The sequence below is a fragment of the Leptosomus discolor genome, chromosome 1 (genome assembly GCF_034619465.1).
Source record: "Leptosomus discolor isolate bLepDis1 chromosome 1, bLepDis1.hap2, whole genome shotgun sequence".
Taxonomy (NCBI): Eukaryota; Metazoa; Chordata; class Aves; order Leptosomiformes; family Leptosomidae; genus Leptosomus; species Leptosomus discolor.
Genome location: NC_141391.1, coordinates 217603507 through 217723634, shown reverse-complemented (window position 1 = coordinate 217723634; position 120128 = coordinate 217603507). Strand labels below are relative to the sequence as shown.

The following is a 120128-nucleotide window of genomic DNA, read 5'->3' as shown; positions in this document are numbered from 1 at the left end:
TGGAAGCAGGGTGCGCGGGGACCACGGCGCAGAGGGACCGGGGTGCGTGGTTTATCGGGGTGCGTGGTTTATCGGGGTGCACGGGGACTGGGATGCACGGGGACTGGGGCACATGGTATTATCGGGGTGCAGTTTACCAGGGTGTGCAGGGACCTGGGCCCCGTGGGGAAGAGGCTGGGCAGGCTCCTGGCGGTGCCCCTGAGGGGATGTGCTGGAGAAACACCCATTTTTTGGTCAAATAAGAGAATTTCTGCACATCCAGAGCCTTTCGCACGTGGGAGCGACGGAGCTGGCGGGGCAAAAAGCAACGGGGAGGGCCCTGCGCCGCCCTCGGGGTGCGAGACCGGGGGGAAAGCTCAGCTAAACCCCGTTCTTGACCGTCCCTCTGTGGTCCGTGGATGGATTTGATGCTGAACCAGAGGAAAAAAGCCAAACAAGCGTTTGATAAACTCCTTTAATCCGGGAACCAAAGGAGCCATTTTGTTATCAGTCCCTCGGCAAATCCGCCCCCCCCCCCCCCCCCCCCCCGCCTCCCTCTGGAGACAGAGTCGCCAATAACGGTCAGTTCACACCAAAAAAAAAAAAAGAAGAGATAAAAAAGGAGAGCACCTGCCCCGAGCGCAGTACAAACCCCTCCAGTAAAAATTACAGCCCCCAAAATACCTGAACGCAACAAAACACGGGGGGGGGGGGGGGGGAGGGAAATTCTCACGTGTACAAGCGGGTTTTTTGGCCGAGAGCGAGGCGGGGGGGGGTTGTTTGCTGAGACGCAGCGAGGGGGGAACAAGCCACCACCCTCCTCTTCAGCTCACAGGGATCTTCAGCACCTCGGGGCCGCTGCCTTTGTACCCCCCTTTAAAAAATGAACTACTAAAACTAACTCACACCCTTCCAAAACGCTCTTTTATCAGAATTTACAACAGATTCTTCCCGCCCACCCCCCCTATAAAAAGTTGTTGTTTCCAATGTTTGATATTTGCCACAAAAAGTGGGTTTGGGACTTTTTTTTCCCCCCAAAAAGCTCGTGGGTTTAGAAAGCCTGGTCTCCCGCCGAGATTTGCTTGTTTTGTAGAATAAAAAGTCAAAATAAAAATCCTATTTCCCGAAACCGGCAAGTCAGCGGCGGTTCCGTCGCCGCAGCCGCAGCGCAGAGCCCCAGCCCACCTCGTGGGGGCAGAAAACCCAACGACACCGAGAGCCAGGGATTAAAAGAATGGTTTTCTTCTCCAAAACAAGCCTAAACTTCACCATTTGGCTTTTCTCGTGCCTATTTGGCCAACTTCAGGGTCCAAGAAATTCCAATTTGCTGGATCTTTCCCACGGGGCGCGGCTGCGCGCACCCTCAGGGCTGCTTCAGCCCTGGAAGGCGGCTGGAAGTTTAGTCCCGAGATCAGTTAAGCGCTGAGGGCCCCGTGGAACAGAACCACCGAAGGGCTTTTCCAACAGGATCCGTTGCGGCGAGGAGGCGGGAAGACCAAACCCGCCCGGCGTTGGGAGGCAGCAGCGTCTCGACAGGGAAACGTTGGGTCACGGACCCACGGAGGAATCGCCGACGCTTCCCCTCCGGGCCGCAAAGCCGAGCGGAAGTTTATCGCCGATAATCCACGGTGCCGCTCAAGTTCATCCCGCCCAGAGGAGCGTCGCTCCCCTCCTGCCGGAGACGTTACTCTCCAAAAATCCACAGGACGTTGACTCCCGACAAACCCAGGCTGACGCGCCTGCAGGACCAAGAAGTTTATCGCCGTAAATGATGAGTAAACGAAATGTAAATTAAAATATGAAACAAAAAACGCCCCAATTCCACAGCGCAGCAGCGGGGTCAGGGCGCAGGACCGAGCGCGGCTCCTGCAGCACAGAGGAGAATCGGGACGTTGGAGGGCTTAAGATTTATCCCGTTTGGTGAAAAAGCCGCTATCGTTTCCGACAAAAAAAAAGATGATTTTAACGCCAAGGACTCACCCCAGCATCCCGGCTTCTTTGGTCTTTATGATATAGAGGAACATAAGCAAGGTGTGGAACATGTTGTTTCTGCCCTGAATCCACAGGAAGAGAAAAGAAGGTGGAAATCAAGTCACGGAGGTGAAATCGTAGCAATGTTTCAGGCAGAATAAGCCCCCACAGGGGAAAAGCATCAGGAAACGGCACTCTGAGGGAGTTTTTGCCTTAATACTTCACTTTTTTTTCATCAGGTAAATACCAGAAAAAGCCCCCAAGTGGGTTTTGGCTGGATTATCATCTCCAGACACTTGAAATGCCGGAGCTGTTTGGAAAGCAGAGACCCAGCCACACCCAGGGATCCGTATAAAGGCACAATTTGCAGAATTTCACCGGTTTGAGCCGGGGAGCTTCCCCGCCGGACAAGCACCGCGGTCGCTGGCCTTACGGGGCGACGAGGCGCGTGAGGGGTTACACGAGGTGGCGTTTTAAGGCAAATGGTCAGAAAACAAACAAGAGGAAGGTGCTCCCCAGGTACTGCTGCCGTAAACAAGTCCTCGAGCGGTTATTTAGCGGCAGACTGAAGCGCCACGTCGTAGCCAAAAACAAAGCTAACGGTTCCTTCCCGCATCGGGCCAGCCTGCGGGTGAAAATACTCAATAAACGTGGCTCGGGCCTCAAAAACCCACCCCGAGGCAGCCCCGCCAGTGGGAGAAGCGCCCCCCCCCCCGCCCCCCCCAGGGCACCTCGGGCAGGTTGTAGACGTGGCGCTGGTAGATCAGCTCGTAGTGGGGCGGATTGATGCTGCTCTGGTAGAGGCAAAACACGTTTTCGTTGGAAGTGTCTGCGAGCGAGAAGGGTAAAAGATGGTGGGAGGGGGGCGAGGTTGTTGGGAGGGGGCGAGGCTGGTGGGAGGGGGGGAGAGGTCGCTGGGACGAAGAGATTGCTGGGAGGGGGGCAGAGGTCGCTGGGACGAAGAGATTGCTGGGAGGGGGGCAGAGGTCGCTGGGAGGGGGGCAGAGGTCGCTGGGAGGGGGGCAGAGGTCGCTGGGTGGAAGAGGTTGTTGGGCGGAAAAGGTTGTTGTGAGGAAGAGGTTGTTGGGCAGAGGTTGCCGGGCGGAGGGCAGCGGTTGCCGGGCGGAGGGCAGCGGTTGTTGGGAGGCAGAGGTTGTTGGGCGGAGGGCAGCGGTTGTTGGGAGGCAGAGGTTGTTGGGCGGAGGGCAGCGGTTGTTGGGAGGCAGAGGTTGTTGGGCGGAGGGCAGCGGTTGTTGGGCGGAGGGCAGCGGTTGTTGGGCGGAGGGCAGCGGTTGTTGGGCGGCGGGCAGCGGTTGTTGGGAGGCGGGCAGTGGTTGTTGGGAGGCAGAGGTTGTTGGGAGGCAGAGGTTGTTGGGAGGAGGGCAGCGGTTGTTGGGAGGAGGGCAGCGGTTGTTGGGAGGGTGGCAAGAGGTTGTTGGGCGGAGGGCAGAGCTTGCGGGGCGGAGGGCAGAGGTCGCTGGGCGGGGGGCAGAGGTCGCCGGGCGGGGGGGGTGTGGTTCAAATGGCACCGACGCGACCCGAGAGGCCAAGAGCAGCCGAAGGCGAGGGCTGGCACCTGGTTTATCCGGCGTCTGAATGAAGTGCTGGGAAGTGAAGGTTTTGCCGTCGGGATACTTGGGGTGCGGCGGCAGCCGGGAGTCGAGGTACGTGCAGAAGACGTGCATAACGATCTGGGCAAAGAAAACCAAAACGAACGTTATCGGCCTTAAAAAGACAGCGGTGTTCTCGCCACCAGCCCAGGCGTTAGTTACAGGCTGGGGGCGGCCAGGCTGGCCTAAGCCCCCGTGTTGAGGGGCCCACGGCAGCTTAACGGGTTGAGGCTGGGCCGGCCACTCACGAGTGACAGACCCTCTCTGTGAACCCCTCTGCCCTCCCAGAAGGGAAAAGGAGAGAGAACAAGGGAGAGAGACTTTACGGTTTGGAAAAGAAAACTGAAACAGCTTTAATGGAACAGTAACAACAAGAGAAAAGATAAGAATAAGGAAATAACGAAATATACACAATATGTACAAATAGATACAAACCCAACACCAAACCCAACTCCCCCCACCCCGATGACGACACGTCCCCCCCACGCTGCAGGGCTGGCACTGGGGCAGTCCCAGGCCGGACTGGGCAGCCGATGGAACCGGGTGCAGGAGCTGGACTCAGGCCCTGGATTCAGGGACGCACGGGGCGGGATGGACGACAGAAGGACAGACAGAGCCCTCCTCAGGTGTCGCCATCGAAGAAGAGAGATGGACCCTGGTGACCCCTCAGCTTTGCACTGACCGTGCCGTCCGTGGGGTGGAACACTTGGTGGGTCAGGTTTGGGTCCCCTGGCCGGTTCGCTCCTCCCTGCAGGGGCGGCCTTTTTCGGGCTGGGGACCCTTTTCCCTCCCGGCACCCCAACACGGGGTACAAGACTCAGCAGTGGCCTTGGTGGCTCCAAGAACAAGGACAAGCCAGGGCCTCTCTGCAGCCCATCCCTGGGTGCTGGCTGTGACCATCAGGGGTTGGCACTGCTGGAGCAGTCGCTGGCTGGAAATAACGTCCTGCTGTTGGTTTCAGAAAGTGCCGGTACTTGGAGGGGACTGAACTGAAAAGTGGAAGCACTAAAGCAGAATTCGTTCTGGTTTAGCCCAAACCAGGACAAGCAAAGACTCCAACGGCCCAGGCTCACGCCGCCAGCACAGAGGGAAGTTCGTTTCTTCCACTCAGCACAGCAGCCCCGGTCACACCGCGGTAAAACCGGTGCTGTACGTTGGGAGCTCGGTCCCCACCCGGGTGACTTCTCCCCGGTGTCCTGCAGGATTTGGCAAAGTCACGGATCTTCCTTAGCAGGTTTAGGCCCGTTTCCATGAGGGGGGCTCTGCGCTGGCGGCGAGGATTTGGCCAAGAAGGGCAGGCGGAACCAAATCACGCTACGCCTATCGAGCAAATCTCTCCTTTTCCTTCACCAACACCAAAAATCACTGGGAGAACCCGAGCTGGCCACAAGTCTTATGAAGACTGACAAAATTTGGCAATGAAGTCCTAGAACGAGTAGCCAGAAAACCACCCCATGACCCACTATCAGTATTTTAACCCTTCCTGGAGAGCTCTCGACATTTAACGGGGGGCAACCTCAGCACCTTCGCTGTCGTCTGATATTTTCTGTGCTCATTCGATGCAACAGGATCTGTTCCACACTAGAAACGAAAGAGTTTCTCTGGGGAAAACGCCAAAAATCTCAAGAAATCTGGGAGGTGCGCCTCGGAACTCACAGCTTTGTACTACCGTGGTCAACAAAAACGCAAAATTGTCTATTTTTCATCTTTTTATAGTCATGATCTTGAGAAAGTCAATGTCTAAACTTCACTGCAAGTGTCTCTATTCATCTCGTACATGGAACTTCCGTGCTGGAGCTCTCAGGAGTTTCATAGAGCGCCCAACACCGCCTCTCCCCCTGGGTTTTGATGAGAGGCCGAGCCCCAGGGGGGCGCTGCTCCATCTCACGATCTCAAAGCGCTTTTGAGCCGCTCGCTCCGCCAAGGCAGAGTTGCTCCGGGGGCGGCCGCTACCAAATACGTCACCATCTTCCCAAACAGCAAATCGAATCTTATTTCAAGAGCGATTTGGTACAACCGGTGCTTCCAGTGATTGAACCTTGTCATACCTTCGTTGGCAAAGTCGGGAAGCTCCGCCACGCCGATCTCCTGCTTTTTACTCTCCCAACTAACGGAAAAATCTCTTTACAGAGAGGAAAAAGAAAGAAACGGCCCTAAATCCGCTTTCAGGACAGAGTTCAACTGAAGACTCGCACCGCAAAGGCAGCTTTCTACTCCCTGATTCGCTCCGTGGTCTTCCTTCTCCTGATTTTAACGACCTCAGCTCAATTTTCAAGCCGTTGTTTACACGGAGGCGCCGTCCCTCCTCCGGATTATCGAGCTAAGCACCGCCGCAGGGCTTCTCTCGGGACACGCGCCACCTTCGGGTCTCTCACAACATGTTACCGCCTCAAACGGCGGTCACACCACTCAATCTGCCTTTTTTTCCCCCGCTCTGTCCCTAACAGCAAAGGAAAATGAGGTTTATCAGGTTCCCAAACGACATCCTGGCTACTCCCTCCCAAACCGACGCTGAAAAGCACCGTACCAAGGCGTCTTCGAAAACTTACAGAGGAATCCGTGGGCAGGTCTGTGTCCCACTTGCGGCCTTTGAAATCCCCTCCTCTGTTCCATCGGAATGAACTCATGCACCCGCCCTGGGAGAGCTCTGAAAGGACAAGATTTATCCAGTTACCGGGGGCTGGAAGCGCAGAAAGAGGCGGTTTGTGCTTGTTTCAGGGGCTTTGTACGTGTTTGCGGTGCAGAAAAAGGTACAAGTTCATGAACTGCTTGTGCCGGTAACACGGGGAGGGAAATTCACAGGGTCGTTTTTGTATTTCGTTAGAGACGAACTCCAGCACTCTGCACCCTCAGCACGCAGGAGGAAAACGAAGGTTTTCAAGAACAATCCCCGAGTGACATCCAAGCCCCGCATCGTTCCAGCGCTACAAAAAAAGAGCGGAAACGTCTCTCCTGCTTAAAAGCAGCCCCGACCCCTGCCGTGACCCTTGGGACATCGATGCCGACGCCGCCCCCACCTGCCTGGTTTGAAGCCAGCACGGCGGCACCACGTACCTTTGATCCTCTCGACCAGATACTCCTGGTTGGGCGTCAGGTCCAAATACTGCACTATGGCGTTCAGGGTGGGGATGAGGGGAGCCTTCACGAGCGCCGCCTGCTTCAGGCTGCTGATGCTGGCTTCTGCAACACAGGGGCAGCCGGCGCGGGTCAGCCGCCACCGCCGCGCAGCCCCGGCCGCCTCCCCGGCCGGGCTCTCCCTCCCGGTGCCGCGGGAAGGCCGGGAAGCGTTTGGCCCCCCAAGGCTCAGGGCGATGCCGGTGCGGCGGCAGGGTCTGCTTTACGGCACGGGATGGAGCAGCGGGGAGGGACCAGCAGCTGCTGTGGGAGCAGAGGGAGAGGAACGAGGTGGGGACAGGTGGGTCACTTGTTCCACGGGCATCAGGGTGAGGCAGGTGTTGAGGAGATGGGACAAGAAATACTATGAGCAGGGGGGGCAGGAGGCGAAAGGCGGGGGGGGGCGGGAGGCGAAAGGCGGGGGGGGGCGGGAGGCGAAAGGCGGGGGGGGCGGGAGGCGAAAGGCGGGGGGGGCGGGAGGCGAAAGGCGGGGGGGGCGGGAGGCGAAAGGCGGGGGGGCCGGGAGGCGAAAGGCGGGGGGGCCGGGAGGCGAAAGGCGGGGGGGCCGGGAGGCGAAAGGCGGGGGGGGCGGGAGGCGAAAGGCGGGGGGGGCGGGAGGCGAAAGGCGGGGGGGGGCGGGAGGCGAAAGGCGGGGGGGGCGGGAGGCGAAAGGCGGGGGGGGCGGGAGGCGAAAGGGGGGGGCGGGAGGCGAAAGGGGGGGGCGGGAGGCGAAAGGGGGGGGCGGGAGGCAAAGGAGGGGAAGGAGGCAAAAGGGGGGGGAAGGAGGCAAAAGGGGGGGAAGGAGGCAAAAGGGGGGGAAGGAGGCAAAAGGGGGGGAAGGAGGCAAAAGGGGGGGAAGGAGGCAAAAGGGGGGGAAGGAGGCAAAAGGGGGGGAAGGAGGCAAAAGGGGGGGAAGGAGGCAAAAGGGGGGGAAGGAGGCAAAAGGGGGGGGAAGGAGGCAAAAGGGGGGGGAAGGAGGCAAAAGGGGGGGGAAGGAGGCAAAAGGGGGGGGAAGGAGGCAAAAGGGGGGGGAAGGAGGCAAAAGGGGGGGGAAGGAGGCAAAAGGGGGGGGAAGGAGGCAAAAGGGGGGGGAAGGAGGCAAAAGGGGGGGGAAGGAGGCAAAAGGGGGGGGAAGGAGGCAAAAGGGGGGGGAAGGAGGCAAAAGGGGGGGGAAGGAGGCAAAAGGGGGGGGGGGGGGGGGGGGGGAGAGAGCTATTTATGAACTGCAGACACGACCAGCAGCGGGCCGGCATCAGTACCTCCCCAAATCTTACAAAGGACCCTCCCAGCTTCACGGAAGGCGGGACAGGGAACACCGACCACGCCCAGAGCCGGCGGGAAGGGAGCAGAGGTCCGTGCAGCCCCGGTTCACGGACCCCCTACCAACGCCCTCCTCGCCCCCAGCAGGCCCACCCTACCTCCGATCTGCAGCTCTGGACACCCCATTCTTCTCAGCTGAGTGCTCACGGACTCGATCTCTTGGACAAGCGGCACCAGAATAGTCTCATTAATCCACTGGGAAAGAAAAAGGTGAAAATTCAAGAGGTGGGAAGAACAAAAATGTTTAAAAACCCCCCAACCCTTGGCTTATGTCCTACTAATCATCACTGTTACAATCACAAAGCAGCTTAACAACAGCAACAACACTGATGCCAGCCAAGGAGGAAAGTAATTCCATGAGAATATCAAGTTAGGCAGAGTTTAAACGACCCATTAGTACCTTCTAAAAGGCCCGAAAAGTCAATGTAAAGGAGAGTCAGGAAAATAAATTTCTAGAAAGTATTAGACAAAGCTTCTCTGAACAACGAGGGAAGGAGCGTTGTGAAGCACAGCCCTCCCTCCACACAGGTAATTCATGCTTTGATGAGTCCAACCCCTCTGGCATTTGTTTCAGGAAATCAAGGAGCTGACAAACACTCCGTGTGGGTGACAGGATTTGGGAACTGAAGCTGGCGCTAGGCTCAGGAATCAGGTATGGATCTCATGCTCATCTTTGCTCTCCATCAATCTTATTATTCCATTTAAAAAAATCCAAACGTAACCCCCAAGCAGAACTGCACACTGGGTAGGATGCTCTGACTGAATCAGTCTGATTAATTCATTTGCCATTGTGTGCAATTAAGTCCTCTTTGCTACAGCAATTCCTGTTGGTAAGATTAAGCTTTTTTCTTTATTTTTTTTTTTGCTTTTTATTACGCTGCTCGGGACCATCAGAAAAAAACCCAGATGCCTTCGGGTTAGAATTTTCTGTGCTTTGAGCCCAGAAAATGAGTTAAGAAATACTGTGGAAACATCAATTCAGCGATCTGAGTAACAGCGAGGGAAACCAAATCTTGTCTCATCCGAGATGCTTTTGTTGGTCACTCAAAAGTGGATGAATATAGTTTTCAGAACAAAAACCACTGAGGTCAGGTCAAAAAAGCATCTCAGCAGTTCTCTCTCAAAGCACACCGTGTTTTTCCCTCCCCAGTCCTCAGACAGACGCTGCAATCCTTCCCTCCTCCTCTGGTGGGACACGGAGGTGCTTTTCCCCTCTGGTTCCCACAAACCAGGCAGCCCTTGGAGACGGGACTCACGTTTCGGAACTTGGCGGTCCAGGAATCCATGTGATCAAGGAGCTGCCGGTTCATTGTCACCCGTGCCCAGACCTAGGGAAAGATTTATTAAGTCCACAACAGAATATCGAGAGTTTTTCTGGTGACAATTTCTGGTATTAACCACAGCACATCGTTCAAATCATGGGTTTCCCAAAATTCTCAGGCAGCTGCTGGGCGTATCTTGTGGCTCCCACAGCAGCTCCACGTATGACACTCGCGCTCTCCGTTCACGGTACCATCGGCTGGCGTGAGCCCAAATTCAGTTTTAAGCTCTCTGCTCTATTTGGATAAAATTGGTCTGAATTTTAGGATTGATTTAAGAAGTATTTGAATGGAAAGCTTCATTAGGTTGATGTAGGAAACAAAGAAAATCTCTCCATCGTTTTTGGTACAGCTCAAACCCAAACCTTTCTATTTCAGAGGCCTGTTTCTCCCTCTCGACCACCCTGCTGCCCAATTTACCTCCTCTGCAGCCTGTTTGGAGCTCAGATCCGCTTCGTCCTTGTGCGCTGAGGGAGCCTGGGGCCTGCAGGCCAGCTGATACTGGAACTTCCTCAGCACCTGCGCGTAGTCGGCCATGGAGCGGCTGTAGTTCCAAAAAGTTGGGCTGCTGGAAGGAGAGCTGGAATCTGAACTTCCTGAAACGACCCATTCGTTAACCAGTCACGGACAGGTATGGCCAAGTCATTCTGGACACAACAGGTCGCTGCCTTAAGGCTTTAACAAGAGACACCAACACCCACGACCACGAATACACCCACTGAAGTCGCTCTGCACAAAACTGCTTTCACCCTTGTCTCGACTGTCCCCATCCAGGAGAAAAACCGCCTGTGGGTAAGTCAACCCCCCTTGATCCGAAACGCCTTCTCCACAAGACACCCCCCCTCTCATCAAGGTGGTGAAGCCACCTCAGCGTCCTACCACGGTCCGTTGCAGCCCACAAAGGCTGCAGAGAGAATCTGTCAGCGCACAATTCCGTACGCTGCAGCGGCAGCACCACGTGTCCCATCCACAGGAACACTTTGGAGGAAAACTTTCTCAAGCTCCCACGCCATGGAGACGTGTAGAAGCGACAGCCTTTTACCTCGTGCCTTAATTCCTCACCTCGTGCCTTAATTCCTCACCTCGTGCCTTAATTCCTCACCTCGTGCCTTAATTCCTCACCTCGTGCCTTAATTCCTCACCTCGTGCCTTAATTCCTCACCTCGTGCCTTAATTCCTCACCTCGTGCCTTAATTCCTCACCTCGTGCCTTAATTCCTCACCTCGTGCCTTAATTCCTCAGCAGAAGCCCAAACTGTTCAGCAACCACCTTCACCAAGCTCACAGGTGATTACCCTAAACAAGTTGGGTGTTTTCACTGGCACGAGTACACTGGAATCCTTGGCAACTTCTCTCATCCCCAAAAGCCAATCTCGAAGAAAACCAACACCTCCTCCTCCCCAAGCTTTTCCAAACAAACCAGTTTTTCTCTACCTAGCTGAACTCTGTGCTGTTTCTCTTCTTCATTTCGAAGGAAGGTGTCCAGCGACTTGAGGTCTGTCATATAGTCTTCTTTGCCAGTGGGAGAGTTATACAGAACGGGCGAAGAGCGGTAACGAGACCTCAGCCCGCCGCCTTCCACCGGTCCGACGTTCGTGGGGTACGGCGATCCGCTGGGAGAGGGGCTGAAGCTGGAAACCTTGGGCAAACAAACCCAAAACCCGTTGTGTCGGGGGGTTTTTTTGCTACTTTGTGGTTTAGTTCCTTATTTTTGCTTTATTCAGAAACAAACCAGCCACTCAAAAACCAGCGAAGCCACTCAGGGAAAAAAAGGACAAACCCCAATACCACAAATTTCCATCTGCTTGGCCAAGGGAGCAAAGACTCTCCCTGCTGGCTGCTGCTCGCCTTCGACGGCATCTGGCACAACACGAGGACCGGGCTGTACCCTTGGGAGCCACCTTGGCCATTACCTTGTTGTAGCTGCTGCCTGGTGAATAGGTGACAGCGCTGCCGTAAGAACTGCTGTTGCTCGACAGAGCCTGTAGCTGAGGGCTGTAGCCTGTGAGACAACCGGTAGTAAATTTCGGGCTGGCGCTGGGGGAGCGGGAGGGGCTGTAGCTCAGCACGCTTTGACCCTGGATGGGAGGAGAAGGCGTCGAAGAGGGGACTGCCGTGGCTGCCAGCTCACGGGGCGGCGTTGTTTCTACGGCTGCGGGAAGGAGAAACCAGAAGTAGCGGCGCGGAGGGGGCAGCCCCGAGCTCTCCGCCTCGCTTCCAAGGCAGGGCAAGTGCACACCCAACGCTAGCTGAAGGCTATTTTAAAAAGATGCTGGAAGAGACACTGGAAACAATCTGGCCCCTACAGAACTCAGCAGTCAGGCCACTGACAGGAGGAAAGAAAAACCCCCAGAAGACAGAGACACCACTCCAACTCGTACAAACCCTACAGCTTCAGATTTCAGTCAAATGTTACCAAGCACCTTGCACAACCCAGGGGGGCTTCTCTAACCCCCCCTGACTGCTTTGTGCATCCTTAGCACATCGAATGTCTTAACTTCTCTGTGCAAATAAACACAGGAGATCCTTGAACTTTGGTGACAGAGCATTACTCCTGTCTGCTTCCCGTTTTCCAGGGGCAGACTAGCAGAGCACTAGTGCCACCAGTTTGCTTTTGGCTCATTTACCTTGTCAGGTTCTGCTGCATTTTAAAGCTTTGCCTTGATGCTCAAGAGCGACTGCTCTCTAGGCTCATCTTCAGGCTTCACACGAAGGTCTGTCTGTCCCTCTAATTCGGTTTTACCCAGCGTGATATTAGCAGGATATCAAAATTAAAGATAAACCTGCACTTTCTGCCGTGCTCCTAGTCCCATGTATAGGTTATAAATTCCTTGTGCAGCCTCACAACGTCCCAGTCTCTCCCCGTCCTTTGGCAGCCACTATCACCCCGTCCTTTTTCACCGTATGTGGTTTTTTCTCCACCACTTCTCCCCACAAACTCTCATCAAATTACCACTTGCTGTCATGAATTTTAACAGGCTGCCAGTAATTTCCTTTATCGCTCAGGTCAGACGAGGTAATTCAGAACTCACTCTACTACAGCACTCTGCCGTTGAGAAACACATTGTCTCAAAACAAAACCCAAAAAGAATTAAAAAAAAAAAAAAAAAAAAAAAAAAGAGGTATTTATTCCACCCACCTGCGTTCCGCAGCCCCAGCAGGGTCTGCTGGCCGGGGCTCATGACCAGGCTCGTCGGTGCCACTGTGTACTTGAAGTACCTCCAGAAATCAAACAGGGCGTTCAGGCTGAACAGAGACGCGAGCGCCAGTTCTAGAAGAAACACAAAAAACTTTTTACCACGGTTTGAGCAAAGGGGAATAATAAAAGTCGCGTTGTTTGCAAAAGCAGGCATGCGCCCATCAAAACCAGGCCATTATTAGTGCCATCAGTAAGGACCAATTCGGGCAAGTCTCTAAGATTTCTTCACCTTTTTATGCAAGAACCATTGGAGATCATTTTCCTTGCCACAGTGAGACTCATTTATCTTGCTAACGCTGAGTTTTTCAAAAATGGACGCTCATTGCCCAAAAGGGACATAAACTACTGCAACGAAGTTGCACAGTATTTCTCAAAAATCCTTTGCCATCAAATCATCTGTCACTCATCTCGTGATTTTTCTCCCCTAGCTTAGAGTCTACTCCCCCAAAACTAACTTTAATCATTGTGAAGCCCCGAAACTAACTATCGTGAAGGCTCGCCCACACCCACCGTGCAACACAGCAGTCAAATGTGCAGTTCTCCACGCATCGAACAGATTTAAGGCACCAAGCAAGTTTCTCGTGCCTTTTCATCACATATCTAAGAAAGCTGTTAACACTCCTTACTAAAAAGGATGAAACTCCAACAGTTTCAGAAGAGAAAACAGAAAGCAAAACAAAGTTTTGGTTTAAATTTAAAAAAAAAAACAAAATAAAAATAAAGAAACAATCAAGAAAAAAAGAAGGCTTGCTTGAAAATGACTTCCCCGGCGATAAAACTGACAAGTGAAAAAAGAAAAGAATCCTGGAAATTAATGGAAACGCCGCAGCGACTCACCAATATACCAGAGTGGCCAGTACGTGATGTTGTAATATGAGCTTATCAGTTTTCCAGTCCTGAAAAGAAAAGCAAATTATCACCTTGGAACAATCCCATCCCGGGAAATATTTAGGGGTACACAAGGTAGCTGCTTTGTTGGAAGCAGCTGTAACAGCTAACGCACATTTCAGCATAGATCATGCCCGCCACGCAGGCATTGAGCAGCCCCCAGGCCCAGACCACTTTCCGGGCTTCAGACTCCTTCCTCATCCTGATGGTCCTGTCGATGAGGGAAGTCGCTGGACTCTGCTCTGGTGTCATTATCTGTAGTAACGAACAGAGAGGGAAGACAAAAGCTGTCAACTTTTATACAGGCAGCAGGAGATGAAAGAAAAAGCAGTAATCCACGCCAAATTATATCAACGTGCTTTACCTTTAGTCATGTTTAGCACATTAAAAAACGCAACAGATTCTTTTCACCAACAAAAATAGGCAATTATTTCTTTGATTAACTCTGCTGTCAGCATTGTCACCTCGTTGCTGAGGAACAGCATCGATCCAGTGAGGAGCAGAGAAGAGGACAGAGGCAGATTCCAACCTCATTTTTGAAAAATAACACCCTTTGGAAGCGAGAGGCAAAGCTCCCGCCTTCTCCAGGCAAAGGAAGCCACGAGGAGGAAAGGCCTTGCAGAATTCTGCAGGATTTTTATTGAAAATCCCCGCTCCTTTCAGTAGGCAACGGAGTATTTTCAGACTGTACAGCCACCTCCTGTGGGCTCAGTGCATCTGAAAGGCAGCAGCCTTTACGGCCAGTAACACCTTATGTGAAAGAAATAACCCTGGTGACTTTTTCTGCTAGTCCTGTCACTGACAGATGGTACCATTCCTTCCTGCCACTCGCTTAAAAACTGGCCACGTCACTCTTCACTAGATGGGAACATAAATAATTGGGTTTTGGGACAAATACTTCAACTGTACATTATTACCTAAAAAAAAAAAAAACTACAAAACCCAAGTCACATTACCTGCTTCTTACTGGTACAAGGATTCAACGGTGAAAAAGTTAACATCAGGATTACTAGAAGAATTATACAAGAACCTGGTGATTCTGTTTTGGCAGGTTTTTTTCACCCAGTTTGAGCCCCAAGACCTCCCTTCCCACACTGACAAACGTAGCAGCCCTAAGCAGAGATCCTCTCCCCCATCCTCACGCTCCCAACAAGCAGAGATCCTCTCCCCCATCCTCACGCTCCCAACAAGCGGAGATCCTCTCCCCCATCCTCACGCTCCCAACAAGCAGAGATCCTCTCCCCCATCCTTACGCTCCCAACAAGCAGAGATCCTCTCCCCTACCCTCACATTCCCAACCTCTCTCCCTGAACTCTCCTGCAGACGCAGAAGTTGCTCTGTGAGGACACTGAAATAAAAGTGAGATTTGGGCCCCTTCTACTTGCTTAGGAGGGCTGGGTGGGGGGTTTTCACCTCCAGGCTGAAATATGTCCTCCCGCCCCCACCTAAGGCAGAGCAGTGAGGGGAGGCCTCACCTTCACAACCCACAAGGCACTGACCCCAGCGCCACACATGGGGGTCTCCCACACCTCCTCTGGCCCCAAAACCCCAGCGTGCCCCTCTGCCACACACAGCCCCAGCTCCCCTGGCCCGACACCCCACAGCACCCTCCACCCAGATCTCACTGTTACAATCGCAGAACCCCCCCCAGCTTCCCCTGCCCCCCCCCCCCCCCCCCCCGGGACCCTCAGAGCTCCCCCTACCCACACCCCACCGTCACACCCAAGCAGCCTCCACATCCCCCCCTTAGCCAGCACCCCCACCCCACCCAGGGGGGGGTCTCTCCAGCCCCCACCCCCCCAGTCCCCACTGTCAGAGAAGCTCCCCGCCACCAGACCTCACCGCTACCCACAGCTCGCACCCCTGTCACACAGAAGAGGCCCCCCCATCTGCCCCCCCCATCCTGACCGCTCTCCCACGGCGGCAGCCTCACATTCCCCCCCCCATTCCCCCCCTCCCGCCCCGACCCCCAGGGCTCGCTGCCGGCCACTGCCCGGCTCCAGGCAGCCTCCCCTCAGAGCCCCCCCGTGCAGGCCCGAGGAGCCGGGCGGTGCTGGGGGGGGGGGGGGGGGCGGTCACGGTACCTGCCGCAGGGCTGAGGCTCAGGGGACGTGAGGGGACCCACGGTCCCCCTCAGGGGGGGCTGGGGGACCCCCTTGTCCCAGCCGGGGGGGTGGGTGAGGGGAGCGCGCTGCTGGGCCTGTGGCGCGCCCCCCCTCACCCACGAGAGAGGAACCGGACGCAGCGTCCGCGCCTGCGCCGCTTGGGAGGAAGAGGCGGGGCCTAATCGCCGGGGGCTCTAGCGCGGGAGGCAGCGCCGCAGCGGATTGGTGGGCGGCGTGTTTCGGCGGGAAGGGGCGCGCGAGGCGGGCGCCGTGGTCGCCATGTTGGCCGCGCCGGGGGTGGTGTGAAGATGGCGGGGGGGGGGGGGAGGCTGATTGTGGTGGGGCGTCGCGCCTCGCCGTGTTTTTCCAAGTTATTTTTGTGCGGAAAATCCTGGGACCAGCACTCAGGGTTCACCACGGAGACAGAGGAGTCCTGTAAAATCAACTTTATTCGAGTAAAGGGAGAGTCCGCTGGGCACATCCCGTGGGGTCTCTCGAAGTTGCTGGGGTCGCAGCCCCCTGTTTATCCTCATTTCTTGGCCGCATAGTGAAAGAGTTAAACCCTTGACAATCCCTGACTAAGATACATACAAACTTTACTTGCATTTTTCCTGAGTTTTTCTTCCCCTGCAAGGATGGTTTTAGCTGTTTGCCGAGCAAAGCTGATAAATAGATAACATCCTGCCAGACATTAAGGAGGCAAAGCTCCAGACATTAAGGAGGCAAAACTCCAGCTATCAAGGAGACACCTCTAGTACACAACCGATCGTTACAAAACGTTGCATCAGAAAAGGGGCCCTGGCTTGTGCTCAAGAAGAAGGATTCAACTAGTGGACAGGGGAGGAAGACTGTGAACGCTGGGAACTCATCACCATCAGACGGACCTTCTCAGGAAATCTGATGGATATGTATGATTTTTGTGTATAGGAACTGATGTGTTTTGCTAGCCTGTTGGAGCACGGATGGAAGGAGCCATCCCCCGTGCTGCCCGGTGCCGTAATAAAGAATCCCTGCTTAAAAACAGTGAGTTTTTATTGAGTTTTCTTTGATTCAATAGGACCCTCTCCTGTTCTCCCTTGGCTGAGGTACTAGGAAGGCACAGGCTTCCCAATCCACCTACTACATATACTACATTTTTACCCCTTAACATGTACCCCCCTTTGCATCATGCATCGTATGTTTCATTATCATATCATTATGCATCTCCTGGGCGGAAAAGTTAATATTAATAAGTCTATTAAGCCTGCACACTTTTTCCTAAAGTTGAAAAGTTCAGACTTCCCTTGAAGTTTTCGAGGAAAAATTTTTGAATGATTTATCTAACAGAGCTTTGTAGTCTGGTGAGTTCTGATTGTCTCCTGCAAGTTGTCTTATCTACCAGAGCGTTGTAGTCTGGTCCTTGGTTCCTGTTGAGGTTCTCTAACTGCTGAGATATATGGCACCTTTTGTTTTACGAGGCCTGCTGAATAGTGCCGTCTGTCTGTCAAGACCTCCTTGTCTTAGTCTTGTTACTTAATAAACACATGGCTCCTCTTGTTGCATAAAATCATCAGATTTAGAACGTCAGACCTGTGTGCGTGTTTTGAAATCTGTGAGCACAGAAACCTCACCAGGTGATTGCGGTTTAGAAACCAGAGAAACTTGAAACCTGTTATGCACCAGTGATGCTGTTGGAAAACCCCTTATTCCTCGTATTCTGGTTTGAATATCAAGAATTCTAATTAGTAGATATTAATAAGGATAACTAGTGATAATTTTAGGTAGGTCAGTCTCAAATAGGATAAATGATTAAATAGAAAATAAAATCTGTATTGCCAATGCTGCTAGCATGCCTCTGTAAAATCCCAGACCCAAGGTGTTCATGAACCACTGATCTGTTAGTGGTTAGAAACAAGGACAGTGTGTTGCCGTCCGAGATGTCTGCAAGGCAGGGTTTATGATGGTACCCATGGTATAATCTCTGAATCGTGACCAAAGCAGGTACGAGCCAAGAGCCTGCGAGCCAAGGACGTGTTCCCTGACCAAACATGGTCCATTCGAGGAGTGGTCGAGACCTCTGACTCCCTGTCCACCCACCCAAATGACACCCCCTACTCACAAGGGAACAACAGAAGACTGCGACCGAGGCTGCGCGCTGATTTGCATCAGAAGCGAGAAGAGAAGAACCAACCGTCGAGAGGATGATAATGAATATGCATTGTATGGACTGAATATGTATGGATTTAATGTATAAATATCTGTGGATTGCAACGGGCCGGTGGACATCTTTGGGAAGGATCCTGTGTCCCCGGGGCGCATCGTTAATAAAGGACGTCTCTGCTGATCTAACGTGTGTAGAGGAGTTTTTCTGACCCACTGTGGATTTGCAACGCTCCGTACTTGCAAAAACACTCTCCTCCTTATCTATTCATTGTTTAGGCCTGTGGTATCTTGTACCAGCCTGGGTAAATGGTGCTATATTTTTGTAAAGACACCCTCATAATCCTATCATTTTTATAGCTAAATCAAAGGATTACGTACAGTAATGTGTATCGGGCTGCACGTTGCTGAGGTCAGCAGTTAAAACTTTTAAGAGATTTTGGGTCTGTGCGTGTCCGTAACGTCGTGTTTCCCATCTGAAACGCTGCGAGTGAAGAGTGTTGAGTTGGGTGCTAAAACAGCGTATCCAGAAGGTATTCCCTGAGGTAAAGGTGCTCCCGTTGGACAGGGTGGCTTTGGATAACACCCTCATCTCATCCGACCGGGTGGTAAATCACGCAGTGTTGTCGGTGTGGTGACACGCTGGCTTACCTCGCTGATGTTTTCATGCAATACGTGCTTTGGAGGCAAGAAGAGCAGGGTATGTCACCAGGTGGGGAGAACTGGGAACCAGCAAAGTGAAAGGAGCTGAATGGAGGAGCCAGACCTGGCCCGGGGAGGCATATTGAGCTGAGGTGGTTGCAACAGCTCGTACAAGACAGGGGCAGCAGCTTTGCAAAAGAAAAGAATATCTGGGCTATTCTCATTATCTGGGATATTCTCATTATCTGGGATATCCAGCCTGTTTCTTAATTTTTCCCACTCTGCTTCCAATTTGGGTAAATACAGTAACTTCCAAGTCGCCCCACTGTAAAGGCTGGTGGAATGTGTTATTTTGTTATAAAAAAGCTCGTTATAGGAAACACATGGTAATAAAAACACAGTTGGAGAAAGGGAGGAGACAAATTTAAACGGGATGAAAGCTCATTCGGTAGATCCACACCAATGGGCTGTTTCAGTTGCCTTCAGAGATCTGACTTTGACTCGTTTTCCAAGCAAGAGGATGAAAGCAAGCAAAGCATGAAATGGAGGTAATGTTTAAGGGCTGTTAAAAGCCTAATTTTGCCTCCCAGTCTCAAAGAGCTATTTGAGGATGGGGTGAATCGCCCTTCCTCAGGTACAGAGGAAGAAGAGTCTTGTTTTGGTACGATTCCCAGCTTCGACACGGCTTGAGTGAGAGGAGGAGAATCCCCCCCAACATCCTCAAAACACTACAGACCAACAGGACCTGAGGGGGTTGACGGAGGGTCGCAATCACGACAGACTTACCTACACCGTTGCAGAGAAGCAGGCACTTCTTTATCGCAGCGCTGGGAAACACGGGGGATAGCTCCTCCTGATGTGCTTCAAAGTTACATCAAAACCAGCATTTTCAGATCCTTTTTCTGAAAAGTCATGATCTTTAACATATTTTAACATCAGCATGCATGTTATGCCCGCGATTAATTTTGACTTTGACAATGATTGGTCCACCCTATTGTCCTGGGTTACAGTGTAAAATGTGCCAAAAGGAAAAAAAAAATATTCTATGACCATCTTCAGGAGCTGTTGAGACCAGGTGGGGCGGTGCTCCCTGCCTCCCCCCTCTGGACTATCTCCTGTCAATGGGCACAACAATGCCTTATCGCCTGACCCATCGATAACTCGCTCCTGGGCTATCTCCTGTTCATGGCCCATCGAGGAACTGCCTCACGACTCCCCATCCCATGGTGAGATGCTCCGCCCAGGGGGAAGGAGCCAAGCAGTCCATGCCAAATAAAAACTGAGATCTCCAACACCCTAGCAGCCTTCTTCCACGGGATTCCCAGAGGAGTTTTTCCCCCCCTACTGGAGTTCCAGAGGACAAGAGCTACCTACCTACCACTGGACCTTCGGAGGAAGACCAGACCCTTTTAACTGATCGCTGCTTCCACAGAACGACATCCATCGCTTCAGGAGGACTGCAGCCAGCATCTTATCGGACTGCTACTGCCACCCTAACAGGGTGTCAGGTTGTATTTCTGACTCTGTCAGTGTAAACCAGGGGGTTGTTTGTTTTTCCCTGCCTTGTGTTATATATATATATATATTAGTAAAGAACTGTTATTCCTATTCCCCATATCTTTGCCTGAAGGCCCGTTAATTTCAAAATTATAATAATTTGGAGGGAAGGGGGTTGCACTTTCCATTTCAAGGGAGGCTCCTGCCTTCCTCCGCAGACACCTGTCTTTCAAACCAAGACACCTATTAAATCCCTTTGTTAATATTCCTATACTAATATAACCATTGGTTATTTTACTGATCAAAATCTCTGATCTACAAATCAGGGTGGGGAGGATGTGGGAGTCTTCACAGCAACATTCCTTTGTTTCTATGATTTCATCCCATAAGATGAGAGAATTAGCTGAGAATGCACAATTTCGCCCCTCGTACCTGTCTTCCTGCCTCCCTGTTCTGTGCTCTGCACAATTTCACACCCCGCAGCAGCTCTGGCTTTGGCCGTCTCCATAAGGCAGCTGCTGTCTCTGAGCATCAGGGAGGTTTTGTGTATTTCTTACCATAATGTAATTCAATTGAATCAGGAAATAATTGAATACAAGACGTTAGTTGTTCGTTAAAAGCAATTCATTATCAATGAAAAGTAATTATCTATTCAAAATTCAGACCTGATTGTAACAAGGGCACTCCAGCCTTCCTTGGGTCACAGCCGGAGGACTCAACAGGCAGACAAGAGACCGCTTTGCGATGCCGTTGTCCCTCTGGCTCCGCAGGTGGCCAGCAGGTTCCTGAGGTGGTCGCCTGGACCATGGGTCACCGACGGGCTGCTCCGAGCGCCGAAACGCTCATATCCAGCGCCGAGGCTCCACCCTTTTCCCTCTCTTTGGTGGCGTTACTGGCAGAAAGCAGATGAGCGGGAATATGACGAGGATGAGGAAGGCTTGGGAGGGATCAGAGGGAAAATCCCGCCCTGTGCGTGCCCCATCATTTTGATTACCTGTCTTCGCTGTGCTGAGCAAGATACTGTTGAATTCTGTGTTTTCTGCTGACACCTGCTGGCTCTTAGCAGCAGGTTATTGTGGGCCTGACGCAAAACCTCTGCCTAAAAGGCTTTCACAACAAGCTGTAACTGTTTATAACCATCTCGTGGGATGATGTCACTGCTAGAACCGGTCTTTAATCTCCGGGTATAGGTAACTGATTGCGTCTCTCCCAGTATCCTTCCCATCCCCCTCGTGATATTACCAGTTACAATTCATCCGTGTGCTTGCTGTCCTAAAATGCAAAGCTACGACACGATCCGGTGGAGAGCGTGGTGCGTTATGAACTACCTGCTGTAGGACTGGAACACGCGAAGTCTGGGGACAACCCTGGAAAGCTGGAGGTCTCGCTTTCCTACTTTAAGGAAATTTGAATCGGAAATAAGCAGCTCCGCTGCGGTCAGTGTTGTTATACCGGCGTACAGCTGCAGATTTTCCGGAGAGATCAAAACGAGGGTTCTGCTCCTAAAATTATGCCAGTCACGTCTACAAACGGTGAGCCACATACGGAAATCCCTACTTATTCTGTATCCAGGGCATTCCCAAGGTGCCTTGCAGATTAGGAACGTGGAAATAATCCATTACTTACAGAAATAATAGTTCTCTCGCCAGTAATCCAAAATTAATTGTGTTATAGCCAATTAACTTTGATCATCCAGGAGAGGAGTTGCCGATGGCGCCCTTCGCCGTGTCGGCGTTACAGCTCGAGAAGATGAGAAAAGAACCATTTCTATCCAAAGGCGACATGTGTATGGGATTTCTGAGGAATACGGGATTTCTGAGGAACATGGGCTTGTCGAGAGTCTCGGCAGAAATGGCGAAGGCCGAGGGCTCCCCTCCTGGCTGCGTTTTCCTGGGGCAGGGGCTGGAGCTGTGCGGGGACCAGTCAGCTTCACGTCCCAGAACCTCTCTTGTAAGCTCCCGTGTGCCGTGACAATTGGCAGCGCGTAAGGAATTAACGTTTCTATGTTGTTCTGAGCAACATCATGTATATGACGTTATTTCCCTGAAACAGACCCTTCAGAAAGCCCAAGAGAAAAGATTATGTTCTGATGAAACGGAGAGCGATTCAAAAGGGAAATAGGACTTTTATAAGCTCGTGCATAGGGCTCAAAAAAAGCCGTTTAGAAAAATGCCTGGAGCCCCGAGAGAGAGCAGGAGGCGATGCAGAACACAAGCGGAGCGGGCAGAGGGGCCCAGTGGGGCAGCAGGAACCCAAGGAAAGCTCAGTCCAGCACGGGTCGTCTCCCCTCTCTGCCCCTTCCCTACTGAACTGCCAAACCCTTATTTTGAGTGGGTTGGAGACGAGGGGCACGGCAAGCCGTGGGCTCGCTGACCCTGCCCGTGTGATAGGAGAGTCCGCTGCGCCGTATCCTGGTGGCAAGAACATTTTCTAGACAGGGGCAACAACAGAGGATCCGGACTTTACAGAAAAGGACTGACTCCGCCCAAATTTGTGGCTTTTGAGGCCTTTCTAGTTGGCAGCGGGGCTCGTATCCATTCTGGCCCTCTGGCAATGACAGCACAGGCAAACTGTCCGTATATTTTAAGCAATTTTAAGCAGCGAGACAAAGTTGGGTTAGATGAGATTAATTTAACCATTCACTTCTTGGTGTGTCACCAGGGTGTTTGTGATTCACTGCGTGATACCACAGCCTCTTAGGACTGCGCAGAGAGGATGTCCCACCCTGCCCACGTCCCTGTGCCAGTGCCCTGAGAGTGTTAATTGCCCTGACGGGGCTCAGTGAGGGCCCGCACCCACACACCCTCCGCCCCTTGGCACGGGAGCTGCCTTTAAGATGAGAGGCCATTGGTTTAGGTCTTTGTTTAGGGTGCGGGGTGGATTTGGGCTTGGAGCGCTCGACATCGTGGCTGTGGACCTGCTGTGGTGACACCCCTGAGGATCTGGACTGCGGTTGTTCCCGGTCAGTGGCGCCAGACCTGCTCTGCACCTCTCGTTTGGCTCCCGTGGGGCTGTGCTGCTTGTGGTGAGCTCTGTCCCCCCTCCGCTGTCACCTTTGGCTTCTGGCTTGTGGTGGTGATGCACCCCTGCTCTTGCTGCTCCCTAATTTGCTCAGATGTTTTGGGCCCTGAGCACTACAGAGGCTTTCAGGATTTTGCCCGTAGGACTTACCCTGTGGTTCAAGGCTGATCTCCAAACCCTGCAGCGGGACTTTGTGGCTGCAGCGGGAGGTCACCGTGCTGCAGGGTTGAGTGGGGATTAGAAGCGGGCGCGAAGGTTTTGGGCTTAAATAAAGCTCCCTAAATGCAATGGGTGGAGGCCCCAGATGAGGCTGGTCAGGGCACTTGGAGCCTGTTGGTACACTTCAGGCCCTGACATCATGCTTGGCGGGTTCTCTTGGCAGCCTTTAAATCCGTACGGGATGCAGCATGAGTAATGAAGCCAGCTATAATTTTGCCCTAAATTAAGTCCCTCCTTCCTGTTTTCCGAGAGTGAATCCACAGGAGGTGATGTGGACAGTCTGTCGGTTCTTGATGAAACGCTGAGGGCCATAAGCTGCGGGTGGGATTTGACTTCCACCGGAATTACTGCAGAAGCAGGAAATTCTCATGGTGGTTCCGGTCTCTTAGGATAAACTCGCGTTATCTGGTTCGCATTGAGGGGAGTGGAGATCTGCTTCTTACCCAAGGACTGGGTTAGGTTAAACCTCAAAGACCTGGGGACTTGCAGGAACATACCCTGCCTCTCTGCAGTATGTTCTCCACAGTGTGCCCCCAAGATACAATAGTTTCGGAATGACTAATTCCTGTGCGTCAAAACAGGCAGAATCCCTGCCTGAGGCTCCCGTTGTTCCCAAAAACATGAGGCTTGGCCTTAAAAAAGACTTGCTTGGAGTCTGCTGTGGACACATGAGGAGAGGCTGCGGAGGTGTGGGAGCTGACTTGTAACTGCCCTGAAACAAAAGGGGCCTGAGGGAAGAAGATAAGGAGAGTCTTCCCCTTAAAATGACTCAAACACTTGCAAAGTACCCAGAAAACAAAAACTATAGTCTCGGGGTGGCTGGTGGGGAAGCTGGATAATGCAACCTGGTACTCAACGAACTGATAAGGCCAAGGTTTGCTCCTCTCTTGTGCGAAGGATGCGGGAGCCCTGTGGAGATGGAGGGGGCGGTTTCTGCTCCGGCAGAGATGAGAACTTGGTTTGTTCTCATCTTACCTGGTGAATGGTCCTTGCATATGTCAATGAAGATTAGCCCCCACCCAAATCCTGCTACACATCACCTGGGGAAGGGGGAAACTTGAGATTAAGTAGTGGGGTGGGTCACACTGATACAGTGAATATAAAAAGGGGACAGAAGTGGCACAGATTGTGGGGGGGAAGGAAGAAATATCAAACAGAAGGAAAGAGAACACACAGAAGAGTGCTCCTAGGAACCAGAGACACCCCCAGTTGGCTGGACCAACGCTGGAACGTGGAGTGGTCATTGATCTCTCTCTCTCTCTCTCCTTTTACTTTTGGGGACTACATATATACATAGGAGAATTATTTTGAGCAAATTCTTTTCGCCGAAGTTGTTTTGTTTGTTCAGGAGAACCCTCTTGCTGAAGTTGTTCTTGTTTTGTTTGTGAGAACCCTTTTGCGTGGCAAGTAAATTTGTGATTTAAACGAGCCTCTGGAATAATTGTTGTTGTTCTGGATGCACAGAGTGTGAAAAAAGGTCACCTTCCCCTAGCCCACTGAGTGGGATGGGACAAGAGGGGTAGGGTGGGAGTGGAGATGACAAAAGGGGTAGGGTGGGAGTGGATAATGGGGGAGTCTCCTCAGGGAGGTGCTGACAGATGATGAGAGCAGTCTGGATGAGATCCTCTGGGGACTGTCAGAGGCTTCCTCTCCTCGGTCTCCTGAGGTTGGTTACGGAGTAGCTGAACTGTCTCCCTCCTGCCCCATGTTAATTCCCAGGAACCCCATCTCTGGGTATGACAGCAGGGTCAGCCCCTGTCTCTTCCTCAGTAACATTTTTAGCGGGACGAACAAAAAGACTGTCCAACAGCCCTCTGGCCCTACCTGTCCTTCTGGGACAACCATGGCCGGGTGTCCCCATGACCAAAGGCAAGAGAGACACTTCCCAAAGCTCGGCCAGGAGGCTGCCGTCGCCGTGACTCCTTCAACGCAGATAACGACACCTTTACGGAAGGCGAACAGGATGGAGGCCGTTCCCTGTGGAGCGAGACGTAGACACAGTCCAGCACGAGAGCAAAGGGACCCAGAGAGCTGCTGGATCAGGGAACAGCCCTGCAGGCACTGTAAAGCTGAGGGGACCCAGCAGTGGGTGTTCCAGCGCTTCTTCAAACCCGTGTCACCTCTTCCTGAGAAGGATGCTTCGTTAGAAGATGATGTCTGGCGAGCCTGTCCGAGGAGAAGGGGCTAGCTGCAGAGTGGAGCTTCTCTAAGTTCCTGTTCACTCGAGGCTTTTTTCTCCTCCTACTATACAACTTTCGTGTGAATTTTGCTGCAACCTTAATTTGCCTGAAGCGCTGGCTGGATGGATCAGTAGGAAACCATCCCCGCTGAAGATGGGGAGGATGCCAGTAATTTCAGTGAAGAATAAATCGAAACTATCTGGCTTAGATCTGGAAGTGTGTAACTTGGATATAGGAGTGAATCTGTAGCATCGCCTTGTCCCGGTCTATCAGAGACAGCTTGTCGCATAGCAGGCAGGCCCCAGAGTTCATCCTTCAAAGTAATCACTCCAACGGAGTGTTTTTGCTGGAGGAAGACCTTGCTGCTGTCTGCCTCTTTGTAACGAGGAGTGGGCTACTAGAAATAAAAACCCATGACCAAGAGCTGGCGGGTAGAGCTCCTCACCCCTAGTGAGAGCTGCAATGACGTTCGGTTTGACTGTTTTCTTCTATCCAGCAAAATCTGTAAGAGGACGATGAGGAACTTTGTGGGCAAAGCTTTGCAAACAACTCCTCCCTTACGGGTTTAAATGTGGCAGTGGAAAATATTTGGGGGGGGGTGAAATTTGCCTCCTATCTGTTGTTTGCCTTGAAAGCTCTGATAAACATGAGAACTTAGTCACATGGAAGACAGATATGTTTTGTCTGAAAAAAGGGTTTCTTAATAAGTCCTGCATAAATTCACCTTTGCCAGGCTGAGCTGAACTTCACATCAAACATGAAGCTGATTTGGATCTTCAGTGCCCTCTTCGGGGCTTCCTTGTGCCTGGAAACTTTTGTTGGGTGAGTTATGCTTTTGTGGAAGACCTTGCATTTAAGGCCGTATTATCCAGCTGTTGTTTTTCCTGACCTTAACTTTACAAAATCTGCTTGGGGCACTTTCTTTGCTTTTTATGACTGGCTTGACTTGTTGCTTTGGTACTCCGGTGTTTGAAGGAACCCCTCTCCGCTTTCATTTGGGTTTTCTAAGGAGAAGGGTCCAGCTGCAGAGTTGAGCTCCTAAATTCGTGTTCACCCAAGGCTTTGTTTTGGCTTTGACTGTGCCTAGGGAGCAGTCTTGAGCCTTGATCTGGAGCTGAACCACACTGCAAAGCTCGAGTGTTCAGCTTGATGGATCTGGCACAAAGCAGAGCTGGAAGACCAGAACCTGCCCTCAGATCGCAAAGGTCACTAGCTTCCCTTTGTTTTTGAAGAGTCTCATTTCTCTTTAAATGCTTAATTCCTTTCAGAGCCTTTCTAAGCAATTCAAATCCTCATTTCCAACCATTCTAAAGGTTTACCTCTCTGTTGCATTGCAAAATTATCTCCTGGTGTATTTCCTCACAGTCTTACTGTGTAAGAACCTTAACAGAAGAGGTTAAAAAACCTAACAGATACTTCCCCAGATGTAGTAAGCGAGCACTGTATTCCAGTGAGTCAATCTCAAGATGTAAGGATTAAGAAATAACACACATAGTTTACTAAAACCCTAGGGTTTGTAAAGCCAGGAGAAGCTATTTCAATCATTTAATCTGGGCCCTGGCATAGTATAGACTGGATTCTCATGGATTCATTTCTCAGTCACGTCCAGTAGCTGTGGTTAATGACCCTCATCTCCTCACAGGAGAATCTAATCCAGAAATAAAGCTTATGGTGAGGGAGAATAAGTCATTAACGTGGTAAAGTTCTTTCAGTGGTGATTTAACTTGGTTCAACAAAAGCACCTTATACTTCAGCTGGCCAGACTGAGGAACCTTCTGTTAACGAGTGTCTCTTCTCAGCCGCTGAGGCCACCTGAGTAAATAAATACGCAGGGAACTGAGCTCTTATGCCGAGCCCCTTGTTCACCCTGGTTAAGATGTGGTTTCCAGTTCTGCAGTTATTCGCCTCGGTTTGCTCGGAGTCGTCTCCACCCTGCAGTGCTGCTCGCAGCAGGTGCGAGCCGAGCAGCCGGGCCAGGCCAGCCCACGGGACTCCACGGACTTTTCTGTCGTCTCCAACAGTGGCCAAAGGCAGATGCCTCGGCAAGAGAATGAAAAGAAACGCACCGAGAGCTTTAACCACCAAGTGCCGTTTGCCGATGCGGCGTTAACGCTCGCCACGCTTGCGGTAACCCCGGGCTGTACAGCTGAGGACCACACCGGTGCTGTTGGCTACCGCAGCCATCCCTGGGCTGCGCTTCCCACCGATTGTTCATTGTGGCTCCCAGGTTTCCTTCAGAATTCCCCCCTGCTTCTCCAGAGTAGGATCTACTGTCCCCCAACTGTCACATCCCCTTGTTGGTAGATCTTTATGACATTCCATCAAAGCATCAGGTGGAAGAGACCTCCAGAAATCTGTAGACCACCCTCCTGCTCAGCACAGGGCATGGACCTGTTCCCCCTTTTCGTCAGCATCTGCCCCTACCATGAAGAGTTTGAAATTTTTTGTAACTCCTCTTCAAGCAGTTGGAGGCTGCGGTGAGATCAGCCGGAACAAGCCTGAGCTCACCAGCCTGTCCTCGCGGTGCTTTTGCTTGTGCCTATTTTACCAAGCAGCCTGGAACATGGTGCATTTGGACGGGTTATATGGTTTGAGTGATCTAAAAACCACTTGGAGACTGTCCGTTGTGACCACTGTATGCTGTACAATGCATAGTCTTTAAGTGTGGAGGGAGGTACTTCCAGAGGGTGATTCATTCCACCTGGAACGGTGCAGGCCGCCCTCTGATGGTATCAGCTTCTGACCCCACAGGGAAACTTGTCCACAGTCTTCCACTAAACTGAAGAAAAGTGAAATGAATCCCATATTTAGTGTTTGCTGTGTGGTAGAACGCTCCCCAAACGTTTGATCATTTGCAAACTCAACCTGAATTTATTTTTTCTGCAAGCTGTTGACAAAAAAACCTCATGGATGCAAGACGAAGCCTTGTAGGCAGTTCAAAACTCGTCCACTTGATGTCTTGTTTATGATGAAAACTTAAAAATTGCCATTTAACTAGTTACTAACCTAGTGCACATAGAGCAGGCCGGCTGGTTGAACTCTTGGGTGACACTAAGTCAACTGTTTTAAAGAAGTCCGTACTGGCTGGTGGCATCCAAGTAACTACCCACCAAATTCATGATCTCAGTAACAAGGTGGTTCAACCAGATGCCTTTTTGAGACAGTTTCTGAAGACTTACTGATTTATTGCAGGCACCAGGTTCTCCGAATCATGACGAGAAACGAGGAGGAAGTTAAGAAGTTACAGCTCTTGGAATCGCTGGAGCACCTTGAGGTGTGTTGTCACCACAGAGGCACTTTTTAACGTTTCAGGCTGGGGTAGGACTTGTCAGGGGAGGACTTTGCATCGCGTTTGAAAGGTTTGTGCCACGCTGCGGCAGCTGCCATCAGTAGATTTACTGGTGTTTGATCTGCAAGTTCCAGTACCAGCTGGGTATTCAGGAGCGCCTGCGTTCATAATTCCTTCTTGCTGGGTTTACAATCAGATTTTAACTGATCTGCTCTTAATCTTAGGATAGAATAGCTTGTCTTTAAAGCGGGGATGCTGGTTTTGTACTTGTCTCCCAGCGTTGTGGGAGGAATTTATTCGTTAAGTCTGCACGGTATTGAAACAGGAAAACACGCTATAAAAATCTAGGTTATTACTGTTGCTATTGCCATGGGTGAGAATTTTTATTATCACTTGCTTTAAAAATATGAATTTGAATCGTCTAGAAATGAAGATTTAGAAAAGCCCTACTGAAGGAGAAATAAAAACAGTGGGTTTCATATCACCTACTACTGCAATGCAGAGCTTTTCTTGAAACTGTTTCTGTTAAAAGAGAGAATAGTAAAATAATCGTCACAGAAGACTAAAACTTCCTCTTGCTTATATGGCTGAAGCTCTGAAATCAGTGAAAAATCTGACTTTAGCCTCCCGTGGACCTTTGTTATTTTTTTGCTGAGTTTATCACGTGAACAAGTACAAGGTTGCGGTGAGGCCAAGCTGAAGAACGGAGCGTGCTGTAAGCATGGTGGGTCACAATCCTGCGGGAGTCGTTCAGTTTGGGAGAAATCAGCGTTTCCAAAGCTTCAGAAGAGCTGTTTGCCAGAACGCTTTCCCCAAACCCAATCCCTTTTCCTTTCTCTTTTCAGCTTGATTTCTGGAGAAATCCCTCCAGCCCTGCCCTCCCTGTGGATGTGCGAATCCCCGCTAATAGCGTCCAAGGAGTCAAATCCGTCCTGGAGGCCTGTGGGATTGAGTACTCCATCCTGATCGAAGACCTGCAAGTAGGCAATGCCGTTGGCACGTATTTACCTTTTCTATCCTTTGGAAACAAAGAGTGAGTCACAATCTGGCCTCGTTCATTAAGATGGACTCTTCTATTCTCTGCTTTCCATGACGTCCTCCCCTTAATTTTTGTAGTCTGTGGATTAATATCTCAAAGGCGGATCTGTGGATCGCTGCTGCACTGGGAAGCTGTGGAGATCACTCTGCAGACGCTGTCTGAAACATGACATCAATAAGCTCGTAGGCTCCAGGGGCTCTTCTGATAACCCCTGTGGAATTTCGTGGGGGCTTTTGGCCTCAGACGTTTGGGAATCACGACGCTAAAGTTACTCACAATTCAGTAAGCTGTGTTCAGAGTCGTTCAGGATCGTAACCTGAAAGGACTGCACACCATCGTGTGAGAGAAAAGTCACCCTCTGGGGCACTAATCTGACATTTCTTCCTGAGTAGCAGTCCCAAAACAGCATCTAAACCAGCAGCAACTTAGCAGAAACACTACTTTTTTTTTTTCTTTTCTCCCCAAATGCTTTCTAAAGCTATTCTTGCTCATCGTAAGAAGCGTTTAAAACGTAGTGCTGACCGTTTAAACACTGCTATTCTTGCCCGCTTCGCTACAGGTACATTGAGCAGAAGCATCGGTTTGGGGCTGGGCTCAGGATGCAGCACCACCGTTTCGTTAGCTGAGACAAAGGTTTGCAAATTAAGCAGGCTTTTCTCAACATTGGAGTGGCTTCTTTTAGGTTGTTCTAGATAAGGAAAAGCAAGATATGGCCTGCAGTCAACAAAGAGATCGCAGCAGCAACCTCTTCAACTATGGGACTTACCACACTTTAGATTCTGTGAGTACCTCAGCTTTGCGGGGAGATAATTCTTTTTTTCTGGCCTTTTTTCACACTGTCTTCCATTAAACATCCTATGTTAGGATCGAAACCATCTTTCTCGCTTCTTTTGACACATGGTTTTGTTTTTAAATTTATTCATTTTGTGGTCAGCACAATGAGCCAGCGCTCTCCCTAACGGAGGGTTGGAACTGGCAAGTGTTGAGCGTACTTTTTCATAACCTTTTCTGCAGAGTTCAGTCAAAACTCTTCCTTCTGACCCTCAAAAGAGACTGAGAAATAAGTGAATCTTGAAATAGGGAAATAGGAAACCTGTAGCTACCAAGCAGAGCAGAGAGTAAGGTGTTTTTATCATCTGAACTTCTCAAAGAGGGTTTGAACTTGTTTATTTCTGAAATAAATAGATCTTAACGATATAGCAGTGCTTCCTTCTACTTTGTGATGTTAGGAACAGCACTGACTATGCTGATGTAAGGTGAGGTGGGGCCCTGAAGAGGTCATAGTAATGAAGGCAAAAGGAGACAAAAGTAGATTTCCATCAGGTCCTACGGTTGTTCCGGGCAGTGCTCTACGTAAATGTGTATGTCAGCATGACTTTTCATTTCAGATTTATGCAGAACTGGATCATCTTGCATCGGAGTATAGCAACCTGGTCAGCAAGCTCCAGATCGGGGAGTCCTATGAAAAGCGGCCTTTGTACGTGCTCAAGGTACGACGTACACCACGTCAAAGCATGCGTGTATTACGCATCTGTAATTACACATCTGTAATTACACATACATAATTACACATCATCTGCATTACGCATATGTACACATCTGCATTGTAGACACAGCACAATTCAGTCCGAAGCATCCCAGTGTAAACGAGATGTTCTTGACTAAAAGGTGTCAGTGAGAGTTTTAAAACTTTCTGTTTTTTTTTTTTTTTAACAGTTCAGCACCGGAGGAAGCCGCCGTCCTGCAATCTGGATCGATGCCGGTATCCATTCCCGAGAGTGGGTCACCCAAGCAAGTGCAATATGGATAGCTAAAAAGGTCACTTGGTTTTTCTTTTGTTGTAGGAATGCCTCTGGCTATTTAAAAGTTTATCACGCCAGTGTGTGTTCAGCCAGCTTTGCTGCTGACTCTCCTTCACCCCCCCTTAAAGCACACCCGGCTCCAGAGGGAATATGGCAGCTGCCTAGACAAAGAATGGAAAAATGCTGTGTGTTGTTGGAGCAGCTGGGGAAAGTTGAGGTAGACAAAATGTAGTAGCTCAGGTGAAATTGTTGAGGACTGCTGGGCCGATAGTTTTACTATATAAATATATAAATAACCGAGGAATTTTTGAAGATGACTTTGCTGCTTCGGTCTGCCAACACAGAGAAACACTGTGTCGTTGGTCACCTTCCACAAAAGTGCCACAACTTCCAGCTCTGTATAAATAAGCATTTCAATTCTGCTGAAAGTGATGAGGCCACGAGAGAAGTGCAGCACAGTTTTATAGTCCCAACCTGGCTAATCCACCTCAAGCTTAGTGCCAGCCTTGGCCCCCATTCTCCAGGACAGGCAGGAGAAAAATTTGTGGCCCTCAGAGTAAAATAGTCAAAAAAAGATTCATTGCTCTCTCCAGGTCTAACGAGGAACAGCTAATGGCCAGCAGATAATTGAAGTTTCTTGTTTCCCTGCCCTGAAAGCCAGACTTGCCTGTGTACCTACCCGTGAGAGCGTAAGCAGGCGGGAAGGAAAGATGGTGATGATCCCGGTGTGCCATGTTGTCTCTGCTTAGATCGCCTCTGACTACGGGAAGGATCCATCCATCACCTCTCTGCTGGACAAAATGGACGTTTTCCTGCTGGCAGTCACCAACCCTGATGGATACGTGTACACTCACACCACGGTGCGTAAACACGCTGTGGGCTTAAGCTGGTGGAGCAAGCTGTTGTGCTCTTCCGAGCGAACAAGAAATATGAGGGAAGCAGGCCCTGAAAGTCCATTTCTTAACACCTTAAGAAGAAGTTACAAAAGACTTGGGCAGCCAAAGATACTAATGACTTGTCTAACCCATCTTAACCCACTGTAAATTCACCAGCGCTTCGATTTTTGTCCTTTGGCCCATCTCGGCCGTCAGCCCATCAGAAGCAATCCTAGGCTAGTGCCTGGGATCGCTTCCTGGTGAATGGCAACTATTTCTCGGCGGCAGCTTTAATGCAAGGGTTGAGATTTGCTCCTTTTTGAAGCCAGGGTGTTTCTTTGGTTTAGAATCGCATGTGGCGGAAGACCCGCTCCAAGAATCAAGGTAGTCGGTGTGTCGGAGTCGATCCAAACAGGAACTGGGATGCAGGTTTTGGAGGTAGGAATAAAGCTGCTGGATTCTGGCTGTCACTTAGAAGAAAGTTCCTTTTTATGTTCCCAGATCCTGTCACACAGGACCAGCAATTGCCTTAATATAAGGGATTTGGAAAGAAAATGGTCAAATAGGGTGGTAGCTGTGTTTTGTAAAGATAATTTTGTGTTGATTACTTGCCAGTGAGCACAAGATGAAGGCAGTAATCTGTCTCATCTAGAAGTATGTCCCCTGAGTATTTGTGCTCTCTTGCTGCCGTTTGTTTGAGCATTTATCAGCATTTAAGGCCTTGCCTTTGGCTGGAGACCTGCTCTTAGGAGAGCCCGGCTTTGTGTTGGTCTTTGACCTCTCGTGAATGTCGGTTCTCGCAGGTTTGCCCTTGTTCCCCCTTTGCACCAACAGGTCCTGGAGCCAGCAGTAATCCCTGTTCTGACTCTTACCACGGGCCCAGTGCCAACTCAGAGGTGGAAGTTAAGTCCGTTGTCGACTTTATTAAGAATCATGGAAACATCCGGGCCTTCCTCACCCTCCACAGTTACTCGCAGCTCCTGATGTATCCCTATGGCTACAAATGCACCGAACCGGCAGACTACGCCGAGCTGGTGAGACGTCGTGGCTTGGCTTTAGCTTCCTCTGTTCTGCCCAGCTGGCTTTCTGTCCACTGGTATTACAGTGAGACCCCAGGATAAAAACGAGCGGCTGAACTCTGCCGTCCGTCACACCCACCGTCTGTGAGAGGGAACAAAGCCCTAGTGCCACGCGATGCCTTTAAAAGAGAAATCTTGGCCATGTGCAAGCACGTGCCATCCCCCACCCCCACCCCCCAGCCTCAGCCCTCTTTGCTCATCCACGTTTCCTCCTCCTTTAATGACACCATCGCAGCTGTACTAATATTTTTGCGGCGGTACGGGTCGCACCGTCGTAATTCAAATACAAAAGGCCTCTGGAGGTCTCTCGTGCCACCCTCAGGCAGGCTTTGGAGGCAGAGACGGTTTCAAGGCTGGATTGGGTTGCTTAGGGCCTTGCCCAGCTGAGGTTTGATGAACTGATATTTCTAAAGACGGACTCCACAGCTTCTTCAAGCCCATCCCAAAGTTTCGCCACTCTCGTGGGGATTTTCTTTTTCCCTAAACGCAGTTTTCCCCCCTCTGGCAATTTGTTTGTTGCCGCTCGTCCTTTTGCCCTACTCCAAGAAGAGCCTGGCTCTGCTTTCTCTACAACCACCCATTCTGGCGTTGAAGTGAGCCCAAAGCTGACCACCGACTGTTGGAAGATCTCTGACCCCCTTGGGATTTTCTGGTCTCTCTCAAACCTTCTTTTGACCAGGCGGTTGGTGAGATGAAACACTGGATGATCGGATATAGAACCTGCCGTGATTTAATTCACCTACAAGGTCACCTTCCAAAAATCCTGTGGAAGCTGTGAGCGCTGTCACCAGGAGGAGTGATTAAGAAATGGATTGATTTAGTTTGTTGTAGGGGTGTGAAAGATTTTGTGAAAGATGGTGGAGATTTCCCTGAGTATGGTTCGGGTTGGCGAAATCTTAACGTGTAGTCTCATGAAGCGTGACTGCTTTCTGACTTGTCCTTCCTCTTCTCCTCTCCAGGATGCCTTGGGAAAAGCTGCTGCCAGTTCCATCCGGTCCCTGTACGGCACCACCTTCACAGTGGGGAGCATTTGCACTACTATCTGTGAGTGCTGCGCTAGTCTGAGCTTTCACGGGCTGTCCCAGGACAACAGTCTCTGTCCCCTCCACGAGGGTTCTCCCTCTCGGAAGCGGTGATGCTTCTGTAGAGTGACACCACCAGGCAAACATCGGAGCTGAGTGTTTGCGTAGAAATACTTGTCCCTCGCAAATCATGGAATCACAGAACGGTTTGGGTTGGGAGGGACCTCAAAGACCATCCAGTTCCAACCCCAATGCCATGGGCAGGGACACCTCCCACCAGACCAGGTTGCTCAAGGCTCCATCCAACCTGGTCCTGAGCACTGCCAGGGAGGGGGCAGCCACAGCTTCTCTGGGCAGCCTGTGCCAGTGTCTCACCACCCTCACAGGGAAGAATTTCTTCATAGTATCTCATCCAAATCTCCCCTCTTTCGATGTGAAACCATTACCACTCACCCTATCACCACACTCCCTGATCAAGAGTCCCTCCCCACCTTCCCTGTAGGCCCAAAGTATAACAAGTAGGACGGCAGAACTCAAATCAATCCTCTCTTCACCCCTCGGGCTCTTCTCCCTTTCAGACCAAGCCAGTGGAGGCAGCATTGACTGGAGCTACGATTACGGCATCAAATACTCGTTCGCCTTTGAGCTGCGAGACACGGGTCGCTACGGTTTCCTCCTGCCGGCCAACCAAATTATCCCAGCGGCAGAGGAGACCTGGCTGGGTCTGAAAACCATCATGGAGCACGTGCGAGACAACTCGTACTGAAAGCAGGGGTGGGAATCAGCTGCCTGTAGCAGCAAGCTCATAATTCCTCTTCCCTCCAGCCGTGATGATGCGGCACCCGGCTGAATAAAACCCCGTGTGCATCCCCCGCTCCGGCGACCCGTGTCTGCGTGTAAAAAGCACTTAGTGCTTGTCTTGTTCGCCACATCTCTGTGCACGTGGGAGAGCCCTTAGAAGATTTTTAGGACGCAGTTGTGGTCCACCTCGATGAGACACAGTAGGAACAGCGGCGAGGGGAGGATGGAAGATGTGAGCGCTTGTGTGGCTGCGGAGATGTCAGAGTGACCTCGGGGAGGCCTTTTCCCACCTGGCTAAACCAGAGGTCAGCTGAGAGACTTGCCTTAGGGCGGAGGTTGAGGAGAGATTAAATGCTGGAGCAGAAAGGTGGGCTGGGGAAGGAGGAGACACTCGTCCCCTAGCTCACGGCTGCTGCAAGCTGTCCTGCCTGGCGCCTGCTGCAGCTCCATCTCCACCAGTAAATGCAAAACGCATTTCCTCCGGGCGACGCTAGCCCTTAGCCGCGTGTCGGGCTCCTGCAAACCCCCCTCCTCACCACCAGCCCTGCCACCAGCGCAGAAACTGGCTCCTTGGGGCGGAGGGGTGAGGGTGCAGGTTTCCTAACGTGTGTCCGAAATGCGGGGTTTGAAAGCCCCGGGAACTCTTCAGAGCTGCTGAGGCACTTGGGTGATAAATTAGAGCATCTAGAAAGTTCAGTGCCCCACGGCTGCAGCGTGGCTACGGCAAGGGGGATTATGTGAGCCTGCCTTGCGGTCCAGTACCGGCCAGTGGCTGTTTAGACAGGGAAGAATTTCCTTTTTTGTGCGTAACAGCTCCGTGTTGCTGCTCTTGCAGAGCTGGGGGGGGGATCTGGCAGAGCTCGCTGCTGGGGGCTGAACGGGCTGGGGCGGAGGGCCTGATGTTAACCAGCGTAATCCAGGCGATGAGACTGATTAAAGGAGTTTAATTTCCTTTAACGAGCCTCAGCACGCTGCGGGGCCACCGAGCACTAATGGGAGGGGGGGGGGGGATGTCCTGGACTAATGTCCCCATATATTTGTCCTGCCCCTTTTTTCCCTCCTGCGTTTGCTCAGTGGGCCTGGTTAGAGGGAGGATGGGAGGTGGGAGGACACCTGCTGGCACCCAGCGCGGCCCTCAAGAGCCCCCCTCCCTCCTTGGGTTGTTCAGCCTGCTAATTTCTCGGGGATGAAGAGCAAACAGCTCAGGGCCACGCGCGGGAGCCACCGAAGGCCCAGAGATTAGCCATCCCTGCTGCTCTTGCACTGATTATCAAATCTAACTGGTTTATCTCGATGTCCTGTGTTCCCCCCAGCAGCTGGTGAGTTACTCACTCCGCCACGAGCTCGGCGGCAGCGCAAAACGCACCTGACCCGGCGGGTAAAATGTTAGTTCAGACTCAAAGGACATGAGGCTGTTGGTGGGGAAGGCGAAGGTGCAGCTGAGGCATCGAGAAGCACCACGTGGGTTTGGTTTTGGGTTCGCTGTAGCCGTTTTGGAAAGCAGACCCCAGCGCAGGGCAGCGAGTGCTCCCCACACGTGGCCCTGTCGCCTCTGCTCGCAGCCCCGTCTGCTTCCCAAACTACCCACCCTTCCAAAATCCCGTCCTCTGGCTGGCGATAAACACCCCTGGTAAAACCCTGGTGACAGGGAGGGCCCAGGGCCCAGGGTTGGCTCCTGGATCTGGCCAACCTGCTGCCACCAGAGCGGGGACCTTGTGGCAGGCGGCGGGCAGGAGCCCGAGGAGCCTCAGCCAGGCTTGTAGACCTGTGGCCTCGGCCTGGCTGTGAAGCTCCATCCAGCCAAGCAGGTCTTGAGGCCACCTGGCCCTTCTTCTTCTAAGTGTGTGTCTTGGTGACAACTGCATCCAGTTTTTGGACCCCTGACACCGAAGACACCTGGAGCAAGATGGATGGAGGCCACCAAGAGGAACGAGAGGATGTGTCCCACGTTGGGATGCTGAGGGAGATGGGCTGGTTTGGCCTGGAGATGAGAGAGCTTTGGGGTGGAGGGACCTAATGAGGACCCTCCCATCCTTATGAAGAGGTTATTGAGGAAATGGAGCCCAGCTCTTCGCCGTAAAGCATGGTGGGAGAGACAACAGCATCAGCTGAAACGTGAGAGCTCCAGGCTGGGCATGAGAAAATGCTTTTCCCCCAGGAAGTCAGTGCAGCAGTGGGACACGTCGCCCAGAGGGGCTGTGCAGCCTCCATCCTTGGAGGACTCCAAGACCCAACGTGGAGGGACCTGGTCTGCCCCCAGAGCTGACCTTGCTTCATCCAGCAGGTTGGCTACCGACCTCCTGCGGGCCCTTCCCACCTCGACTACCCCATGATCCTGCCTCGTGGACATCTCCCCTGGCACCGCCAGCTGGGACCAGCTCCCCAACATCACCAGTTCCGTGTCAGGAAGCTGTAGCAGACCCCTGACCGCGGCACCTTCCCCGCAGCACACCCTGTTGTCGGTGCAACCAGAAAGACGACCTGGTTTTAACGGGGAAAACCACAGATAGATGTTTTCTGCTCAAATACTGACCGGGACCGTGTCTGCCAGCCTGGGAACTTGGCACAGGAACCCGGAGCATCCTTGACAGGCGCAGGCGGGAGCTCGGGGGCCTTCGTAGATAAGCGCCCAACAAAGACTCTGCTATAACCTGCGGAACAAAGACCCTGCTATAACCTGCGGAACAAAGACACCACTATAACGAACTGACCTCCTAAGGCAGCAGGAGTCAGCGGCGGCTGCTCCAGGAGCTGCTGTCCTGCGCCCACTCGTGCATCTACACTAAAGACATAAAAATAACTCGCTTTCTACCCCCCAAAACGAGGCCCTCTTTCTCTTTCCCTGAGCATTACCCCCAGGTGAACGTCCCTGTGCGACCCCTTGGACCGTCGCTGGCTCCGTGACAACCGTTGTCTTTGAAGGGAGACCATCCATCGTCAACCGGCCCCGCTCCTGGGAGCGGTTTGTTGAACGGTGCCAGTAATAATTTGAATGATGATTTTATGTATATAGAAAGGCATGTAAGTGATTAATCATGAAAAAATATATATATACGTTTACACGCTTGCTTTTCTGCTAGTAATTTGTAGTAACTTGTAATATACACTTGCTTTACTAATTGGAATTATAATCGATTACTAATAGTAATCTGTAATAAAGACATTCAGGGGAACAAAGCGCTGTGTCCTTGTGTACTCCGGTCTCCTACGACCCCACCGTCCCCCGGGTCGGGTGGTGACTATGACCGTGACAGCTACTCGCACCAAGCTGGGTGCACGGGCGCGTATCCTCCCCGGCCGCCCGTGCAGGACCTGAGCGCTGAGGAAGACGTTATCAGATCCTCCCGAATTTGGCTGCTCTTTTGTTGACTTCGCCAAATAAAGCAAACATTTGGGCTCCCGGGAGCCGTTCCTGGCTAATCGGTTTGTGGCTGCCGGCCTCGCGGGGACAGCAGATGTGGCCTTGGTGAGAAGGTCCACGAGGGCCCCTGGAGCGCTATATAGGGGGGGCTGTATATGCCCTCAGGGGCTGAGGCTCGTCCGCGTCCGCTCGCCATGAAGATCCTCCTGGTCTTCGCCGCCCTCGTGGCAGCCGCCTGCAGCGAGCAGCTTTTCGTGGGGTGAGTCCTGCCGAAAGCAGGGGGTGGTGGGGCACCCTGGGGGTGGGGATGGGGACCGGAGTGAGAGGTGCCCAGCCCTGCCCGCTCTCCTTTGGGGATCAACAAGAGCATCCCAAAGGAGGGGAATCCGGCAGCTTTTACCATGGGGCCACCAGGAAAGATGTGCTTTCACCCCCGCTTTGGAGGGAGGGTTTTTGAGCCCGCAGTGCGTAGACATTGGGGGATGCCAAGTTCTGAAAGCATCACCCCGAGCTTTGCCAGGGGAAGGACTGACCCAAGATGGGGAAACCTCGCTGCTAGGGAAGGAGAGCCTTTCCTTCTCTGCTGGGGGCTGTACCCAGCCCGGGGGGGAGTCCCGCCAGGCTGGAGTGAGGCTACGTTGGGAAATATCTGACATTTAGATAGATGTAGGCAGAACATATCGATACGTTGGATAGTTCCTAACATTTTGGGAGCTCTCATTTTCAAAGGAAGGATGGAGACCCCTCAAGCTCTCCAGCACTTGCTATTTTTCCCATGGTGGCTCTTCTGAACTTGTGTTTTTCACACTTGTCACCAAACCTCCAACAACCGATGTGTTTCCGAAGCCACCGGGCTGGCGTAGACCTCTCACAGCCTCCACCCACCGCCCGTGATGGGGCCACGTCAGCACTGGAGGCTCAGCTCCTTTCCCCCTCCCCTCCTGTGATCCCTCCTGCGTGTGCTGATGGCTCTGCCTCCCTGCAGGGACCAGGTCCTCCGCGTCATGGCCAGCAACGAGGAGCAGATCACCCTGCTCAGGGTGCTGGGCGAGCAGGCAGAGTTGCAGGTGAGCTGTGGAGGGGCCCTGAGCATCCCCTGGTGTTAAACAGACCCTGGTGACATCCAGGCCTCCCATCCAATTTGCCTTCCCGTTTTGCCTACATATAATTTATGACTACAGAAATATATTTATTTAGCTTGGGGCACCTCGAGCTCAGCCCTCTTGTTTCAGGCAAAGTGGGAACACCCCGGCCACTGCAGCGTCGTTCGTACCCAGGCTGAGCATTCAGGTCTAAAAAGTCATTGCATTTTTTTTGGGCATGAATTACGACGTGACCCTGCTCCTGCTGTGTTGTCCCCGGTTGCTTTGGTGGTGGGGGTGACTCCCAGTGAACAACTGAAGTAACAGGAGCAGCAGGAGAGATTCGGGTGGCAGGGAACAGCATCTGCACCGCAAAGCTGTGGAGGAGGTCTGTCTATCGAGTTAAACAAACCAGCACACGGCAACCCCGGTGTCTCATCGTGTCTGCTCAAAGCACAAACACTCATCACTCAAAGGGACCTTCGCAGCCAACAAGTGACTTGGGCTGAAACATGTTTCTGTAGAAGATCCACTGAGTGAGGCAAAGGGACCCTGACCCATCCTGGTACCCATGCGTGTCCCAAAACTTGTCCAAAGACCTTTTTAAATCCTTCCATGGAAACTCTTATGAAGACCCCTTTTGGTGCCAAGGAGCTCAACAGATGAGCACCGGCATGGGATGGGGCTCAGCTCTCTCCTTTCCTCCGCACCAGGTTGACTTTTGGCGTCACCCCACCAGGCCCGGACGCACAGTCGACCTGCGGGTGCCCTTCCGCAGCCTCCAAGCAGTCAAAATCTTCCTGGAGTCCAACAGGATTTCCTACAGCATCATGATCGAGGACGTGCAGGTAAAGGCTGTGGCGGCGAGTGGGATGGGCTCCTGCAGTTCAGTCCCAAAAGAGAAGGTCCAAAAAGTTGGAAACAATGAGGAGATGGAAGAAAAACTCAACCCCTTGCTTCTTCCAGCCTGTTTGATGTTTTTTTTTTTCCCCTTCCTAAACAGGAATTATTGGATGAGGAAAAGAAAACCATGATGATGTCCAGGACAAAGAGAAGCACGAGCACGTTCGATTTTGCCTCCTACCACACGATAGACGAGGTACTTTGCTCTGCAGCGCATTCGCTTCGTCTTCCTGGGGTCATGCTCAGCCTGTGCCACGGTTGCATCCATGCGGTGACGTTTGTGGTGACAGCGAGACCCTCCCCCGGGACAGGTCTGTCCTCCTTGGGTGGAGGTTTTAGCTGAGCCAGGAGACCAGGCATCCCTCCACATGAAGCGTGGCCTCTCCTGGCATTGCCTCGCTGGAAGACATGTTCAGCTTCATTTTTGGGATTCAGACCCTGGGCTTGGAGCCCAGTGGGCGGCTGATGGAGGCCGTGATGGTGTTGGGGGATCTTCAGAGCATTTTTCCCCCCACCATTCGTCTGCTTTTGCAAAAATCTTTTCAATGTGCACCTCCCTGCGCACGCAGAGGTCCAAGCACCTGGTCTTCTCCAGGGAAGCACATGGTCTTCTCCAGGGAAGCACCTGGTCTTCTCCAGGGAAGCTCTGCATCTTGCAACTCGTGCTGGATGCCCTAAAAACCAAAAGGAAAGCCGGAACGAGCCTCATGACACAGCAGCTCCTCCTTTCAGATCTACGACTGGATGGACACGCTGGTAGACAATCATCCCGGCCTCGTTAGCAAGATCCAAATCGGGCAGAGCTACGAGAACAGACCCCTGTACGTGCTGAAGGTAGGTACTGGGGGCACCCTCGCCTTGCCCAGCCCTGGGAGGGCATGGGGCTGAACCCCCCCCCTCTCCGTACAGTTCAGCACCGGGGGATCGAATCGACCTGCCATCTGGCTGGACACTGGCATACACTCGCGGGAATGGATCACCCAAGCCACCGGCATCTGGACGGCCAACAAGGTGACCACGTGCCCTGGGACATGGGACCCCCCCCGATTCTCACCCCAGCCCTTCGTTAAACACCTCCCTGCGGCACCGCTCGGTCACGTCCCTCATTCCCGAGGGGCACCGAGGCAGCTCCTGCTCCCCTCCCTGTGCAGATTGCCGAGGAGTACGGCCAGGACCCCTCCATCACCGCCATCCTGGACAGCATGGACATCTTCTTTGAGATCGTCACCAACCCCGATGGCTTTGCCTTCACCCACAGCTCTGTGAGTGCAGGGACGCTGCCGGGGGGGGGGACAATTTGTCCCAGCGCTTGTCGCCGGCAACCATGGCTGGCCACGGGTTTTGGGTGGGGAAGGAATATCCCTTCCTATATGTAGGTGGAATGGTGAGTGGATGGAGGTGGTTCCCTCTCATCCCTGGAGGCGCTTGGGCAGGAGGGTGTCATCCATCCCCCAGAGAGGGGGGGGTGGGATTCACATCCCTGTGACGGTCTCGCCCCTACTGGCTCCTAGAACCGCATGTGGCGCAAGACGAGGTCCATCAACGCCGGCTCCCGCTGCGTCGGCGTGGACCCCAACCGAAACTGGGACGCTGGCTTTGGAGGTGAGAGCTGGGCCACCAGGTCCCCATCGCTTGGGCCTCAAAGCATCAAAGCCTCCTGCTAGAGAAACCTGGGGGCTAGAGACCCTTCCCCAGGGCAGCCTGTCTGCATGGTGCCTCCTCTGCCGTGCCCCAGGCTCCGGCTCCAGCAGCAACCCCTGCTCCGAGACCTACCATGGCCCTTACGCCCACTCCGAGAGTGAAGTGAAAGCCATTGTGGACTTCATCCGTGGCCACGGGAACGTGAAATCGGTCATCTCCATCCACAGCTACTCTCAGATGCTGCTTTTCCCCTACGGCTACCAGACAGCGCCCGCACCTGACCACCAGGAACTGGTGAGGTGGCCCCAAAACGTAGACACGGGGCTGTAAGCACCAGCCTTGCTGGAAAAGTCAGGTCACATCATCCCAGGACCCTCCCTGCTCCTCTTGTTAGATGCAACCTACACACTGAAGCCCATCACCTGGTTCTTGGAGGGAGGGCAATTGCAAGCTGTACCTCTCATCCATCAAAAATTAAGGGTGTTTTGGGGAAAAGCAAGAGCAGAGGGGGTGGGAAAGGGTGCTGGGCTCGAGACCCCACTGCCCCAAGTTTTCTGCTGCCCAAAGGTCTCGGTCCACCAGGTCTCACCCCTTTTGGGGCTCTCCCTTGCAGAACGAACTGGCTAAAAAGGCGGTGAGCGACTTGGCCGCCGTGTACGGGACGAAATACACCTACGGCAGCATCGTGGACACCATCTGTAAGTGTCCCTTCCTCGTCCCGCCGCGTTGTGTCCACCACGAACGCCCAGCACTGGGATCACCTCTCCCCTCCTCTCCCCACAGACAAGGCAGACGGCACCACCGTCGACTGGGCCTACGACAACGGGGTGAAATATTCCTTCACCTTCGAGCTGAGGGACACGGGACGCTACGGCTTCCTCCTGCCCAGCAGCCAGATCATCCCCACCGCTACCGAAACCTGGCCAGCGCTGCTGGACATCATGGTCCACGTCCTGGAGCATCCGTACTGAACCCAGCACCGCCTGCAGAGTCCCCTTCTCTCAATAAATAATCCTGGAGACTTTATGGTTTAAGGCTGGCACCTTTATTTTTTTCATGCTAGACTTCAAAAAAAAAAAAAAAAAGGGTGAAAAAGGATTCCCAGCCCTGCGGGTGTTTATTTCCCCACTTGTGGCTTTGGCCCTACAAGTCCCCATCGTTTGGGGTCAACAGCCTTAAAGGACCTGGGTGGAGATGGGTGGTTTGTTGAGCAACCAACCCCAAGTTTGTGGGGTTTTGGGCAGCGTTGCTCCGTCGTCCCTTCCCTTTGGGCTGAGAGGAGGGACCCCGGGCACCCTCAGGGCCATCGCTGGGCGCAAAAGTGCTTTCAGGCATTTGCTATTTTATTTTTGCCACCTGGGACGACCGTCACCTGCTCTGACCTCTGTCCCCTGCCAAACTTTAAACCAACTTCCCTTCTCCCACCGCCACGGCCACGGTTTAGTATCCAGCTCACCGAGTCCCCTGTGCAAAAACCTGCATCTCGCACTTTCTCGACCCAAATTTACCCTTTTCCTCCCCGCAGCCGGCACCGTAGGTGGTGGGATTTTGACATGTCCCCGCCTCTCGCCCCGCCGGCGGGTGACTCACCGACGGCCCCGGCCGGTTCCTGGGACGGGTTTGACCAGGACTGGGAGCGCCGTGGCGAGGCGGGGGATGGCAGCAGGGCTGCGGTGCCCAAACCTTGGCCGGTGCCAGCCGGAGCCTTCCCACGGCCCTGGGAAAGGAGCCACCTGGGGGCCACCATCCCGATGGGATTTAAGAGGCCCCGGGGTGCCGTCAGGACTCAGGACGGGCTCTTTCAGCTGACGATGAGGACCCTCGTGCTGCTGGCTGCCCTGGTGGCAGCGGTCGCTGGCGCCGAGATTTTTGTTGGGTAGGGGGTCCGGCTGGCGGCGGGGTGGCCCAGATGGGGGGACGGTGGCACCGGTTGGGTCAGAAGGAGCTGGTTCAGCTCCCAGGGGGCGCAGACACCCTCTGGGAAGAGGCTCAGTGCAAATCCCCAGGGTGGGGAGGGTTGGATGGGGTGGGGGGTGAGGCTGGAGCCCTGCGCTACCCCCCCCCCCCCCCCTCAACACCCCCTGACCCCGCAGGCACCAGGTTCTGCGCATCGTCCCCACCAGTGATGAGGAGCTGCAGAAGGTACAGGAGCTGCAGGACCTCGAGGAGCTGCAGGTACCAGGGGCAACGGTGTTGGGGGGGGGGTGGGGTGGCTTTTGGGGACATCCCTCCAGCCCATGCCCCTTGCTTTGCACCCCCCAAACCACGCTGTAGAGCAGGGGTCGGGCTCGGGGAGGGCTGGATGTGGGATGATGGGGCTGGAGGGAGGCTGGATGATGGGGAGCAGCTGGTGAAAAGCAAGACAAGGGGCTGGTGTAGGGTGGGGGGACAGCCGGGGGTGGGATCTGCCCCCCCCTTCATCTTGCTTTCTCCCCCTCCAGCTGGATTTCTGGCTGGCACCCCGTGGCTCCGGATACCCGGTCGACGTCCGCGTGCCCTTCCCCAGCCTGCAGCCCCTCAAAGCCCACCTGGAGGCCAACGGCATCTCCTACTCCATCATGATTGAGGACGTGCAGGTCAGCGGCGGTGGAGGGGAGGCGGGTGAGGCGCAGGGTCTCGGCGCAGCGAGGGACGAGGTCTCATCCTGCCCCGTATCCCCCAGGCGCTGGTGGACCGTGAGCGGACGGAGATGCTTCGCAGCAGCCGCCGCCGGCAGCCGCTCTCCACCAGCACCTTTGAGTACTCCGCCTACCACACCCTGGATGAGGTGAGAAAGTTTTGGGGCGGTTTGGGGGGAGAAAAAAAAAAATCGCATCCTGGAATTGCTCTTGCAAAGCGTTTCGCTCCACGTGCAGCAAGGGCAGGGGGTGAGCTGGGACTGAGACCCCCCCACCCCATCCCTCTCTCCCCAGATCTATGCCTTCATGGACCTGCTGGTGGCTGAAAATCCCAACCTGGTCAGCAAGCTCGAGATAGGCCGGTCGACAGAGAACCGGCCCCTCTACGTGCTCAAGGTGAGGCTCTGGGGTTTGTGGGGTGACCAAAGAGGGGAGCGGAGCCAGGGACGAAGCCAACCCCCACCTTCTGCTCTTCCAGTTCAGCAAAGGAGGTACGAACCGTCCGGCCATCTGGATCGACACCGGAATCCACTCCCGGGAATGGGTGACACAGGCCAGCGGCGTCTGGTTCGCCCAGAAGGTATGGACACCTCCTGGACACGTCTGAAGTCCCCAGTGGACCACAAGGTCCTGCAGCCACCACGGACGCTGAGTGGCTGACCCCACCCAGCAGCACCAGAGAACCCCAAACCACCATCCTCTCTAGATTGTCTTGGATCATGAGACTGACGAAGGTCTGGCCTCTATCCTGGACAAGATGGACATCTTCCTGGAGATCGTCACCAACCCAGACGGCTTCGCCTTCACCCAAACCCAGGTACCACCCTGGCTTTCCTCTCCCCAGCTCCCACAGCCATGCTGGATGGGGCTGGCGAGCAGGATTAGGGTGCTGCACGTCGAGGCCCCTGAAAGGTCAAAGTCTCCTTGACCGCGTTTCCATGGGACGGGAAGGGGACCACCACGACCTGTTAACCATCCCCCCTCCCTTCCCACCACTGATTCGAGGCTGGTGGAGCTCCAGCCCTGGACGCCAGCTGAGATGGCTCTGCCCTTCCAGAATCGCATGTGGCGCAAGACCAGGTCCAAGCACTCGGGCTCCATTTGCGTCGGCGTGGACCCCAACCGCAACTGGGATGCAGGTTTTGGAGGTCAGAACTCTCTCATTCACTCTGGGGGGGTGGGGTGGGGTGGAGTGTGTTTCCACCCTCCAGGTGGAGGCTCTGAGGCCATTTCTGGCTCAGAAAGATTGACTGATGTCCCCTGGGGAAGGGATGGGATTTGCAATCTGTGGCAGAGACGTAGGTTTGGGCTCCACCAGGGCTTTGATGTCCCCTGGGGAAGGGATGGGATTTGCTCTCTGTGGCAGAGACGTAGGTTTTGGGCTCCACTAGGGCTTTGCTGTCCCCTAATGACCAGCACGGTGGGGACCACAAATGAAAGCCACCATACAAAGATCTAAGAGGAGCCCCAAGAGCATTTCTCGCTGGCCACCAAGCAGCTGAGGGGTGGGGAAAGCTCCTGGGCTTGCAAATGGAAAAGGCCCTTTGCGCTTGTGACTTTCTGAGCCGCCCAACCGCCACCAACCCCCCCCCCCACTGTGTTTTCACTTCTCCACAGCGGCCGGGGCCAGTTCAAACCCCTGCTCGGAGACGTACCACGGACCCTACGCCAACTCGGAGCCCGAGGTGAAGGCCATCGTGGACTTTGTGAAGAACCACGGGAACATCAAGGCTTTCGTCTCCATCCACAGCTACTCCCAGCTCCTGCTCTACCCCTACGGCTACACCAAGACCCCAGTGCCTGACCAGAAGGAACTGGTAGGGCTGACGCAGAGGTTTGAAGGGGGCTGGGATGATGTGAGGCTGCTCTCCCTCTCCAAGGAGGAGCAACCTCCATCCTGCACCGCGAAGGGGGTGTTGGCAAGCTGGCTCCTCTGCCAGTCCCTGGGGACCGCCCCAGGCTGAGGCAGCGGAGCTTTGGCATCCTTCTTGCCCGCGGCACGAGCGAAAAACCTCTCCTGCAGGCTGTATCCCGCAGGCTTTTCCCCTTCTTTGGCTCATCTTTCTCTGTGTATTTGCAGCACGAGGTTTCTGAAAAGGCGGTGGCAGCTCTGTCTTCTCTGTACGGCACTAACTACAAGTACGGCAGCATCATCACCACCATCTGTAAGTAACGGGGAGCAGCAGCAGCTCCCCCGAAATAAACTGAAACACTCGCACCTCGACTTAGACAAAAGGTCCCGTGAAATACCCGCACGACGCGGAGCGACCGACCCTTTCGCATCCCTCCCGTTGTCTCCCCGCGCAGACCAAGCGAGCGGAGGGACCATCGACTGGACCTACAATCAAGGCATTAAATACTCCTTCACCTTCGAGCTGCGGGACACGGGGCGCTACGGGTTCCTGCTCCCCGCCAAACAGATCGTCCCCACGGCCCAGGAGACGTGGCTGGGGCTGAAGGTCATCATGCTGCACGCGCGGGACCATCTCTACTAACCGGGATGGGGGGGCCGAGGGGCAGCTGAATTCACTGTGTCGGGGGCGGAAACCACAATAAATCAACGCAAAGAAGGATGAGAAATGCCTTTTGTTGTTTTCCCTTGCTCCAAATCGTGGTGAAAAAGCCTTTTCGGTGACTGACTCGGCGCTCCCGTGGGGCCACGTGGCAGCAGCCAATATACACGGCGTGCTGGCCCAGCGGCCCCAAAAGGGGATTAAAAGGGCACAAAATAGCGGGACGCAAGAGAAAGGAAGGTGCTTGTTCTCTCTCTGCTGTGTCTTGAGGGGAAGAGGTTCAGTTTGACACTTCCCGGGCAAAGCAGAGACCTCGGGCACCGCCAGGGTGGCTCTGGGAGGTGAGGCAAGGCGGTCGGTGTGGTTTATCCTGCGGATTTTTGTGGTGGAAGCTGGTAGAAAGGTCCCTCCTCATCCTGTGGGGAAGGGGAGCCAAGCCCCTGCCAACCCCCGGCTTCTGCAGGCGCTGCTCCGCGCTCTCCGTTAGCTGGCAAAGCTCAAACTGGAAAGCAGTACTCACCCGTATGGCGCCCGTTACTTTTTATTAAATTAAACACTTAAAACTCCCAGACCCTATCGAATTTGGCTCTATCCTCCCAACACCACCGAGCCGAGAGTCCAAAAAATGTACAAAACCATCCAGACGATGGGAAAGCACATTCCGTTCTTCCTTTGATGCCCTGGATTGGGAGGATCTCAAACAGCTCGGACTAGTTTTGGCCATCTGGTTCAGGAGGTTTTCAGGCAGCCCAGAGCAGCCAGGGCTTTTGGAGCCGTCTCTCATGGCTGGATAGCAAAATCAGGACTTCAGCCAACACCCACACCCCTTACCCTCACCTCTGTTTTCAGATAGATGTATTTTGTCCACTTCTAAGTGCTCAGGGAGTTGAAATACCTCCTGCCAGCACGGCGGGGGGGGGACCCTGGGTGCTGTACTGCTCCCCGCCTGTCAAACACCTACGAAACGGCGCTCTGGGCTCTCACCTCTGGTCTGCCAGCTCAGCTAAACCAGGGGGGGGCACTCTCATTGCTCAGGCAGCCAGCCTGGAAGGGAATGACACAGGAGATGCTGCTTTGGTCAGTGGTTTCATGTCGTGATGGTGTAAAAAAGGAGGTGCCGTACAGAGCAGCGGGATATTAAGATCAAGCGCCGGAGCCGCCTGAGCCACGTTACACGTTCAGAGCTTAACGTGGCATTTCCACGGTGCTTCAGCACCACCTTCCTTCGAAACCTTTATTTAGATTTATTTTAATAGGCCCCCTAATAACTAAAGCCCCAAGAGGCGAGTCAGCTTCCCGAGGGTGCCAGGGAAGAAGAGGGTGGACAAGAACCAGGTCCCTGCGGCTCCTGCTTTGGGCTCAGACCCTTTAAACACACACTTCTCGCCCGAGAAGCGGTGCTCTCGTTCCACAGAAAGCAAAGAGGGCAGAGGGAGGAGGACAAGCTACTTCATTGCCAATAAATACGCCTACACCTGAACCAAGAAGGAATCTCCCAGAAGTGGGATGGAGGAGGAAGGGAAGAAAGCAGAGCCGTTAGTAAGAGGGTGAGATGCATCCAGCTTCCTCAGGCTGGGCTGAAATAAGACACAACCAGACCCATGAGTATTTTTTTCATTTATTTTATCTTCATACCAGACCAGCCTGGCTCTTGCAGCACATACTTACACACACACACACATTCCCTACGGAAACCCAGGGCAGGCGTGATCCTCAGCAGAGAGGGTGGAAGGGCAGTTGGTACAAATTAGAGCCAGTTGGTACAACTTAGAGCATCCAAGGATGTTTCTTTGGGAGGCAGGAGCGTTAAGCCCCCTCCCTGCAAGCAGATTTTGTTACATATGAAAGCACAGATGCACGTTCAAACACACGGGGGAATTCAGCTCCTTCAGGTACTTTGCTTGGAACATTTTAAATGCCAGCTCTGTCCCCCTGCTCCCTGCTTTCTCCTCTTCTTCTCCCTCCAGGGGGTCCTGACACAGCATCAGAGGTCGGTGCTGATCACCTCGCTCTTCTCCGGAGAGGACCGAGGTTATAGCTCTCCCCAAAATGAGACCCCCACTCCCCTCCCGTTCAAGACTCGTGGAGACACAACAAACATGATAAATACGCTGAAGTCTTCAACTGCCAAACTGGAAACGATGTGCCATTTCTCTCACCTTGCCCTTTCACCAGAATTCTCCCCTGATGATCTGCACCACGGGTGAAGGGGGTGTGTCTGTTGAAGATTACTTGTGTCCTTCAAAAAGGGAGGAAAAACCCCACTCAACCCCCAAAAAGCCACATACAAAACCCACAAGACCAAGAAGCCAAAGCTGGACCAAGCTGAGCAAACACCGTAGGCGAAGGCTAGAGAGCAGGATCTCTCCGTAACCACCTACGATGTCTCTAGTCGGCAACTCTGCTTCGCCACTGGGTACTTTCAGCTGGTTTCTAGGTCACCCAGCCAACACCGGTATGGTGGAAGCACTGGTTTGATGAAAACTCTGATACTCCCTTCCTAGGACAGCTTCACGTCCTCTTCAGTTACCAGACTCGTGGTCCCTGACGGGTTTTAGGGACCCTGGTGAGAGGGCAGAACAAAATTTCCCTTCAGCCACCTTCATCTTAAAGAAGCTACAGCAAAACCCCTGGCAAGGGTGTAACTGGGAATAAATTCCTGGACGTGCAAGAGCTCTTTGCTGCTCCACTGAAGAATACAATTTGCCTCCAAGCATCCCAAAAGCATTTTAAGGAGAAAACCAGGATGTTTTGCCTCCTAACCTTGACTTGCAGCTGCCTGTAAGAGGTCAGGGAAGTCAGCCTCGTCAGCAGGAAAGCGACTGGCTCCTCCTCCTACCTCACAGGTTTCCGCCGCTCCAGTGACCAGCAACGTCCTCCGGCACGTCGGAAAAGGGGCAAGCCACCAGCTGAAGCAAGCAGCCCCCCTGCCTGCGCACCAAGAGGGGCAGAGCAGATGATTTTGCCCTGAGACATGGCAGCTAAAACCCTGCTTAGCACATCTGGCAGCCTTACTCGCTCGTTTAGAACAAAAAAACCCCACAAAAACAAAGCAGAAAAAGCACAGTTCGAAGCCAAACCTTCCAGACAACAACGGAGAAGAGAGGGGAAAACCACAGGTATTTTCTCCTCCAGCTCACCTTTAAAAATACAGAGTTATTTCACAAACTGGCCACGAGCAAACACGACTGTCAGGTTGCAGTGCCGCACGGGGCGTTATTTCCAAACCCATCTTTATTACAAAAGCTTCTGTTCATCAACATCAATTTTTAAAAAAAACAAAAAACCAAAAAACCCAAGCAAAACCTTAGGGAATAGTCTCTCCAACATTTTGCCAAGTGGCTGGATGTCTGTATCTCTGCTACCAAACGCCAAAGTTTTTGCTCACAGACGGTTTCTGGCCCATTTCCCTTCTCGTGTGTTCTCCTGGTCGCACAGTCGGCGGCTCCGGGCGCAGCACGGGTGTATGTTACAGACACAAACGCCTTTATCTGAGCTACAAGCGTCGCAGAACGGTTTCTACCGGTCGCAGGTTTTACTACCAGTTTCCTCCCTCTCCTACAAAACCAGTTCTATCAAACTCCCTCCCGACACTGCACCTAAAAGTCAGCCTTGCCAAAATGAGGCGGCTCTCAACCAGCTCCCCCGGCCTGACCCGAGCTGTGTGCACCACCGCTGCGTTCCTCTGCCAATTCCTAAAACAACCAACGGGCTCAGGGTTCCCAGAACCTGGATATTCACTTTTTCAGCGGAAGATGCCACCGTTGCCTATTTCCACGGCCTGTTCTGGAGGCTGCTCCTGCTGAGCGTGCGGGCGGTGAGGGATCCAGCGGTGCTGGGGAGGCTGGAGCTGCTCCTCGCGGTGGTCACTTTGGTCTCCCGGCCTGAAGAACCGCGGCTAAGACGGCCTGGGGGGGAAAAAAGAAAAAAAAAAACCCAAACAACCCCAAGATCAGAAGCTGTGGGTGTGATGGAGCACAAATGATCTGCTGCCCCTCGCTCCAGCTCTCGCTGTAAACATGCAGACCCTTGAATAATTCAGTGCAGGGTTCTGGGCAGTCTCTATCCAGCCTACGAATTCCAAGAACCTACTAACCACCAGTAAAACCTACAGATATTTAAATATAGTGGGCAGAATGGTATATACCCACGCTCAGCAGGCCCAGGATTTTGCCACCGTGTAGCTTTATCAGATTAAAGTCCTCCAGGAGGAGCCCAGCACAGGTTGTGGTGGGTCTTCTCAGGCAGTCTAGAAATAAAACCTCTCCCTCTCCCAGCTGTCTCACGGGGAGCTCACAGCAAAGCAGAGCGCTGCGGCGGGGCAGGCTCCAGGGCCGCAGAAAGCGGCGGCAGCGTTTGATCTGGAGTCTTACTGGCAGGGCCTGAAGGAACGTGCTCCTCTTCCAGGTAGAACTTTATCTTTTGTAGGTCATCTGCAGAAAACCTCCATTTATTCTCAGCCCGTGCGGGTGGCACTCTGGGAGAGGGCTTTTTTCGGGCAGATCCAGCGGGAGCTGCTGCCTGGCAGGAGGTGGGGAGGGAGCCGGTGATCAGACCGTCGGGGATCTTCTGCGCCAGGACCTTGAGGCCTGTGGACGTACAGATGGCCCCGTTCCCAGTGACCACCAGCTAAGAGGGGGGACCAGGGATTTCACCCGTCCCAAATAAAACACTCGGCAGAGCCGAATCTCCCGCTCTTTTCCACCTCCCGCTCACACAGCCCTTGCTCTCTGCTCTCCACCGACCCACCCGAGACCTCGGGGAGCCCTACCCGTCCCCGCTTACCGCCAGATAACATGAACAAGTTCTCAAAGCCCCTCTCACACATGGTGGTGGCAGCCTGGCTGGCTAACCTCTCGTCGTTGTCATACAAAATGATAATTTTTCCATGGGCGTTTTTCTGTCAGGCAGAAACAAGAGTTAAGGATTCACTTGTCAACTCACAGTGACCGTTAACACCTTTTAGAAAGAAAAAAAGAGAGAAACAAGCGGGACTGAAGGCTTGATTTGCTGTTTACCTGCCCTGCACCCATGATTTAAACCAGGTTTCTCAGTAGCTGAGGTGTGCCAGAGGCTGGAAGGACACAGCCTCACCCCCACTGGAGTGCGGCCCCCGCAGCAAGTGGCCACTGCTGTTTCGGAGACGGGTGACAGGCAACAGCAAGAAGCGCCTTCGTTTACAAGCTCCCCTCTCTCCTGCAGCCCTCACAACCACCTGGGAAATTATCAGCCTAATCCCAGCTAATAATCCTCTTTCTGTCCTCCAGGGAAAAGGCAATCCCCATCGAGGCGCTGAGAGGAAGCCACAGGATTCGATCAACGCAGCCCTCAAGAAGCCCAGCAGCGGCGGGGGACGGGCGCCCAAGTACGGCTTTGCCTTCCCGCTGCCAAAAACCCCAAGAAATACCACATTCACGCAGCTCCCACTGGGGTCAAGAGGCGATACAGCCTCGAGGAACTGGAATCCAACATCTGACGGCGGCAGGCCGGTGTAATCAGAGCCAGCGTGAAGGTCCTCTCCCACCCTCCTCGAAACCCCCAGGTTTCGTTGGTTGGAGCATTGTCCTGCTCACAGCGACTGCTAAAGCTCCAGTTGGTTTTGGAAGCCCCCACCAACCTCCTCCCTACATTTTTTTTCCCCCCATGACAGCACTTTGTGTACGTAAAGGATACGTATTCCAGAATACTGTTTGTGTATGGGTTCATGGTTCTAGACAGCATCGCAATAGGGTAGGAATAAGCTGCAGAAGAGGAAAAAAAAAAAAAAAGAGAGAGAAAAATCATACAGGAGCTGAGCACCCACCACCACCCAGGCTGCACCACAACCCACACACCCTTGTTAGGGTTCACCAGACTGGCAAACCCACCGAATGAGGGATTAACATCAGCTCAGTCTCCTCCTCATCCCTTTCCAGGAAAGACGGCTGGGCTGGATGGGTGCCGAGAGCATCCCGCCCTCCAGCGACGTCCAGCCTTGGGGAGGGGGGGAATGACGCCACCCAGAGGGCTCGATACGTGACGCCGAGGCCGCTGGGGGACTCTGGCCTCCTCACCTCCAACGATGTGACATTGGTCGTAGGCGTCTTGGTCTCGGACATCCAAGAGCAGGAAGGGGCAGTCGGGATAAGGCAGGTCTTTAGCCTGAGCCTCGGCTTTCTTTGGAGCGTCCTTTTCTATATCCAGTTCCCCGACGCCGCTTATCACGCTGCAAGAGAGAGGAGGTTACGGTGCGAGCTCCCTCAGTCACCCTTCTGACTCTTCCCCAGGCCACAGTGCTTGTCCATCAGCTGTCCCAACAGTCCATTTGCCTTCCAGGACAGCTGGACGCCACACAAAAACGTAGAGAGTCTATTCCAGGCTTTGCAGTCATTTGTAAAAGACTGGGTTTATTTTTATCGATATAAAAAATAAACAAAGTACGGCTTTGCTATGGGAACATACAGTACTCTTCCCGATCAGGCACAGTCAGGAGTTTTATTCAACATCCTAAGCGACTTGGAGGTGAAGGAGGATAATTCTAAGAAGCTGCCAACGCTGAGATTTCGGCAAGTCTGACACGCTGAATAACTGTCAGTCACCTACGCAGAGGATTTCCATCACTACACTGGATACAGGACACGAACAGAAACCTCCAGATCCTCATAGCGGTCGTGAAATCACAGGATCACAGTGTCAGGGGCTGGAAGGGACCTCAGATCATCTAGTCCAACCCTCCTGCCAGAGCAGGGTCACCCAGGAACGTGTCCAGGCGGGTGGTGGCTCTGACCCACGCCCACCCAGCCTGTCAGGCGAGCGTCTCAACTCCTCCGTCGACATTCGGACGGGTACAGCAAGGGAAGGGCTGAGACAAACCTTCCTCTTGCAGTGTCTTCCTCCTGTCTCTTGACTAGGGACCTACTGGGTTTGGGAACTGGCCTCTCAACCACAGGACAATCCGTTAGGATCCTCAGGAGGGCACGTTACTGAGCTGATCAGAGCAGTTTATAACAGGGATTCTCGAACCCAGGGACCCGGATGGAATCCCACAAACCTATTTCCTCATCAGCCATTTAGACAATGACCAGGTGGCAACAGGGCTGGGTTACAGCCAAACCCCAAACTCGTTCAGACAGGAAAACCTGCCCACCCTCTCTCTCGCTCACATTCCCAGACCTGCAAACTCCAGCTTTAACGAGAAATACAGTAGAAAGCCACTTAGCAGCAATTTAAAATAACGAGCTGGATAAAAAACCCCTTATCTGCTAAGACAGGAAGAAAATGGTGTATTATCAGTCACCTCTGCAGCGTGGACCGATAGGATTCCCCGGCTCCCGTGTGGTTTATGAACAGGACCGGACTGGGTGTCCCCTCGGGGCTTCCTTTCCCATTTGTCCCTGCTGTGACTTCAGCCTCGGGAGCAGCAGCATCGCCATCTGGGGAAGGGAACAGGGTGCAAAGAGTTAAAATGCTGCAGGAAACAAACAAGTAGGTTTTAGGGCCACTTTCTATTCTTAGAAGAAAGTGTCTCTCTTAAGGACAGCCTTATCTTCACCCTCCTCTAAGGATGATTTACCGAGAGCGTCAGAGTAAAAATAATCAAGAGCCACACGATTTTTAAGGGCTTAAGATCTCATTTTTAGAATGGAATAAAAACGTAGCTCTTGATGCACGAGATCTACTGAGTTTCTACAACAAACCTGGCAGCACGAGGCCTTTCTTAGTCACAAGCCTTGCTGGTTGAGGAGCGTTTCCCAAAGCAGAATGGCTGCAGGCAGAGGTTAAGATATTTTTCCCTCCTGATTAAAAGCCTTGCTGAATAGTCAGCTCTGTCAGGACACAGTTCACCACATGCCAGCGATCGGCTGAGACCTTTTTCTTTGTGCTTACAATAAATAGCGTTACCTTCCAGCTCGTGGATCTCCTCACTCGTCACTTCTAAGGTTTCATCAGATAGAGAGGCGACCTGGATGACCTGCAGGAAACAAGAGCAAGCAGTGATACCCTGACTCGCCCGCACCGGTGTCAGCGAAAGACAGCGGGGATCAGCTCGAGGGAAAACCCAACCCTCAAGGCAAAACGTGCTGAACTCAAGGCAACTTCTCCTGCATTTATTAAACAAAAGTTGCCGCAAAAGCCAAGAAAAGAAGGTTCAACCTGAAAGGAAAGCCGCATCTGCCGCGCTGGCAATATCCCCCACCAGAACGTTTCCTGGCGGTTACGAACGCTCAGTGCCACGTTTCAGAGCACACACCACACCGGCTACAACCGCGTGCGGTTCGGTGGTCTGTGGGAGCAGACCCAAAATAGTCACACACTGCACCAGGGAGCCACGGGGTTGGTCTTCACAACCCAGGGGGACTGAAGACAGGAGTCTGCAGAACCCCACGCCGTCACCACCCACAAGTTTATCCTTCCCTTCCCTCCTTAGAAGGCGGCTTGTCTCCTCCTAGTTTTTACCAGCTTTCTCGAATCAAAGTGTCAGCAACACACAGCTCTATCGACGGATCAAACTGTCCGTCTTTTAATATTTTGATTCATTTGTAATTAAAAAAAAAATAGGCACAAAGCCTTGAAGTCCCAACTCTCCCACCTTCTGCAGTTAAACCCGCTGTTAGGGAGGGCTCGAGGCTGTGATGATTTGATGCAAAGCTGGAGGAGATCAGATCCGAATGCTACTTGTCACAGCCCTTGGTGTTGGTGTTTTTTTTTGTAAGAGGCTTGAAGATCCTCTTCAGTTAAAGGAAAGGAAAAAAAGGGAACAAATTTCACAGACAGCGTCACCACAAGCTTCAATTTGCAACCAAAAGGATTTGACTGCTCTGAAAACGGGGGCCTGAACGGTTTGTTTTTATTAAGGGAAATCTGTGAGGGCAGGGAGAAGCATTACACACTGAGGGCTGCACAAATACATCGAAAGCTTGAGACAAAGCAAAAAAAAAAAAAGCTGTGCATAAAAAATAACTTTCAGAGGCCAGAGAAGGAACTATACGTACCAGTTGGGCAAAAGTAGTCACCTTCAGTCTTTTAAACAGCTCGTCCTTTTTATACCTGTAATCTTCAAAAACAAACGAGGACAATGTAAGGGGGGCAGTTAATTCCCAGCTTTTGCAGACACCAGGTAATGGGCTTAGCCCTGCTTATTCTCAGAGACTCTTCTCCAGGATTTCTGAGCTTGTGGTGAAGGATGGGAGCAGCAAACCTGAAGACTTTCTGGGAAAAGCAATATCCGTTCTAAAGAGAGACGTGATGAAAGGGGAGAAGGCAGATTTAGTTGCTTTTAAGACTCAAATGCGTGTTCCTTCATGGCTTTGGCTGGGGGAAGGAAGCAGTTTCATGAATTTATCGCCTCACCTGCTGTTCTTTGGAGCCCGCTCCCGTCACAAAGCCTCTTAACCCAAAAGATTTAATTTACCTGAATTTTTAACTTGTGTAAGTTACAGCAGAATCACAGCGCAGGGGCGCTGTCACTCAGACTCTCTCTTTCCAAATGCTCAGCTAAACGTGTACGTTTAATCTTACCGATTAAAAAGCTTTTCTGACTTTATTTGACAATTAAATTCCGATTCCTACGACTTGCTGATGGGGGGATCTGAAGGAATGGATGACTGACAGCAGCTGTTGAACACCGCAGCAGAGCAGGGCGGATACCAGCCTGCAGCACCCGTAATTCCTACGGAGAAACTGCACTAACGGAATCTTCAGCCTGAAGACAAAGCTTAGGTAGGCAGAAAACTGGGGGTCTGTTGGAAAGGCTGGCAAACCACCAGAGCAGAGATGACCAGCGCTCAGGAAGCGATGACAAGGATGGAAGCCTGACAGAGAGACGAGGAAGAGAGAAGCCTTCTAGTGCGAGACAAAAGGGCAGGAGAGAGGAGGGAAGACGAGTATCAGCAGGAACATCTTGATGTGAAATAGCCTCCCACGGGAAGTAAAGGAAGCTTCATCCTTTGGGAAGTTTGCAGCTAGAAAGGAGATAGCAGAGGAGGGGGTGGGGGGAAAAGAAAAAAGATCAATCCTGCGCGGGCAGGGAAAGGCAAAGAAGATGAAGAAGATTCCTCCCCTGTCGCCGAGTTCCGCACGCAGCTCTTAAAGCCACGCTTTAGGGAATCTAAGGGCTCTCAGAAAACAAAACCGCTCCTCCTTTCTTTTCCTCCTCCTTACCAGGCTCCACCACTGATCTTTTATTTAAAAAAAAAAACCCTTTGCATTTTTCTCACAACTTTAGCGACTATTGGGGGATATTCCAAGCGGGGCTCTCTCCAGCTGTTCAGCTCAGAGTGCAGGACCTCGAGCAAATCCAGCCAGTTAAGCAATTCGAAATCCTCTCAAACCATCTGCCCAACGCTCCGTTAGCTTAAGCAAGGGATGAGAAGGGGGAAGGGCTCCAATCCGCGTCCCTGGAACCACCACGCACAAAAATTAGCACAAAATTAGCTCATGGAGGCTCTCGAGCTGACATGTGTTTAGAGAAGGAGCCACAGGGATGCTGGAGGCCGAAATATAATATAATATAATATAATATAATATAATATAATATAATATAATATAATATAATATAAGTCTCTTCCCAATACAAGTGGTGACCACGCGTTTCCCGACAGACGTTCTGCTCGGACAAGATTCTCCCCATACACGGCCCACGGGCACGTTACAGTAGCAGGACAGACACAAAAAGAGAAACTGTGAGTTTTCACCTCTTTTTTGGTTATTCCTATCCCTTCCCTCTTAAATACTCTTCCCGAAGAGGGAGGCCAACTGATTTTCAGCACTCAGAGCAAGCAGAGTTCCCAGATCCTAGAACCAACCTTGTCCTACACAATTTTGATCAGATCCCAGATTTCCCAGATCCCAGAACCAACCTTGCCCTACACAATTTTGATCAGGCTGCAAAGCAAGCGCCTACTTGCTCCTCAACAGTTTGTTTTAGGAAGAAGGAGCCCACCCAAAATACCCCAGCGCAGCCTGCACTGCGCATTTCAAACCAGGCAGCACAAGACGGGCGCATCAACTAGACTTCAGAACGGCAAGTCACTCGAAAACGACCCTCGTGGTCCTTGCAAAGCCCCCTGGTTTGAAGCCTCAAGTTCAGGCTGCGAAAGCCTCCCTTTACCACTTCGGAAATAACAGCAACCATTATCTTTTATGCAGCCCCTTTCACCTGCCCGACGCAAAACCCACGTGTAGCCCACGTCCAAATGATTAAAACTCCCCAGGCACGGACAAAAAGAACCTTCAATCGCATCAACAGCACAAAATAAACTTCATTTAGAAGGATAAATCCAAGCAGCAAAGCTCATGAAGGGCTGGATGTGTATAAACCCTGCCAAAGCAGAACCATTGTCCCTGGGCTCACACAAACCAGCTGCTGGATGGTTCCCACCCACCTCAAGCAAGGATTATTTATCCCAGAACAAGCCTTTATGACCTAACCTTGCCTTTACCACCCAAAATTATTTCTAGCCACAAGAAAAACCAAACCAAACCTTATTACCAAGCCTGACCTGGAGCGAACCGACCTGAACGCCCCTGTGAGCCTCCCAGCAGTCAGCAGAAAGCTCAGAAGAGTCACAAAAGTGCTGCTTTCACTACAAAAGCAACACGACGTACCCGGTTCTCTCCTGGAAGGTCCATTTGGGTTTTCAGACATTTTTTCACTTCAGCGACCCGGTCTGAAGCTGTTAATTCTCGTGGCCTCAAGGATGGGCTCCTCAGGGCGTCGGAAAGGAGCGAAGCAACACCAGAGGAAAGGGAGAGACTCGGCGTCTCTCCTCAAGTCAACCCTCCCAAGGACAAGCCGTCGGGGTTCCAGCTCTCTTGTTTTTGACGCCGCGGCGGGCTCACGGGATGCAGTCCCACTCTCTCACGTTACACCAGAGACAGAGAGTTGCCTGTCCTGGGTATTTAAAGTTGTGTCCAAACGGTGTCATCTATCCCTGAGAAATCAGGGGGGAGAAGTTTCTAAACTGCCTGGGAACACAAGGTGTCTATTCAACAGAAATAGAATGAGAAAGTTTCTTCTGGAAACTCCAGAAGAACAAAAGAACTCCGACACGGAACGAAATCAGATTCAGAGATGAGATTGAAAACCGCCCAGAGCCACACAACAAGATCTTCAGCACAGATACAAAGCGACGGCAATTCCAGTGTCAAGCACCGAAACCAGGATCTGGGAAAGCGAGCTCACTTCTCTCTTCGTTTCCCCCAAAGCCCTGCGGTGTTTGGAAAAAACCCAACAAAATAAACCCCCCCTCCATAAACCAACCAGCCACAAAGGATCGTTTTGGGCAAAGCTGAGCACAACTATGTTCACGTGACAGATTAGCGACCTCCTTTAGAGCACTGTCACCTCCGAGGGAGGCAGTAAGTGGGTCTAAGAACTAAACCTGAACCTTCAGAAATCCTAATTCATCCTCATGAACGGGGATGATTTTTTCTTTCGCGTCAAGAAATGCAGCTTTGGGGTTTAATAGCGTTCCTGGCTCTCCGTGTGAAAATGATCTGGAAATAAAGTGGTAAAACGTTAAGAATTCTTAGTCATAACGCTAAAAAAGCCTGTTTTCGGTGGGAAAACAGCCTGAAATAAAAATCAGCGAGGCTTTCAACAGCCTGAATGACCCAAAGGCCTCAAAACATCAACGTTGTTCTGGTAAACAACGTGATTCTGATAAAATCAAGGAGTTACACAGCAATGAGCTGCTCTCTTTCCTGCCTTGGAGCGCTCTAGTAGAATTCTAAGTACGCTGCAATTTAACAGGGGACCTCAAGCTCAATCATTTTGTTACCTAAAAGTGAAATAAAGTCTCAGAAGCGCAGTCTGAGTCTTCCCAGCTGAGTCTAGTCTAGTCTTCTTAGTCCAGAGAACTTCTTCCTGCCTGGTTGCCAGCCAACAACAAAAATTGCACACAGAAGGATCTGGAAAGAATCCTAGACCTGCCTGCCTGGTTTCTGAAGTTGAATCCGTAAAGCACTGCGAGAGACAGAGAAACGAGGCACAGGACAAAGCAGAAGGTGCCCAGCAAAGAATCAGGGGTGAAGCATCTTTGCATCCTCCTGCAAACGGCCGGGGGGACCATCGGAGCGGAGATTTCCAAGCAAAGGGAGGGCTGGGATTCAAGTCCCGCTCCTCCAGTTTGGAACTAACCCCCCGCAAGTCGTTCTGCTCCTCCCCAGATACTCACTTCTTTTGATCTCTTCCAACTTCTCCATGTATTTTGTTAAACTGTTGCCTGTAACAAAACAAACCAAACAAATCAGTTGGTCACAATTTCTTAACTAGTGGTTTTCTTCAGCTCTGTGAAGACTTAGACTTTATTTTTCTTTTTTTGGAAGGAAAAAGTTCAGACAATGATCGCAAATATTTGCTGGGGATCCTCCTTCACCGTGACCATACGAGGCAGACAAAAATGAAAAAGGCCACGTTCCTCTTCGTGCTTTTCTCCCACAGGGAAGGCCAAGCTAAACAGCCAAGTCCAGCCAAAGGACTTGCTGAACCCCGGCTGCCAACCGCCTCCGGGAACGTAGGTTACAGCCTCCCTGACGGGTAGAGGACGACACCGCGAGCCTTCGCACCGAGCGGGAGCTCAAATCTTCTACATACACCCCCCCAGCGCCGTTTTGGTTCCTCTACAGAACACACCAGGGTTTTATTTTACAGGATTTTCAGTAAGGGGCTCCACCCCTTGCTGGTCAGAAGGGTGGTATTCCAAAAAAAACCCAGCCTCGTAGCATCCTTCCCGTTTACAAGTTCCACACCAAGGCCTCTCCGCTCAAAAGCTTCAGTTGTTTGGACGATGCTTTGGAGAACAAAGTCATCGCCTTCAGAAAGCCACTACCTAAACCTCAGTACCTCACAGCCCTCTCTGCAAGGGAGCTAAAACCAGGACTTTCCTACTCAAATCCTGCCTCTGACCCGCTGCTTCAAGCACAACGGTGGCCACACTGCCCCTTCCCCAGCAGTCTTGGGTGGATACTATGGGCAGGTTGAATGAAATTCAACCGCTTTAACAACACAAAACCCCCAAAGACACCCCCCAAATGATTATCTTGGCTTACACCCTTGTCAAGACGCTCGTTTCCACCAGAAAAGCTCACACACAGGAACTCCAAGAGCAGTAATTTCTACGGGAACTGTCACAACGCAGCCTGACGCCCTAAGGTGAAACATCACGGCCGCGATGCGAGTCCTGCCACGGCTGCGCAGCTACAGCAGCTCAGGACAGAGGCAGTTAAGACATTTGGCAGATTTCTTTGTACACCCTTATGCCCACGTTTGGTGTTTAAAAGAACAAATTACTTCACTTACCAGTGTCCAGGCGGGTTTTTATGTGTTGGTATCTGGGATTCTGAGGGATGCGCCTGCTCAAATACTGTTTTCAAGAGGAAAAGACAAGAGGAAGTCGATACACAGCCGTGTATTCGTTTTAAAGGCAAAAATCACATCACCAAAAAAGGGAATTGGAAGAGCTCGAAGAGACGGCAGGAGGAGGAGCGAGACCACAGGCATCCTCTCGGGCATCCTCTGCTCTGAGGCAGAAGGACAGATCCCTGAATCCCCAGCTCGGTATTAAATCCATGCCAAAGCGCCGCTTTAAAGCCCCAAAAAGGCAAATTTCTCTCCCTTTCTCTCACCGGGAGCACCCCAGGCTGCGGGGCCCCCAGGAACCCTTCCCCCCCGGCCCCGAGCTACGCCTCCGGAGGCCGCACCGGCCCACTGAAACCACCCCCCCCAAAGCCTCCGGGTGCTGCACGGAACCGGCCCCCACATCCCGCAGCCGCTGGGGACCCCACGGGGCGCCCACAGCTGCCCCCCACCCGCGCTCCCCTCAGGAGAGCAGGAGGCCGCCGCCCGGCCCGGAGCCCCGAGTTCCCGCCGGCGGGAGGGTGACGGTGCGGGGAAGGGCCCCTGGTCCCACCTGCGGGTCCCCGACGTTCCTCCTGCTCGACATCTTGCCCGCAGCGCAGCGCAGCGCAGGGCCCTGCGGCCCCGCCGCCGCCGCCACCGCCTCCCGCCCGCCCCCCGCCGCTGGCGTCCCACCCCGCAACTACCCCCGCCCCGATTGGCCGCCCGTCGCGCCCGCAGCCAATCAGGCGCCGCCGTAGGGGCGCGAGCGGGCTGACCACGGCGGGGGCTCAACCGTCGCCGGGCAACGCGGGGGGACGCCGCGGCTGCACGCGCCGTGACGCGCGGGAAGCCGGGGGGGGAGGGGGGGGGAGGGCGCGCGGCGCATGCGCGGGGCGGGGCGGGGCGCTGGCCCCGCCTTCGGAGCGCCATGCCGGCGCGCGGCGGAAGCACCTGAGGCAGGTGAGGCTCGCGCGGTCCCCCCCGCTCCGCGGCCCCGCCAGCGGCGGAGGCTCCGCCCACCACCGCTGAGGGGCGGGGCCTGGCCCCCCCTTCAGGGGAGGGGGCGCGCGGCAGGGGAGGGGGCGTGGCCGGCGGGGGCAAGTGCTGCCTCGAGGGGCGGGGCCTGCTGGGGGCGAGGCTTGGCCCTGGGAGGGGCGGGGCTGGGGTTGAGAGGCGGGGGATTTCAGGGGGGGCGTGGCCTTGCTGTGATTATGGGCGGGGCTTATCGAGGGGGTGTGGTATGGGGCGGGGCTTCAGCACCCCTTCCCCAACCTTCGGCTTCCCTTTGACACCCTCAGATCGGGGCCACACACCCCCATGGGGCCCAGGGCCCCCCTCAGCCCCCCATGGGGACACACACACCCTCAAACCCCCCATGAGGCCCACATCTCCCCTCAGACCCCCAGTGGGGTTCATGTCCCCCCTCAGCCCCCCACGGGGCCCATGTCCCTCCTCAGACCTTCAGTGGGGCCATACACCCCCTCAGACCCCGCATGGGGCCCACGTCCCCCCTCAGACCTCTAGTGGGGTCCATGTCTGCCCTCAGCCCCCCCATGGGGCCCACATCCCCCCTCAGACCTTCAGTGGGGCCACACACCCCCTTAGACCCCCCATGGGGACACACACACCCTCAGACCCCCCATGGGGCCCACGTCCCCCCTCAGACCCCCAGTGGGGTCCATATCCCCCTTCAGCCCCCCAGTGGGGCCCACGTCCCCCCTTAGACCCCCAGTAAAGCCCACATCCTCCCTCAGACCCCCTATGGGGCCACATCCCCCCTCAGACCCCTTACAGGGGCCACACCCATCCGTCAGACCCCAAACGGGGCCCACGTTCCCCCTCAGACCCCCTGACCTTTACTGCAGAGACCACTTGCTGCCACGGACCTGCCACCCCAGGGACGTGCAGAGTGTGGGGACGTGGGGGATTTGCGGGGTTTGGAGGTGAGTTAGGGGGACATTGGGTGGTTTGGGGGCTTGGAGGTGGGTTAGGGGGACGTGGGGCTTATGGGGACATGGGGGTTATGGGGCAAACCCCGGTGGACAGGCGCCTCGCTCTCTCCGGCAGGATGAAGGAGTGGTGGGTGCAGGTGGGGCTGCTGAGCGTGCCCCTCCTCGCCGTCTACCTGCACATCCCACCCCCCAAGCTCTCCCCGGCTCTCCTCTCCTGGAGGTCCTCTGGAGGCTACTTCACCTACAAGGACCAGAACATCTTCTACAGAGGTGACAGACCCTGGGGGCACCTCATCCGTCCTGCTGGAGAGCGGGGCTGGGGTCTCTGCTCCCCTCGGTGGCCCCAAAGACGTCCCCGAGGCCAGGCAGGGGAGATGGCAAATCCCTCCCGAAACGTAACGGCTTTAAGGGGAGCCGCTGTGTGGATCCCGGCACGGTGTGGCTGTTCGTTATCAAAATGTTTTAATTGGGTAAAGCCACGGAGGTTCTTTAGCAGCGGCAACACCTCCCGAGAGCCTCTGTCAGGTCACAGCAAGGAAAAGCTGCCGAAAAACCTTCTTGGTGGAGCAGTTGTTACCCATCGTAGCCATTTAGGGGCAGCTACAATTAATTTGTGCTAATTAAGAGCCTGCTTTGCATCAAGCAGCCACGGTGGCTCGTCGGGCTGGGTTTCCCAAGCCACGTTGGCACTGGGAAGCTGTGGTGTGAGTGAAACCCGTGCTTGGTTTCGGGGGAGAGAGGTGACGCCACGGTGCTGGTTGGGCGACCGGCAACGCCTGTCCTAGGAGGGGAGGAAATTGCCGGGGGGTAAAAACTGACCCTGAGACACCTCGTTCCCTCCCCAGATTCGACCGGTGCCGTCGGCAGCTCCGACGTCGTCGTCCTCCTTCACGGCTTCCCGACCTCCAGCTACGACTGGTGCAAGGTGAGGGGAGCAAATCCACGGCGGTGGTTGGATGCTGTCAGCAAAGCCCGTGGTTTTTCCCTCCTGGGGATGAGCAGATGGACGCGGGTGGTGGCTCAGCCCAGGACTTTCTGCTGGGGGTACCACCGCGCTCTGGGCTATCCACCCTGTTCCTCCCCCGACACCTTGCGGGGGACCCAGGCTCTTTTCACGTCGCTTTCTCCCCACGCTCCAGCCCGAAGCGGGAGGAAAAGACCCACAACTATTTCTTGGCTGTTTTGGGGGGATGGTCTTGCTGTTTATTGGGAAAATTCAACCTCCTGCAGTTTTCTCGGAGCTGGAAGGTGCTGTCTGGGGGAGCGGAGGGGAGCGTGGCTGTCCACAGCTGTGCATCGCCGCAGACTTTTCCCCTCTCCGTTCCCATCAGCCGTTTGTTTTTTGTTTTTTTTAGTGTGTTTCTCCTTTTTTCCAGATATGGGAAGGGCTGACCCAGCGGTTTCACCGGGTGATCGCTCTGGATTTCGTAGGATTCGGTTTCAGTGACAAGCCTGTAAGTAGCCGAAGAGGATTTTTCCAGTTGTTTTTGGCCCAGAGGTGGTTCTGCCGCGCCAGCACCCCCAGAAAGTTGGCATTTGCCATCCAGTTTCTTCTCCCACTTACGTTTGGAAAAGGAATAAGACCTTATAATAGTGGAAGGGGTGGGGAAGGTGCGTGATGGAGATCAGCTCTGTCACCATCTTGCCTTTACTTGGGTTTGACGTGACTCCAAAGCACACCCTGACCCCTTCGGGGCATGGGCAGCGCTCCCGTAGGCCTGTGGACAGAGCTGCTGGCCCAGGCCATCCCGACTGCTCGGTCTGGGGTCACAAACTGCTGCTCTTCACCCCATATTCCACCATTTGGGTGTTTATTCTGGAGTTCGTGGGCTCGTGGCGGGCCAGGCTCTCACCGCGCCTCCTCTCCCGCTTTGCTTCGCAGAGGCCCCACCGCTACTCCATCTTTGAGCAAGCCAGTATCGTCGAGGGGCTGGTGCGTCACCTCGGCCTCCGCCACCAAAGGATTAATCTCCTGTCGCACGATTACGGGGATACGGTCGCACAGGAGCTGCTCCACAGGTCACTGCAACCCCTGCTGCTCTGGCTGCTCTTTGTTGTCCCCGTCAAGATGATTTCCAGCAGATAAGCGGAAGGACATAGCACAGAACCTCCTGTCCCCTGTAGCTACAGCTGTAACGAAGGCTGAGAGGTCTCAGGGCACATCCGTGGTAGGCAGATCTGAGGCTCCCATCCATCAGTTGCTGGCTGGTAGGATGGTTAACTTCCCTCCTGAGCTCCTTCTTAACGAACTGGGGGCAACAGGGGAGCAGAGATGACCTGACACTGTTAATTTGACCCGCTGGCTGGTCCCTTCTTGGAGCCTTGAGAAGATCTAGTTGTGTTTCACCTTCTTCTCTTCTGTCCCTCAGGTATGAACACAATAAAACTGGAAGCATCTTGATCAACAGCCTATGTTTATCCAACGGAGGTAGGGTTTGCCCAGCGTCGTGGGATGGGCGGGCTGGGAGGGATGGGGATCCGTGGGACGGGATGGCCTTTCCCATCTCCATCACCCAAGGGAAAGCACCACCAGAACCCCCCTCAAAAAATGCAATTAAGGTGCTGTAATTAATCACGAGCCATCAGTCCTCGGGCTGCATTTGTGGTACCTTTCGTGGCACCACGAAGAATGGAGGAGACTGGGAGATGCAGAGCAAAACACTTGCAGCGTTATGACTCTGTTCTTTGACATCCTTCCAGGGATCTTCCCCGAAACGCACTACCCCCGGTTCATCCAGCAGGTGAGCTGCTTCCCCTCTAGTCCTCCTGAATCACCCCTCGAGCAGTGACTCCGTGAGTTTGGGGGTTTCCCTGCTGCTTTTCCTGCTTCGGTGGTGGCACTTGAGCTGCTCGTGGGCATCTTTACGCGTGGCAAGGAGAAGCAGGGGCTGTCGGGATGCGGCTCGTCGCATCCCAACGTCCCAACTCATCGCCCCTGGAAGCGCTGACGTCTCCCCACCGCCCAGAGCTCACGTACATCTCGAGGGTCGGGGCTGAGCTGGGAAACGGCCGTAACACGGGGAGCCGGGGGCCAAGCCCTGCGAGGAGGCAGGATTTACCTGTCTCTGCGATACCCAGCGGTGCCGTCTCCTTTCTTTTTTTTTCCTTCTTGCCCAAGATCCTCAAGGATGGGGGTTTGCTGTCCCCTGTCATCACGCGGCTGATGAACTTCTTTTTCTTCTCCAGAGGGTGAGTCGGGTCTCGGTGCTGCCGGGCACAGGCCGCAGGGGGGATGTGAGCCAAGCGGGGAGGGGGCCAACGTAGGAATTAGCGTAGCGGCTATTTGGCCGGTGAGCAGATCCCCCAGCACTGTCCCAGGAAGGATTTGCCCCTGGATTTGAATGACCTTGATCTTCTGGGCCATTCCCTCTCCAGCCTAATAATAAACCACGTGGCTTTTCACTGTACACTGAAATCCTTCCACGAGTATCAGGGCTCGTGTGCGTGTGAAGACCCTCACCACGCTCTACATACGGTGTGCAATCAGATAGATCTTTTGATCAGTTGTTGCAAACCCTCTTTTTAAATTTTTTTTCCCAAAAAGCCCTTTAGACTGGCCGTTAAGTCCAACGCTGGATGCCCTTGGGGGACGATTTCCAGTGCTGCGCTCGCACCCACGTGTTTCGCAGCAGAAGCTGGAAGCGCTCGACTGGTTTTTGCCCCAGTTTTGAGCTGTACACGAGCACGCCTGCTGCTGTGGTGCTCTGAACTCTTTTTTTTTTTTTTTTTTTTTTTTCCCAGGCTTGGGGCAGTTTTCGGGCCCTACACGCAGCCGTCGCAGGCGGAATACTGGGACATGTGGACGGTGGTGCGGACCAACGACGGGAATCTCGTGGTGGACAGGTACGTCGCCGTTAGATGCTGCACGAGCTTCGTTTGACACCCGCAGCGTCCCTCCGTTGGCAGGCAGAGCCACACCACAGCTCAGAGGTTACCAGAGCTCGGCCAGGTCCTTGGGCATCGGCTCCCCCGAGCCTCCAGCTGCTTCTGTTGGGTTCTGGGACCATCGCTGCACCCCAAAAGAGACCTGGGGTGCGATGTAGGAGCAGGAATTCTTGCTGGGAGGATGCAAGGGAGGTAAACGGAGTCAGGAGGATCTGAGCCTGCACACGGTGGGAGAAGGACAACACTGGAGATGGACAATGTGGGGTTTCTTTTTTTCTTCTTTGGAAAGTAGGGGGCGTGAATTTGTGGGGTTTTGCTAACAACTGGAGCCAAACCTGTTTTTTTCCTCAGTTTGGGACTTTTGGAAGGACCTCGGGCTAGTGCTTGGGAGTTGAGTACCCCCCTGTTCAGCTGGGAGGGGGGTTGTCCTTCTCCCCCCAGCATGCAAACTCCTCTCTCCTCCCACTGGGGCCAAGCTCCAGCCAAATCACCCTAAGGACCAAATAGCCCAGCCTCTCCCAAGGGCGCTCACTAATTACCTCTTATAACGAGCAACGCTCCCCCCGGCCCAGTGGTGGGTACGCTGGCTGACGCACTGCCCCCTTGGCAAGTCCCCCCCTACGGCACATTTTTTGCGGTGTCACCTTTGTCGGCAGCGCAGCCACCATGGGAAGCTCAGTGCCAAAATACCTCCAGCACCGTCACTGTCGTGTGTCAGAGGAGCAGTACGTTTATTTAGCGTAGCTTCCCGTCCTTGGAAGGCTCTTTATAACCCAACTGACTTAAACCTCATGTTTAAATTGTGACCCTCAGCCCCCCGCCCCGAGCTGTGGTGAAGCAAGGAGTCACCCCGAGTAATGACGAGACAGGCTGAGGAGTTGTCACCAGTTCAGATTTTCACTGCAAGACCCAACCAGTACCATTTATCCTCCCCTGGTTCAGCGCTGACTCCTCTTCTGTGCAGCACTGAAACGGCTGCAGCGCCCGGGAGCCGTCCCCGGGAGCGCTCGGGCGGCGCTGCCTCCGCGTTGGCTTCCAGCAGACGAATTGCTGCCCTGACATTTTGTACAAATCCGTGCTTTTTTTGCCCCAGTTGCCCAAGCAATGAAGCTGCATGGAGTTGAAGGGGGCTTGGGGGTAACCCACCTCTCGGTGCGGATTTGCCGGCTGCCTGCAGCTTGCTGTGACTTACTGCCCGGGTTACAACCGTTCGCTCCCTTTTACAACCCATTTTGGCATTTGAGGGGGAGCAGGGGACCCAAATTTGCTTCCATTTCAGCTAGGAAGGACTCAAACCTTATCCTCCCCTCTTGCCAGATGTTTCTTCCTTCATAAATGAACATGGCTTATCCTCCAGCAGGACTCTGGAGTCCACAGTTCGGGCACAGAGCTGGCACGGGCAAGAGCTGGCAGTCAGTGTCCCAACCTCCTTTGAACTTTTATTTTTGTCTGTCTAAATAAAAACCAAACCCAACCCCCAAACAAACACCTCAGGCAAGTCCCTAAGCTCAGGGATGGTCAGCAGGCTGATTCTGCGTTGCTGCTGCCCTGAGGAGGTGGGCTATGGGAGATACCGATTCCACCTCGGTCTCATTGCAGAGGCAATTTCCAGGCTGTGCAGCACCTCGAGGCACCATCTGCTGCGTAACCCCACGTTTCTCTTCAGTATTTTGCAGTACATCAACCAGAGGAAGAAGCACAGGGACCGCTGGGTGGGGGCTTTGATGTCCACCTCCGTCCCACGTGAGTAGGAATCCGTTTTCTTCGATTTACTGGCGGAGAGGGGTTGGGAATTGCCCCCCTCGCCCGCAGGCACTGGAGCGGGGTGCTTCCGCTCGGAGCCTCTCGTTGTTCTGATGAGGAGGACGTGGCTCAAATCTGGTTTGTGCAGGGTGTAGCAGCACAAGTTTCTCCGCTCCAGTTGAAGGCTTGGTTACAGCGGAGCTGGGACCTTGTTGAGATAAAAGTTTGATCCACTGAGCGGAGGTAACTCTCTTGTTAGAGGCTGCTTCACAGCCTCTGGTTTCTCCAACTGCTGCCCCAGGGAAGCCGAGGTGCTTTTCAAGCTCGAGAGAAGCTGCAACCGCTCCAGGAAAGGTTTGGCGTTTGCAGGAGGAGGGTTGGAGGCTGAACTTGACCCCAGGGCAGAGAAGCGAGAGCCTTTTCGGCGGCTGGTTTGCTCGGCGCTCTGCTGAAAGCTTCCCAAGCTCCACGCTGAGAAAGTATCTGCAACAGACCTCCTCGGCTTAGTTTAGGGACGTCCTCAGCTCTGTCTGGGCTTCTCTCTTGCAGTGCACCTCATCTATGGGCCCCTGGACCCCGTGAACCCGCACCCAGAGTTTCTTCAGCTTTACAAGTAAGACAATACCCGCCACAAGGCGGGGAACTGGGGTTTCATTTCGAGGGAGATTTTTGTCTCCGACTTCTTCCCTTCCCTTTTCATCGAGGCTGTTTTTAATTCCCACCTGTAACCTGCATAGCCAGGGGATTCCGTCGGAGCCCGCTGCTGCTTGGAAACGGCTTTCCCCCTTTTAGGCATCGAAGTCACAATTCTCAGCCAAATCAATCACGCATTTTAAAACCACGTCAGACAGATGAGATTTATCGGCCGAGGTAGCCTTCTCTTCCAAACTAACCTGAAGTAAATCCAGCACTTGGAAGAGTGGTCAACTGTAGCTGCTACAGGCTCTTTTTTTTTGGTCCCAAAACCACGTTACGGGCAGAATCCCAACTGTGCAAGAGGGTACCGCCCCTGTGCTGAAGCCTTGCTGCGTTCTTCCAACAGGAAGGTGCTTCCCCTGTCCACGGTGTCCGTGCTGGATGACCACATCAGCCACTATCCGCAGCTGGAGGATCCAACAGGCTTCCTGAACGCGTATCTGAACTTCATCAACTCTTTCTGAGCTGCTGCAGCTCAGTTCTCGCGCTCTGCTTACGAGTCAAGCTTTGGGGGCAGGAAGAAACCTTGATTTTTTTTATCTCCAAATCCAACACTTTGCACTAACGCCCTCCTCCTTAGCTGCCAAATTGCTGCATTTACGCAGTTAAACCCTTCAAGCACCAGAAAAAGCTTAACCTGTAGGGGGACATGGACAAAACCCAGCCTAAGCAGAGTGACAGGACGCTGACAGCTCTTCCAGCCCTTGCTGCTCGACCGGCCTCTCTGTATTTAGAGCCAGGAGGGCTCAAGGGAGAACAGGGGCACCTGAGGGGAAGCAGAGCGTGCCCACGAGGCCTTACTTGCCCCCACTGCCAAGCTACACCACGTGCCACAGGCAGGCAGGACCCCTGGCAGCCAAGGGCTGACGCACGTACTCGCCAGAAGGACGTTAGTCTGGTTGGCGAGTTGCTGCCAAACTAGTTTAAATTCTAGTCCTCTGCTAAATGTTATAATCCTTGGACTGAAAAATTGAAATTTGAGTTTGCCTACGCTAAACACAGCAGGAGAGCCGGAGCTGTAATCCCCCAAAGTACAGGCTATGATGCCCTGCACCCATAAAGGGGCATTTAAGCACTGTAGTTACCTCTTTTTTTTTTTTAATGGCCAGTTACCCAAAGGCAAGCTCTAAACCTCAAGTTTTTACCACATCCCTTATTTCTCTGAATTTCAGTTCAACAAGCAGAGCTTCTCACCCTCGCTACGCCCCTGGGGCAATCTCAGGAGCTTTGCCAAAGCCTGGCTGTGGCACGCAGGTCTACCAGGGCGGGCTCGTACCTGTTTCACTAGAGCAAGCCAAGGTGGTGGGTTCTGAACATCAGCAACTCCAGCCACAGGGATCTGGGATGGCGTTTAAATGAGCATTAAAATAATATTCATTCCTTCCTCACCCTGACTTGATAATGAAACACCAATTCATCAGCAAAGAGCTGCAGAACTTCCCCCAGGAGTCACTGCAAGGTCCCTCTTTTCCCCAGTTTCACATCTCTTGAGGCCAGGAAAAGGCTGCACTGGTTTTTGGTATTACGTGAATAGGCCTTGATAGGTGAAGTTTAATCTCTCTCTCCCGTACATTGATTTTTCTGCGTGGAAGGGAGGAGACAATCATCAACCTCCTGTAAATTTGCAGGGTCACAGACTGTTTATGTTTGAAATTTAATAGCAGCCCTTTTGCAGGAAGGGGTTTCTGGTGAGTAAACAGCCATTATGGGCTACTTTTTCTGTACTGAAGCAGACAGAATTAGAACAAGAAATTTCTATTTTATTAACAGCGATTCATATGAATTCCACCAGTTGGACCAGTGTATATTTTCCGTTAATAAAAATCAGTTTTGACAAAAGTCTGATTCCATTTTCTGAACCACCTGCCTCTTTTATCTTCCCTGCTCTACCGCAAGTGGCCAGAAATGCAATAAGTTAGACGAGAACGTGTAAGTGACGACGAGGGAAGGGACGGGGGAAAGGCTCGGCACCAGCCAGCCCCTCAGCTACTGCAACATCATACAAAATATTTACTAAATTGAGGAATAAAAACTACATGCAGAAGGACAGACAGCCTGCTTGATATCCAGTAAATACACAACTTGCAAAGGAGGTTTCTACCACAGTGGATGGGCTGTAAGGCTCAGCCCACGGAAGCCAGGATGACCTCGACAGGCGTTTCTTCCTTGCTCCTAACCGTCACCTGCATGGTCACGCCATCTCCCAGCGCAAGCCTCGACCTTACCAGCACATCGCAGCCGCCTCGGTACACGCCTGGGGACAAAGCAACATTTGAGAGGTGACTTTAAGAGAGGCTCAGCGATCCGGTCCTAACCCAGGAGCCAACAACTTGGTGAGTGGAAGACAGATTCAGTCTATGGCCAGTTGCAGGGGCGGGGGGGGGCGGAATGACCAAAAAATACCCCAAAAACCCAACTAACCCCAGCAAATCCCCTACGCTCGAGGCCAAGACTGAAGACAGCAGATACTATCACTAATGAAGCAGAGCCAGTGAGTGCTGCTGGAGGGCCAGGCTGACTTAAACCAGGTAGGAACCAGAAAGGGGGTAGCTGAAGCTCGCTTCTAGTTCGAGAAGGGAACACGTACTGTAATTCTGCAGTGAAGGCACAGTCCATCGGCTCAGTGCCCTCACCGTTGAGCAGGAATAGTCACAGAATCATGGAACAGCTTTGGTTGGAAGAGACCTTCAAGATCATCGAGTCCAACCTTTGTCAACACCACTAAACCATGTCCCCAAGTACAGCCTCTACCCATCTCTTCAACACCTCCAGGGATGGTGACACCACCCCCTCCCTGGGCAGGCTCTGCCAAGGCCTGACAACCCTTTCAGTGAAGAAATTCTTCCTCATATCCAGCCTGAACCTCCCCTGGTGCAGCTTGAGGCTGTTTCCCCTTGTTCTATCGCTTGTTACTAGGGAGAACAGACCGACCCTCACCACAGCCTCCCCTCAGGCAGTTGCAGAGAGCGATGAGGTCTCCCCTCAGCCTCCTCTTCTCCAGGCTGAACACCCCCAGATCCCTCAGCTGTTCCTCATACAAGACCTGCTCCAAATCCTTCCCTAGCTTGGCAGCCCACCTCTGTACCCTCTCCAGCACCTCAGTGTCCTTGTAGTGAGGGGCCCAAAACTGCACCCAGCACTCGAGGTGTGGCCTCACCAAAGCAGACTTTGACTAGAGGGCTTGGACGTGGCGCTCCTGGAGGCAGTTCAGACTGCAGGACGAGCCATCTCCAGTCCCCCTTCAACATACCTGGAGTTACCAATTCTGCCCCTAAAATAAATAGAGATCTGACCCTTCTGTCTCGTTCATTGCAGTTTTGTTTTAATAACTGCAACGGAGTTTTGTAGAGCACTTCACTTCCAGGCTTTGCACAATCCCTGGACCACAGCCACCAAACGAGAAGCTGTGGGCACTGTGCACCAGTTCAGGATGTGTCTTTAGCGACAGAAACTTGCAAACAGGATGGTCCTGGGAAGCCCCTTCCGAGACAACCTCAGGCAAGGATTTCAGCGAGAGGTCTGCACTGGAAGCTCTTCATTCAAAGGATTCTCTATCGTTCCCATAGGTAGAAAGAGAGACAGAGCCTAGCCTGAGTACACCCACGACAGCGGGCTCCAAGGTAGCACCAGCTGCATTCAACTTTCTACAGAGAAAAAAAAAACAACACCTCTTGGAATAAGAGCAGAATCTCCCAACCCATTTCCCTTCGGTAAAAATCTGTGGGGACATGGAAACGTGGAGAGTTCAACAGCACGAACACTTACCAGCCAAGCAGAGCGTGTGAGAATTTTTGTTCTCTGGCACTTTATCTGATCTCTCACAGGGCTGCATGCCCAAGAACTTGATGATGTTATTGACGGCTTCTGCATTCAGAAATTGAAGAAGAAATATTACCTCTAGGTTGGTGCCAAGCTTTCTGTGAGAACTAGTTGGCAATTAAAGGACGTTCTCTAAGCGCCCACGTGGTTGAACCATTTCCATTCATCATCTTGGTTGCAGCCCCACCAACACACCTGCCTCGCCACGGCCCTGCTGCTGTCTTGACAGCCCAGCCACGCTCCCCGCCCTTCAGCCAGCCTCAAGCAAAAGAGCGCTGCCAAGCTTCCACTCACTGCAATCCCAACGTTGCAACACAAAGCCTCGCTGCTGGGACCTAACAGCACGTTGGAAAGCGCCAAAATTCTCCTCCTACCACACGAAATACATCCCCTGCACGGCAGATTGACCAGGATTATTACGTGGGTCGTCAATAAACGAGGAGAGATCATCTCACCATCCAGGGTTTTAATCGAACTAAGGGCGAAGGTTTCTTCTTTCTCAAAGTCATCGCCCACTTCTTCCCATGCAGCTGCGAAGTTTGGCTTTAAAACCTTCTGAATATGGTCAGACACGGTCACCTCCAAATCTTCCAACTGACAGAAAAGCAAGGGAGATTTTTCAGCTGCCAGTTACAGAAACGATCCTAATCTTAGAGAGAGAGAAAGAAAGCCAAGGAGAGACAGCAGCTTTTGCCAAGACAACGGTGGCAGGCCTGGCTTTAACTTCAGCACCTAAATAATAGCGCTTAGAAAGCGGAGAGGGGAAAAAAAAAAAGTATTTATGGTGTTCATCTGTAAAGCTTAAGAACATTTACAGAAAAACTCAAGAGAGACTAAAGGAGAGCAGAAAACGGGGCAATCACTTTGTGAGTCAAAGCCCGTTCTGGCCCTTACTGGGCAGCTGAGGGACTTTCTCAGAACCCAGAAGGTTTTACTTCCTCCGAGCCCAAAAGACAGGCAGTTTCCTGAGATCTGACTTGTATTTCCGTGATCGATAACACAAACACAATAAACAAAAGTGCAAACGCTTGGGGTGGAAAGATGGGGTCGCGGAGCTGAGAACAGACAGTGGAAGTTCTTCCTTGCTGTCTGTCTGTCCCCACAAATCTATCTCCAGAGGGCACTAAAGCTAAACGAGCTTTTGGCAGAAGCAAGGTTTTGGGGAAAGATTTGAGGTTACAAGCCACAGTATTTTGGAGACGGTGTTTCAGGCAGGCCAGCCCTTCTCTTCTGTTGGCTTCAGATCCCAGAGGGAGCTGTCAGCCCGACGGCCACCACGGGTATTCAGAACTAGCGAGGAGGGAAACACGAGTCCTGGACTTACCACGTATTCATCGTCGTAGCCATCTTCTTCTGGCACGCCCGTGTTTGGGTCACAGTCTCGAACGGTGAACCTCATTGTGCAACTGAAGGTACACGCAACTAAGGAGAGGAGAAAAAGCCTGTGTAGGTCAGTAGTGCTGTTTCTGCTGCTTGAGCCCTCGCTCCCCCAAAAAAGAGACCAGGAAGAAGATACAGACATGGTCAGACAACTTTTCAACCTCACACGAAAATTCCCCACCCCCCAACTTTAAGATGAAGGAGGATCTCACAAAAGTAGCACGCCAGGGCTGTAAGAAACTGTCCTGGTTTGGGCTAAATCACAACTAATTCTGGTTTAGTGCTTTAACTTTTCAGTTCAGTCTAAGTACCTGCGCTTTCTGAACCAGCAGCACGTTATTTCCAGCCAGCGACTGCTCCAGCAGTGCCAACCCCTGATGGTCACAGCCAGCCCCAAGGGATGGGCTGCAGAGAGGCCCTGGCTTGTCCTTGTTCCTGGAGCCACCAAGGCCACTGCTGAGTCTTGTACCCCATGTTGGGGTGCCGGGAGGGAAAAGGGTCCCCAGCCCGAAAAAGGCCGCCCCTGCAGGGAGGAGCGAACCGGCCAGGGGACCCAAACCTGACCCACAGAGTGTTCCACCCCACGGACGGCACGGTCAGTGCAAAGCTGAGGGGTCACCAGGGTCCATCTCTCTTCTTCGATGGCGACACCTGAGGAGGGCTCTGTCTGTCCTTCTGTCGTCCATCCCGCCCCGTGCGTCCCTGAATCCAGGGCCTGAGTCCAGCTCCTGCACCCGGTTCCATCGGCTGCCCAGTCCGGCCTGGGACTGCCCCAGTGCCAGCCCCGCAGCGTGGGGGGGACGTGTCGTCATCGGGGTGGGGGGAGCTGGGTTTGGTGTTGGGTTTGTATCTATTTGTACATACTGTGTATATTTCGTTATTTCCTTATTCTTATCTTTTCTTTTATTGATACTGTTCCATTAAAGCTGTTTCAGTTTTCTTTTCCAAACCGTAAAGTCTCTCTCCCTTGTTCTCTCTCCTTTTCCCTTCTGGGAGGGCAGAGGGGTTCAGAGAGAGCGTCTGTCACTCGTGAGTGGCCGGCCCAGCCTCAACCTGTGACAGAAGCACAGGCCCACTGACTGGCACAGAGCTGCGGGGAGATCCAGTCAGCACTAGCTATCAGAAGGAACTCTGCAAGGGCTTCTGACAAGTGGATTGTGATCCAAAACCACAGCTCAGGAAGTTCAGCCTCGTTCTCATCTTCCCTAGCGTTAAAGCAACACCAAGAAATCCACCCTGCTGATGAGCTCAGTCACGTTAGACCGACTGCAAATCCAACGGATTTTCTTTTACATGTGAATAATAAAAGCAAGAAAGGGAAGTTTTATGCCCAAGAAAGTCTCTCATTCCTACATTTCCAATTCTCTAAAGAGAGGAAAAATCTCACTAGTCAACTATGTAGACGCCCAAACTACTAATTTTTTTTTTCTATTTCCATTTTCCTTTTGCTGATTCTGTTCTCCAACACTACCGACACCCACGTTTTCCAACATGCTCCTTTCTCCGATTCAAGGTAGCAAATCCCATTTCCTCTGTTACCTGCGTGCTCTCCAATCCTCTTTAACACCCCATTTTTAATCACCCAATACCACTGATGATTTAAAAAGCACATATGCTGTTTTGCACAAACACAGATTCTACCTTAAAACCCACAACACACGAGGAAGAAACAGCGCTGGAACCTCACCACGCGCTCGCCAAATCCTACGCCTTAAACATTTTATTGTGTGTTCCCCAAAAACTTCACTGGAGGGATTTTGTCATGTGGAGTTACCCCCTCCCAACGGGTACCTGCAGTGGGGTCATCCTTGGGAATGTGGACGAGGGTGTAACACATGCCAGGCTGGTTGTAAGCCAGGCTGGGCGCTGGGATGCAACAGATCACGTCGTAAGCGTCCGAGGGCTCCATCTGCACAGTGACTCTTTCTAACAGCTGGTCATTTAACGTGTTCGTGCAATCAAACTGCAGGAGAAGAAATTGGAAAGGACTCGAACGCAGGAGGAACACTTCACAAACCTTTCCTCTGCATCGGCTACGATACTCCACGGCGCACAACAGCCATCCCACAGCTCTGACCAAGCCCAACGTTCTCACTGAACAGCCCTTCTCTCCAATTTTACCAGGATTCTGTAACGGATGGGATCGTAACCTCCATCCTTTTTTCATCATGGAGGCAAGCAGCACACACCCTCTTAACTCTACCGTGCAGCTCCCTTAAGAGAAAAGCTGTTTTCTCCTGAGCACAGCAACAACACTGTTTAGGCCACAGCCAGGCCTCGCTAAGGGCCAGCCCCTGCCGCACCCCGGCACGAAGCGCGTCACTTCTCCTACCTGGAAAACGATGTGATGCGTGAACACGTGTTTGATACAACGAACAAAATACTCCGTTTCTGCTTCTGTGAGCTGCACTGGTTCCGAAGACTTGAACAAGGGACCCAAGCTCTTAAACTCGGGAATAGCTGCCAGTTGTTCTGCGCAGGAAGGAAGAGAAGGTGACGGGCGCTTCGTGACGGGCTCCTTCCTCGCTCCCACCTGACCCGCCGCAATCCTGCCAGCACTTCAAGCGCTGCAGGCCCACCCGTCTTCTCTCGTACCTTGGAATATATCCTGACGCGAAGGAGCGACTTTCTCAGGCTTGCTGGTCACGAGGGCAATCTCTGGGAAGGCAAAAGCAAAGACATTCGTCAACTACACCCTGCAGGAGTTTTAAATGCTGTTGTAATCTCCACTGAAAACTCCTTAACCCGTAGCGTTTCACACGCTCTGCTGCAAACCATCGCCAGCCTGGTTCCTCACACGCACAGTGAAATACCCTTTCTGTGAGACAGCGTTGGATTGTAAGGCCAGAAGAGCCGACATAGCCGAGTAATGATGAAGAAACCACACTTTATCCAGAATAACCAGCAAAAAAGCGGGAAGAAGGAGCAGAAGGGTAAAAAAAACCCCAAAAACCCCAAACTTTTTCTTAAAATGTTGCGCAACGTCAAAACGCAAGAGTTGTGTAAGAACGTGGAAGCAAGCCAGGGAAGTAGCCAAGCGCTTCTGGAACGTCCTTTTATCAATAACCTGTGAACTAATAAATTCTGACGACGTACAAACTCGTCTCGGATACCAAGACCAGCAGAACCACCAACAACATCCTGGCCAACCCATATTCCTTCGGAGGCAGCGCCGTCTTCCTTTATCCCTCAGGATCAGGCAGGCTGGCTTCTGCCAAGCCGGCACCACCGTCACCTGCAGGGCATCCAGCTGAGCCACCCCCGGGCTCGGCCTGACCCTACGAGGGGGGCAGCCAGTCACCGACGTCGAGGGTCGTTAGGGCACCGTGAACGCCCCTTTGCCTATTTCAACGAAGCCCGAGCGGTACCTGCTTTCTGTTCAAAGATGGGTGCGGTGGCCAGCGGAACTGTCTTCATATCAAAAGGTTTGTCAGAAGGCTCCAGGGTGTATTGGTGCAGGGCTTTCTCCAAACCAGGAACAGAAACAGTCAACCCTGCAAAGTAGAAGTGCGGGCGGAAAAATCGCGTTTTAAGAGCAGGAACTCTCCGATACGGGGTTCACAAATGAATTCTGGATTGCCTGCTGCCCCCAAAAGCAGTAAGTCTGAAAAATTTAGGTTTCTCTTGAGAGAGAAACAAGGAAGATTATTTAAAGAGCTCTTCTCTGTAGCCTGTCCATTGGTTCAGGTTGCAGAGAAAAACTTGTGAGGAATCTAGAGCTTACAGCTAGATAGATACGGTTTGGACTTTGGCTAATAAAAACTGATAAAAGCACCTTCCTTTCTCAGTAAACACACACCAAGTACTTCAAGATACTGGATAGAACAAAAAACTGCTATGAAGATGACACAGAAAGTCACCATTCTGGGAGATACTAAACAGTTCACTCAAGAAAAGTCCTTTGCAACAGTCTTAAATACATTAAATACTCTGCTTGCATGAATTTTCACCTACAGACTGTAAAACATTTTATAACCAGCCCTGGCAACCAGACGGGTTGTCATCATTTTGTAAGGAAGAAGACAGAGCAAAGGTTAAGAAACTTGTCCCAAGTGAAAGAAGAGGCAAGGCTGAAGAAAATCCCAGCCCGTGCTCCTGCTCCGTCGCCCAGACAACCCTTCTCATGTTCTGCTAAATCTGCCACTCAGCCAGCAAAGCACCAGGGCTAGGGAAAACCACAGAGTTCTGTCCTTTCTAGTTACTCTGACCCGAGTTATATGATAGAAAACTATTCTTACAGCAACAAAGCCCACCCATAATGTGAAAGAACAGCTCAGACTTCTTTCTTTTCCGTCACTGACCGTTAAAAATATAGGCAGCATTCAGCGCTATCTGTCTCTGCTGCAGGACATTCAAGTAGAACGTCGCTCTGTCCCGAACTTCGTCATCGCTGTCCATCATGCACCTGTTTTGGGGAACGAGAGGCCAGCAGTCAGCCAGCTCAGGCCATCACGGGAGCCGAGCCAGACACGGCCCTGACAAGACTGGACCTGATACTGCAGTGGTAGCCTGAGCTCCCTCAACAGGTCTTCAAATTACGCAAAAAATCCTAGTCATATGTTTAACTTCAAGCTTATACCCAAAAGCAGAAGAAACAAGACTACAAAAATAACCATGTTAAAGCTGCTTTCTGTTTCAGACTGGGAAAACGGCTGCGTGCTCAAGCGTTCACCCACTTTGTCGTTTGCAGCAGGTGGTTTAGAAAGAGATTCTCTCTCCCTCCTGGCAACCAACCTCCCTCCCTCCCCGCATTGCTCAAGTCACTTCTTGCAGTTGTAATTCACTTGCACCTACGCTGAGGTTGTCTTCTGCCTGAAGCACTTCATCTCTGAGTTACTCCTCTCACCACAGACATGGTGCAGGTTTACACTACTGGGCTCTACAACTGCGTCCACATTGATGGTACAGACCATTTAAGGAGGTTGAACGGTCTGAACAAGGCACGAACCTGTGAAATGGGAAGACCCGAGACCGCTACTCAACCACACACACAAGTTATTTATGAGTAACACAGCGATAGAGTTTCTTGCTTCAAGGGATGCAAAAAAAAAGTACTAAACCACTGTAGATTTATTACCCACTGCAGAACATTCTCGGACTGGATGTTTTCATGACTAATCGCATCCTTCATCTGCTTATCTCCAGCCGTGCTGTGCTCCTCCGGCCAGCAAGGAGGGCTGGAAGTCAGCCATCTCCCACCTCCTCAACTGGGATGTTGTGACCACCCCAGCGCTTCTTCTGCGGCGCCAAACTGCCCAGCGTCACCACCGAGCTCGGCACGGGCACAGCCATTCCCACTCACCTCTGCAGAAGCACCAAGATGCTCGGGAGAAGGTTCTCGTTCTGGGCACCAAACTTTGCCAGCGCGCTGACGGCGGCTGGAGAAGGAAAGAGGGAAGATGTCAGAGATGCCCAAGCTACCTGCAAACACATCCACACAGTCACGAGTCAAAGCACCGAGCGCACTGTTGCCCCGAGGGTCCAATTTACACAAGTTTTCACTTCCACACCACGAACCTTCTAGTGTCATGGAAAGCCTAAACTATTTCCATATCTTCAAATGGAAACAGTTTTGTGCCAGGGACTAACAGAACATGATCAGCTTCACGGCCCTGCATCTCTGTTCTGAGAGAACTCTCTATCAGATGAGGTTAGTTCAAGCTCCACGGCTTGTTCCAGTTGTTGGCCCCCCTGCCATTAGCTGTAGCTCACACCCTCAGATAAATCTGTTTCCACAGACAGGGGTGACACGCATCCAGTGGTGGCCAGGGCCACACCGCATCCACTGACATCGCGAGGAGCCAAAAATCCCTCAGCGACCACTTCGAGCCGCCTGTCCAAACTCATCTGATTTCAGCTCAGCGTCAGCTTGAAGAAATTCCACACAGAAAGAAGAGAAAGCTTGACAAGGAAGGACAAGTTTTACGGCCTTGGTGGTTAAAAAAGAATCTGTATTTTCACAGTGACCAAGTTTCTAGGCAGCGGGTGCTCTCTGCGTGCTCCCAGGTCACCCTTAGGAAAGTGTGCCCGAAAGAATCGCCACCAAAACCCAAATGCAATCTAGACCATGCTCTGTTTGTGAGCTCCTTGTGCTTCCTCTCCCCCCGCCGTGCTTCCTCTCCCCCCGCCGTGCTTCCTCTCCCCCCGCCGTGCTTCCTCTCCCCCCGCCGTGCTTCCTCTCCCCCCGCCGTGCTTCCTCTCCCCCCGCCGTGCTTCCTCTCCCCCCGCCGTGCTTCCTCTCCCCCCGCCGTGCTTCCTCTCCCCCCGCCGTGCTTCCTCTCCCCCCGCCGTGCTTCCTCTCCCCCCGCCGTGCTTCCTCTCCCCCCGCCGTGCTTCCTCTCCCCCCGCCGTGCTTCCTCTCCCCCCGCCGTGCTTCCTCTCCCCCCCCGTGCATCCTCTCCCCCCCCGTGCATCCTCTCCCCGCCGTGCTTCCTCTCCCCCCCGTGCTTCCTCTCCCCCGCCGTGCTTCCTCTCCCCCCCTGTGCTTCCTCTCCCCCCGCCGTGCTTCCTCTCCCCCCGCCGTGCTTCCTCTCCCCCGCCGTGCTTCCTCTCCCCCGCCGTGCTTCCTCTCCCCGCCGTGCTTCCTCTCCCCCCCCGTGCTTCCTCTTCCCCCCCGTGCTTCCTCTCCCCCCCGTGCTTCCTCTCCCCCCCGTGCTTCCTCTCCCCCGCCGTGCTTCCTCTCCCCCCCTGTGCTTCCTCTCCCCCCCGTGCTTCCTCTCCCCCGCCGTGCTTCCTCTCCCCCCCCCCGTGCTTCCTCTTCCCGCCGTGCTTCCTCTCCCCCCCCGTGCTTCCTCTTCCCCCCGTGCTTCCTCTCCCCCCCGTGCTTCCTCTCCCCCCCGTGCTTCCTCTCCCCCCCGTGCTTCCTCTCCCCCGCCGTGCTTCCTCTCCCCCCCTGTGCTTCCTCTCCCCCCCGTGCTTCCTCTCCCCCGCCGTGCTTCCTCTCCCCCCCCCGTGCTTCCTCTCCCCCCCCCGTGCTTCCTCTCCCCCCCCCGTGCTTCCTCTCCCCCCCCCCGTGCTTCCTCTCCCCCCCCCGTGCTTCCTCTCCCCCCCCGTGCTTCCTCTCCCCCCCCGTGCTTCCTCTCCCCCCCCGTGCTTCCTCTCCCCCCCCGTGCTTCCTCTCCCCCCCCCGTGCTTCCTCTCCCCCCCCCCGTGCTTCCTCTTCTAACAGGCAGGAGAGATCAGGCCAATGCCAGTATCGCTCCAACGCCAAGTCCCAAGTACGAAAATAGGCCGAACGCTCTAAAAGGCTCTGCAGGAAGGAAGGATCAGTCTGCAACACGCTTCCAAGGAGGAATCCTTATCTTGTGTGAGGCAGATTTCCACAGAAAGAGATGACAATCTACAGCAGACAATTATATCACACAGGGAGCTAGCAGTGTCCCCTCCTCATCTATTACCTCTCAATTCCTAGGAGCCACTCAAAGACGGGACCAGAACCTAACATATTGCCTACGTTCTGTGAAGCAGGAGGACCCCGTCCTGCCGCTAAGACGACGTGAGTTTAAGGACAAAAACCACCTTCACAGCTGACGAACCAAAGAGCCTGTGGAGGAACCATTGCCTCCCGCCCCCAAACCCAGTGGCAGCCCCGAGATTTCTCGCCGAGCTCAGACGTGAAGCCGTCGAGCCCGTGAGCTGAACTCACCAGCCCTCACAGCCTCGTTCTCCAGCACCACCCTGTTGAATATGAAGCGGATGTACTTGGACGGGGACGGGGTCCTCGGCCCCTCTTTCCCCAGCAGGTGCAGGATCTTTGTGGCCAGGACAGTATGTTCACAGTCTTCGATGAACTCGCAGAGGTGAGCCAAGCCCGATTCCTTACTCTCAGGATTCTCCTCAATGATGCTGATTATACAGTCCACAATGGCTCGCTTGTACTCAAAGCCACCCTGGGAAAGGAAAATCAAGGACGCTGACCCGGCAGGCAGAGCTCAGACCGTGGGGCTGCTCAGTTCCCCTCACGCTTCAATTGCTTCTTTCCATTGAGGAAAAAAAAAAAACAAACAAAAAACAAGAGAAAAGATCGCTGGGTGACCTGACAGGGTCTTCCCAGGCCCGCCCTGACCCATTGTTATAATCAAGTTTGGATTTTGAATAGATAATTACTTTTCATTGATAACTAATTGCTTTTAGTGAACGATTTAATTGCTTTAAGGAATAACTAACGCTATGTATTGATGAAATTAGTTTACATTGTAGTAAGAAATACCCCAAACCTCCCTGATGCTCCGAAACAGCAGCTGCTGCCTTGCAAAGAAGGTCAGAGCTAAAGCTGCTGCTCATTGGGAAGTTGTCCAGAACAGAACAGGGAGGCAGGAGACGGGGAGTGAAAGTGCCCGTTCTTGGCGTGTCTTCTTATCTTATGGGGTGAAACCAGAGGAACTAAGGAATGCTGAGGTGAAGACCCTCACCTCCTCCCCATCCTAATTCGTATATCAGAGACCTTGATCAGTAAGATAACCAATGATTATATTAGTATAGGAATACTAATGAAGTTAGTTAATAGCATGGACCAATCATTGTAAATGTCAAAATTAATCACGGGCACAACATTCATGCTGATGTTAAAGACCACGACTTGGCAGAAAAAGGATATAAAATGCTGAATTTTTTGTGTAATTTGGAAGCCCGTCAGGTGGAGCCATCCCCCGTGCTCCCCAGCGCTGCCGTAACGAAGTGTCCGCTTCTCTGCAACCGTATAGATAAGTCTGTGGTGATTGAGACCTTTCGTCAACACCACCATCTGCGCAGCTCTGCGGAGCAGTTTTGGATGTACCAGCTCTAATTCCTAAAGCACGTTTCAGACAGGTCTGACCCCCGAGAGAAACAAGGTCTTGGTAATCAGTCAGGCCCCACCACTGCTGCGTACCCACGGACATAAGACAGGAAAATCCTTCATAGCATCTATCAGAGCTCCCTGCCAACAGCTACGGAAAGAAAGTTTCACATACATCGTCCCTGAGCATGTTGGAGAGGAAGGTCATCATGACGCTGTGTTTCCGAGGGTATTTCTGGCACAAAGCACTGATAGCCTGTACGACCACTACCTGCAAAACAACAGAGAAGGACGTTACTCACGTGCATTTATTTTTCTATCCCCCCCCAAAAAAAATACAATACAGGCTTCTCACTATCTCCACTTGTCACCTTGAGAGATTAAATTCATGTACAAGGACAAAATGAGGTGGTGGACTGTCAGCATGAGGGAGGTTACAATGCTGTGCTAGCACGCTGCAAGGCCTGCCTCTGCTCGAGGGACTGTATTTAGGATGGGCTACCCTAATTCAGCGGCCTCCCTCCTCCTGCCCGGTGATGATCCTGACCTTAATCCTAACTTAACTAGTTACATTTTGTCATTAAAACTCTTTGCAATGTTACATTTTGTCATTAAAACTCTTTGCAATGTTACATTTTGTCATTAAAACTCTTTGCAATGTTAAACTGGCCTAATACTTACTCCCTTTTTTTTATAAAAACTTAAGACCACCGTACACTAGTGGTCATGGTCTTTGTCCAGAGACGCTACGCTGCTCCAGGCAACTCCATGGTGTAAAAAGGACGGGTACAAGCGAACTACCATCCTCAACTAAGCGATGAGCTGAGCTCATAGTGACTAAACTTGACAAATTCGGCAGAAAATGACAGTTCACACTGTTTCCTACCTACATATCAGACTGAAGTGATAGAGACTCAATCAGAACAGTTAAAAATCCCTCTTCCTCTCCAAAGATGCAACCAGAAGGGCAGTACAAAGTTTTGCAGGATACTGCACAGGAACCAGGAATCTACGGAACGACCTTTATCCTTCCTTGGAGCGGTGGGAGGAAATGACAAGGTATATTGGAGTTGGAAAGCAGAGGGCTACACCTTCTGAATTTCAGGCTGGCTTTGCTCTATCAGACTAAGTCACTGAAGGATTAACAAATGGGAAAAGCTTCCTAAAAAAAAAAAAAACAAGAATGGGAAAAAAACCTGCAGTTGGAAAGAGCAGAGGCCTCCAATGCCACACCTTAAACTCATCTGATATTTCTGACACGAAGGAGGAGATCTGTTTCATGAGCCTGTCTACACTGCTCTCACTGCCTGTCTTCAGCAGGGTGGTGATGGCCAGGGTAGCGATACTGCGGTTGGAGTCGGTGATGAGGTTCTCCAGGTCCAGGTTGCAGGCAGTGACCGCAGAAGGATGCTTCATGGCCACCTGTAAAGGAAGCGATTCCAAAAATTATACGGGGGCAATAACATCCTACGATTCAAAGCTTTTGATGGGGCAAGGATCAAAGCCTTCCCCCTCCCCTCCAGTACTGCTCGGTTCTGCAAGGATTGCAACTAAACCCACACGACGTGACTGCTGGCAGGATGCAAAGCTCAGGTTCTTTTGTTTCAGCGTTTCAAACTAACTCTAAGTTACAGCTCCTGGGGTTGACAGTCACAAACTGCTTCTGCTGCAGTGTGCAGCTTTGAAACCAGAACGTTATTTCCTTCACACACATCCTCCTCGCACTTTTTGTGGTAGGAAATATCCATGACTCTGCTTCCTTACAGCACAGAGCTCACGAGTTACCAAACAGCAGCATGGTACAGTCCCGCGGTCCAGAAACGAGCAAACGTAGCTTGAGGGCAGGAAAGGTTTGTCACACCAGGAGATCTGGCATGGAAAAGCCAATTTTCCAGCAACTAGAGTATTTCCAAATACCATAGCCACAAGAGCAGTCGCTCTACTTAGGTAACACACCACTGGGCACTGAAGTCTGGCTTCCTCTGATGCTCAGAGATTTATGCTTGTTTAGAAGGTTCTGGAAGCACTCACTTTATTAAGGGTCCGTACAGCTGCGTATCTCAAGACAGGTTTGGGAGAACTACAGAAAAGCTGCAGCACTGAAAATTCAAAAAAAAAAAATCATCAAAAGTAGTAACTCACAACAAAATGTTACAGAGTAGAGACTGATTAACAAAACCCACTTCCCTACTGCCCCTCTAGGCACCTGTAACGTCTGGGAAGCAGAAGGTGAGAGCCCTCACGACCACACCAGGTGAAGAAAGGGATACTGAGAGGTGCAAACAGTTTAATCAGAATTCACCACAGCGGAAAAACCAGATATGGCTTCTTTCAAAGCCAGGGAACAGAGAGGAAAGTCTAACGTACCCTCGTTCAACGCCGCTAAATATTCCTGCAGCTCTGTCCGTAATTATCCCTAAGCTAGTTAAAAAATAACCTCCCGTTTTTCATCTTCTATCAATAACAGGTGGTTTGCATCTGTGCTATCCAGTTCTCCTCTACCTTCCCTCTCACCCCAAGTTCCTGCAGCTGGAAAAAGGCAAGCGCTGCCCTGTGCCACCTCTAGTGCCCGCTCTCTAAAGCTCAAAATGAAAGGGGGGAAAAGGGATCAATGCGTGTGGGATCCGAAAGCCCCCTAACCTGGGGACATTCAGAACACTCAGGGGTTGAGTCCAATATTTTAGCGATGCTGTACAGCCTCCAACGTGCTCTCCCGCCCTTTCCTTCAGCCGCACCAGGGGTACAAAGGACTCTACGACCCACCTGAAACGGCCGGCGCCAGCTCCCTGGCTGTGCAGTTTGGGAGATGGATGATGGCAGAAGCAGCTTCGTAAATCACCATTTCATGCTTATTCCGCAGGCAGCTCTCAATGAAGTCAAACAGTGGACTTTCATGGCTACATATAAAAGAAAAATAACAATCCAAACCCCACCACACAACGGCCCCCCACACCACCGCCCCGTTCAGTCTAACATTCTGCTTCTCCCTGCGGTTCGACACCACAGTTCTGTCTGCGGGCAGATTTCCGTGGTTTTTAAAAAAAAAAATAAATAAAAAATGCAACTTTTCTAGCTACTGTTTTCGTAACTCACATGCTGCCTCTTCCTTACCCCTCTTCAGACTCCTTCAAGAGTTTGCTGGCAATTCGGATCAGCATGCAGTACGCAAACTGGGATTTCAATCCGGATTTAGTGAATTTATTCAGCATCTTGGAAACTGCAAGGCGATCGTTTTTTCTGAGGTGATAGAGGAGCCCCAAAGCATGATACTAGGAAATCAGAAACAGAGATGCGCAGGTATTGAATACACGCTGCAGATGGAAAAGCCAGACTGAAAGGCATAAAAGAGGGCTGTTTCCTAGCAGAAATGCCTTCTAACCTCAAAGGATCCCCGTTTCATGACAAGTTAAAGAGCTGCAGGATTTCCTTCCCCTTCCCGTCCACCATAAGACGGCCTCAACATATTACTGAAGATCAAGAGAGCCACAAAATGAATTTACTCCTTTTTCTCCCCATTAAATGTCAGGACTTCAAAGGCTTCAGCTTACTAAATTATATTGCACAAGAACACTTGCATTCCTAGCCCACGCAACATCGCGGATAGCCCAAGGCCTTCGGATGACAGCTGACCTTACGAAAATCCCCACGGCATTTACGGTGAAAGCACAAAAGAACATTTCTAGTTGCTCGTCAAGTTGTTTTGTTGTGGGTTGTTGAGGTTTTTTTTGCCCTAAGACTGATTCACAGCAAGGCTCAGTGAAGCTAAGTGGGCAAGAACAAAGCTGTTTTTACAGCCTTGTTTCTGATCATTAGTCTGTAACACTGGCTGAGCATACAGAATACGTTCATTTCCCCAGCTGTTTGGAAGATTCACGCCAAGATTTTGCCAATATGGATATCTCGCTGATATTTGGGCTGATCTCGGGGTCTGGTGGCCAATTTTCTGAAGGCCAAGACAAAAGATGCTGGTGTTCCGGGAGGCAGCGAGAGAATTTCTCAAGCTTTTTGAAAACTCACGATTCAAACCTGAAAACGGTCAGCGCCGCCCCAGCTCTGAGAAGGTTAGAAGGGAAAGGGCAGAGGACTGCCCTAAAGTGCCAGCTCTTCATTAAGAATTTTGCCCTGGGATCACGGAGAAACTCATACTTTTTTTTGAAACAGTCATTTCCCTCGAGTCACAAGTCTTGTTTTTCAAAGAATAAGGGAAAAAGGAAAACCAGTTACTTTCTCTAAGGTTATTGTAAGAACCCCCAGAACACCATTAACCCTGAGGTCTGTTAAGAGCTTCCTGGGGCAACCACCCTCACGCATACCTGCACCATGACGTTGTCACTCGAAGCTGCCTCTTGAGCTTCGTTGATCCACCGTTTGACCACGTCGTAACTGATCTTCTTCATATGCTGGAAGAAGCCACAAACTGAGACAAACTCCTAGAAGCACAGTGAAGCACCACCAGCCTTGCTTTCAGTTTTTAAGTTGAAAGAATTTGAGACAAATCTGGGGTGTTGCTGCATCCTACGGGTCACAAAGAATAACTCCTGAACGCATCGTTTGTAGGGATGCACTTGTTTCCATACTGAGAAAAGGAACTCGGAGGGTTTTTACGTCCCAACAGGACAGAAGACAATACCAGGCCAATTCACCTGTTAGTCCAGCAGGAAGGCTTCTGTCGTCAGCAGCTTTCTTTGTACCAACACAGGCTCAGCTCCAACTCATCAGCTGGACCTCTGCCCTCCTGCTCTGCCTTCTCAATTTACCCACGCAGCCAGTCTCTTTATCCTACGCACCTACACCCCACTGGTTTCCTTCAGTCTCAGGCTACCACGCTCTCACTTGTAGTCTCCTCTCTGATAAAAATATTAACCCAACGAGAGCTTTTCCAGCCTTTTCTCCTAAACAAGGGAAAAACCAGGGAACATCTTACCCTCCCTACTACGTACTGGCAAAGATAATCTCGAATGCCGGTCTCACCAGGGCAGGATTTGTGTTTTGCAGAGCACAAAGCAGGATGCTTTTATTGCCTGTTACAGAACCCACAGGCTCTTTTGCAGTCATCAATGTTCTTCCACAGCACAGCGCAGGTTGTTTCTACTTACTCTCACCAAACTGATAAGCACTTTCACCGTCACTAGTGTGCTTGACTCTTCAAAACAGACAAGGCCCCTCCCCAGAGAAATTAACGTCCTACACTAACTGCCCAGAGAGCTGACTGAGCACTTTGCACTTAAAGCTGTCACAGCTGATGCACCCGAAAGCAAGAGAACGTTAAGGAAGGAGTCTGAGAAGCTACAGTCTGCTTGAGACAAAGGAAACTCCATAGCTACTATTTTTTGTTTATTTTCCAGTGAGGAGATGAAGAAGAGTCACCTCAAAGGAAAAGGAGATGAAGAAAAAAACAAAACAAAGAGCTACAAATGCAGCAGGTTAGCCTTCCCCGCCACAAAACAAAGCCCAGATTTACAACAATCTACTGCTTTACTTACCAAGGAAGACACCAACGCAGAACTAGACACGCTGGGGACTTTGTCCACGATGGCTTGCTTCATGTATCTCTCAATGGCTTGTAACATTGTACCCTACAAAAGGGAAAAGGGAAAGCGTTGATGCTTCGGAGGCAGAGCATAAAAGGCAAAAAATATATGCATAGTGTATTCAAAAGGCCCTCAGGAACAAAAAAAACGGTGAGGTAATTCTGAGAACACGTAGTTCTGCAAGGGAGCCGTGAGTATCAGCTGCCCAGTGCTGAAGGCTCAATGCCAGCATCGAAGCCTCCAGCGAAGCAGCCCCCCGATCAGAACCCAGAGCTCCAAACCTCCCGCCTTCTAACTCCACGTCTGCAGCGCTACGGCTCCAGAGAGCTCCTCACATCCGCAGAGGGCTCCAGAGCCGCCCTCCCGTTGCTACTCTGAGAACGCACCCTGCAAGAGAGCAGGTTTTCCTCTCTTCAATACACTCACTCCCTCTCCCACAAGGGGGGTGTGATCCGTACTCACGTCGGTGATCCTGCAGAGCGCTCTGATGGCTGGGCCTCGGTACACGTCTTCCTTCCCTGTCATGTCTTTGGTCAAACTAAAACAACCAAAGGCAAACCTGTTAACACTTCTTTGGTATCTCCACGTCTTGGTCCTTTTTGTGACATTCACCCCCACCTCGTTTAGCTGTTCCCACACGACTGCTAAGCTCTAGTATCGGTGAGAAACAACTTCTTAGTAATTAGCTATTTGAAAGTTATTAACATCAGATTCTGTGGAAATACAGATCATTAGAAAATGCAGAGTCCATAACATTGCTTTGCCATAAGGCCTGGTTTATTTAGCTGAGCCATTCTCTTTCTTCGTGTTGTTTTTCTTTCTACTACATGACATTTGGGGTTAGATAACAGCAAAGTTTAGTTTGCTGAACAGCTTTAAAAACCTGTAAAATAAAACAACCACTTGGCACGTGCCACAGAGCCAGTTTTTGCGCTCACAACTACAGTAACGTCTCTCCTGTGGTCAAAAAAATTGATAGCTCAGTTAGCAGGCGGAACTGAACTTTGCTCTGCTTTTCCCTAACTGCTCTGACAGAGCAGCGAAACACAAGTCGCAGCCTAAGTTTAGACAAAACCATCAAGCAGCAATAATTAAAAAAACCCCAAACAAAACCCCAAGAAAACCAAGCAGCAACTGATTGATAAAAAGCAAGAGGCTTGCCTAGAGTTTAAGAAAAGCGTTAACAACTGTCCCCAACATTTCACAGAACAGTGGGAGTTAGAAGGGACCTCTGGAGATCACCTGATCCAACCCCCCCCTACCAGAGCAGGACCACCCAGAGCAGGTCACACAGGAACATGCCCAGGCGGGGTTGGAATGTCTCCAGAGAAGGAGACCCCACCACCTCTCCTAGCAGCCTGTGCCAGGGCTCTGTCACCCTCAATGTAAAGAAGTTCCTCCTCATGTTGAGGTGGAACTTCCCACGCTCCAGTTTGTGCCCGTCGCCCCTTGTCCTGTCACTGGGCACCACTGAGAAGAGCCTGGGCCCATCCTCTTGACACCCGCCCTGTAGATATTCATACGTGTTGATAAGGTCTCCTCTCAGTCTTCTCTTCTCCAGGCTAACAAGCCCCAGGTCCCTCAGCCTCTCCTCACAGGGGAGATGCTCCAGTCCCTCATCATCTTCACAGCCCTCTGCTGGACTCTCTCCTGTAGCTCCCTGTCCCTCTTGAACTGGGGGGCTCAGAACTGGACACAGCACTCCAGGTGTGCCCTCACCAGGGCAGAGCAGAGGGGGAGGAGAACCTCCCTCGACCTGCTGGCCACACTCTTCTCCATACACCCCAGGATGCCCTCTTGGCCACAAGGGCCTATTGCTGGCTCGTGGTCATCCCGTTGTCCACCACAACCCCCAGGTCCCTCTCCGCAGAGCTGCTCTCCAGCAGGTCGACCCCCAGCCTGTGCTGGTGCGTGGGGTTGTCCCCCCCGCCCCCGTGCAGGACCCCGCACTTGCCCCTGTTAAACCTCATCTGGTTCCTCCCTGCCCAGCTCTCCAGCCTGTCCAGGTCTCGCTGAAGGGCAGCACAGCCTTCTGCTGGATCTGCCCCTCCTCCCAGCTTCCTATCGTCACCAAATCTGCCGAGGCCACGCTCCGGCCCTCCATCCAGGTGGGTGAGGGATGTATTGAGCAGGACAGGCCCCAGCACTGATCCCTGGGGAACACCGCTGGCCACAGGCCTCCGGCTGGACTCAGCCCCCCTGAGCAGAACCCTCAGAGCTCTGTCCTTCACCCAGTCCTCAGCCCACCTCACTGGCCACTCGTCCAGCCCACACTTCCTAAGCTTACAAAGCATCTCCTACGGTGACACACGCCCTGTGTCACGGAACAGTTGGGTTTCCCTTGCTATACCCTTTACAAAGCATAATTACAGAAAACCAGAGCGGCCAAAACGAAAACGTTCAGATGCAGCTACTCGTTTCAGAGCTCTGACCCTGTGTCTTCTGTCGGTTCTACTACCTGCTTGTGACGATGATGACGTCCTCAGAAATATTGGCCATCTCTTTGATAGTAAGGTAACACATTCTCCTGAGGGTTTGCTGTGAAAGCGTATTGCAGAAAAAACATTAAACTCAATGGCAACTAGGAATAAACACTTCCTAGAAGTTTTAAAAGTTAAATAAACTTTGGTGCTTTGAAGGCAAATTATATATTTACTTTTTTTTTTAAAAAAACCCCACACCCTATGATATGAGAAAGGTCTGTTAACACTCTTCTTCTGAAATTTTCATTCCATCTTTAAACAGTTACGTGTGCAACCTTCCTCGGCCAAATCTCTAAAAAACTGTAGTGCTGGTTCACTTTTAACAAAAATTAGAGACCCCCATCGCATGAAGCACACTTCTCCAAGTTCCTACGCTCTCTGCAAGAGAGGTCAGAGAAGGACTTCACATTGAGCAAAGCCCAAAGTCTAATCCAGCTTTTTTAGGGTGTTCCCATCCCTCAACTCCGTGCCGATTCACCAACAGAGCCAGTTGTTTTGGCAACGGCAGTATTTGATCTAGAGGCAACTTTTAAATTCTATTTTGAATTCAGCAGATGGGGATTATTTGCAAGTGTAAGAAACAGTCATGAAATTACACTGACTCGTGTATTAAGGTTTTCTGTCATTATTCACATTCTTTCCAACAGTAATTCAATTCAGAAGAAAACCCAACAAACCACTACCAAAACCAATCTGCAGAAGGAACCGTACGTCATTATTCAGCCCTTTGTTTCCAAACCACCAACTGCCTTCAGCGAGTACTCGGTGTGCAGAGCTCCTGTGTTCTCTGAAGTACTCGCCTCGCCCTCCTCCTACGTCCCAACATCCAACTGTTTTGGAATTACCGCAAATCCAGGCAAAACCAGGGAGGCAGCAAGTACCAAGCACTTACATCGTTAGACTGAAATAATCTGGTCATTGCAAAAAAAGCTTCTGTGGCTTCAGTGGTTCCAAAGTGTTCACCCTGAAAACAGCACAAAGGCAGCGAGAAAACCCCGTCACCATCCAGCCACGTCCAACCTCCAGCCCCCACTTATACCACCTGCTCACAGGCAAAGAAATCTTTTCTTTGAAGACTTTTTCTCGTGTTTCCACGCCAAGTTTACCACTGTTATTGACCTGGTTTCAATATAAACACCATCCCCAGCAGTCCAGCGATGGGACAGCTTGACAAGGAGCTTGTGGTCCCTCTTTAGCGTGTCAGCAGTCGTTTTTACGTCATGCTTGTTAACCAGAAGGATCCCCCTGCTTCAAAGGGATCTGTTTGAAGCTGCCTGGTGCCAATTAAGACTGAACAGCACAGGCCCCTCCTATCTGATCGTAACCCTATGGCAAATATTACCTGACATGCAGGAAACCTGATCTATGTGGACACCTAAAGAAAATCTCCTTCCTTATCACGCTTCCAACTTCTCTCCACGCAGAAAGACACCTTCCACTTCGCCACCTCCCAGCCTACGTTCTTACCTCACCTCTGTTAATCCTACTCGAGCTGGGCAAAGGCAAGTGGCTTTTTAATTGCACTTTAAGTGCTGTGGTGATCCCAGACCAACCCACACCCTCGCTTCAGCGACACACACCTCGCTCTCCTTAGGGGCCAAGGCGGAGGGGATAACGCAATGCTACAGCAGCGACACTCCATTTCTGATCTCCTTACGTGGAGAGGTATAAAACTCCTTTCATAACAAAAACTACCAGAAATGAGCTTCAGGAATATTTCTTCTGGTTGGGAAGAAACGATAACCGTTACCTGGTTCAGCAAGTAAAGGATCTTGGTAAGGATGTGCAGGCATCTTCGTGGGTTTATAGGGGTCTCATTAAAGATCCGGGCCTACAAACACAACGTAAATACTGTATTACAGCGTGACCCAACAGTAATAATTTCACTTTCACCATCAAAAGTAAAGCTATTTGTTTTCAACCAAGCAGCTTACAACTTTTTTCATTCTAAAAACGCGTCCCAACGAGCTTATTCCTGTCATTCAGCTCATGCAGGTTTAGTTTGCCGGCCGGGCAGCAACCTGAGCAAAGGACAACGATTCAGTTTACCACCTGAAACTGAATTTTAAAGTATTTTAAAGCAAAAATGCTTTAAAATAAAAGCAAAACAACTTAATTCTTTCCACAGCATCTGTAGCCCAAACGCTACTTCGCACTAGTCTGCAGGAACACAACGTTGAACTCGTTAAGCGCCTACTTAAAGCTCTTTGTACCCCTCTAAAAATCCCCATTATTTGGCGACAAGAGCCTCACCACTTGCAACCTCTCTTGAAGTACACAAAGAGAAGCAGGAGAACCCGTTACATGGCGTGTTAATGAGTGTAATGAGGCAGGTACTTCATTTACACACCCTGTGATTTTAAATTAACTATATGAACTCAGCTATTCACGTTTCCCCAGACTTCCCCACAGCCTTACACCGATCAAAAAAAGAGTTAAACAGCATTATACGAGGATTATCCCTACCTCCTGAAGCACAGCACTCTTCTCCAAATGCTGGAAAGGATTAGAGCCACTACCTGAGGAGCAAAGGAGACCTCTCCGTTAAGGACATGCGTTCTTCACAAAATAACAACAGAAGTGAACGTGCAGGACCGGCCTCTAGAATTTACAAAACCCCCTCAATGCCACATCCCTCTTGGCATTACTGATGTTCTCTATCAACAGCTCTGAATGCACTTTCTTGTTTATTTAGAGTTACCGAGGAAGAAAAAAGGTGGGGGAGAGCACTTTCAAATAGCTAGAAGATGAGGAAGAAGTGTTTACTAGTAAGTTCGCCTTTACATAAAACTACTTGCCCTTTTTTCCCCCCTCCCCCAGTCCCTTTATTTTTATTCCTTCAGGCACAGGGAGCGCTGGAGGCATCAGGACAGAGCTGCTGCTCAGGATCTGAAATCAAAGTACATCGACCAATGCACCACTAAAATGAGCTGCTCAGCAAACTCCAAAGACAACCCGTCAGCTTCGCATCACAAAATCGTTTACACTAGGCTACCTCCATACTGTAACTTCTCAGCCGTCTAACAGCCCAGATCCAGCTGCTGGGAGGAATTCATTTCTTGGAGGTGATACTTCTCAGCAGCATACAGAGGAGACCAGCCTTCTGACCACATTCACAGTGAAACCACCTCTCAGAGCCACTGCTACAGACACATAAATCCCTCTAAACCCTCACTACTGCTTCTGACCCTTTTCCCCCAGCTCTAATTTTTCATTTTCCATTCATTTATTCTTCAGTTCCCACATTCCAAACAGAAGGAAACAAGAGAATGAAATGAAACTCAACCCAGCCAGGCACATCTTGCAGCTCAGACCTCTGAGCAGCAGCAACTGGCAATTCAAGGCAGCACCAGTTACTACAGGCAACCTGAACTTCATTTCCAGCTGGTTTTGTGGAGCAAAAACACGCAGGCGACGGCTTCATTCACCACATCTATGCCTAACGCGATGGGGTTTCTCCCCGCCCGCCGGGCATCTGAACACAACCACCCCTGACACAGCCCAAACCCTATGGTCTGCGTGTGGGGTCGGCTGCTGCCCCAGGCTGAGCTGCAGACCCCGAGTCCAGCCCTGCAAGCCTCGCTCCTCCTCACCTCAGCGGGGGGCCTGAAGAGACCCAGCCGCAGCCCGCAGGGCTGGGGGAACCGGTTCCCTCCCAGCGCGGCCTCACGGGCCCGGGGCGGGCCCTGCAGCCTTCGGACCATCCCAAAGGGCCGCAGGAGGCTCCGAGGGAGGTCCGGGGCACCGCAAAGCAGGTAGGGCCTCCTTCCTCAGCGGCCATTACCCGCCCTCACCTCAGCGGCCGTTCCTCCCTCCCGCCCTCACCTCAGCGGCCGTTCCAGGCCGCGGCGAGCACCGGGCGCGCAACGATCGCTCCCGTCAGGCCACAGCCCTCCCCTGAGCCCGCTCCCAGCTCCCTCCAGCGCCGCCAGCAGCCCCGTACCGGACTCCTCGTCCTTCTTGTCAAACTTCTTAATCATGTCGCCGCCGGTCGCCCCCCTCCTCCCTTCGAGCCGCACCGCCGCGGGAGCTCCCGCCGGAAAGCCCGCCTCCTCGCCTCACTCTCTGCCATCTGATTGGGCTGAGGCCCTGTCACTCAACCCCCTACGCTCTTGGCGGCGCTGGGCGCCTTCCGTCTCTCTAAGCCACGCCCTCTCCGGGGGGGGGGGGGGCTGAGCCAGGCCGTCTTAAAGGAGCCGCGCAGCCATTTTGTGAGGGGGGTGCTTCCCCCCCCCGCTGAATGACAGGCTGACAAACCATCTGAGCCTCTTGGCAAAAAAAAACTAATCACACGCTTCAGCCACCAGCTCCCCTCAGAAGGGGGGGGGGGGGCGGTCGAGGCGCCTTTGCCCAAACGCTGAGGAATTTTGGCAGCAATGGCAGCGCCTTGATGCTGCGCCCCGAGGAGGCCGCTGCTCCCCTCCTCCCTGTTTCTTCTAAAAATAATAAAGATAAAAGGAGCTATTATAAGTTACTAACGCCTCAATGCGGTCTTTGTAAAAAATGGGGTGCAAGGAGCCTCCTCCGGGGTGATGGAACCCCCGAAAAAGCCCAGAGATGATGTGGCTCCCCCCCCCGTCATGGCACCGCTCCCCACAGCGATGGCTGACCCATGAGGCACTGGAGGGGTTTCTGGGATGGTGGGTGCCGCCGAGCCGCTCAGTGTCCTGGAAGCCATTCCCGCCAGGCACAGGGATGACACGGTGGGTCTGGAGAAGGATGGAGAGCGACAAGGGCTCTGGTGGCCAGGCGGCCATCTCGTCTCGTGGCTGGGCCGGCGCTGGCTCTGTAAGAAAGCACAGGCGGTTCCACCGCGAGGTGGCCCCCACCGTGGCCAAATTTCACGTCGGGGCAGTCTCCCGTGGGTTATCTGGGTGTGTTTCAGGGCCAGATACGAAACTGCCTCCTGGCTGCCTCAACCACCCGCCACACAAAGTGGCTGAGGGCTCCCCTGGCTTTAGTCTGCCCCTTCTAGTGGGGTAGAAGATCGATGGAGCGAGGGATGGAAATACAAAGCACTCGGTAGGTCTTATTAGTGAGTATTGTCACAGGATAATGCTTTTTGGACTATTTCAAACTCTTAAAATCTCCTGGAGGGGAGTGAGCAAACCCCTGGACCCCAGGTCCTTGTTGCCACGCAGGTAACTGGAGCAGGGAAATTCTGCTGCATCTCAGTTTAGCACCACCTGCAAGCCAAATGTTTTCGTCTCCTTCCCAAATCCCCGTGGCTGCAGCCGAAACCTTGGAAGGACTCATCCTGGCAGCACGCTGCTGGAAGTATACGCCAATGCCCGGCAACTGCTTGCGTTATTTTAGGTGGCTGGACTTTTCTGTGTCTTCTCCTGCCAAGAGGAAAGGGCCATTCCTAGAATCTGCTCATTGCTCCTCTTCCCTCAGACTGGGAGGCAAAGAGATGCTTTCCTTTAAGAGGATCTCATTAATAAGGATTTTCTTTTCTTCATCCTCTGTCTGATACCCTGTGGACAGCCTCCATTAACTTTCTACCTTCAAATGGGAGAAGCCACCATGTCCCTTTACTCAACGTTCCTACAGATCTTGGTTATCAACAGAGGATCTTCTGCTTTCGATCGCTTTCAGAGGTTACTTCTTTGACTAGGGGTCCACCTGCTCCTCTTAGTATAAAAGGAGAAGGCCAACTCTTGCCAGAAATAGTGAGGGAACAGATCATGCCTTGGGACTGAAGATGAAGCGCAACTGAGCATGGAGCTCGGCACTTCCAAGGGGGAGAAGCGGGGAGCCCCGCGTAAAGGCGAGAGCTGTGCCGAAGAGCAGGTGGGGTAAGGGAGCTCTGATACCCACCTTCTCAGCAAAGGCTTTTCAGAACTGTCCTTCAGCCTCAAAATTGCTCTCTTTGGAGAACCTAGGGTGTGAAATGAAAGCTGGACTCAGGAAAGCAGCCTGAGGTCCCAGGGGTAGCTTTGTCTTACCTGATTGTGCTTCTGAGTACTTAACAGCAGTAAATCGTGCTAATGACAAAACGAGCAGCCCTTTTCATGGGTCAGGGAGAATAAGGCAAGGGGGTATTGAATCACCTTGGGCCCAGCACGGGCCAGGGCTAAATCAGACTTTTGGGTGTTTCTGGCAACCCCAATTGCTGAAACGTCGCCATGATTGTTGATTTAGGGTGAGGTGGAGCCCCTTAAGTGCCCTTCTCTTGGTATTAAGTGCCCTAGTCCAGCTATTACCCTGCTGCTTCCAGCTTGGCTCACGTACCTGAGCTGTGCTGGGTGAGACTCCCATCACAGCCCACCTGAGCACCGTGTTAAACCCGGGAATATCAGGCATGGTGGCTCAGGAGAGTGGAGAATAGAAAGGAGGAGGATAGAAATACAGAGGATAAAAAATCTGTGCAGGATTGTTCTTTCTTGTCAATCAAAACTATTTGAGTATCTTCATCACCACTGAAAAACACTCAAATAGCTTCCTTTTCCCCTTGCATTTAGAAGGAAATCATAGCTTTGCTACCTGCTCCAGGGCCCTTTCTTAGTCTCGGATCGAAGTTACGGCTCAAGATCCATGTTAATGCTCTGGCAGGGATTATGCAGGAAAGCAAAGGGTTTCAACGGCACCTGAACATAAAATATATCCCAGCGATTTCCCCAGGAAAACTCGTCCTTGGCTCCGACAGCTCCTTCTGTTGTGTCTTCAGCACTATAGATAGACTGAGGCAGGTCGGAAACATCAACCTTAACACAGGAGAGAAGCCCCCGGCAGTTGTTCAAGGTACTATAAAGAGGGTTTGTATCAGGAATGAGGAAGTATGAGGGAGCAGGGTGTTTCTGTGAGAAAGTGAAAGTACATGGAGTAACTGCTGAAGGAGGGAAGCCGTGGAGGCCAAAGCAGCTAAGCTGTAGGGAAGGCAACAACCCTGCCATCCTAGTGCGTGCAAGTGTGTTTCTGAAACTACCATGTGAGGCCGTTGTAAGTAAACCACACATTTTTAGTTGTTCTTTGTTATTTTTTGATTTGCTGTTCTAGTTCTGTGGTTTCTCTTTGCTGGCGCAGAGACCGAAGATCAGTTTTAAAGAAAAACTCAAGTCTCTGTGTAATTCCACAACGCTGAGGCGGGAATTTGTCTCGCCTAACTTCATCTGTCTACAACCTAGGCATCTAGTCTGAGCTGGTCATCCAGTTTCCTTCTGTATTGAGTAGAAAGTGAGAGAAGGAGAGAGGGGGAGACATTGTACATGGACAGAGCGTCCCGTTTGGAGATGGGGATGCAGCCACAGGCTGCCTCTTCCCAGATCTCTACGCTTCCTCTGTCATCTATCTTAGCATTAAAGCCTGAAGTCTGAGGTGGCCCAAGTTAGATTAGAAGGCTCCTTCCCTTAGACGTGAGAGACTGAAAACAGCTTTTCCCAAACCCAGCCCACGTTTCACTGTAGGCCCCAGTGCTCTCCTGATACGGCGTTCGCTCGCGGGGCTCGTTCTCTCCCCTCTCCACGCAGTCCCCCTGCGAGCTGTTTGCAAGCCCCAGCTAGCCACAGCGTGCTGTCCCCTCTGGTGACCACCTCCCACGCTTTTGTCACTCGCCCTGCCCGAGACACTTCATGGGAACAAGCAAGCGCGCCCAGAAGACGCGAGGGAAACCCCGGGCTCAGCACTGCTCCGAGCCACGGTGCCCATGTCCGTTCAGACTCTTGTTATCTCCTTTTGCAGCCGAGACATGGCAGAACACGATGGCATGATGTCCTGCCCGTCCGGCAGGAGGGGGAGGTGATCCCGTAAGTCGGTAAATTGAAGAAATCTCTCAGTTTGGAGTTTTAGAAAGCAGGCATTCTTTATTGCGGCGCTGGATGCACGGGGGATAATTCCAGCCAGCGTGCACACCACATGTATTCACTAGTGGGATTTGTATTATTCAATAATATACATGTGCTGTCACGGGTTGAGACTGGGCCGGCCATTCACGAGTCTATGAACCCCTCTGCCCTCCCAGAAGGGAAAGGGAGAGAGAGAGACTTTATGGTTTGGAAAAGAAAACTGAAATAGCTTTAATGAAACAGTATCAATAAAAGAAAAGATAATAATAAGGAAATAACGAAATATACACAATATGTACAAATAGATACAAACCCAACACCAAACCCAACTCCCCCCACCCCGATGACGACACGTCCCCCCCACGCTGCAGGGCTGGCACTGGGGCAGTCCCAGGCCGGACTGGGCAGCCGATGGAACCGGGTGCAGGAGCTGGACTCAGGCCCTGGATTCAGGGACGCACGGGGCGGGATGGACGACAGAAGGACAGACAGAGCCCTCCTCAGGTGTCGCCATCGAAGAAGAGAGATGGACCCTGGTGACCCCTCAGCTTTACACTGACCGTGCCGTCCGTGGGGTGGAACACTGTGGGTCAGGTTTGGGTCCCCTGGCCGGTTCGCTCCTCCCTGCAGGGGCGGCCTCTTTCGGGCTGGGGACCCTTTTCCCTCCCGGCACCCCAACACGGGGTACAAGACTCAGCAGTGGCCTTGGTGGCTCCAAGAACAAGGACAAGCCAGGGCCTCTCTGCAGCCCATCCCTTGGTGCTGGCTGTGACCATCAGGGGTTGGCACTGCTGGAGCAGTCGCTGGCTGGAAATAACGTGCTGCTGGTTCGTAAAATGCCGTTAGTTAGAGGAGACCGAACTGAAAAGTTAAAGCACTAACACAGAATTTGTTCTGCTTTAGCCCAAACCAGGACATATGCAGAGTTTTCCGTGGAATTTTCATACACATTCATATGGTTTCCAAGAAATTATTTACATGGAATCCACCTTTCTCTGTGGAGTATTCCAGGTGGTATGTCTCCTTGTCTCGTTTGGCTGGTCTCATCCGACATCAAGGATATTTCTCAGCTTCTTATCTGTTCACACGTACTAAAGTATCGGAACTACCACAACAAATATGCATCAAGGATGGATTTGTGCTAAAGTTTTGAGGCTACCAAGGACAGAGTGATTACCAAAAAGATAATGATTATGTGTCAAATGCAAAGTAATTACTTTCTCAGCTAGCACGTGCTACCAGCACCTCCTATTCGATGTCTAAACTAAATGTTATCGACATCTTTTCTTTAATCAAAACAAGACGCTCTTTGCAGCAAATTCCCATTCCTGTATCAGACACATTAGGCTCTGTTTTGACCATAACCCCTTAAGGAACAGGACTGGCTTTGTTGTTTTATTTTTTTACCCTGGGTGTGGTTTTTTCCACGTTATCTGCATATTGCTGGTGCCAAGCAGCTGAGCTGCCCAGCTGAGGCGATGATGCAAAGGTGAAGGCAAAGAGCAAAAATGAGGTGGGAATGGCTTGTCCTGGCAGCACCACTGAAGTCTCTCAGACTTTGACCCTACAGCCAACCAAGCACACAGCCTGTGGGTATGGTCTCTCATCGTGTTTAACACAGTTTCAGTGTGGAGCACCCCGAAAACCCACTTCTTCTCACTCCTAACCTCATGCTCTCGTCGACTCCGCTGCGTAGCAGGGCTAAGGGATCAGCTCGTTGATCACAACAAGCAGATCCAGTGGATACGATTTGGTTTCCCTTTAATCATTGACGTGATCTGCTGCGCTCACCACCACACAGTCATCGGCCCAAAGTTCAAAATCAACCTCCCAGCGCACCGAACATTACTACCTTCCTTAGAGCTGGGACTTTCCATCCCTCAACAGACCTTCTTGACAGCGTAAAAATTAAGCTTGCTCCTTGTGTGTTGATTAGCTGTGGAGTATTTTACCATTCCAAGTTGCTTTTTGGTGTAAAATACTGTGTGGTTATGTCCTGGTTTCAGCTGGGATAGAGTTAATTTTTTCTCCTTAGTAGCTACAATAGTGCTGTGTTTTGGATTCAGCGTGGGATTTGGTATGAGAAGAATTCTGATAATACACCGCTGGCTTTAGTTATTGCTAAGAAATCAAGGACTTTTCAACTTCCCATGTCTTGCTAGCGGGCAGGTGCACAAGAAGCTGGGAGGGAGCATAGCCAGAACAACGGACCCAAATTGGCCAGTGGAATGTTCCGTATCATACAACATCATGCTCAGTAGATAGATGAGGGCTGGCCAGGAAGCTGTCTCTCTCTCCTCCAGGATTGCTGTTTCGGGATTTTCTCCTCCGGGATCGCTGGCAGGAACGGACTGGGCCGCGGTTGGTGGGTGGTGAGAAATTGCATGGTGCATCGCTCGCTTGTATATTCTATTATTATCCTTATTGCTTTAATTTTATTTTGTTTCAATTATTAAATTGGTTTTCTCCCAACCTATGAGTGTCCTTACCTCTACCCCTCCAATTCTCTCCCCCATTCCCCGAGGCAGGGGAGGGTGAGCGAGCGGCTGTGTGGCGTTCGGCTGCCGGCTGGCTTTAAACCACAACAGGTTACAACTCAGCTCAGGGAGGGGATTGTTCCTTGTGATCAGTGTGGCCTTATCTTGGCTGAACCGTGAAGATCTGACCATAACCGCCGTGCGTCTGCAGCTATTGAGATATTTCTGAAACCCATTGCTGTTGAACGGTGGAAAGTCTCTCCCTTGTACCAGGGAGGGCTGAGTCACAAGAACCAGCTCCATATATCCATTTTACAATTGCAGAAGTAGGAAAACTGCCCTCCTGCACCAAGCTTGGGTTGCTTGGGCCCACTTTTTGCTGAGGAGATAACCCGGAGAGACCCCTGTCTCCAACAGAAGCACACAGAGTATAACAAGAATCACCCTCACTCCAGCACTCTAGAGGTCACCAGGCTTAGTGATTTCCAGAGCTGGACTGTTGTGTTTAACAGGCATTAATGTCTCTCTTGTGGAGCTGTCTAGACCATGGTTGAACCTGCTGGTAGTTTTCTGTGAGAGCTGATCTTCAGAGGATGCCACACAAGGCCTTCGGTACTGCATCTGCTCCCGCCTGCCCGCTGGAGTAAGCAATATCTCGAAGGAGCGTGTATTACTCCCTCCATTACGCTGGTGAAGTGACCTCCCATGGCTGGCAGATCAACCAGGTTTGATCCTGGAACCTCCAGACATCAGTACAGATGTCACCTGAGCTAGAGAAAAAAATGCCCCAAGGACTGCCAGTCCATTTGCTTTTGAAAGACCCAATCCCAGGGCATTTTTTTTTTTTTCAGGTTTTGGTGGTATTTTTCTACTTATGCAGACTCGATGGCAACAGCAACTTTAATAAGAAGGAGTAATGTGAAAGTCTAACCCACCCCTCGTTCAGCCACACTGGGGAAGGGCCGTGCCCTGAAACGTGCCGTCTTTCATCCACAGAAAAGTTCTGTGAAATGGAAGTTCAGTGCTTGGTGTGTGTCAGCCCAGTAGCTGCCTGGGACTGGGCAAATGGCCCCTGCACTGAGCGATAAAAAGTGACAGATTAGTATCGACATCTCCTGCTGCTTCCAAGTAAAACTTGGTTGGGAATGTCGGCGTGCTCTTTCTCATGCCGTAAAGGGAAATATTTTCGTGCTTGCCTCCTCCAGGGATAAAATAAACCCAAGGTGGTTCATTAGCAAACACGGTACTCAAAGCCTGTCCTGCTAAACACAGCAGCGCTGCTCTCTGCAGCCACTGTAGGTGATAAAGCAGACTGAGGTGATAAAATGTTAAGCCATGATTCCGTTTATAAGCAACTTTCCTTTCAAAGTTGAACTTTTCTTAGTATTTTAGTAGTACAGTCATGAAAGATCTTAATTTCATCACAGTTTCCTGACTTCTCCTGCTTATAATGCTGTCTCCTTGCCTTTACACGGGATTTTTCACAATCAAAGACACTATAAAGGCACTTATTTGTACTTGACCACGGTTCTTTCATGGACCACTGAGGTGCAGCCAATTTTCAGCCGGAAGGTTTGATAGCACAGTCAGTCGTTTTGAGCAAGACACAGAGCGGCCATTTCTGGAGTGTCCTACCCAACTACTCAAATGGGAACAGTGCCAGCTCCTGACGTTATTACTTTTTCCTGAAGAATTCCAGGACAACAAGTGAAGATAAAGATCGTTGCTTTCCAGTTAAAAAGGAAAACAGACTGGACTGATGGATGAATTAATTCAGTATCTTTTCCCTAGAATGGCGAAATGGCTGAGAAGAAAACAATCTAAAAAAATGTCATGAAAGTCACAGAGTTATTTCAAGTATCTGTTTTTCCTTTCCCATGCTTTGTCTGTAGTATTTTTGGCTGCACTAGATATCTCCAGTCCAGAAAACAGTCTCACATTACTTTTGTAACTTGTGAAAAATGAGTGGCAGTGCTGCAAAATAAACAGTATGGCCAAGAATCTCAAATGCCATTTTATGTAACTACTTGAGTGGTTTGGAAACTTCTTTCCCACTGAAAGCTGCAGCATGATTTACCCCTGGTTTGCCAAATGGGAGATGTTTGCTCCGTTCAAAACCCCAATGGCTTTTAAGATTTCAAGCCCCTTAGGTTGTTTAGATGTTTATGAAACCTCACAGAACAGCATCCATCTTCAGATGTTTGATCTGTACAAGGAACGTGGAGCTGGCATTTCACTAAACTCTTTTTCATTGGATCATAAGGTTGGAATAGGCCTCTGAGGTCATCAAGTCCAACCCCGTTGACCCAACACCACTGTGCCCGCTAAACCGTGTCCCGAAGTGCCACATCTACATGTTTTTTAAATCCCTCCAGGGATGCTGACGCCACCACCTCCCTGGGCAGCCTGTTCCAATGTCTGACCGCTCTGTCAATAAAGAAATTTTTCCTCATGTCCAATCTAAACCTCTCCTGGCGCAACTTGAAGCCATTTCTCCTGTCCTATCGCTTGTTACTTGGCAGAAGAGACCAACCCCCACCTCACCACAGCCTCCCCTCAGGCAGTTGCAGAGAGCGATGAGGTCTCCCCTCAGCCTCCTCTTCTCCAGGCTGAACACCCCCAGTTCCCTCAGCCGCTCCTCACAGACCTGTTCTCCAGACCCCTCACCAGCTCCGTTGCCCTTCTCTGGACACGCTCCAGCCCCTCCACGTCCTTCTTGCAGGGAGGGGCCCAAAACTGCACCCACCATTCGAGGGGCGGCCTCACCCGTGCCCAGTACAGGGACACGATCACATCCCTACTCCTGCTGGCCACACCATGGCTGATACAGGCCAGGAGGCTGCTGGCCTTCTTGGCCACCTGGGCACACTGCTGGCTCATGTTCACCCAGCTGCCGACCAGCACCCCCAGGTCCTTTCCCACCGGGCACTTCCCAGCCGCTCCTCCCCAGCCTGCGGCGCTGCGGGGGTTGGTGTGACCCAAGGGCAGGACCCGGCACTTGGCCTTGGTGACCCTCATACAACTGGCCTCAGCCCATCGATCCAGCCTGTCCAGGTCCCTCTGCAGAGCCTTCCTGCCCTCCAGCAGATCAACACTCCTGCCCAATTTAGTGTCATCTGCAAACTCACTGAGGGAGCACTCGATCCCCTCACCCAGGTCGTTGATAAAGATGTTAAACAAGACCTGTCCCAACACTGAGCCCTGGGGGACACTCCTTGTGATCGGCCACCAGCTGGACTGAACTCCATTCACCACCACTCTCGGTGCCACCACCACTTTCTTCCCCGATGCAGCTGCTCCTCAGCTTGGCGCACGCTCGAGGCAAGCTCCAGCCGGGAAAGCCACGGATACGGTACCTTTTTGGTCCCAGGGGAGAATCACGGCTGCAGGGAAGCCAAGCTGGAGGCACTGCTACCATGTACGTGAGGCCACCAACATTCCCTTCCTCGCCTGTCCCTGTGACACCTGTACATTCCATGCCAGGACATCCACTCTCAGCATTAATTAAAATTGGCAAAGATGGGGCATTATGGTTAATGTGACACTGTTTGAAACATGTGTAAGCGCAGGCAGAGGTCGAACGATGTGGATGGCTGGTAATTGCACTCCCTTTGTCAGCGGGGCAGAATTAATCTTCCTGAACGCTGCGTGTCTCAGAATTGGGCATCCTTGTCATTGGAAAGAGGAATGTGGTTTCAGAGGGTGATTTATCCGAGACAACTCTTCTGGGAGAGGTTCACTCAGAAAATCCCAGGCGGTTTGCTGACCAGATCTGAGACGCCTGCAAAGGGCTTAAAGGCTGCTGTGCACCCCCTGCTCTGAAGAATTCAGGTAACAAAGTACCCTGTGACAGAAAGTAATAAAAAATCTGTAACAGGGCCAGGGAAAAAAAAAGCTAAATAAAAGATTGTGCAGAACCTTGAGTTGAATTACGTGTAGCTGCAGCAAAGGAAGAAATCAGTCTGAGGAACACTCCCATTTAACAGCTTTTATTTAAAATAAATTCACAGTATTTCAAATCCTAGCCAAAATGTTCTCAGTATTTTATTTTTTTTTTATTTTCCTTATGCTGTGGTTCAGCAACTAGTAACATTGGAGCTGTTCACTGCTCCATTATCAGTACAAATATAAGTTGAATTAAGCGTGTTTCTTTAGCTAACACTAATATTATACTCTTATTCCTTTGCTGGCCGGGAAAAGCAAACTATACCTGATCTGGCATAGGGCCAGCTGATACGTGAGGAATCCATCATCATTTTTTGAGCCAACTTCAGCCAACAGATGGAATTGCTATTGGGTCAGCGCTTTGCGACGCAGAGTTGCAGCAGCCTTTCATTCAGCTCGACAATTTTGAAGCTAAATTTACTTGTCGTTAAACCGCGGGTGTAGAAACCCTGTGTCTTTGCGAAAGCATATTAGAGCTGCTTGGAACAAATTATCAAAGCTTAAGATACAAGTGGTGCTGCCAAGGTTACTCTGGGTGGTATTTTCTCTGTTGGCCTTAAAACCCCCAAATTCTGATAGATAGGTCAGCAAAGTATTACCCTGATGGGTGAGCAGGCAATATAATAATGCTGCAGAACATCACCTCAGCCTCCTCTTGCCCTGTTGCAGTGCCTGAGGGAACAGTGGTTATGTATAAGTGCTTCCACAAAGCAACTGCTGGCTTTGTGTTTTTTGCAGAGCTTTCTGCATAGGTTGCGTTGGCAGAACTGTGGGATTTTACTAATTAACGTCAACCACCTAAGGATGAATATGGCTGTGCTAACAGCCTCTGGTTTTGTTCATGCTGTCCCACCCGTGCTCACCTATGTGCTGTCTTGCGAATAGTCAAAATGGACGCAAGAGGGTCGAACATTAGCACAGTGAACTTACAAAAAGGAAAGTTTCACCCCTGGAAAGGGTGACTGCGACTTCTAAGCACCTTTGGGCTGTTTCACTGAGGGAAGTGCTGATCTCTGTACTGAATAATTTCAAATGTGGAGCAAAGACACTTTTGGGAACTGGATTTGGGCACTTCTCTACATCTTTAGACACTTCAGTCCTTTAGAAACCTGTCCCTACAGACCTCATGTCCTGGGAATTTAGCATTCATTGTTAATACGATCAACTATTACTCTTTGAAGCTCATAGTCTGACGGTTTCACACAAAACTATGCTGTCCAGCATCTTGCTTTCCCCCATCCTCGATCCCAAACCTTCTCCCCCTCCCTTCACCATCACCACCACCAAACAATACTGTATCTGTCACGAGAAGATCTCAGTCTCCACCCAACCTCACCCCACATTCTGCGTTCAGAACTTGCTGCTTCTCCCCTCTCTCCACAGCCAACATCCCTCTTTTGCTTTCCAACCCCATGGCTAAATTCTCTTTTAGTCCCTTACCCTCTTCTGCTTGGGCTGCTGGACCATCACAACCTTCCAGGATTACCCATCGAAAATACCACTAGAAAGGCCATTTCCCTTGTCCTCCAGGGTGCTCGAGTCAAGGTCCCCTTCCACCACCTTCACTGTCTTCCTACGTGCTCTTACATCAAAAATACGTTTCTCACCCCCACTGCATTTGTCTTTTGTAATGCTGCACATTATCCATCGGTCCTCTCAGCTTTGTTTTCCCGTTTATAAGGGTCTCACCAGCTGCTCCGGTGCCTTCTTCGTGTGGTCTCTGTGTGCTGTGAGACACTTGCCAAGCTCACCTGCTAGGCTGGCTGCTTAATGTGAGTTTTCTCGACTCGTTCTTAAAAAGAAATAAATGCAATTTTGCTGGTCCTCTTTTCCAAAGATCTCTTTGGATTTTACACCACCCATGTGGCTATCTAGAAACCGTCCAGCAGGCAACAATTACACGACCAGGAAAGCTAAGTTTGCTATCAAACTTCTGACACAGCAAAACGCTCCTAATGAAGTCGATTTACACAACAAATACTTTTCCTCTCAAAGACTGAACTGAAAATGCAACTGAAGCAGTCAGTAGGCTTGCCGTTTGGGGTTTCCTGCTTTTTGGAGTGCCATTCCTCCGTACAGAATAAAAAAAGGGAGTTTCTGGTTCCCTCTGGGAGGTTTCAGATGGAAGGCCAAGACGCCTTCTTCTTGTGTCCTTTCCAGCAGAACAGTGGGAAGTGCTCTTCCCAGGAGAGCGCTATGACGGTGTCACGGAAGCGCTGGCAAGAGGAGCCAGCTGGGAGGCAGCCAGAGGAGCCGAGCGTAATGCCCTGCAGCTGCCCTGGCTTCGCTAACAGAGCAGGGTCAAAGAGTTTAATTTTGTAATCCAACGGACAAATTGGCAGAGCGGAGGAAGGACAACACGAATCTGTTTGAAAGCCCCAGTGGCAGCGGGGTTTGCCATCAGCCGGGCAACTAGTACTGTCAGAGCTGCATCGCGGTGGCAGGTACTTCTTTATCTGGTTTGGTATCCCGGGAAATGTCAGCTGGATCAGCCTCAAAGTGTCCCACCTGCTGTCAGGTCCCTGGTAGTGGCCATAAGGAAGAAGATGAGCCCTGTAAAAGGTCATTGTGGAGAATCTGTTCCAAGAGCAGCCCTCCTTTTGGTCTCTAGACAATTAGAGACGGGTTTAAGCCTCGATCTGCTGTTTTGGATGAAATGATTCTCTTTAATTCTTTGCACAGGCAGTACAGTAAAGTGACAAACTGGTTTTGTGGGTAGATTTCTGTCTGTAAGGACTTCTGCTCTCTGTCAGTGCGTTGTGTTAGGTGGTTTTCCCATTCGGAGCCTCTGGGGTTACAAATTTCTCCTTTCAATTTGGCGTGCGTCGAGGCCTCTGTGCCATTCCTGAGAAAGATATGCTTTCTCACAGTCCTCTCCAACATCTTCAGAGCGTTTTTCCGTATCTCTGAGCATTCAAAATTGCTGTTCTCAACATTTCTTTGAGTTCAGGTCATCTGCAAAATGGGATGACTAGTACTGTCTGCTAGTTCACAGGGAACATTCCCGGTTTTCAATTGCATAATTAATGCAGAAGGATCACACTTGATATTTCTCATTCCACTCTTCTGTACAATCCAGCAAAGACAAATTCAGAACAAGCTGCATTCTTTCAGTTGAAAGTTTGAATTACTGTCAAAGTATGATTAATTTGTCCAACCCCCCCTGACACCATGCTCGTTTCCATGTAATCACATACAGCCTTCTGTAGGCAAACGTTCAAGTGCTGTCTGCTTGGACCAGAGTGTTGCAATGAAAGTTGTTTCTTTTACTCTTCGGAGCAGCATAAACACGAGCACGCAGGGCTCTGTGGTCTCTGAAACGAGGGTGGGTGAAGGACGCCTTTATTTCCCTACTGTCATCGTGGGACGTGCTGCCTGCTGAAGCTGAGAGTTGGTGTTACCCCATAAATAATATATTATGGGAGGGAGGGAACGAAGAAGGAAGGTGCTTGCAACCTCCCGAGGTGTTTGTACAGTCTTGATATTTGAGAGAAAGCAGATTCGGGATCTTCCACAGATTGAGAACGCACGACATAATGTGTATGCTTTCCTGTTTACAGGGGAACATCAAGTAGACAAGGTCACAGTGTGCCTTGGTTCTCAGCCCAGAATCCCACTCCGGCGAAGTGTGGTGGTGTTGGTTCTTTCCCGGAGGTTGCTGTAGCTCCAGCAGCAAAATCCCTTTTTATTAGATTTTGCCGATGCTGTTAGCTCATTGAATGGTTAAATGTATCTCTTAAATCATGTTACTTCATTTTGTGAAAGATATGGGCAGCCTTCCTCCTGCAAGGTGGGAGGTTGTAGACAGCTACCACTAGCTCCCGCGGTTCTCCCCATGAAGGAAGGAGAAATTGAGGAATCTCTTCCCTATCAATGACATCCAATGGCTTAAGAAAAGAGCGTTCAAAGGGGCAGTTGCCAGCCAGCCCAAGCTTTGTAGATTTAAATCTCAACATTAGCTGAATACTTGACAGTTGGGGACAGAGCAGAGGGCTTCTTTCCATATTTCCAAGCGAGTCTCTCTGAAACAGTGACTGCAAAACACCCCTTCCTCTTTGTCTCCTTACAAAACGTCCTGTTACCCACAAGAAGCGAGAGAGGCAGTTGGTATTTTTCACAAAACACTGTCTTGTCTTTCTGCTCATGCTAAAGCTCTACTAGTTTAGACATATGAAATGATTTGAAGTCTTTGCAGATATTTTCTAGTCCTGACCAGGACCGTTAATGGAAACTAGCTAAGTCGTTATCTAGAAACTTTTAATGGAAACTAGCTAAATTGTGTCTAGAAAGTGATGATTTTTCCTGCAGGCTCCAAGGGAATTAAAGGCAACTGGGTTGAGTGGGATTATCTACATTGCCGGGGTGTGAAGCTGGGTGAGATGTGTTCTCCTCTGCTAAGAGCCTTCCAAAGTCATTGACTTCTTGAGCTACTAACAGGCACGACGCTGTGTTGGGCAAGTATTGGCACCTACTCAAACTTCTTCAGCAACCAGTTCCCCACACGAGAGCCTGCGGGTAAGGGAGGAAATCTGTGTGTGAGACTGCTGTAGAGCAACGCTCAGAGCTGGAGGGATGTGGTTTTAACCCTCAGTTCAGGTAGTGTAGGAAAAGAACTTTACTTTATAGAAACACTATAATACCAAGGTTCTCCAAAATGTATTATTTTAGTTTATTTTTTGTGTCTAGTAAATGATGACAATCATCACATGCATGATAGATGTGCACGAGCATTCATCTTTTGAAAACAACCCTGGATCCTTGCAACTTACTGAAAGGTGAAAAAAAATTAAGAATATGGATAGTTTTGCTGAGTTATTCATCATGACAAATAACGTGTTCCTACTGTATAAACTGTTCCAGTATAATTTTTCTAGAGGGATTACTCCATGGCTCAGAGTTTAATCTCTCTTGCCTGCTTACACTATAATCACATCTTCATGGAATTAACCCCGGAAGAAATGCTTGCTCTTTTTACAATTATATTCATTTATAATGAATCTTAGCATTTTTATCCACGCGTTGTAAATGGCCCTTGGCTTCAAACACGACATCTCATTCCAGAAGGTACAGATTCATGAAAAAGAAGTCCTGTTGGGGGCTTTTCCCAAACTACTTTTCTTTTCTCCTACTGTTTTCAGAAATCCATGTCAGTCCTTGTCCAAAACCTAGTGCTCTGCACCAGTTCATCACTTCATCTCTGAATTTAATTCGTTAATGAAACGTCGCCACTTCAAGCCAAGGTCCCAACTCCAAATACTTCATTACTGGGGGTGTGGAGGGTTTTGGCTAACTCGAGTGGCGGGTGTTAAAGCTCTACAAATGTGTTTGAGATGCTGTGCACGCCCTTCCTTCACCGTGCTCACCGCCTCCCCACCTCCCTTGAGCAGCCCTGCTCTTGGATCCTTCACCCCATCCCAAAATCACAGCAGCGGCCACAGGGAGACTTTCCTCCTGCAGGAAGGACACACTTCTCAGTTGCACGCTTTCCTGTGCTTTACGCAAAGAAAGAGGGTTCTTTTGTACCTTGACAAGACTAAAAGGATTAATAAGAAAAGGGAGAAGCTGTAAACATGATTCACAAGAGACACAAACCCAGCGAGCAAACGTAATGAGGCCAAAGACAAGAAACAAACCTCATCGCTCACCCTAATTGATGGGCTGCCAAGATCCTGCAGGTGACCTGGGACTTTGTGACTGATGTGGATGTGAATGTTCAGGTCCTGGATATTGGGGGGGGGGGGGGGTTGGTGAAACTGCAAACTGGTGAAGGAGTGCGGAGGGGAAGAGGGCCAGGGAGGAAAAAAGGAGGAACAGCCAGAAAAGAATATACAAGGGGCCAGTTGGGTGTAAAACAGGGCTGGTCACTACACTTGTCTGACCCAGCCCTGTACCTGGTCACCACAGTCTGTCTGTCTTCTTATCCAACCCTCCTTTCACCAGCTCGCTGCGTAATCTCACATCTCAGGGACGAAACGTGTCTAACCAGGAACAAGTTTGCTCTTTCGGAAGAAATTCCTCGCTTTAACCCCTCCAGCTTTACGGTTTCTTTTGCTGTTGACTCTGGTGGCAACTTTTTATCTCAGATTTGCTTCTCTGGATCTATGCAGAAGCCCCTGACTCTGCCTGGCTGCTCAGGTTTAGCATCCTTGGAAACGCCCTTCGCCAATGATTTATATCCTTGTTGCCACACGCGTACGTTACTGAAGGCGTTACGCGCCGAACGCAAGGCTGATGAGGTGGTGGCTACACCGCTGATGACCTTCAGGAGCAGCACCATCTGCTTAATCCTCTTCTGAACCATGGTGTGGAGGAAGGATAACAATATATTCTATGAGAACTTTTAATAACTATCTGGGGTAACGAGTCACCTCGTCTACTCTATCCTCTTTACTCCAGAAACACGGTGCAGAGAGAACCAACTATAAATGCCAAGGTTGGGGCCCTTACCTGGTTTCTTCTCAGCAGCTCTGCAACCCCCAGGAGGCCTTGTCCTGGGTTACAGTGTAAAATGTGCCAAAAGGAAAAAAAAAATATTCTATTACCATCTTCAGGAGCTGTTGAGACCAGGTGGGGCGGTGCTCCCTGTCTCCCCCCTCTGGACTATCTCCTGTTCATGGGCACAACAATGCCTTATCGCCTGACCCATCGATAACTCGCTCCTGGGCTATCTCCTGTTCATGGCCCATCAAGGAACTGCCTCGCGACTCCCCATCCCAGTGTGAGATGCTCCGCCCGGGGGGAAGGAGCCAAGCAGTCCATGCCAAATAAAAACGGAGATCTCCAACACCCTAGCAGCCTTCTTCCACTGGATTCCCAGAGGAGTTTTTCCCCCCACTGGAGTTCCAGAGGACAAGAGCTACCTACCGACCACTGGACCTTCGGAGGAAGACCAGACTCTTTTACCTGATCGCTGCTTCAACACAACTACATCCATCGCTTCAGGAGGACTGCAGCCAGCATCTTATCGGACTGCTACTGCCCCCCTAACAGGGGGTCAGGTTGTATTCCTGACTCTGTCAGTGTAAACCAGGGGGTTGTTTGTTTTTCCCTGCCTTGTGTTATATATATATATATATTAGTAAAGAACTGTTATTCCTATTCCCCATATCTTTGCCTGAAGGCCTGTTAATTTCAAAATTATAATAATTTGGAGGGAAGGGGGTTGCACTTTCCATTTCAAGGGAGGCTCCTGCCTTCCTCCACAGACACCTGTCTTTCAAACCAAGACAGGCCTTCAGGAAAGGCATTGCTGCGGGGAGGCAACACACTCCGTCAGGACGTTCGTTACGAGTATTTTCTCCCGCTGAAGGGAGGAAGGCAACCGTCCTCCCAGCAAGGGCAAACTGCCGGTGCCTTCCTCCAGCCCCCAGCACCAAGAGCGTGTTGCTGCCGTGCTCCCTGCGCTGGCTTTTTGCCCCCGACTCGACGTTAAGCCAAGCCAAAGCTTTCACCGTCTCAGCCACCCCGCAGACAGGAGATTTGCAAAATAAAACCCAACCCGCTCACAAACACATTTTTTCCCCCCAGCTTTCAGTCCGCTGTAACAAGCTGTTTCCTTCGACTGCTGGTAGAAGTCAAGGAGAATTTCCCTGCATCGATCACAAGGGGTGAATCGTGGTTTCTGGCAAGCCTTTCCAGTGGTGCAGCCCCATTTGCTTTGCTCAGGGCTTTTAAAGTCAAGATTTCCAGCTTACCGTCATTTACAGCTTTCGACAGCAAATACAGGCAAGATTAATTTCACAAATACCAGCTTTAAAGATGAAAGTACAGAACAGATTTTCCCCACAATGAGACACAACCTGCCCACCGTTTGTTACGCTGTCTAGCAGCAGACAAATGACGTTATGCCCATTTTTTTTTTTTTGCCCTGGGGAAACGAAAAAGGAAACAAGCACCATGTGATAGACATTTATGTGCTTCTGGGAAGTGACGGTAGAAAGAGCCGTGCAAATCTTCCATCCTCCTTTTCATTATCAGAGAATGAAAGAATGCGAGCAGAATTAATTTGGCTTTAAGAGAAATCCTCTGGGGGGTTCTGCAGGCAAAAGGGGTATTGTTCAAGCCTCCAGCTGGAAATTCTACAACCTCTTGTTCCATCAGTGGCTGCCACTGTGGTTATTTGCTCCAGTGTAACTCTTGCCTCCTGGGATCTGACTTAAAAGCACGAAACAAAGGTTTGTGGCAAAAATCTACTAGTTCTCATTGAGAAAAGTCTGCAGTGCTTCTCACCAATGACCTTACAAACCGAGAACTGAAATTCCCCAAAGTTAGGAAACCAAAAGTTAAGACCCAAAGCAACCTGGAGGCAGAAAACCCCTTTTGTGGTTTTATCAGTGCTTCCCCCTCCACCCCAAATGGAAAAGGAATTTCCCCCTCAAAAAATCCCGGTGGAGAACCCCTGTGAGGTCCCGAGCTGCACACACCCTACCCTGCCTCTCGCCAAGCTCCAGCTGGATTTCTCAGCTGCAAAGCCGCAACAGAAACTCCAACATGGAGCGATTTCTCTTGTCAAACTCAAGAGCAGCTTTCAGAAAGGCAGGATACTTTCCAGCCAGATGCTACGAATGCAACGTGGGCTCATACCTGTCATTGGGGTGTCCCTCTGGGCAGCAAAATCACTCCATTCTGATCAATTCTACCAATTTACATCCCCAAAATAAAGCTTTCAATGTGCATCAACACATAAAAGCTATGGCAAGCGTAAGTGCGGTGCATTTTAGCTTTTAACAGAAAAATGGCTTTGCCTACAACGCCAAGCACTGGATCTTGATCATCTTCTTCTTCTTCTTCTCCCTCTCCTTCTTCTCCTTCTCCTTCTTCTCCTTCTTTGCCTTAATCTTCTTTGTCTTCATGTTTTTTCACTTTGTCTTCATCTTTGTCTTCGTCTTCATCATCTTTATCTTCTTTGCCTTCACCTTCATCTTCTTTCAAGAATAAAAATTGTTATTAATCATCATCATTACTATCCAGCATGTTTAGCATTCAAAACTCACCTGTAACACCTGCAGGGTGAGGGCTTCAGCATTTAGAGTCTCCTGGGTGAGAAGCAGTGTCACGCCAACCTCATTTAGTCCCTGCAGGCGCAGGTCACACTTACTTTTGCCTCTCGAAACGCTGCCCCTGCCTTCAGCATTTGCAGTGTTCTCCCGGGAGGGATAATTATTACAGCACCGCCAGAAAACCAGCTGCTTCTTTCATTAGAGAGGCTCAAGGTTTTTGTAGCTTCCACGAGACAAAACGTTACCACCGTAATTTCTTCCTGGATAAGGAAAAACTCTTTTTTTGGTTTTTTTTTGTTTGGTTTTTTGTTTGTTTGTTTGTTTGTGGTTTGTTTGTTTGTTTTTTGTTTGGTTGTTTTTTTTTTCCCACGGATGTATTTTGATTTTTTCTGGGTGCCTCTAATCACAGTGGGCATCTTTGGGATACAGTCTGGAGCAGCATCTTCTTCTTGCCTGAACTGATTAATAGTAGAACCATAGAATCATGGAACAGTTTCAGTTGGAAGAGACCTTCAAGATCATCGAGTCCAACCTTTGTCCTAGCTCTACCAACACCCCTAAACCATGTCCCTGAGTACAACATCTTAAACACCTCCAGGGATGGTGACGCCACCACCTCCCTGGGCAGCCTGTTCCAAGGCCTGACAACCCTTTCAGTAAAGAAATTCTTCCTCATATCCAGCCTGAACCTCCCCTGGTGCAACCTGAGGCCATTTCCTCTTGACCTGTCATTAGTTACTTGGGAGAAGAGACCAACACCGGCCTCACAACCACCTCCTCTCAGGCAGTTGCAGAGAGCGATGAGGTCTCCCCTCAGCCTCCTCTTCTCCAGGCTGAACACCCCCAGATCCCTCAGCCGCTCCTCACAGACCTGTTCTCCAGACCCCTCACCAGCTCCGTTGCCCTTCTCTGGACACGCTCCAGCACCTCAATGTCCTTCTTGCAGGGAGGGGCCCAAAACTGCACCCACCATTCGAGGGGCGGCCTCACCAGTGCCCAGTACAGGGGCACGATTCCCTCCCTGCTCCTGCTGGCCACACCATGGCTGATACAGTGAGTGGTAAGGAAGATAAAATTAGAGCGGGGATGCTAACTTGATGGGAAATCATTCCAGTTCGCAAACCTGAGCTTTATGAATGGTTTGTAGCAACCTTTTGTACTTAGGACATGCAATTAGCAGGGATCAACCCTGCTCCCAAATCAACCTGTGAGATAAGAACATTTTAGGAGGAACTCACATGCTGAGTGGGATATATGTGCTTGGTGCAGAAACACACATCAGAGCTGGTAAGAAATGAAATCATTCTTGGCTGAATCCCCAAAGAAAAGAAAAAAAGCAGGTGAATTATTTGATCTTGTAGTATTTTGCTGTATAACGCATCGTTTCAGTTGTTTTTAGCTGGAAATGAGCCCAAAGGAACATTTTTTGCCCAGAAAGGTGATTGCTCCTCATCCCTGGTGCCAGCAAGCAGTTTTGTCTCTCGGAAGATATTGGACTGATCTCTAGCCCTGACCTAGAATCCACCTTTTCTTACCCAAAAATCTCCATTTGAAGAGTCAGTCAATAACACAACCCTTCCACACGCCACATCCAAGGAGAAACAAGCAAAACCCCAGAACTCCTCAATCACTTCTGCTCAACCTGCCCAAAAGCAATACAAGGCGAGATGGTGAGGGCTAGCTCAGCCCAAAAACTGTTTCTTAGATGTTTGAAGCAAATGAAAACGGACAACACTGAAATTGTTAGGGTGGATGCGCGATGGTGAAGCCCTTTGAAAATCCAGAAGAGGTGCTCAGCCCTTGGTTGTCTCCATGTCCCACCGTGAGGGATGCTTTAGGGTCGCATCCTTGTTTGGTGCATGGGACAGGGACAAGGTGGGAAGGATCCTTTGGTGCTGTGTGGCGGGGGACAGGGCGCAAAGGGCTGATATAAACCGTCAGCCACACTTTTGCTTATCTTCTTGAAGACCAGCAGCTACAGATCTTGTTTTCACCAGGCTTGCAAAAAGCCTCACCCAGAAACAGTTATGACACGACTGGGTTTTACATGGCTTTTGAAGGAATGCTTGAGGAAGGATAAAGTCTTGACAACCTTCTTTACCAAATCCCAGCATTATCTCCCTCAGCTTTTTCTTGTGGAAGCCGATTATGAACTCTAACCTGCTGATTGCTTTTCATAACCACTCATCATGTGAAATCCCAACCTGTCCAGAGTACATAGATTAAAGGGTGTTGATTTTTTGCCCAGAAAGGTGATTGCTCCTCAATAAAAAATCAACAGCAATTCAAACACTGGAGCCCTGGGAATCTGGGGTATCACTTAACTGGTGTATAACTGGTGCAGCGTTCTCACCTGCACGGCCCTGAGTGTTTCTAGTCGCGATGCTCCGGCGTATACACCTTGTCTGCAAGGTTTGCAGCCTCGAACGTTGCTCTTTCTAAAATACCCTTGGCAGAGTCAAGCGGTTTGTCGACGGGTTGGGCCACCATTGGCGACCCCTTTCTGCTTCAGGGGAGGTTAACTGAGGTTAATGCTCTCTCCTTGATGGGCAGAGGGAGAATTTACCCCTTTCTCATGAAGAATTGCTAACTGGCTATGAAGTGTTAGCCTCCAAAAAGCCCTTTTCCTTCCCTGTTGTAGTTATTGCGAAGCTATTCGCTGCCAAGGCAAAATGACTTATAGTCAATAGAAAAGGAACCGGAGAAAGACAAAGCCAGGAGGCCACGAGCGAGGAGCCGTAGGGTGATTTTTGGAGGATCTGTTGTACGCAGGACCTGTGGGAGCAGGGCAGGCCCAGGTTAGTGTCCAACCACAGGAGCTCTCCAGATCTTCCAGGGCCTTGAATCGTAGCTGCACTTCCAGTTTTGCGGTTTGCCTGGGGACCGGCAACCCCCAGCTCCAGCGTTGGGATAACTGCACCCCCAGGGTGTCGTCCCCCCACCCGAGCAGATCCCCCCAGGCACTGGAGGGGAGGAATCGCATCCCCCCAGGGCACTGCATGTCCCCCGGGGTATCACATCCACCTGGGTATTGCACCCTCCAACCCAGGACTGCAGCGACCCCCGGGTATCGCCTCACACTGGCTACTGCTTTCTCTGGGGGTATCGCATCCCCCTCGACCCCACACATCACATCCCCTCTCCCCCACCCCCTGGTATTGCATCCCCCTGGGTAATTAATGCACCCCCTTTTTCAGGTATTTATTCCCACGGTATTACATCCCCCACCTCCCCGGGTATCTCATCCCCCCTGGGTGTTGCATCTCCCCCCCGCACCGGGTATTGCATCCTCCCTCGGGGACCAAACCCACCCCCCCTGCTCCCAGGCATTGTATATCGCTGGGTATTGCATCCCCTTCCTGCACTACTGCATCCCACACTTATTGGACACCTCCTGGCTAATGCACACCCCCCCCTCCCACCCCGGTGTTGCATCCCCCGGGTATTGCATCCCCCCAGGTACCTCATCCACCTCCCCAAGCAATGAATCCCCCCCATCCCCAGGTATTGCATCCCCCTCCCCCCAGTATTGCATCCCTCCCCCAGGTATTGCATCCCCCCATCCCCTGGCATTGCACTCCCACCCCCCCCCAAGTATTGCATTCCCCCAGGTATTGCACACCCCCCCCCCCCCTCAGGTACCGAATCCCCCCTCGGCCAGTGAATCCCCCCCATCCCCCAGTATTGCACCCTCCTGCCAGGTATTGCATCTCCCCCTTGGGTACCGAATCCCCCCCGGGCAATGAATCCCCCCATCCCCTGCAATTGCATCCCACCCCGGTATTGCGTCCCCCGGGTATTGCATCCCCCCCAGGTAATGAATCCCCCCCATCCCCTGGTATTGCACCCTCCTGCCAGGTATTGCATCCCCCCCCAACTATTGCATCCCCCCCCAACTATTGCATCCCCCCCCAACTATTGCATCCCCTGGGTATTGCATATCCCCCCCCCCCCCCCCCCCCCCCCCCCGAGCTATTGCATCCCCCCTGGGCAATGAATCCCCCCCCCCGTCCCCTGGTATTGCACCCTCCTGCCCGGTATTGCATCCCACTGGTTATTGCATCCCCTGGGTATTGCATCCCCCCGGGCAATGAATCCCCCCATCCCCCGGTATTGCACCCTCCCACTGATACAAAACTAGGAGCTTCCCAACCCCCTGGCTTTCTAATGCTCCTCACCGAGGTGGGAGGCTGGGAGCGGCTGGGGAAGGATTCTGAGATGAAAACTCCATAACAACAGGGGTTATCAAGCAGGCATCCTTCATTGAAGCACTGGGCAGCACTGGGGATGCTCCACCATGAGTGCTCCGACGGGCTGGCAAGACACATCGGTTCGTATACACAAAATTCATACATATCCATCAAATTTCCTGAGAAGGGCTGTCTGATGGTGATGAGTTCCCGGAATTCATCTACATGGTCCAAGCATGCGCAGTAAATTTAGGGTTAGGGTCTTTTCATCTTCTGGTGGTTGCTCATAGTCTTCCTCAGGCTAGTTGAATCTTCCTTCTTGAGCACAAGCCAGGGCCCCTTTTCTGATGCAACCTCCTCTTGTAACAACCAGTTGTGTAGATGTTTGCTGGGAGTTTCCTTAACGTCTGGCAGCTGTAGATAGCTTTGTCTCCTTGGTGTCAGGCAAGATGTTATCTATTTACCAACTTGGCTCAGCAAATCGCTAAAACCATCCTTGTGGGGGAAGAAAAACAAAGGTAAACAAAGACGCAAGTGAAACTAAACAGATCACAGGGAGGCCTAAGCCAGGGATTGTCAGAGTTTAGCTCTTTCACCGCCAGGTATTGCATCCCCCCCCAACTATTGCATCCCCCCGGGTATTGCATCCCCCCCGGGCAATGAATCCCCTCCATCCCCCGGTATTGCACCCCCTCCCAGGTATTGCATCCCCCCGGGTATTGCATCCCCCCCCAACTATTGCATCCCCCCGGGTATTGCATCCCCCCCCCCCCAACTATTGCATCCCCCCAGGTATTGCATCCCCCCCGGGCAATGAATCCCCTCCATCCCCCGGTATTGCACCCCCTCCCAGGTATTGCATCCCCCCGGGTATTGCACCCCCCCCAACTATTGCATCCCCCCAGGTATTGCATCCCCCCA

The 120128-nt window shown here is 51.8% G+C and overlaps 7 protein-coding genes across 14 annotated transcripts; 4 read left to right on the top strand and 3 right to left on the bottom strand.

Moving 5' to 3' along the window:
- Positions 1 to 715: 715 nt before the first annotated feature.
- TMEM209 (transmembrane protein 209) lies at positions 716 to 14403 on the bottom strand. The gene is made up of 15 exons (XM_086475144.1): positions 14356 to 14403; positions 13515 to 13654; positions 13349 to 13407; positions 12452 to 12583; positions 11226 to 11464; positions 10747 to 10951; positions 9734 to 9909; positions 9251 to 9322; positions 8093 to 8189; positions 6615 to 6740; positions 6110 to 6207; positions 3527 to 3641; positions 2682 to 2779; positions 1960 to 2033; positions 716 to 1718 (listed from the first exon to the last, which is right to left on the bottom strand). The coding sequence occupies exons 1-15, from the start codon at positions 14398 to 14400 to the stop codon at positions 1664 to 1666; spliced, it is 1731 nt and encodes a 576-aa protein (XP_086331270.1). The 5' UTR covers positions 14401 to 14403; the 3' UTR covers positions 716 to 1663.
- Positions 14404 to 25959: 11556 nt separating this feature from the next.
- LOC104343774 (carboxypeptidase A2) lies at positions 25960 to 35074 on the top strand. The gene is made up of 11 exons (XM_009947739.2): positions 25960 to 26024; positions 28395 to 28476; positions 29337 to 29471; positions 30213 to 30311; positions 30919 to 31020; positions 31247 to 31348; positions 32082 to 32192; positions 32555 to 32645; positions 33042 to 33241; positions 34246 to 34330; positions 34887 to 35074. The coding sequence occupies exons 1-11, from the start codon at positions 25960 to 25962 to the stop codon at positions 35072 to 35074; spliced, it is 1260 nt and encodes a 419-aa protein (XP_009946041.1).
- A 3587-nt stretch (positions 35075 to 38661) lies between these two features.
- On the top strand, positions 38662 to 43067 carry LOC104347893 (carboxypeptidase A1). The gene is made up of 11 exons (XM_086475122.1): positions 38662 to 38729; positions 39456 to 39537; positions 40266 to 40400; positions 40556 to 40651; positions 41188 to 41289; positions 41365 to 41466; positions 41607 to 41717; positions 41967 to 42057; positions 42191 to 42390; positions 42710 to 42794; positions 42880 to 43067. Exons 1-11 carry the CDS (start codon positions 38665 to 38667, stop codon positions 43065 to 43067), a joined length of 1257 nt encoding a protein of 418 aa, XP_086331248.1. The 5' UTR covers positions 38662 to 38664.
- A 780-nt stretch (positions 43068 to 43847) lies between these two features.
- On the top strand, positions 43848 to 47209 carry LOC104339899 (carboxypeptidase A1). The gene is made up of 11 exons (XM_086475112.1): positions 43848 to 43972; positions 44190 to 44271; positions 44538 to 44672; positions 44759 to 44863; positions 45009 to 45110; positions 45193 to 45294; positions 45421 to 45531; positions 45772 to 45862; positions 46332 to 46531; positions 46795 to 46879; positions 47022 to 47209. Exons 1-11 carry the CDS (start codon positions 43848 to 43850, stop codon positions 47207 to 47209), a joined length of 1326 nt encoding a protein of 441 aa, XP_086331238.1.
- Positions 47210 to 50556: 3347 nt separating this feature from the next.
- Positions 50557 to 62157, bottom strand: CEP41 (centrosomal protein 41). 3 transcript variants are annotated; one of them, XM_086481135.1, is made up of 12 exons: positions 62119 to 62157; positions 61509 to 61572; positions 60381 to 60432; positions 58814 to 58860; positions 56200 to 56261; positions 55109 to 55178; positions 54504 to 54639; positions 53281 to 53432; positions 52901 to 52968; positions 52013 to 52127; positions 51601 to 51816; positions 50557 to 51135 (listed from the first exon to the last, which is right to left on the bottom strand). In XM_086481135.1, the coding sequence occupies exons 1-12, from the start codon at positions 62149 to 62151 to the stop codon at positions 50996 to 50998; spliced, it is 1155 nt and encodes a 384-aa protein (XP_086337261.1). In that variant the 5' UTR covers positions 62152 to 62157; the 3' UTR covers positions 50557 to 50995. The 3 variants fall into 3 exon arrangements, with proteins under 3 accessions (XP_086337261.1, XP_086337268.1, XP_086337275.1); XM_086481142.1 differs by lacking the exon at positions 58814 to 58860 and having other exon boundaries at positions 60385 to 60432; XM_086481149.1 differs by lacking the exons at positions 60381 to 60432; positions 61509 to 61572; positions 62119 to 62157 and having other exon boundaries at positions 58814 to 58865.
- MEST (mesoderm specific transcript) lies at positions 59197 to 70736 on the top strand. Of its 4 annotated transcripts, none has more exons than XM_086481165.1 (12): positions 59197 to 59216; positions 63615 to 63730; positions 64345 to 64424; positions 64876 to 64953; positions 65382 to 65518; positions 65869 to 65927; positions 66200 to 66240; positions 66618 to 66688; positions 67241 to 67342; positions 69051 to 69127; positions 69677 to 69740; positions 70170 to 70736. In XM_086481165.1, exons 1-12 carry the CDS (start codon positions 59209 to 59211, stop codon positions 70285 to 70287), a joined length of 951 nt encoding a protein of 316 aa, XP_086337291.1. In that variant the 5' UTR covers positions 59197 to 59208; the 3' UTR covers positions 70288 to 70736. The 4 variants fall into 4 exon arrangements, with proteins under 4 accessions (XP_086337291.1, XP_086337286.1, XP_086337282.1 ...); XM_086481160.1 differs by having other exon boundaries at positions 63615 to 63769; XM_086481156.1 differs by lacking the exon at positions 59197 to 59216 and having other exon boundaries at positions 63616 to 63769.
- An 826-nt stretch (positions 70737 to 71562) lies between these two features.
- Positions 71563 to 95831, bottom strand: COPG2 (coat protein complex I subunit gamma 2). Of its 3 annotated transcripts, none has more exons than XM_086481109.1 (24): positions 95756 to 95831; positions 94279 to 94331; positions 93563 to 93643; positions 92705 to 92776; positions 91788 to 91867; positions 89792 to 89867; positions 89282 to 89374; positions 88112 to 88198; positions 86910 to 87067; positions 86562 to 86695; positions 85830 to 85897; positions 85032 to 85220; positions 83974 to 84069; positions 82668 to 82911; positions 80325 to 80400; positions 79324 to 79427; positions 78391 to 78516; positions 77618 to 77680; positions 77355 to 77494; positions 76814 to 76985; positions 74967 to 75064; positions 74098 to 74236; positions 73589 to 73687; positions 71563 to 72077 (listed from the first exon to the last, which is right to left on the bottom strand). In XM_086481109.1, exons 1-24 carry the CDS (start codon positions 95790 to 95792, stop codon positions 71947 to 71949), a joined length of 2616 nt encoding a protein of 871 aa, XP_086337235.1. In that variant the 5' UTR covers positions 95793 to 95831; the 3' UTR covers positions 71563 to 71946. The 3 variants fall into 3 exon arrangements, with proteins under 3 accessions (XP_086337235.1, XP_086337250.1, XP_086337242.1); XM_086481116.1 differs by lacking the exon at positions 71563 to 72077 and adding an exon at positions 72743 to 73467; XM_086481124.1 differs by lacking the exons at positions 91788 to 91867; positions 92705 to 92776; positions 94279 to 94331; positions 95756 to 95831 and having other exon boundaries at positions 93563 to 93598.
- Between the last annotated feature and the right edge of the window lie 24297 nt (positions 95832 to 120128).

What these genes read in the sequence shown, in the direction of transcription:
- LOC104347893 (XM_086475122.1), top strand. Translation starts at nt 38,665, where the DNA reads ATGAAGATCCTCCTGGTCTTCGCCGCCCTCGTGGCAGCCGCCTGCAGC. An exon ending in GCATCTGGACGGCCAACAAG is followed by an intron (nt 41,467 to 41,606) that starts GTGACCACGTGC and finishes CTCCCTGTGCAG; the next exon opens with ATTGCCGAGGAGTACGGCCA. An exon ending in CAGCATCGTGGACACCATCT is followed by an intron (nt 42,795 to 42,879) that starts GTAAGTGTCCCT and finishes CTCTCCCCACAG; the next exon opens with ACAAGGCAGACGGCACCACC.
- COPG2 (XM_086481109.1), bottom strand. Translation starts at nt 95,792, where the DNA reads ATGATTAAGAAGTTTGACAAGAAGGACGAGGAGTCCG. An exon ending in GAACGAGGCTGTGAGGGCTG is followed by an intron (nt 80,401 to 82,667) that starts GTGAGTTCAGCT and finishes TTCCTTCTCCAG; the next exon opens with CCGCCGTCAGCGCGCTGGCA. An exon ending in TTCGATTAAAACCCTGGATG is followed by an intron (nt 73,688 to 74,097) that starts GTGAGATGATCT and finishes TTCTGAATGCAG; the next exon opens with AAGCCGTCAATAACATCATC.
- LOC104343774 (XM_009947739.2), top strand. Translation starts at nt 25,960, where the DNA reads ATGAAGCTGATTTGGATCTTCAGTGCCCTCTTCGGGGCTTCCTTGTGC. An exon ending in CTTACCACACTTTAGATTCT is followed by an intron (nt 30,312 to 30,918) that starts GTGAGTACCTCA and finishes TTTTCATTTCAG; the next exon opens with ATTTATGCAGAACTGGATCA. An exon ending in GAGCATTTGCACTACTATCT is followed by an intron (nt 34,331 to 34,886) that starts GTGAGTGCTGCG and finishes TCTCCCTTTCAG; the next exon opens with ACCAAGCCAGTGGAGGCAGC.
- TMEM209 (XM_086475144.1), bottom strand. Translation starts at nt 14,400, where the DNA reads ATGTTAACTTTTTCACCGTTGAATCCTTGTACCAGTAAGAAGCAG. An exon ending in CAGGCAGCAGCTACAACAAG is followed by an intron (nt 10,952 to 11,225) that starts GTAATGGCCAAG and finishes TGTTTGCCCAAG; the next exon opens with GTTTCCAGCTTCAGCCCCTC. An exon ending in GGACCGCCAAGTTCCGAAAC is followed by an intron (nt 8,190 to 9,250) that starts GTGAGTCCCGTC and finishes TTTCTTTCCCAG; the next exon opens with TGGATTAATGAGACTATTCT.
- MEST (XM_086481160.1), top strand. An exon ending in TCGGTTTCAGTGACAAGCCT is followed by an intron (nt 64,954 to 65,381) that starts GTAAGTAGCCGA and finishes TTTGCTTCGCAG; the next exon opens with AGGCCCCACCGCTACTCCAT. An exon ending in TTCTTTTTCTTCTCCAGAGG is followed by an intron (nt 66,689 to 67,240) that starts GTGAGTCGGGTC and finishes TTTTTTTCCCAG; the next exon opens with GCTTGGGGCAGTTTTCGGGC.
- CEP41 (XM_086481135.1), bottom strand. Translation starts at nt 62,151, where the DNA reads ATGTCGAGCAGGAGGAACGTCGGGGACCCGCAG. An exon ending in GAAGAGATCAAAAGAAGTGA is followed by an intron (nt 58,861 to 60,380) that starts GTATCTGGGGAG and finishes GGGTCGCTGAAG; the next exon opens with TGAAAAAATGTCTGAAAACC. An exon ending in TATCGGTCCACGCTGCAGAG is followed by an intron (nt 53,433 to 54,503) that starts GTGACTGATAAT and finishes TCTCTCTTGCAG; the next exon opens with CGTGATAAGCGGCGTCGGGG.
- LOC104339899 (XM_086475112.1), top strand. Translation starts at nt 43,848, where the DNA reads ATGGGATTTAAGAGGCCCCGGGGTGCCGTCAGGACTCAGGACGGGCTC. An exon ending in GGCGCCGAGATTTTTGTTGG is followed by an intron (nt 43,973 to 44,189) that starts GTAGGGGGTCCG and finishes CTGACCCCGCAG; the next exon opens with GCACCAGGTTCTGCGCATCG. An exon ending in TCATGATTGAGGACGTGCAG is followed by an intron (nt 44,673 to 44,758) that starts GTCAGCGGCGGT and finishes CGTATCCCCCAG; the next exon opens with GCGCTGGTGGACCGTGAGCG.